At 38.6% G+C, this 111,986-nt stretch overlaps 2 protein-coding genes across 3 annotated transcripts; both read left to right on the top strand.

The window, feature by feature from the left end:
- The first annotated feature begins 36,094 nt into the window (after window positions 1–36,094).
- LOC146001311 (uncharacterized) lies at window positions 36,095–58,713 on the top strand. 2 transcript variants are annotated; one of them, XM_083138619.1, is made up of 4 exons: window positions 36,095–36,280; window positions 45,230–45,344; window positions 53,711–53,768; window positions 57,990–58,713. In XM_083138619.1, exons 2-4 carry the CDS (start codon window positions 45,231–45,233, stop codon window positions 58,175–58,177), a joined length of 360 nt encoding a protein of 119 aa, XP_082994745.1. In that variant the 5' UTR covers window positions 36,095–36,280; window position 45,230; the 3' UTR covers window positions 58,178–58,713. The 2 variants fall into 2 exon arrangements, with proteins under 2 accessions (XP_082994745.1, XP_082994744.1); XM_083138618.1 differs by lacking the exon at window positions 36,095–36,280 and adding an exon at window positions 42,868–42,933.
- An 11,275-nt stretch (window positions 58,714–69,988) lies between these two features.
- Window positions 69,989–108,486, top strand: LOC146001310 (uncharacterized). The gene is made up of 2 exons (XM_083138617.1): window positions 69,989–70,043; window positions 107,041–108,486. Exons 1-2 carry the CDS (start codon window positions 70,026–70,028, stop codon window positions 108,448–108,450), a joined length of 1,428 nt encoding a protein of 475 aa, XP_082994743.1. The 5' UTR covers window positions 69,989–70,025; the 3' UTR covers window positions 108,451–108,486.
- Window positions 108,487–111,986: the final 3,500 nt, after the last annotated feature.

The raw sequence follows: 111,986 nt of genomic DNA, 5'->3' as shown, positions 1-111,986 counted from the left end.
AACTTAAAAGAACAGATTCGATCTTCCCATTGTTGCTAAACGAAATCTATGTCAATCTAAATCCTAAACATTTTCTACCGTGAAAGAACACAGATTTACATATCCAATATTAAAGATTCGGTCAGAAAATTAACATATAGATTATTACATTAGGCCGCGTTTACACTTATTGTTACAATAAAGGATATATTAGTGGATTATATAAGTCTAGTAATAATATTTCTATTTATCAAAAATTATGAAATATAAAATATTACAAATACGGAATATTAACAGTCAAGTAATAAGAACCAACTAATATAAAATAACCAAGAATAATTAACGGCACATGGATATGAGCCGTGAGGTTCATATCACATTTCTCCATTAAATGTTTTCGCCGATTCGTACCACCTTCGTTTTCTTGGTTACAAACAAGTATTCTTTGCACATTACATGTAGGAGGAGAGTTTGATCTACATTTCACATTGGTCAGCTACTTCTACCTGCTTTCAGGAGCACAAGCTTGTAGTGGATACCGTTAAGGATTTTTAACCTGACGGTCGTGGGTTCAAACCCCTCAGGTGGCAGAAAATTTTCATAAGTTTTAGACATATCCCATTGTGCTCATTGTCCACGCCGTGTGAAACGTAATGATTCAGTTTGGAATTAGCGATGGGGGGAGGGGATATAACAAAATCTCCATTTCAACGAACCGGGATAAATTGGATAATTCTTATAAATATTAAAATTACATTCATGTTTTAGTGGTATAATCGCAGGTAAAATCAAAGATCTTACGTGGAAGATTTTATCTTGCTCTGACTCAACCAAAGGGCATTTCGCACCCATCTAATACATTCTCCAACACATTTTAAAATGTTATTGAATGTTTCATGTCGATAATTTGATCAATTCATCAATTCTTGACGCCGAGACGATATTTTCTGCAACTACATCTTCCCTCCTCTCGTCTCCAGTCTTTTCTGTTCTTCTCCTTGTTCTCTCCCCTCCTTCTCCTCTGCTTTATCTCATATCGCCCTCCCTCCATTTCTCCCCTCTTGCCTCCATCCCACTCTTCTCCACTCCTCTTATCTCCTCTCCTGTCTTATATTTCCGACTCCACTGCACTCTTCTCCTCTTCTTTTCGTTCTTCTCTTCTTCTCTCTTTCACTCTATTCTCCACTCCCCTCTTCTCGTCTTCTTCTCTCCTCTCCAAACTCCTCTTCTCTCATCCTGATTGCCTTCCTCTCTTCTCTCCTCTGTGTTTCATTTTCCTCATCTCTTCTCGCATATTTTGCCTTTCTCCTCATTACTTCACCAATCCACTTCTGTCCTTCATTTTCTTCCCTCCTTTGCTTTTCCTCTTCCTCTTTTGCTTTCTCTCTTCTCCTCTCTGTTGTCCCCTTCTGTTTCATCTCTCATCTTTTGCTTTGTGTAGACTCATCAGCTATGAAATACTAGAAAATCGATTTTCTTTCTTTCAGAAAGTATTTCTCATTTGCCACAAATGTAATACTGATATTTTTTTCTAGTTTTATACAATAACTCTTGGATTTCTTTCTTTCGCGTATTTTATAAATATCAATTGTGCATGTGGCAACCCTGAAATTTAGCCTAACTCTACACGCAACCCAACAACGTCTTGGGAAAGTTGGGTTGCCTAGTTTAAAATGTCGTTGTCCTAAAACTTTTGAGAGCCACTGTACAGTGTCTCTCAAAAGTTTTAGGACAACGACATTTTAAACTAGGCAACCCAATTTACACAAGGCGTTGGTGGGTTGCATGTAGACTTAGGCTCAATTTCAGGGTTGCCACATGCACATTAGGTATTTATAAAATATGCGAAAGAAAGATATCCAAATATTATTGCATAAAATTAGAAAAAAATCATCAGTATTACATTTGTTGCAATAATCTCAGAAAGAAACAACGTCGATTTTCTAGTATTTCATTGTTGATGAGTCTACACAAAGGAAAAGTGGAGAGAGGAAACGAAAGGGAACAAAGGAGAGGAGAAAAGAGAAATCAAAAGGAGAAGAGGAAAAGTAAAGAAGGGAAGGAAATAGAGGACAGAGGAAGTGGATAGGAGAAGTAATGAGGAGAAAGGAAAAAAGATACGAGGAGAGATGAGGAAAATGGAGCAAAGAGGAGAGGAGAGAGGAAGGAAAGCGAAGTGATAGAAGAGGAGGAAAGGAGTATGGAGAGGAGAGGAGGAGACGAGAAGAGGGGAGTGGAGAGTAGAGTAAAAGAGAGAAAGAGAGAAGAACGAAAATATGAGGAGAACAGTGCCGTGGAGTCGGAAATATAAGACAGGAGAGGAGATAAGAGGAGTGGAGAAGAGTGGGATGGAGACAAGAGGCGAGAAAAGTAGGGAAGGCGGTATGAGATAAAAATAGAGGAGAAGGACGAGAGAGAAGAAGGAGAAGGAGAAGTTAAGAACAGAAGGGACTGGAGACGAGAGGAGAGAAGGGGTAGTTGCAGAAAATACGTCTCGGCGTCAAAAACTGATGCATTGATAAAATTATCGACATGAAACATTCATTAACATTTTATAATGTATTGGAGAATGTATTAGATCGGTGCGAAATTCCTTCTGGACGAGTTCAGAGCAAGATAAAATCTTCCACGTAAGATCTTTGATTTTACCTGCGATTATACCACTAAAAACATGAATGTCATTTTCATATTTATAAGAATTATCCAATTTTTCTCTTCTTCTCGGTCCGTTGAAATTGAGATTTTGTTATTTAACATTTCCCCTCCCCCCTCGTTAATTCCAAACTGAATCATTCCGTTTCATACGGCGTGGACAATGAACGCAATGGGATATGTCTAAAACGTACGAAAAGTTTCTGCCACAGGAGGGGTTTGAACCTACGACCATCAGATTATAAATCCTTAACGGTAACCACTACCCCACAAGCTTTCGCTCCTGAACACAGGTAGAAGGAGCTGACCAATGTGAAATGCAGATCCTACCCTCTCCTACATGTCATGTGCAAAGAAAACTTGTTTGTAACAAAGTTAACGAAGGCAATACGACTCGGCGAAAACATTTAATGGAGAATTGCACATGATGGAAACTTTTCAGTCGATATTTGTGGAGGTATCTTTGCATTGAACTCGACTGGAAAAAGGGGTAATATTAGTGTGTCCTGAATTGCCACAAATATAAATGGTTATTTCATTAATATTTGTCAATGTCTTTGAAGCAGAACACAATTATCGTTAGAGTATCATAATTCAAGATCTGATACGTGAAAATATCGCTTTGATCGTGTGTCAATTCATTTCTTTTTTTTTAGCCCATATCATTTCATTCAATTCTCAATTTCAGGACTTTTCAGGACAGACAATCACAAACATCTATGCCCGAGCCGGGATTCGAACCCGGGACCACCGACGTCGTAGCGCGATGTGCTAACCACCACCACCACGAGGGCCGACACCACTACACCACGCCCTTATCTTCCGTTGTGTCAACAATGTTTAAGTATTCTGTTCCTCCAATATTGTAAATGTCCTTGCATATACATGTAGTTGAATTTTACTTTAATTTTGAATTGTTTCTTGTGGTATAGCAGCTATCTTCGAGAATATATTTTGAAGTGATGAAGAAAAACAAGAATATTGGTAGTTGTTGTGAAAATGCTAGTTACTTCTTCTAACTTATTATATTTATTAGACATTATTAATGAAAAACATCTTGAGTCTTGAACATTGCAGGGCGATGTTCCCTTCTTGTGATACTGCAACATACGAAATGCTTGTTTTCTGACGCAAGTCTCGTGTCCAGAAAAGTCTTATGAAATGTATTTGCTGTTACGTATGGTAACACGAAATATTTACAGCGTTTGCAAAAACGTTTGCGAACTGCCAAATGTGCGAGACGTTATACGTAAACACGCGGAAAATTGTATTCATAAAATCACATCACATTTGACAGTGTTAGTCAATAGAGAGTCGTGGAAAAGTGTGTTAAGGTGCTGGATTAAATCCTTCTTATTTTACTATTTCGAAGAACAACAGTCGTTCCGTTCCGCTCTTTATTTCTTATAAATTCTTACACATTCCTTTAATTGATTTAAAGAATAAATAAAAGTATTGCTTGTTTATCTGTCATTGGCCTAGACAGTGGAATTATGCGTGAAAAGTTCCTGAAAGCTCAAATTGGTTAAACCGTTTATTGACAATCGTGAACTTTTCGTTTAATAGATAATATTTGTTTTTATACGACGGGAGAGCATTGGTTGAATTTCCTTTCTTGCTCTTTTGAGATAATATATATATATACTTCTACAGTAGGAATCGCGTTCGGGAAAGGTTAAAAAATGACTTGGTATTCAAAGGCAGATAAGCTTGGTAGCCTAGCTTGTTCGCATTCATGAGTCACGCTTCCCAAGGCCGCTTCTTATCGCAAAACATTGTGCGTCGATGCACAGCGTCTACACCCAGCAAATTACAAGTGACCAGAGTCGAATTTTAAAGAAAATCTGAAGAATAATAGATTTAATCAGAGGCGGCTAGGTGGGCACTAGCTCAACATGCAATAAATAATGATTCCTGGCAAACAAAAATGGTTATTGAATGAGTATTCGGATAGTAATATGTGCTTTATGGTGTAACATGTAAGATACTTATTGGGATTACCGCGTAGTAGGGCAACCGATCCATGAAAAAACAAAATAAAATTAAATGGTTGGTTCAATATAGAGAAATATTTTTTTATTAATTTTTCCTCATTCCCTTGGTTTTCTTATTTTAATAATAACAATAACGCATGGCTCAACAGCTCTCGAAGGGCCTTGGCCTATCTCCCGGCTGCCAGTCTCCCTCCCACAATCCTTCCTAGTGATCTTCAACCAGATGAGATGACGTGGGATCAGCACGTCGAACCCTCAACCATTATGGTGGTTATTCACCTGATGTTTACATTTTCATTCCTGTTCGGCACGGTCGGGACCCTACTTCTGGTTTTGAAAGAGTAACGTGGATTATTAAGAAGTAAGGGTAATATCTTGCAGAAAAGACGACAATCATTGCGTGGTTGTTGGTTGCAATATGAGGTCCAGAACGAATAATTTTTCTCAAGTATCTGTGAATCTTTTTTTCGACAGACCAGATACGAAAACTCAGTGGATTCAGGCAGTAATGCAAAAAGACTGCGAACCACGACATGAGAAAGTAGGCCCTAGACACGTCACTTCATCTCCGTTAAATAAACCCATTGAAATATTTAAGTGTTTTTAAATTATAATTTTCTAACGCACATATGTTGGCATAACAAATTTAAATTATGTAAATTTTTACAACCATGCATGTTATTATCTGTGGAAGAAAGAACAATTAAGAGAGCTGTGTTCTAGTAGATACACAATGTCGAAAAATATCCATTCTGATATAATCAGAGCACATTTCAGTTTTTTGTTGTTTTAAGTACACTTTATGCACAGTAAGACTATTCGGGACTCAACCTAGAGTTTAAGCCACATTGTGCCTCCACCAGATATCGAATCCTGGGACATCTTGATTACACGGCAGCGACGTTACAGCTACACCATCGGGAGGCTTCGAAGTATTTGAATGTTTATAAATAATGTAAGCTTTATTTCAACCTGCCGAATCCTCCAACTTCCTGCATATTCGTATCATGTGTGGAATTGCCTGTTTTTTTTCGTCTTCGTGAAATTAAAAATCAACTGGCATAGCTATATATGTTAATGATTAATTAGAATGATAATTATAAAGAATGAGAAGTGGCCAAACATAAATTAGAACCAACTTAAAATACACGTTTATGTAAAAATTTATCTGTGGTTTTATTAATGAGAAATAAAATGTGCACTTTATAAATAAGGCTAAGTACGTAGAATATCTTTGTTTTTCATCGGTGTATTTAATCTTCCTTTTACCTTTAAGAATTTATTATTATTTACTTCTTTTCTAATATAAAAAATCTCTAGCTTAATTTATAAGCGAATGAACTTTCTTGTTTAATGTATATACCAACGGAACCATTAGGTTCGATACCCGGTGGAGGCACATAGTGGTTCGGATTCCACTTTAAACTGTATGTCCAGTCCCGATTAGCCTTACTGTGCACAAAGTGAACTTAAAACATCAACTCAAAACAAAAAAACAAAACAAAAACGAAACCATTGGTAGAGGATCAACATTGTCTCAGTAAAGATGTCTATTGTTCCATAAATCATCATCCAATGGCTCCGGGAACTGGTCAATTTCTTCGAGGTATCTTTAATTCTCTGTCACTTAAAAATTTCAAGTGATCCATTTTGTATCCGCTCCTTTTTAACAAAGTAAGCTCGAAGACAATCTGTATTCCACTAGCTTATATTGGAAACTTGGTCAAACGGAAGTTCTTTTATCGTCTTCGATAATCGAATTGTCTGATCGACTATTTTTTGTTTACCCAGGAACATCCCCCATAGGAGATTTACGAGACCGGGTTACGCTACTCACTCGTAGCTCCCCAATTTCCTCACGATGGTGGGTTGCCACCGGTCCTATATACAGGCCGAGAACCCAGAGACTGAACCCAGGCGGACTCGAACCCGCAAGTCGGAGTCCAAAGCACAGCGCCTTAGACCGCACGATCACGGAGGAGGACTTTTCTTATTTTACTTTTGGCTAATCGCGAGGATGAGGATGAATAATGAATAGAAAAATAAAAAGAAGGTCACGCACAAAGAACAGGACGGGTCTTCAACCTCTTAGGTGACGAGTTCAAGCCCTAAATATGAGGATTTCAACCATAGACCTCAATTTTTTATGAACAAAATTACTATTTACACTAAACTTCTTATTAAGGCCAAAATAGTTTGTAACTGTGCAACTACCCCCTGAATGCAAATTGACAACATTTTTTTTCTTCATGTGAGTAAGAATTAAATGTGTGGCACACAGAGATACTTCTTGCGAAAACAATTAACTGTGCCCTGTCTCAGCCTCTCTGGAGCAAAGCCGCACATAGCGGAAGAGAAGGGAAAAGAGGGGAAGGGGGATCGAGTGGACAGACGAGGCAGTACACGCTGCTGGAAAGGCTGGTAACTGCAGTGGCTTTCCTCCCTCCACGCAATTCCGTTCCTCTCACGTGTTCATCGCTGCTCAGATACTTGTTTTGTTCACCTGCTCCAGTGATAAGTGGGACAGAGTGTAGTTCGCATACATGTAGCATGTAAGGCAACTTATCTCAGAATGAAAATTCCACAGAGTTTTCAAACGTTTGTTTCAGCAATGGTGACTGGACACGGAACACACATAATCCCTTGCCAAAATCTAGTGGTCTAAAATCATTTGAAAACTTGAATGTATCTCCTTACAGATACCAAGTTATAAGGAACTATTTCATAGATGTTCATGTTACTGTTATAAAATTACAATTAAAATATATTCACAACCTTCGATATACAAATACGAAGAAAGAAATTCAAAGTAAAATTTCAAATGCATGTGTATAAAGTAATTATAGAAGTACATATAGAAGTACAGAGCAATATGAGAGTATTGAACTTTTTTTTTTTTTTTTTTTTGCAGGATAACATTTACAATATTGAGGCGACAGAATAATTAAGGACGTAGTGTATTGCTTAGAGTTCTTGAGAGCATTGTAAGCGGTCCGAGGTTCGATCCCCCTTACGAGGTGTTCTTTCTTTTTATTTTTAAAAATATTTCTCCTTCTATTAAACAAGAGCATGGCAACATTATTTGTAATAATAGTGTATAGTGGCTAGATTGTCCTAAAACTGGAATTTACTAAAAAAAAAAAAAATGCATTGACACACGATCAAAGCGATATTTTCACGTATCAGATCTTGAATTATGATACTCTAACGATAATTGTGTTCTGCTTCAAAGACATTGACAAATATTAATGAAATAACCATTTATATTTGTGGCAATTCAGGACACACTAATATTACCCCTTTTTCCAGTCGAGTTCAATGCAAAGATACCTCCACAAATATCGACTGAAAAGTTTCCATCATGTGCAATTCTCCATTAAATGTTTTCGCCGAGTCGTATTGCCTTCGTTAACTTTGTTACAAACAAGTTTTCTTTGCACATGACATGTAGGAGAGGGTAGGATCTGCATTTCACATTGGTCAGCTCCTTCTACCTGTGTTCAGGAGCGAAAGCTTGTGGGGTAGTGGTTACCGTTAAGGATTGATAATCTGATGGTCGTAGGTTCAAACCCCTCCTGTGGCAGAAACTTTTCGTACGTTTTAGACATATCCCATTGCGTTCATTGTCCACGCCGTATGAAACGGAATGATTCAGTTTGGAATTAACGAGGGGGGAGGGGAAATGTTAAATAACAAAATCTCAATTTCAACGGACCGAGAAGAAGAGAAAAATTGGACAATTCTTATAAATATGAAAATGACATTCATGTTTTTAGTGGTATAATCGCAGGTAAAATCAAAGATCTTACGTGGAAGATTTTATCTTGCTCTGAACTCGTCCAGAAGGAATTTCGCACCGATCTAATACATTCTCCAATACATTATAAAATGTTAATGAATGTTTCATGTCGATAATTTTATCAATGCATCAGTTTTTGACGCCGAGACGTATTTTCTGCAACTACCCCTTCTCTCCTCTCGTCTCCAGTCCCTTCTGTTCTTAACTTCTCCTTCTCCTTCTTCTCTCTCGTCCTTCTCCTCTATTTTTATCTCATACCGCCTTCCCTACTTTTCTCGCCTCTTGTCTCCATCCCACTCTTCTCCACTCCTCTTATCTCCTCTCCTGTCTTATATTTCCGACTCCACGGCACTGTTCTCCTCATATTTTCGTTCTTCTCTCTTTCTCTCTTTTACTCTACTCTCCACTCCCCTCTTCTCGTCTCCTCCTCTCCTCTCCATACTCCTTTCCTCCTCTTCTATCACTTCGCTTTCCTTCCTCTCTCCTCTCCTCTTTGCTCCATTTTCCTCATCTCTCCTCGTATCTTTTTTCCTTTCTCCTCATTACTTCTCCTATCCACTTCCTCTGTCCTCTATTTCCTTCCCTTCTTTACTTTTCCTCTTCTCCTTTTGATTTCTCTTTTCTCCTCTCCTTTGTTCCCTTTCGTTTCCTCTCTCCACTTTTCCTTTGTGTAGACTCATCAACAATGAAATACTAGAAAATCGACGTTGTTTCTTTCTGAGATTATTGCAACAAATGTAATACTGATGATTTTTTTTCTAATTTTATGCAATAATATTTGGATATCTTTCTTTCGCATATTTTATAAATACCTAATGTGCATGTGGCAACCCTGAAATTGAGCCTAAGTCTACATGCAACCCACCAACGCCTTGTGTAAATTGGGTTGCCTAGTTTAAAATGTCGTTGTCCTAAAACTTTTGAGAGACACTGTACAAGATATGAGTAATCACAATGGGAAGTCTGGCTCAATTTCTGCTTATTCGCTTTGGTATAATTTTAAAAAATGGGGAAGGAATTGAAGGTAAGCTTCAGTCAAGGTCGTCAGAGACCTACAATGAGGCACGATCAGCAGTGTTTGGCAGCATCAGAGATTCAGGTGTACGTACACTTCAAGGACAGCTGAAGTAAAGAGAAAGTCATATCACTAAATAACCAGATGTTGTTTTTGTTTCTTCTGGGACTGGATTTGTAGCCTGAATTAGGATGTGAACCAGTGTGCATTATACCTCTACCGGAGATAGAACCCAGGACCCCTTAATTAGAAGGCGACAACGCTACCATATATAACCAGTGAGAAAATATCCAGAAAGAACTCACGTCAACCATGGCATTTCATGATAACAGAAGAAGTATCTCTTTAAGAGGGGTATACACAGCACAGTATTAGTGTTATTATACCTGCGGATTATAATATTTCTTCCACTTAAGCGCCTTGCACGTTATCAAATGAAACACGAAAAACTTGTTGAATGTAACTTACCCTCCAGTACTCGCGCGGGTGACCATTGTCACCCAGCCCATTTGTTTTTGTTACCGCCAAGCAGTGTGATGGAAGAGAGTGATAGGGGCTTCAGTACCTTCCCCCTACATTTCCAGCTACCTGACTAGTGTGAGTTTGTATGTTGTAGTGAGGAGTGGCCCGTGTTATTGCGCTTGAAAGTCAGTTGGGTGACACTTGTCCCCCGCGCGATTAACGGCGTTATGAATGCACCAAAGCGTCCACGACTCTGTAATAACTCTCTTATTTTGGATGTATTGCTTGGTGAGAGTTCCGATGAGGATGATGTTCTGGAGAATGATAGTGACGATGGTGGAGATGACTATTTAGATGAACAGGACGATCTCTTTGACACAGAAGAAGCAGATGAGCCGCAAACGGACCAAGTGAAAAATGCCGAAAATGACCTGCCGCCAAATGCGAAAGAAGAATCCAGTGATGAAGAGGACATCCCATTTGCAAATTTATACATTTTAAGAGACCAGTTTAAGAACTATCCTCTCAGCCCAGAAATGTTATAACCATAGCTGACAACATTATTTTGCGGCTGCCAGGACCAACTAGACAGGGTTGGGAAGCACGCAGTGCACTTGATTGCTTTGTACTTTTTAACGTTATTGGAACTATAGTTACATCAACCAACATTTATATTGACCATATAAAGGAGCATTTTAGCCGAGAGCGGGACGCCAAACACACGAATTTTGTTGAAATTCGTGCTTTCATAGGCATTTTGCTACTAATTGGCCGTTTTGGCAGTAAAAGGAAAAAACTAAGCAATGTGGGACAACTCTGCAGGGACTGGTGTGGAAGTCTGTTATCTTGTTAGTGAGAATAGATTTCATTTCCTCATGCGATGTCTTCGTTTTGATGACATCGGAGATCGTCAGCAGCGAAGAGAAATTGATCGGCTTGCACCTATCAGAGAAGTCCTAGAACTTGTAGGGCAAAACTTGTGGTCAACGCCTCAATCATTTACAAGTTCAACAAAGCTGCAGCTAAACCACCTGCAAGACGAGAATTCCTGAAAAGTTTGGCGGTGGAACTCATAAAACCTCTGATTGAGAGTCTCATCCAGCTTCCTTTCATCCCTGCACATCTGAAGAGAATAGGAAAGGCCCTTCTTGTAATCGAAGAAACTCCTTAGTCTGAGTGCAAACAACTAGGTAACAGTAGAGGTCGCTCCTATCTGTGTGGGAGGGTAAGAGACAAATCAACCAGAAAACATTGTGAAAAATGTGGACGTCATATCTGTAGTGATCATTCATCAATTCTTTGTCATTGAAATTTTCAACCTACAATATGCATAAAAAATTATTACGAGTAACAAACATTGTTGTGACTATACTCTTTCTATATGTAAAATGCAGGGTACGCTTTAGCGATTTATTTTGCCCTGTAATAAAGGCCAAATTATGTTAATATATATGTTTATGGATTCTCAATAAAGCAGTCTTTCAGATGAGCAAGGAGTTTTACAATGTTACCCTGCATTAAAAAAAAGTTACAGTAGCCTAAAGTTTAAGATATTTTTTCCATGCAAAATTTTGTTAAAGAACGATTTGGTATTTTTTTCTTTACAACACCTGTTTCATACAAAAATAATTCAAAAAATATTTTAAGTGTCCCTAGAATAGATTGTAAATGTAACAAAACAAAAAAATCCACCATACTATAATTAGTCTTTTCGAAATAAATAAAATACCTTATGGGTGACAACTGTCACCCGCGCGAGTATCCGTGTTACGGGATGCCGCGCGAGTACTCGAGGGTTAAGGGAACTGACGTCAGAGTACACGCCATGTTCCTTCTTGCATTCGTGGTTACCGTCCAAGAATTTCTAAATAGGAACGATTCTAAGAAAGCCTTTCGTGATCGACTGTCCACCAATCAGAACACATGCAACTGAAATCGATTATCGAGAAGAAGCATCGAGGTACAGAACGCTAATTATTTCTATTTATGTGGTTAAATAAGTGAAAGCAACGCAGAAGTGTAACACGTGACTGAATGATGTATATTTCTATAGAAGTGAGTAATATGATGATAACATATATTCGACAATCAACCGTTAAACACAATATTTTGTGTTGATCTTAAATTGAAGTTTAGATAAACACAATGAAAAACAACTATCTGTATTTCTGTGGAAATGAGAATTTTATAAAATTGTTTTGTTGTGTTCACATTGTTTTTCTGGTGTCTCGGCTTACATTTATACTATCAATTCCGAGAAAACACATAAACTTCTTTCGAGTTTTCTAATATGCCCTACGTCTTGCTTTGGAAAGAAAATTATTATATTTCTTACTGCTAATCGCTAATGTCCAATGTTGTTTGGTTGCGTACATGTGCAATTTTGGACCATTCAAGATAACCAATAGGGACGCTGTTCAACAACTTTCAATTGTCGATTTTTAGCGTTCAATTCAACGACTTGTTCGTGGTTCATTTGATCATGTACGAACAGCTTTACAGACAGAAATATTTGAGCCATCGGTGGGGTTTGCTTTAAGTGGTCCACTTTAATCTAGCTACCGAAGTACTCTGGTTCGATTGCAGAACTAGGCATGGTCATTCTTTGTGAGTGTCCCTTCATCAATTTCATCATATCATCACTTGTCCTCATCTTCGGGATTAGCCAAAAGTGGCAGAAAAGCAACGCTAAATAACAAAGACAAAAATACAAGAAATATTTGAGATATTTACAGATAACAAGTTAACAACTTTGTTCTTGAGTGTGGAATTGAAATTACTACCTCAAGTTTCGAGTTGCTATGAACTGGAGAAACTCCAGTTATAGAGAAGTAAGTTGTGATTGGTCTGATTTGTTATATTTTACGTAGCTTTTTACTTAGTTTTGGCTAATGGCCAATGGATAAATGAAAGCTATGAAGGGACAAACAGAAACACGACAAGATAAAAAACACAAACACCACACAGGTTGTGGCAAATTCTTATACAAAAAACGGCTGGTGTAACGAAGTCCCCCACGCAGCCACTCATGTTACAGAAAATGACCCGCCCACCGTAGGGTTAGATTTTAAAGATCGGATTCGGGAAGAGGTGGCTCTCATTTCTGTGGGCATGCTGCACAATGTGGTGTAACCAGTGGCGGCAATTAAGGGTGCGAGGGGAACAATTGCCTCCCCAAACTTTTTGCCCCTGCACTGTGTCAAGCAAGAGAAAATAAACTGTCCTTGCCCCTCCCAGTTCTGACACCCAATCCCCGCTAATGGTTGTAACCTAACCAAAAGACTGAAAAAGTGTGTTGAACGAAATGGAGGGCATCTTAGTTATTTTATTTAAAAAAAAATCAAAATTAAAATCTAAGGATTTTGGTATTTCTTCTTCAATGAGAAAAGTGGTTAATTTTGTCTCAATTATGTATGGTTTTTTATATTATTTTTTCTAAAGTGCATGCGAAACAGTTTCCGCTAGGCTTTTCCCTCCGATTCAGTGTTGTCAACGTAGCTCTATTTGAGCGAGATCTGGCTCTTTCGTGAACTCGTTTGCCTGTGAACTGACGCTCCCGCCCTCATGCCCCAATATGATGCCATCACTGGATCCGGCTCACATAGACAAACTTTTGACTTTTGCCATGGCCCATGGGTATATTTAATTTTGAACGTGGCGTGATGTTATATTAGCTGCGCCGCCCCATCCCCTCCCCAGCTTCTTCTTTATAGCGCCTTGGAGATGACATAATATTTTCCCGATGGCGCAGTGATAGCGTCGTCGCCTTGTAATCAAAGGGTCCCGGGATCAATACCCGGTGGAGACACATATAGTGGTTCGGATCCCACTTTAAACTGTAGGTCCAGTCCTGATTAGCCTTGCTATGCATAAAGTATACTTAAAACAACAAGTCAATCAGACATAATATTGTTATCCGCGAATCCTTTATTTTCGATTTCAACTGTGGATTAATGAGATGAGCGATGCCGCAAGTGATGAGGCAAGAAGAAATGCATTGTGCTCATGGGAGTATTATTTTATTTATTCTCTCGGGAATATCAAACTTCCGATGGCATAGAAAAAGGTATCAACGGGAAGACGCCAGATTGATGATGATTTTGACCAGCGGAAAAGTAAAAACTTCTATTTGATTAGCTGCAACTTTAAGTTGAAGTTGTTGAGTTTTACTTATCCATAAGGAATACATGGGATTCTGAAAATACTCACTCATCATTATTTTTGAAGTGAAATAAATGCACACATGGTGCGTAACTTGTTACTTTTCCACAACTGCGGGGTGTGAGTGACTCGACATTCTATCTGTAAACAGACACACGCAGTCGCAGGAACAAAGTTAATTACCCTCAGCTCCTGTAGTCAGCATCATGAGAACTCCAAAGGTTCGCACTGGAATCCGACTGAGATCGTTCCTAAGAACTTTACTCACTTATAGTCAAAACCTGCGGAGTGTGAGCGACTCAGCACTAGGCCTGTAAACAGACCCACGCAGGTGCGGATATCAAGAAACAACTCTCTTTTGCAATCAAATTTCGGCGTATTTATACCAGATTTATGTACTCTCGAACCCCTGACTAGTAGTAAGTTATGAAGACAAGATATTTTTTTAATTTACATTAAAATGTGCAGTTTTTACATAAGTTGAATTAGATAAATTTTTCAAAAGGTTCCGATACATCTTTTTCGGTTAACACATACTTGTACGTACATCGATAAATATAAAATTAAAAACATCCGCCATTAGTTTCTTACATAAAAGTTAGTACATCAACATCTTTTGAAATTTAATAGGCATTCATTCGATTACGTCATAATATTTAGTTTATCGGAACAATCAACTCTACTCTTCTTGTCATCCTTTAGTTTCCAACTTTTTACCTTGCACCTTTTACAATTTTCTCTTTCTTTCTTGATAAATGATTTAACAAATTTATCAAACTAAGCAAGGCGTAACAAACTGGTACTCCTTAAATGTGGAGTATTTAAAATCGCCCGATTCATTGGCGCACCCTGTATAATAGGCTATCTTACATTTATATTATACCTGCCCTAGCGGGCTTTAGACGAAAGCATTTTCCTTAGCATTTTTCTTAACATTTGTGCCATGACCAAAATGCTACCGTGTAAAGTGAGAAATGTTATGGCATTTCAGATGCCATGGCACATCTCATGGCATTTCTCAAGGATAGGATCCGTCCTATTTTCGTAGCATTTTTCGAAGCATAACGAATCAGAAGCGACCTCTAGGTCACGAGCGCGGTTGTAATGGCGGCAGCGTGAGATGTAAACAACGTATCACTTCACATTTTTAAATCACAATAATTATTCAACCGAGAGGAATTACGCTTCGTATTAAATGTTTTTAGGTAGAGAAGCATGGCGCTGATTAAATATAAACTTTAGGTCGTTTAGTGTTCACGTATGCACTCGCCATACATGGTGTAACTCGATGTGCCCATCGTGTTGTATGTATCATACAATGTAATTTCTACAGCTAACCGAAATGTTCCATGGAATTCTTTCGTGTAAAGTACTATCTGTTGTAAGATTTTTGGAAGCATTTACATAGCATTTATGCTAGCAAAAATGTTAAATGAAATGCTTTCGTCTAAAGCCGGCTTTACGTATCAATGTACAACTTCTGCGCACCATGTAGAAAATTTCTGTCGCCGCCACTGCTCTTCACATCTCGTAACATTATTCGCTGCTTTATCCTCTGAAAAGCCTCTCCCAACAGCAGGGTTGGCCAAAAAAAAAAAGTTCTTTTTCGTTTTTTTTTGTTTGTTTTAAACATGTTTTAATGTTTTAAACAGAGTTTTAATCAAGAACCGAAAGATACATGTTTTAAACAAATAAAACATTTAAAATATAATGCCAAGGAGACTTATTTTCTAAGAATAATGAGTATTAAGGAATCTGTTAATAATCCAAGGAAGGATTAATTATGTTCCTACTTATAAAGTACCCGCTTGGCTAACTTCTTAAAATACTTATTTTTGTTAATATTAAATCTCGCATGTACGGTGTTCAAGAATCTTCAACTAATGCGAATTTGCCAGGCTCCACTCTATCCACGCGGTAGCTACTCTCACAGAGCTACTCTGTTTCTCGAAATACATTTTTTCGTGATTGCAACCAAATATTGACATTAAAGCTATGTGCAGTGTATTAAGTAAGGAACAAAACTGTTTCATGCATACAGTGTTCAATTTTAAAAATGTTTGAAACACGTAAGAAAAACAACCAGGTGTTTTAAAGCGGACTACGGTTTCTCATTACGATATGTTTCTTTCTTAATTGATTATATTGAGCCACTGAACAGATTTCTGTGCACAGTAAACAAAATGAAACGGAATTCATGAAAGGCAAATTTACAACACCGCAAATGACCACAAACTATCAAATATCAATTATGAAAATGTGTTTCAAACAAGCCTAAAATAAACATGTTTAAAATACATTGATTTAAACGTTTTTAACATTTGTAAGAGAAACAAAGCCGTGTGTTTTAAACATTTAAAACAAGTTGCCTTAAACATTTTTGTTTTAAACATGCCAACCCTGCCCAGCAGCCTTCGAGAAGCGGAACAACATGAATGGAATCGGAGGTCCTTCCGACGTGATCTGTGTCCCTACTGTTCCAAGCAGTTTACCAACAAACCATTTTCCCAGAGGAACAATGCTACAGAATTTGATCAATTCCGTGCATCGCATCCGTCAGAGATTTGCTTCCACGCGTACGTATTCAGTGCATGCTGGATTTGGAATCAGTGTAGCCATCTTTGAAAGAACGATGTAATAAATAAATTTAAACGTAGTTAATTAATTAATTGATGTAGTTTGTTTCATCATCTTTCCGCGAACAGCCAATTCTACACACTCACATCCACACCCACACATCCTAACTAACTCTCTAGCCTTCTTAAACCCGAAGGTTTATGGCTGCAGCAACACAAGCCTTCCATCTGTCCCTATCCTGGGCAAGATCAATCCAATCTTTTCCATCCTTACCGATTTCCTTTAGGTCCATCTCAACGTTATCTCTCCATCTTCGTCCTGGCCTTCCTACAGGTCTCTTACCATCAGGTTTCCCAACAAGAATCCTGTAAACTTCTCTTTCCTCTCCCATTCGTGCCACATGGCCTGTCCACTTAAATCTTCTTGATTTAATCATTCTAATAATATCTGGACGTGAACACAAATTATGACGTTCTAAATTATGTAACCTTCTCCATTCACCTGTCTCCTCATCCTAACAGGTCCAAATATTTGTCTAAGGCTTTTATTTTCATATCCTTAACTTCCGTTTTCTTTTCAATGTACGTAGGATGCTATGTATGCTACTGTACTACATTCCACAAATCATGTAAACATTTTAAATTCTCTCATTTTCGTTAGCAGTAATTTCTTGTTCAGGTTATTTTACTATGTAGGTCATTAAGCCATTATTTATATTAATATTGTATTAAATGAAATATTGTATGGCTTAGGGGAAGTCGGGGGAATATGAGCAGTTGGGGAATATGAGCAGGTCGAAGCATTATCGCACACACCACCAAGAGGAGAATCGCGTTTCCGAGACCGACAGTTGACAGCACTTCGTTGAAGCCTCTACCAGTGCCCCACTAAATGTTGTGAGCCTAGCGACAGTCTTTGTCGTGTCAGCGTGGTTTTAATGTATGTCTGCGAAAAGTTTTGTCAAAATATAGTCTCATAGTTATTTAGGGATGTTTGTATAGGCTAAAATAACATGTAAGTTGTTAGTCTGACAAAATGCCATAATAGTAATTTGAAAACGTAGTGATTAGGCTTTCTATTCAGAATGAAACTGTTTCGTTGCATGTAAGCATTGTAGCACATAAGATGTTAATTCGGATCATTGCGTCTGGGGAAATATGAGCAGAGGTATTCGGGGTAATATGAGCAGAAATGGGGAAATATGAACAACTATTTTCGACTGTACAATATTCCAAAATTAGATTAATAGATTAATGATTCTGGTCTTTAGAACATTTAAATTAAAGAAATGAATGTAATTTAACAATATTATAAACAAATAAGTAAATAAACAAATAACAATGAAATACATTAATGAATGATTTATTGTATGTGTCTGTTTGCGGAGGAAACAATGACTTCAATGGGAAAAAATGATTAAGGTGTGAGAATAGCAGCGAGTGGTTACATGAGGACGGTGTAAACATTGAGGAAGATGGAGTCACCTTTGTATGTGAAAACTGAAAATGATTTTTTTGGGTGGTGATGATGGAGATATTCCTTTTGTGGTAGATTGTGCTTGTGTAGAGTGTAAATGGTAATAACTACCAAGTGCACTAAGAAAAAATGTAAAACTTTTGATATATCCAGCTCTATTTGCAGTGGCCCATATTACCCCTGGTCTATGCTCATATTACCCCGTGTCTGGGGTAATATGAGCAACCTGACATTATTTTGTAAAATATTGTTTTTACAAGAAACTATGTGTTTCTTTTATCTGTTTTGGGTTAAAGTAGAAAACAAGCTGAGGAATCAAACGGAGAAGCGTTTAAAACTGAAACAAATACGGATTTTTAGTTTTTTAATGAAAAACTTTAACTATGCTCATATTCCCCCGACTTCCCCTAATTGTAACCCTACTAAGATGACAAATAATAATAATAATAATAATCCCCAAAGTTCTTCTGAAACAAGGTTAAAAGGTTGTTCTGTTGCCTGGATTTTACAAGTGCTGCAGAGTGATGCATACGTTGTCAGTGGCAACGTTTTGTAATGCAAGCACTGCTTGCAATATTAAAATATTACTTAATGTACATAATACTTATTATCTTATTTAGTTTTCATCGTCGTCGCTTTAGCGAAATTTTACGGCCACAAGCTTCCTTAGCAGCTCGGTGGCAAACATCAGCCCCTCTGCTTCTGTACGAAAAACAACACGCCCGGTGCAGCACTTTCCAAAGGTTGAAATGTGGGTAGAAACTGGTTCTCATCCCTTGAAACAAAGTGCATCTTACTAGTGCTAGAGCTTTTGAGTTCTGGAAAATGGACGAGCTCAGCGGAAAGCAGACGGAGATACTACAAGTAGATAGCAATTATATCTCCTGCATACAAGTGTTACACTATTTCGAAGAAGAAGAATTGCTTTATAACTGTTCTGGGCAATTCCATTGAGACGGGGACATTCTGACAAATTGAAAATATATTTTTAAATATTTTCTGAGCATCTTCAAATGTGTAACTCTATCAATTCATTTAATTTAATTTCCATTGATGAAAGTTATTCAATTTCAGAATGTTCCTTCCCCATCTTAATTTTCAGCTAGAGAAAAAACATTTTTTGTTTTTTTTACGGGTGTGACATTTCTGAGACATGACCTTATGACCTTCCTCAGTCTTTCAGAAAACTCTGTAAAAAATGGGTTTACTGAAACAATTTTCATTTATTTTCACAAAGCAAACTTTACTCGACATTTAGATGATTTTAGTTTCTAGAAATATTACTAAATACTTTTTCCACAAACATGTTTTGCCTGTAACAAATTTTGTGAATGGTGTATGTGCTGTGTTGTTTAGTGAACTAAAATGAGTGACATAATTAACATTTCCGTCTACAACTGCTACGGTTGAAAGACGTTTTTCGGCGCTCAAGAGGATCAAGTCATATCTCAGAGCTACACATGGGCAAGTGAGGGTTAGCAATTTAGCTGTTCTATCTGTCGAGAAAAGTGTTCTTCTGAAACTGAAAGAGTGGTCCGAAGAAACATTTATGAAAGTGTGACATTGAAATTTACCCAAAAGAAGAGAAGTTATAGGTTAGAAGTTTATTATATATTTGTTATATATTTTATTTTCGCAAGTAGATCTGCATAAATATTTCACAATAGCTATGGGCCCTTATTTCTTTATAAATATGGATGAAATACTTTCCTTATTTTTTCTCTTAATGATACAATGTACATTTTCATAATTTTTTTCTTCTCTTCTGAGCCTGGGCTTTGCAGATGCACATTATTTACTTTGTAGGATTATCGATCAATGCAAGGACCATCAAAATGATCAAAAATAGATTCTTTAAACAAGCACAAGAGGCCGTTGACCTCTGAAACAACCAGAGCACCTGCATTACAATGGTGACCAGAAGTTCGGGAGATTTGATAGCTGACCGGAACTGGTTTATGAAGTTTGTTTTTTGATAAATCAAGGAGCACCCAAAATACAAAAAAACAAACGATTTTGCGATCTTCTGCTGCACCTGGACCTACGTTTAATGCAAGCCTGTTTTACTTAATAAGTGATAAGTTCGCTGAGCACACCAATCATTCTAAGTCGTTTAACTTCAATAAAATAAAGACTGTAATAGATTTCTCAAAAATCAAAATAAATTGATTTTTGATTATAATAGATATGACTGTTTGGAACAGTGGAGCAGCTTAACCTATGTCTTGTCCCAACAGGCAAGAAAAGCACTGCAGTCTCACCTTCCATGGTTGCTAATTTTTAGCTCTTGAGTATGCCAAAGAATGTCACAATGCTTGATGTATTTCATTCCAACTTTGCAAATTTATCAATCACAAAAAAAAAAAAAAAAAAAAAAAAAAACTGTGAGGAGTGCAGGAGACAAATGATCACCCCCTCAAGCCTTTATTTCGCCCTTGCAAGATCAGGGCCGGCGCTAGTCATTTTGCCGCTCCCTTTGGACCCCACTCCTCCCCGTCATTACGCAGCAACGGGAAATTGAAAATCAAAATATTCCTAAGTAAAACACCAAAATATAAAATAAATAATGAGTCTTGTTACTCTATTTCAATACTATTAAACACAAAAGGATATGTCGTCCGACCCCAGTTAAACTTAGACACTAATTTTGTATTATTATTATATTTTATGAAAATACTCTCTCCCTCTCTCTTAAATGTAACAAGTATTAGGAATGAAATGAGAGCTTGACTCCATATGTTTACGGTTGTAGGTCTGTGATAGATAATTGGATTTCTAAAATGTAATATCCCCGGATCTCTCGCGTGGGTGATCTAAGGTCTGAATTCTTTCCTGCGTTGTTCCCGCATAAAGCGGCTCTGGGGTTCACCCAGCCTCAAATAAATTGGTACCTGGGGGGCAAACCTGGAAGGTAAAAGCTTCCGGAGAGTGGTGTTGATCATATCACCTCCAAAATAGCCGAGATCGAGAATGTGTGTGGCCCTACCTCCCACATACCCTAAATGTGCCTTCATGACATGGTGCTATATGCACAGGGAAAGTTACCTTTACCTTTGCATTTAATATTCTTTTTCGTATTTTATAATGCTATCTTGCATAAAATGGAAACAAGCGTGTTTCAGACATGGTTGACGGAAGATAGTATTTTTATTAACCTTAATTAAAAAAACAACAACTTTGTTCGCCACTTGCTACGGTTGCCGACAAAGTAAATAAATTCAAAGTTCTACACTCACATTAGGTGCAAAATCATGACCCTTTATCAGTTTAAGGTCTCCTTTGGTGTATTTTTTTTATTATAGCCGAAAGCACTTTTAGTTCATATTTTAATTCAGTAGCCTTCATGTGTTAACATTCCGGCAAGTTCTCTACACTTTTCAGATAGAATGCTTACTAATATTTAGTGTTGCCCACGGGACGAGACGGGACAGGCTTTTAAAAATTCGAGACGAGACGAGATTGACCATGTGTCATAAGACAAACGAATATTTTCGAGACGAGACAGCATTTCCACGAGACTCCACGAGACGAGACAGGCCAAAGTCTCGTCTCGTGGAAGCAAATCATAGAACAGGCGAAGCAGGATTGGAAAGTAAAAAATACGGAGATGCTAGAAGCAGCAATGGAGACAAAAGACAGTAGAGCGATATGGGGGGTGATAAAGAAGCTATGGGGAAGTAAAGGGACCAACAGTACCATAGAGCCAAAAACATGGGATATATATTTTGCAGAACTATACAAAATACCAGAGGAGGAAGGGGGAAACAATGGCGTAAATGGAATTTTCCAACCAATCCTGGGGACACATATTCCTGTCCTAGACAATGAAATAACGGAGACGGATGTCAGACGAGCAATACAAAACTTGAAAAGCGGGAAGGCTGCAGGGGCGGATGGAATTTTGGGGGAAATGGTAAAAACAGGACTACAAAGGCCCAATATGGTGGGAGTAGCTACACGTTTGTTTAATAGTATGTACAACAGGGGATTATTCCCCGAGTGCTGGAGCCAGTCTATCATCTGTCCCATTTACAAAGGAAAGGGGGATATGGACAATCCAAACAACTATAGGGGGGTCTCGTTACTTCCAGTATTAAGTACAGTCTACACGAGCATACTGTACTGGAAAATTAAAAAATGGACTGACATATTCGACAAAATAACGCCATTACAAACCGGATTTAGAGATAAGAGCACCACGTTGGACAATATATTTACACTCCAAACATTGATGGAAGAAAAACTAAAGAAAAAGAGAGGGAAGCTATATACCTGTTTTGTCGACTTCCAAAAGGCGTTCGATACTGTAAATAGAGAAAAACTTTGGGACAAATTGTGGGAAATGGGAATGTCGGCCATGATGATAAACGCAATAAAGGCAATATATTCAAAAGTAGAATTCTGTGTACGGTGTCAAGTGGATACCGTGACAGAGAAACGAAAATCGGAAGCGGGGGTAAAGCAAGGATGTGTTCTGTCACCCCTGCTCTTCACTCTCTATATAAATGATATAGTGGCGTATGTAGAGGGTGAAGAAGCCGACACCCCCAAGGTCGGGACGACAAGGGTACCAGCGCTCTTGTTCGCAGATGATGTGGTTCTGATCTCGGAGACAAATGCCGGCCTACAAAGGGCTCTGGACGGGTTGAAAAGATACAGCAGAGAATCCAAACTGCAAGTAAATCTTACAAAAACAAAAGTTATGGTGTTCAAGAACGGATATGTATATGGAAAAGAAGAAAGGTGGACTTTCAGAGGGCAAGAATTAGAAAGGGTAAAAAGAATAAAATACTTGGGATTAGTTCTCACTATGGCAGGGACGTGGACAAGACATATGCAAACGGTACAAGGAAAGGCTGGGGCAATAACAAACGAAATAATGCGGACAGTATGGAAATTGGAGAAATACGATATACATTTTGTGGGAAAACTGTATCGTACATTATTAATAGGGTCAATAGGGTACGGGAGGGAGATATGGGGAGCAAAGGGGGGCGATGCACTAAACAGAATCCAATGCACATTTTACAAGAGGGCTTTGCATATCAGCATGGGCACTGCAAACTGCGGCGTACTACGGGAAGTTGGATTGGTAAGGGAGAAAACGTGGGGTATGTTGAGAAGGGTTAAATACTGGGCGACATTAATATCGAGAAGGGAGAACTCGGTAAAAGGGCAAGCGCTGATGCAACAGGTGCAAGGGGAGGAAATGGGAACATGGGCGAAAGAGATCAGAGGTAAACTATACGAAATTGGACTGGGATGGATCTGGGAGGGGGAACACGTCGACCAGGGGACATTGCAATTAGTGAAACAAAGATTAGAGGATATAGATAGGCAGGAAACAATAGCGGAATGTGAAACCAAGAGATCGCTCGAACTCCAAAGAAGGGGACCGCGGGAATGGGGACAGGTACCGTACATCAAGAAGGTGAGCATGGTGGCAAGAAAGGGGTTGGCATGGATCAGGCTAGGGGGATGGAGACACAACACAGTAAAAAATGAGGAAGGGATATATAAATGCGTATTATGCAATGGTGAGGATGGGACAGAACATTTATTCTTATGTCAGGACACGCGCGTTCTGCAGGAGGAGAAGCTACGCAACATCAGCTTGGAAACTGTGTTCAAATCAATCGTAGTGCAAAGGAACATGGAACTATTGGAAAAAGTGGGGGTTTATTTACAAACAGTTAGGGGAAAAAGAAGTGTTGCACAGAGACGGGATAAGGAAGGGGAATAAGTGTTAGTTTAAGTGAGAACAGTTAAAACAACCAGAACTGCTATTTTACACCTATACGAAATGTAATGGAAAGTGTAGTGTGTAAGAAAAATCATAGTTGTGTAATACGAATAGATGTAGTGCGCACAGCCGATGGCTCGCACATGAGATGAGCAATAAATACTTACTTACTTACTTACACTACTTTGTTCGCCACTTGCGTCGAAATAAGTCGAAATAAGTCGCCAATAAGTCGAAAAATTCACTATGATGTTTAAACTGCTCAAATTTTTCTCTTAGAGCTAAAATAATCGTCTAAGACCTGTTAATAAAAATCAACTTTGTACCGCTTTAGTGGATCTTCAACAGTTTCATCATACTGAAACTGCCTCTTCTTTCGATTTCGACCCTATACAGTGTTGCCTATCCTTGGTTCATCTACGTATATATCTAAATTCGATGCCAATTACTCCTGCTTTTTTCAAAGCACTGGTATGTTTGCAAGAAATCATCTGACCGCATGTAATACATCGTAGATTAATGTTTTGAAGACATTTGCTCATTACATTACGTGGAGTAAAAAGTCATACCAGATAACTAGTGAACAAAGGAATGTAAAGCCAGACAACTGGTTTGCAATACACTGAGCCTCATGTGCGACCATTTGGACAGTTTTATTGTCGCCACTTATTTGAAGGAGCGTAGCATAGACCTCTCCCACTTGATATATCAACGGAGTTAAGGAATCGAATCTGCTTTCCCACCTTTTGGCACTCAGAGGTTTTAAAGTGAGATTACTGATATGTTCCTTCAAAACGGTTGGTTGGCATATATCAACTTCCAAGTAATATAATATAATATAATATTATAAGTTTCGAGTTTTCAATAGGCTTATTTTTTTCCTTCTCTTCAAATTTTGCAGCCCTGAAAATTTGCCGCTCTGGGCGGTGGCACGGTTCGCCCCCCCCCCTTCCGCCGGCCCTGGCTAAGATTGATAGTTGTGTAGTTCGCCTATTTATTTTCATCATCGCCCTTGTGTCGGGGGGGGGGGGGTGTACATGTCAGCTGCTTTCTCTCCCTGGCTACGGCCTTTGCACAGTGACTGCGCATGATAAAAAATCAGTGGTAATATTATATTAGTCCTTCACCTTAAATTGATTTAGTGCTTATCTTTCGTCACCCCTCCTCACCTTCGTCATCCTTATCTTTGTTCGCTCCCTGTCTCTCGTCTTCTCCTATCTTTCGTCTCCCCCTAATCTTTCGTCGGCTCCTATCTTTCGTCGCCCCCACCTTCGTCATTCTTATCTTTGTTCGCTCCCTCTCTCTCTCGTCACCACTGCTATCTCTGTTCGCCCCGTCTCCCGTCGCCCCAGTGGCGAACACAGAAATTACAGTTGGGAGGGGCGAATTTCAGTCGGGTACCTCATCTCATCGAGAATCAATTGTAACCTACACTTGCAGTGGGTTATACGTGAAACAATATCTGATACTGTAAACTGGAATCAAGCTGACTTCCATGTTTTAGAGATTACTCTTTTGAAAAATAGGGACCAGGACTGGAATAGGTAGTTATCATTGTATGTCGTTATCATAATTCCTCCCACTGTCACGGTAAACTGAACGATCAGATATGAGGAGTAAAGTGAATAAACAAAGAAATCAAAAACCTATTATCAAGGAATCTCGGGTTAGATCCTCTTCTGAGGCACAATGGTTCGGATCTAAATTTAAACTCTAGGTCCAGCCCCGATTTCAAGAGCATAAAGTGGGCTTAAATGAAACTTTGAAAAAGTATGTTAAACTTAGCATGGGCGTATTTAAGGGGGGTCAACAGGTCCAAACCCGCCCTTTAGTTCAGTAAAATTACGAGATTACCTGTTCTATCCGCTTGTTCATAAAAATTTCTTCGGACTTATTTTATTCTCTTAAATTCGAGACGTATAAGACGGGATACGGATGGAAAGAAATTTACGTAATTCTGCACACCAGATGGGACTACAGACTAAATATCTGCAATTTCCTGATAGTTTCGGAATTTCTGCCATAAGAAACTGGATTTGAACTATCAAATCAGGTTATATATTTTTTTCCTTCGAGTCTTCTTAAAGGAATTTGGTTTTTAAGACTGTATATCATGGAAAGGCCTTTTCCGAATTCGCCTTCCTTCTACCGATAGAGCGCGCACAGCGTTTACACCACCAGATGTTTTGTCCAGACCCGCTTCGCGAGGCTCCTCAAGAACACGCCTCCTCCTGTACACGGGCAGTTAGTGATTGACAGGTCGTAAAACCCTTGTCATTTCTTTCTGCAGACATGTCCTAGGTTTAGCTGTTCGGGTCGATTGGCATCTTCATTGCCAAAAGCTGATCCTACCATTTCGTGTCAAAATTCCAGACGATAATATAGAGTTCTGCAGCAACAATATGTGGCTTGTAACATACATAATTGTGGAAGCTTCTCTTCAACGAATAGTATTTGACCTCCGGGGCGAGGTAGTTAGCACAGCGCGCTACGACAGCAGGGGTCCGGGTTCGAATCCCGACATGGATGTTTATGTTCTGAATGTGATTGTTAAAAAATATGGAACTGAGTAAATACTGATATATGAGAAAAGCAGATAAAATATGACATCGGACTGCCACGTAGTAAACCCAGGTTTGATTCTCAGCGTGAATGATTTCAAGCGGAAAAATTGTCCAATATTATCCTTGCATAAAACCGACTCTCTGAATGTATTTGATCTATTTTTATAAAACTTTCGCCGATACACAATATATGCACTAATTTAATCAAACTTGCATATTTTAATTAATATTAGGTCTAAAGCAAAATATGGTCATTTAATACCATGTGGTCCAGAAAGATAATAATTGAGAAAATGGTCAACTTTTTCTATTTATATATATTTTTGTTGTTGTAACCCCTATGCAAGGGTTGTATTTTCCTAAACTTGACTTCGTTTACATTAGTTATGAAGAACTTCATCCTGGCTCGACAAATGTCACAAGGTCTTTCAAACTAAAAAAATAGACTGCTTTATGCCTAATTTTAAGTCAGATTACGTGTCAGTAAGCAGTTTTTTTTTACCTGTTTAGACTGCTACTTCAACTGCGACATTTGTCCGAACGGGAAGTTTACCGATTCTGGCCTATGTTAACTTATTCTTTATAGAATTACAACAAAATGGGTTGCTTTTTTATTTTATTGTAATTTTGAAAAATCCAATTATATATAAAAATATGTTTTGTTACTATAATGAACTACTTGTATTTGAAAGAAATTGGTAAAGCCACCAACCTGCATTATGCAATGTGTTTTGAAGGCGTATTGGTGGGTGGGTGGTGGTGGCTCTTTACATATTCACAGTCTCGCTTATTTATAGAGGCGATGCAAATCGTCTATGCTCCCACGAAGTTATATAGGAGAGTCCCTTGTACGTAGATGCACCTCATGCAGTGGGAGAGCCCACTTTCCTCACCCTCTCCTCCGGGAATCGAACGGCAGTCAAGCTCTCCTATCGATTGTCTTTATCCTCCCAAAAATAATTTCCGAAATAAATTATGACCGATTTTGAATCAGGTGCAACACAAACAACATTGGAGATATTGAATCGGTAGAGAAAACCCGTTTGCAGGTTGTAAACTTATATTGGCTGCCGAGCGTTCGTGTATATAAATACAACCTCCCCCAATTTCTTATAATTCTCTAGGCATTGAATTAATAATGAATGTTAGTATATTGAATCTTTCACCCGAAATCCATTATAAAATTTTAAAATTAATTCTTAATGATTTATTGATTTTGTGTTTAAGTCCACTTTATGCACAGTAAGGCTAATCGGGACTGGGCCAGGCATGGAACCCGGGATCCCTTGATTACAAGGCGACGACGCTAACACTGCGCCATCGAGGATGCTCAGTTTTTAATGGGGGAGTAATTCAAATTATTAATATTACAAAAGCCTCCCCGCTATTTATTCCATCCTGTTTAATGATTACGAAAGATTGTTGTTTCAATTTAGCATGTAGAAGGATTCGAACAGGTGTACCAGCCAGATTAAATCGGCGTTATCTTCCAACGTTTCGAGCACATACATAGCAACAACATCTCATCCCTGAAGATGACAGCAATGTATACGATGGAAGCTAACGCTGATTTGACCTCCCCTGTTCTATTGACGTCGCCAGGAAAGCTACAACTCCTATGTAGAAGGGTGGAAATGCAAACGAGTTGGATGAGATAATTGAGGAAATTAATGAATGATAAGTCTGATGAGATGGAGGCCAAAAAAGAATGAAAAATGTACATATGAAGATAAAGTGCCTACTAGCAAGAGCTAAATAGAATAAGATATTAAATGGAAAAAACAAAAATTGATTTAGTAATAATTAGAGGTTATTGTAAGTGTAAAAAATTGATGAATGAAAAAAATATGTTTTGATATGTTTAATAAGTTATGATTAGGCTGCGGATTTATAGGCAACTTCTTCTATCTATCTCTTTCTATCTATCTAATATATATATATATATATATATATATATATATATATATATATATATATATATATATTAAAGATCATTACATTTGTTTTGTCACACTGCTGTTTGTCTACTAACTATTCATACTGTGCTTCAAAAGCTGCTTACTTTTAGGGATACTTCATATCGAAGCAACACGTGTCTCTTGGTAACTGGCTCTCAGTAATAAACGCAATCAACCATTCAGCTTGTGTTGTCTGTTGCTTGTGTGTCCCTCGGACTGAGTTCTTTTTCATACCGTGCATCGTATCTCCCTGGCCTGTTGTTCGCTCATGCACAGTGAATATTTTGCTTTAGACGGCGTGAAATATCCGTGTCGCTTGATTGAACGCAGGTTTGTGTGACATGTTATCCTACAGCTGTATGAAACGTGACAGGAACTGTTAATTTAAATGAATGACATTTCTCTTTGTACATCGCATGAAATGAAACTGCGTATTTTCAGAATATCTGCATGTAATATTTCAGACTGTTGAAATTACTAAAGGACAGGGGTTCGAGGCTGAGAGCTTGAGTATAAATTCCTCGTAAGTTGGGGTAGTTGAAGTGTTTGTTTAATCGGGTTGGCCTGGATCCCAGGATACCAATAATATAATTTTGAGAATTGCCCGCACTGCCCTAAGTCCTAGCCTGGCTACCTTAGTGATATTAGACGAACGTTGATTGGATTGTTCTCTAGACGAACGAGTATATTTTTATCTTCGTATATTAAAAACAGTAACTACTACAGGGTGTCCCACGAACGGCGCAACTGGGAATTAAGAGTGGCGTTACTTTGTAACCGAAACCTGTACATACATACGTCATACACCAAATGTTAGCCCTGTCCAAGTAGATATTTTTAAACATAGAAACAACAAACGGGGTGCAGTGTTGTTCATGCAGTGTTGCCAAATGGAAGTGAAAGTGTAAATTTATTTTTCCACAAAGCATGGAAAATTGCATGTCAAACATTCGTACGGAAATTTGGACGTCAATTTCCACCTTGGGTAGGTGGACTATTTCGCCATCTATAGTTCAGAGAAGAAAACCGATCGTTTTCGCGTATAGCCAATCCTGAAATGCCTCGTAAAGGCGTACCGGTCCAAATGGGTGTTTTAAAAAAATTATGAGGTACAGTGGCAACACTGTTGATGTTTGAAGGTAACAAAAGGTGTGTTTAGTGATGGTCTATGACATGGATATACTGGAAACAGGAAAAAAAGAAAATGAAAATTATGGTGAAAAAAGTGTTACTTACCTACTCCTTGCTACCATGCAATGCGCGTAACAGGCAGTGTAGCTTTACAAAAGATGTTGAAAATGACAACCATTTTCCCTGAAGCATTCATCAACACGTTTTATCATGTTGGAAGCAACTTTATGCAAGGTTGATTGGTTTATATTGTTAATGGCTGTGCAAATGTTTATTTTTAGATCATCAAGTGTTCTTGGGTTATTAATGTAAACTGTTTGTTTCAAATAACCCCACAGAAAAAATCTGGAGACGTCAGATCCGGGGATCGACTGGGCCATAAGTTTTTGCTTATAATGTGATCGCCAAAAAACTCTGCCAACATGTCTAAAGTTTCATTAGACGTGTGACATGTTGCGGAGTCTTGTTGAAACCAACAATCACGTTCATCACATTCCAACAGAGAAATAAACTGTGTGATAAACTATTCCGTCAAGTGTTGTGTTGAAAAAGAATGGACCGATTATTTTTCTCCGCGAAATCGCGCACCACACACCGATCTTTTGTGGATGAAGTGATTGTTCATGTAACAAATGGGACACTGGCAGTATCTTCCACGTGCACCTTTGTCTGCTTCCTTCAGTTCTTGCACAGCCTGTACCTTATATGCACGTAGGTGCAATTGTTTTAACGCTCGGTGAGTTGTTCTTTTTGATACACCTGACTGTGCGGCAAGTTTACGAACAGATTTCCTGGGAGATTGTGATATTCTCTGCTCCACATCCTGCAGCACACCTTGTGTCAAAACTGGTGGTTGTCTGTGGTAGGGTTTGTCATTAACTGATCCTGTTTCACGAAATCTGGAAACAAGTCGATATATCGTCGAATTTTCTGGAACACTGTTATTCGGATATTTCTCGCGAAACACAGTTTTTACACTAGCGTACGATTTTGAACAAAAATAATGTTCCACAATGAACACCCTCTCTTCCAAAGAGTACTTCATTTCACAGAACAATTCTAATCTTCCCCTACGAACAATGCGAAATGCACGGCTCAAACAGTTCTGACTACACAACTAACTGATTCTTTTGTTCTCGTTCGGTGGGCGCTCTTATCGCATTGCCTGGTTGCCAGGAGTAGGTAAGTAACACTTTTTTCACCATAATTTTCATTTTCTTTTTTTCCTGTTTCCAGTATATCCATGTCATAGACCATCACTAAACACACCTTTTGTTACCTTCAAACATCAACAGTGTTGCCACTGTACCTCATAATTTTTTTAAAACACCCATTTGGACCGGTACGCCTTTACGAGGCATTTCAGGATTGGCTATACGCGAAAACGATCGGTTTTCTTCTCTGAACTATAGATGGCGAAATAGTCCACCTACCCAAGGTGGAAATTGACGTCCAAATTTCCGTACGAATGTTTGACATGCAATTTTCCATGCTTTGTGGAAAAATAAATTTACACTTTCACTTCCATTTGGCAACACTGCATGAACAACACTGCACCCCGTTTGTTGTTTCTATGTTTAAAAATATCTACTTGGACAGGGCTAACATTTGGTGTATGACTTATGTATGTACAGGTTTCGGTTACAAAGTAACGCCACCCTTAATTCCCAGTTGCGCCGTTCGTGGGACACCCTGTATATTCAAGGTCTGGTGTTCAAATTTCCTGCAGATCGGAAGTATTCTGGTGTTAAATAAATATTTACAGTCTAACTTATAAACTGTGGGTGGATTTTCTTTACACCTACCATGAGATGGGTTGATGCCCCGACTACTGGAGAGGGTTAGAGGAGTTTCTAGAAACGCAAACCCTTTCCGAAAATAAAATGGTCGCTACGCTGCGCCGCTGTTATTGTTGTTACTTTTATGACAGTCTTGCCATTTGCCGGCTTTACTGATCTTCAAATTTAACAAGTATTATTTATATATTTTATTCAATTTCTGTTATTTTTTAGCCAACTTCGGCTAATCGCGATGATGATGAAGGGACGCCACCAAGGTCTAGGATATTATTGTTGTTGTTTTATTTACTGAGTTTTAATTGTTTCATCATTTCACAATTTGTAATATGTAAATATTATAAACCATTGCATGAGAAAAAAGTATCGAAAGACACCAATAAAATGTCTGTGCTTAGTAGTGCGGGGGAAAGGGAGGCACCAAACCACAATCCTGCCCAGGGACTGATCAATGGGGCTGGCGTCTTGTTTCAACTCTTAGAACCTCGGAAAACTGAATTCGCCTGAATATGTGAAATGACGGCGCACAGGTTCACAGTTGAACTTACGATTTATCTTTATGATTGTAATTTCGATTATGATAATCTATAAATAATGAAGTAGATAAATAACGTTCAGGTATGTTTGAAGTAGTCGAGACCGAGAGTATGAAATACTAATAAAAAAAAAATGAAACCTGCAGAAATGAGGTAACGGCGAGGAAGAAGAAAGATCATCCGTGTTAGATGTAGTGAAACAGCAGTGTTTGTTGGTGTTTACCATAAATGTGGAAGTACTGCGCAATTAACATAAAATTTCTTGCCCGATCATTTTGCCGTACCATAGAAGTGTACCATTAAAATTCCTTTCCTTTTTCATACCGTGCATCGTGTCGCCCTGGCCTGTTGTTCGCTCATGCACAGTGAATATTTTGCTTTAGACGGTGTGAAATATCCGTGTCGCTTGAGGATTTCACCAATTGAACGCAGGCTTGTGTGACATGTTATTTTACAGCTGTGTGAAACGTTGTTGTTGATTGGATTGTTCTCTAGAGGTATGTGTCGCTTGTCACTTCGGTCTGCAGCTACATTGAGAAACGTTGCTGTTGACTGGCTCGTTCCCAAGCGACACGGGACATTCACATCAAGCAACAAGAGCCTTTTCAGTTTAAAGCAAAACATGCACGAACAACAAACCGAGTCGACATGATACACGATATTGAGAGAAAGTCCCAATCCGAGCGACGAGTAGCTTCTTTCAGTCATGAACAAGCTATGAAGATGTAATTGAATTCATTGTCACTCGCCCTCTTAGGGAGATCTCACACCGAAGCGACACGCAACACATGTCGCTTGGGAACGAGCCAATCAGCAGCAACGTTTCGCACCGTAGCGGCATGACAGGCAGCTCATGCCTACGCTCGTTTGGTGAAATTCTCAAGCGACACGTGTCGCCGGTCACTTGTCGTTCCGGTGTGTTTTCTCCCTCCATCACGATTAATGTATTTACATAATATCCAAAGTAAAATATTAATGAAACTAGAATTAAAAAAATTGCAAGATGTGGGTTCCATTATTATAACATAACATTACATATAGTATAATTGAATGTGCAGTGAATTATTTTTAAAATTTAAATATCTACCTTCAGCATAGTTGTCTTACCTCTTTATGAAATACATTGGTGTTCTCTAAATGTGAATGTATTGCCCAAGCGTGTTCTTTGTATAGACACAAATTGTATTTTTAAAATGCGTTGAAGTTAATGTGACTATAATTGACTATATTATATTCACTGATCGAGACGAAAACGAGAGAGCGTTTACATAACTTGGGACAAGAACAAGATTTAGAGTTTGAAAGGGGACCAGACTGTCTCACTTCCTTTCGCTGTAATTTCTATAGGACCTCCCAAGGCACGTATCTAGAAATACACCGAACCAATTGTGTCAGGAATAATAATAATATGATGTTTAAGTTAAAATTATATTATTATCACATAAATAGGTAAAAAGATCGGATAACAGCACGTATTCATTATCTAGCTTACCTGTAGTTAAGATCGGCATAATTTGCATAAAAAACAAGTGCCCTGGCAAAGAAATTCATTTCAAATTGATGAAGAATTGAATATTTAATGAATAAAAGAGTATGTTAGATCCGGTTAGCGAAAAGTAAAGTTCCTGATTTATATTTTATGCATATTGTTATAAATAGTAGCGTGCAAGCATAAATCTTTGGTAATTGGTACTGTCCTTCCAATCTTTCTTCCAATAAGTTCAAAGAGTGGGCCTCCTCGATGTCGCAGTGGTATCGTCGTTGCCTTGTAATCAAGGGATCCTGGGTTGGATACCCGGTGGATGTAAGTAGTGGTTCGAATCTCACTTTAAACTGTAAGTCCAGTCCCGATTAGCCTTTCTGTGCAAAAAGTGGACTTAGAAACAACAAATCAATCAATAAGTTCAAAGGAAATTATAACCATCGATTATGTAATAAATGCTACACAAATATATTTTCATTATTTAATTTTTGCACTTGGTAAGTATTTCTTGGGGAGGGGTCCGGACCCCTCCCCAAATAAGTCCTTGAGTTTCCTCGATGAAATTAGTAGTAATTATCTCGCCTTGTATTCAAGGGGTCTCACGTTCGATCCCCGGTAGAACTACACAGTGGTCTGGATCCCACTTAATCCTGTAGCCCCAGTCCCGATTACCCTATTTAAGCATGTAATTGACTTAAAACTAACTTTAATTTTGCTATAATGTATGCAAGATTCAATTGGGACAGTCTCTGTATTAATGTATTTATCCTTTTGGATAATAGAAATAAGACAAATTGAACACAATGAAAAAACAGCCGGGTGAAGGAAATCAACTTTGGATTTTCCGAAATGGTCGGAGCACGGTCAAAAGCCGCCCCCAAGGGAGAAGACAATACCAAGGGTAGAAGAAGAAGTAAGCGAAGCCACGCCCACGATTGTAAAACCTGGTGAGAGTCATCTATCGGCAGACGGCTGAACTTGTAGGACTTGAACATAACCCCGCCAGCCGATGGCCAGCCCCGCTATGGCTCGAATAAAGCCATTCTCAAAGCTGTTTGAAAATGCATATCAATGTTTGCAAATGGCGTATTGTCACAATGGGCCTCTCAAATTGAAAAATAAAAAAATCAGTTTACTCAGGAAGGATGCAAGAAAGCCTTGCAAGGTTAAATTTTTACAGTAACTTAGAATCGGGCTCTATACGCTGATCCAAAAACTGAGATATTTGACAGCTAATATCTTTTAAAATATGGAAGTGATAAAAAAATTGCAATATTCACTGTTAAGATTCATCCTTTCTAATCAATTCACCACAAAGCTCATTCAAATGTCTCAAATAGTTTTCGAGTAAAAGTGTTTTGAATGAAGGTCTGTTTTTCCGCTGCCCATGATATACAGTCTTAAAGACACAGTGCAAGAAAACCAGGGAAACACCGTAATATTCTCAAGTTGTTTGACACAAGATGAGCAGAAAAGTATCAGTACTAAGTAGCGTGGCTTGTGTAATTGTATTCACTAATTGTAGAAACTTTACGGACTTTACAATTTACTAGTAAAAGAGAAATATTTCAGCAAGCTCTTCAGTTTCTCCACTGTGGAACCTGTGGGGACTTTGAAACATCTTCACTTGTTCTAACCAAATTGTTTTCATGTAGTGCAACATTATGTTGGGCACCTCAAAAAGTGTTCAGTCTGTGAACATGTTAGTATTCTAACAGTATTCTAATAGTGATATTAAAAAAAAAACTATGAGAGAGTTCTGGGAACTTTAATGAAGTTTATTCCAAAGCAGAGAAACTACTTAGAGACTATGATGAAGAAATGAAGAGACCTAGAACACCCAGCCGCCAAGTCTGAGGGAATAATGCACCAGCTGAGAGCACAGAAGAATGTTACAAGGTAAACCTTCGTTGTTCAATTTTGGACCATTTTGTAGTAGAATTAAGGGAAGGGGGCAAAAGCCTTGATGATAGTTCAGTCGGAGAACGAAAAACCTCATTCCATCTCACTGTTTTATTGTATCGATGGGAACTAAACAGGGGCGTCCATAGTATGTGTCCGGACTCATCGTAAATCATTCTATTAGAAGAATTCCAGCTTCCTTGACATAAATGTTCCCTGTTCCCCTCCCCCATTATTTTCCTTCTCTGAGGTTCAGACATGATACAATCGTACAGCAGATTCAAAACAAATATTAATAATTTATTCATTTCCAAAGTGTGGCCAATTTATTCTGCGATCACATAGGTATAACACAACTAGGCTAACGAATAAAATGTGTGAGTCTTAATAACAAGTGATTTGCTGGAGAACGAAGTGAGATAGTTCAATTGCATACGAAATGAACCCGCTGTAGTTGCTTGGGACTTTCGTCGGATTGGAAATACTTGATTTTTTAAAGAGTATAATATTGTATAATAACGGTAATAAGATTTATCTACACTAAATTTCTAAGTGAGAGTATTAGGAGAGAAAAATTACCCCCCTTACCCCACCGTCCGCACGCCTACGTGGAAGTAGTTGCTTTTCTGCGGACTCGACAAACCCTGGTGTCGCATAGCGTCCCCAATGACATAGCATAGCGTCCCCAGTATTCGCAAGTTGTGCATAGTTTGCCACACTGACCTCCACATTATTCACGCTTTTGACGTGCAGGAATCCCTTGGAGGTAAAAGAAGTCCATTGGGAAACCCCCACCCGTCCTGTTACAAATTCTTCTTCTTCTTCTTCTTCTGCACACGGAGCTGCAGTCGGCATAGTATAAAGAGCTCTGTAGGCGGGATTCGAGCGCCGTTCAGTTGGGATCATGTTTCGTAGTTGCTCTCCTTGCACCTAAGCAGGGTAACTGCACTCCATGCAAGAAGCAAGCTTCGAGGTGCCAAGATGAAGCCAGTCGACTCCTGAATCACGTGGTCTCTAAGCTGTTTCTGACGACAGGAACTGACTGATTCAAGGTGAGTACGGTGCACTGAATTTGGAAATTATTCTCTTATGCCTGAATCACACGAGGCTAGATCTGCTGCTGGATTTTCCGGTTGCACTTGGACTAGTTGGGTGGTACTGGCTCAGCTGCTAGTTTTCGCCTCACACGATACCAGGGTGAGAAATCATTGCAGACTGGGGGCGGGGAGGGGGAGAAAGATCTTAATCTACATCACGCGCGCTCGTGCGCGCACACATACACATATATAATTATATGACTTATATGTATATAATGTTTTTAAATATGAAATAAGTTACTAAATATTTAAAAATACATTGTTATTAAATACATACAAAGGAATTAATTTCTTACTTTTATATTATCAAATATTTCTGAAGAAGCAAACTAATAATTCCTTTACTAACTGGTTAAGGGATGTCAATAAGTTAGAAATTGATTTTTGCTTTATTTTAATATAAATCAAATAGATTTCATACATATATTTGTCTTTCATTCATGTTTTACTTTTATTGTACATATATTGCTATTCGTGTAGACATGAGCGTATTTAAGGGGGCTTCAACGGGTCCAAACCCCCCACTTATGGTTCAATAAAATTACCAGATTACATAATCGATCAGTTTGTTCATAAAAATTTTGTTCGGACTTATTTTGTTCTCCTAAATTCGAGACGTATAGGACGGGATACGGATGGGAAGAAAATTACGTAATTTGACACACTAGATGGGACTGCAGACCAAATATCTGCAATTTCCTGATAGTTTCGGAATTTCTGCGATAAGAAACTGCATTGGGACTGTCAAATCAGTCATATTTTTTTCCTTCGAGTTTTCTTAAAGAAATTTCGTTTTTGAAAACGCAGTTCAAGAAAACCAGGGAAACACCGTAACATTCTCAATTTGTTTGACGCAAGATGAACAGAAAAGCATCAATACTAAGTAGCGTGGCTTGTGGAATTGTATTAACTAATTGAAGCATTCCACCGAATAACGCTGTATGGCACTTTTGCGAATGTGTTGAGTTACCTGTGGAATCATTCTGCGGCCCTCCTTCTACAGGCTACAAGGTGGCCCAGTCATAAGTTCGGATGTTGCCCAAAGATTGATACTGTGCTTGGATAAGGTTTTATGTTTTTTTTCTATTGTAGTATAGTAACATACTACAGGTTTTATCGTTGTTCTCGCTGTCAGTGAAATGTGCCATTCAGCGTTATTCGGTGGAATGCTTCAATTATAGAAACTACGGACCTTACAATGTACTAGTAGAAGAGAAATATTTCAACAAGCTCTTCAGTTTTTTCACTGTGTAACATGTAGGCAGTTTGTAGCGTCTTCACTTGTTCTAACCAAATTGTTTTCATGCAGTGCAAGATTATGTTGGGCACCTCAAAAGGGGTACTGTGAACATGTCAGTATTCTAAACGAGAAATTGGGCCTCCCCGATAGTGCAGTGGTAGCGTCTTCGCTTTGTAATCAAGGGGTCCTGGGTTCGATACCCGGTGGAGGCACAAGTGGTTCGGATCCCAGTTTAAACTGTAGGTCCAGTCCCGATTAGCCTTACTGTGCATAAAGTGGACTTAAAACAACAAATCAAATAAAAAATCAAATCTAAACAAGAAATTAAAAAAAGTGCCCCCTAATCATGGACGTCCGCAGATTTTTTCCACGGAGGGACAAGCAAGGTATTTTTCCCATGGGGCATATTACCCCGATAATAGTGTTGCTCCTTCAAAAAACACTACTTGAATTTGAAATTATCGCATTCCCGCATCCCCATTATAATAATTAATGCAAATTACTGTAACTGAAATCAAATTATACGTGTGAATGTGAAATATATACTTTTAGATTGACATTCGTTTTCTAAGGGGGAAGTGTGGCCATCCTTGTCCCCCTTCCAGATGGCCATTCCTCTATACGAGTATTATACATTCACCTAGAAATTTAGTGTAGAATCTTATTGCCGTTATTAAACGATATTATATTTTCAAGCTGATGAAAGTTCAAAGCAACTACGGGGGTGCAGCGGACGGAAATCAATTCTGGGGGGAGGACATTTAAGTAAAATAAAGCAAGACTAGCAGAATCTAAGAGTAGCAGGACAAAAGGACACTCGAGATGGTATTAGTTTTTACGTCTTTCTTGCATTATTTCTTCCAGACGGCCAAGAGAACCTGCAGTGGGACACACAGGGGTAATTTCCCACTCAATTTAAAACTTTACCGGGAGATTGCCAAACAATCTAAATGAAAAAAAATAATGTAAAGAGAATGCCATGGCGCCCCATGAAATTTTGTGTGCCCTATTGAATCAATATTGTTTTCAATTTGCAAAAATTTGGATCAGGAAAAGAGAGAGAGAGAGAGAGAGAGAGAGAGAGAGAGAGAGAGAGAGAGAGAGAGATACTAACAACTGACTGATGCTGCTAAACAGTTTTGTCTAAAACGCAGGAACAATTGTTCGGAGGCCGGCTCCCATGGCGGAGTGCTTAGCATATCGCGCTACGACGCCAGGGGTCCCGGGTTCGAATCCCGGCCTGGGCATGGATGTTTGTGAGTATCCATTCATCAATTTCGTCATATTATTCATTACTCGTTCCCATCTTCGCAAATTAGCCAAAAGTGGCACAAGAAGCGAAGTAAAATAAAACAAATCAATCAATCAATCAATTGTTCGGAGGTAAAAGTGTGCGCACATTATGTACACACACACACACACACAACCTCAATGCAATAAAACTACAAGAGTGAGATAAAATGAGGTTTTTCTTTCCAGACTGAACTTTCATCAAGGCTTTTGTCCTCCCCTAATCAGAGGGTCTGCGCACGCCTATGTCAATGATATACTTCGAAATAGATTAGTAAAGAATATGATAATGGATATGTATATACACACAACTTTGCCGTATCCAGCACCTCCCCCCCCCCTCCCGAACAAGCTTCAGGTCAAGTGTGTCCCGGATTGTCACTTATGAAATATAGCAACCCTAATCATACCAAAAGTTGAACCCCCCCCCCCCCTTACGTGAATTATATATACGCCCATGGGTGCAGATCTGCTAATGATCTATTGAAGAGAGAGTGTGTTCAATATTATCCTTAGTAAAGTATATTTGAAGTCAAAACGAATTGTTTATCTTTTGTCGTTACAACAAAAACTCTCCTCCCCGAAAATTTTTGGTGGCGGGAATTTTTGAGAACATTATTGGTGGGGGCAAATATCCCTCTTTCCTTCTCCAGGATTTCGCACCCTGCACGTACTTGTCGGCATACGTTTTTCTCCATAAGACATTGCCCAGAGCAGACAATCTAAAAAGATGGACGAGCAATTTGAAGAACGTGGTAGGACAATAGCTAATAGTTATTAAAAATTAAAACAATTGAAAGAAAAGTATGGACTACACATTGGCTCGAAACAAAATATGGTAGTCAATGCGTAGTGAACAAGCTTTTTAATGAACTCGGGTAAGCATGAAATTTGCAGGATTCATTCATAAGAAAAATAGTTTGTTCAACTAAATATGTAAAACATTTAATACGCTTCTAATAATAAGGATATTCATTATACATCTAATCACATTTGTTGCATAGAAATCCAATCGCTTTGGATAAATTCCTAAATATTAATGAACACGAATGCATATCATCTCTGTTAGTTTTTCTTTTATAGAGAAGCGAACCAAAACAAACAACACAAAAACCACAGGCATAAACTCACAGTTTATCTTCACATGGCTAAACTTTCGCTCTGATTGGCTGGCTGTTCCACAGAATTTAGCAGAGGGAGCCAGTTGAAATTAGAACATGGTCTAGTTGTCAAAACCAGTCAAGCAGCCAGCCCGGTGGCCATGATTCCCAGCCAGGCAGCCGGTCCAGCACCAACCAGGTCATTCCTACTGGATATCCAGTTCCTTGTGATTCGGCCTTTACATATTGTAAATACTTTTTCGAAACAATTCCATTGTCTTTCCGATGCATACACCTTGGAGTCAACGATACAGTTTCAAAATAAGATGTATCTGGGAGCACTGGCGTACGGAGGATTTTTTCTGGAGGGGCTGGAATTGTAAAAATGGATAGTATGCAACTACTTTCTAGGGGGTGTAAAGATCGGATTCATCTTTACTGGTTTTTATGTAATATTAACTAATTGCTGGCCACCTACAATGTGAAAGTGTTCATTAATATGTTTTTATATGTTATTGCATGTGTGTATGTACTTATTGGATTGTGCATTTCAGCATATTAGATTTCCCTATGCTTAAGTTCCCAGTTAGGGGAGCTGTTGTTTGAAAAAAGCCGTTGCCGTGGATAATTCTTGTTCTACGAGGTCGACTTCCACGGAATACCGCCCCGACAATAAAAGGGCCGGATGGGCTTAACAACTATCCATTATCTATTATCTATTACCTATTATCCAACACAACACGACGACGAGGAACCTTCTTCAAGAGTTCAGTCCACTTATGGTGGCTAGACTGATGATAGGGAAACAAATGTAGCATTGAAATTCCCAAGTTCCCGATTAGCAAAGATTTGCTCATTTAAGATACATCCGAGCAACATCCTAGTGCCTAGAGCAGTGGTTCTGAACATTTTTCAGTCCTGGACCACCCTTGAAAAATATTACACTTCATTGGCGCAGGCAGAATCACTTGTAGGGGTGTGCACCCAGTTTATAATAATGTTTCTGTTGACATCGAATACTTTAAGAAGCACTTTTTTACGCGTGCTTAAACAAATTACACTTACTTTATTCTAGAAAAATAAATATGCAATTATAAAGACTAATTTACTCTAGTCTAAGATCTAACTAAACACACATCCTGTTATTGAGAGATGGTGGTAAAAAGCAATGATAGAGCGTGAATAACAGAAATGTAGAGTTTAGACTACTTACAACACGTCTTGAATTTAAATTGTTAAAACAATATAGCTATGTTAGTAATTTAAATGTAATGGGTTTTTAAGACAAAGTAAATACATTTTCGAGCCCGACTTCACAATCCACCAAACGCACCCTCGGGACCCAGCAGTGGATCGCGCCCCATAGGTTGAGAAACGATGGCCCGAGGGTAAGGAAACGCAAATAAAACGCTTCCTACTAGTTTTGGTAGAAGGTTGCGTTATCATTAAGTCGAGGGTAGGCCACAGAGGTAATTAGGCTAATTCTGTGTTAATGAAAGTATTAATGGTTAGGCCATAGTTACGCTTTGGTAGTTTCAGAGAATTTATTGATTTGAATAATGCACCTGTGGAAACCCTCTGTAAATATGTAGGATAGAAAATACATATAATAAACCCTGTGTAATCTTTCAGAGATAATCTTTTGATTTAAATATAAACTCTCAGAGCAAAGGTACTGCCAACTGACAGTAGTTTCTTCTCCTTCTGCAGTTGCGTAAACGAATCTGGGGACAAAATATGAATGTTAAGTATGACCCCCACTTTTCCGAAATTCCGGCGCTACTGTAATATGCTCTCGAGGCACCCAGGGAGAGGAGTGGAAGAAAAGAGTCTGGGCGGATGAAAGGAAGTAACCAGGGCCGGGTTAAAGCAGGGAAGTCGGGGGCTCAACACAATAATATATTTCATATATTTAGAACGGTCTACTCTCAAACATGGCAATCGCGTGTCATTTCAAGGGAGTTTTTTGTATTTTCTACTCTAGGGCACCTCAAGTATCTGAGCGATGCTCTCTGAGCAAGATTTTCGCTCGTTGAGCTGGCAGATAGATCATTTACTTGACGGTGGTTGCTCAATGCTCATTGATCAAAACATCAGTGCCATCGTCTGTGATTGCGCGTTGCAAAACTACTATTATTATAATTATTGATCCTCAAAACAATGATGGTACTAATGAATGAGAACAAAATCAAACATTCTTCACCAAACGTCAATCGAAATTTCCGTTTTCACACACTTGCACGACTTTCCAAAAAACTACTGCGTATGCAACACTTCCATTTTAATACAATTACAAAAAGTGGAAATTTATATTACCTTCTGCTACTTGAACTTCTTCTGTACTAATTACCACTAATTACGCCATATTGCAAGCCGTTAATCACAAAATACTTCTTAGCCGTCGTCTAATGAGATCGAAACACAAGACGATATAATTATTCTGTGCCTTGAACCTGTGGCGAGCAAGGCTCAAGCTCGCTCAGCGATCAAGTGAGCAGCGCTCGCGGAGCAACGCCTATTTGGCCATGTAGTAGCTGAGCCATCACGTTGCTCGCTGAGCGTTCAGATACTTGACCCGCCCCTGGTTTTCCCCAAGTTCTTTACTGGTTTTACTTGAAAATGTCGATTTTCTTAAAATTTTGGAGAGGGCTGTAACCCAATCAGCCCCCCCTCCCCCTCTGCTTACACCAGTGTTGGCGAGGGAGGAGAAAATTTAAATTGTTGTGCGTTGCTTTGCTACCATATTTATAATTCACATTTCCTTGTGTATTACTGGTAGTGTTCACTAAGTTATGTTGGAAGTGAAAATCACTTTCTTCTTTAGTGTGTTTTCAATAATTGCATTTGGTTGGTTTTCTAGTTTTGAAGTCCATTATCCTGAAACGCTTTCATCGATTTCGCACACACGCAACACGCGATCAGTTATTCGACGTATCCACTTCCTGTATGAATTTCAGCCTAAAACCTCTAAATTTACAGTAGTTATCGTGATCGCAATAGCTACCTGTAGCTTGCCTGCATTTCTATCTAATGTCTAAACTATCTGAGATTTCAATTTCTTAATGTCCAAAAACGTGTCGAGAGAGAGAGAAAAAGATTTGAAAATATAAGCGGAATTTCGAGTGCCAGCAACATTTAGAAATCTATATACTTTTACCTATGTCGCTCCAATTGAATTTCAGGTCTCATGTATCTTGCATCTGCATGGATTTCTGTAAACAACCTGCAGCATTTCAGAAGTTATGTTGGTCAAAATATTTGTGACTTCCCCTACTCCTACATCCTAAACTACACACTATGTTAGAAAAATATATGAAAATTTGGCTCAAGTGGCTCAGAAAAATCCCCGAAACTCCTATGTGTTCAGTTTTCTACACTCGAAAAATGTATTGTAGACCGAGTTTTTAGGAACACTTTGCAGTACTGTACATTGGGGGAAACGGAGTAAAAATCCGATTTTCCATCGCCAAAAAGCGGTTGTTCGTTTAGAGGTATCTTTCGACAGTAAAATTTTCAGCTAACTAACTCTCTTATCTTCTTAAACTCGAAGGTTCATGGCTGCAGCAACACAGGCCTTCCATCTCAACATTATTCCCCCATCTTCGTCTTGGTCTTCCTACTGGTCTTTTACCATCAGGTTTCCCAACAAGAATCCTGTAAACTCTTCTTTCCTCTCCCATTCGTGCCACATGGCCTCCCCACCTAAATCTTCTTGATTTAATCATTCTAATAATATCTGGACATGAACACAAATCATGAAGTTCTATATTATGTAACCTTCTCCACTCACCTGTCTGCTCATCCCATTTAGGCCCAAATATTTTCCTAATGATCTTATTTTCAGATACTCTCAATTTATGTTCCTCTTTCAATGTAAGGGACCAAGTTTTCTCATCCATATAATACTCTGGGCAAAATTACTGTTTTGTATATTTTAACTTTTAGTTTCTTAGATATTCAACGAGAAGATTAACATTTATGAAGAGAAAAGTAACACGCACTGCCTGAATTAAGTTGCTTTTTATTTCCGCTTTAATATCATTTTTATTTGTTAGTATTACTCCTAAGTACTTGAATTTGGAAACTAGTTCAAACGAGTTGTTATCAATAATTAGATTTTGATTAGTACCTAACACTTGGTTTTGGCCATGTAAGCATATATTTAGTTTTCTCTTTGTTAACTTCCAAACCTATCTCTTTAGCTGCTTTGAAAAATATTTTAGCATTTTTCTTAATTGTATTTACATCATTCCCTAGTAAGTCTAATCTGTCCAAATTTATTATACATGTAGTTACCCTGATCACAAAGCAAATGAGGTAAACTCCATTTGATACTACGGCGTGTTGAGGGAGGGCAAGCTAAAGAAGAAAATAGTTATCCGGATACTATAGCCTACATTTTTTTATTATTTGTATGTATATTTTTTATTTAAATTATTTCATTAGTTTTATCGTCTCTCATTCTATTTATGTATTATTTAACTACCTACCATTTAAGAAAATAATTAGGGTGCAGTTTCCAGATCTACAGTCAAAAGCGTTCGGAAACACAATTACTTCAATTTCAATAATTCTAGGGTGCTGAGTACGTATATATGACAAGTGTTACCTTACTCTATACTCCGTCCAAGCTAACTGTGGAGCAGGCAAACGAAAGCAAGTCTCTGCACAAGTAGTGACGCGAGACAGCTCCACCAATCAACACGTGAGAGGAACGGAATTACGTGGAGTGGGGGAAAGCGACTGAAGTTACCAGCCTTCCCTCAGCGTCTACTGCTTCGCTTTGGCCAATAGATTTCCCTCGCTTCTCTGACGCTATGCGCGGCCTTGCTCCACAGTTATCTGGGACAGGGTATAGTTTTGAAGATTTCAAAGGCAACCCTTACTATACTTTTAAACTCAGCCGATGCCCACTTGTATAATATTTGTCTCTTTTCTATACTAACGCGTGTGGGCCTCCCCGATGGCGCAGTGGTAGCGTCGTCGCCTTGTAATCAAGGGGTCCAGGGTTCGATACCCGGTGGAGGCACATAGTGGTTCGGATCCCACTTTAAACTGTAGGTCCAGTCCCGATTAGCCTTATAGTGCATAAAGTGAACTTAAAACACCAACTCAATCAATCAATCTATACTAACGCTTTTTCTGGTGCATTTGTAACAATGAAAACTATTAGTATCAAAACTTAACATTTAATGAATAACTCATACAGTTATATCTCGAATTTTTTTCAGGGTTATGACGAGGTAATTTGAAGTTCTTTTTCTTTTTTTTCAGAATGGATGTGTCGTCTACAAAATATCAATTCGTACATTATGTATTTCTTACATTGGTGGTGAGTGGGCTGGCGTTTGAAATGAAATTAGGAGAAGAATGCGTGCAGCAAACCTTGGTAAGAAAACGTATCATATTCATTACGAGATTAAAATATATGAGGAGATTCATAGGTGTAGAAACATCCAGCGAAAACAAATGCGGATACGGAAATACGAATCAAACATCTTTATACATGATATAGGATATGGAACCACCCTGAAGTCACCTTCTAAGAGACAATTTTATTTTCATAATTGAAAGGTGATTATGTGATAACACTGGCTAAGAGAAAGACGTTTCTATACTATTTTCAATTAACGTTAACTCTTATTCTGCTTGAACTCCAAAGGATTTTCGTTACATGTGGCAGGCTCGGTATATGATGATGTTAACAGCAGGGTTGTTAAAGGTCCGGGAATGTTAAATCAATTCAATTCCGGTCCAGGAGGAAAAAAAAATCAGCAATCGTAAATCGGTTGTGGACCGTAAAGAACCTTTTTATCTGTAAAGTATTTCAATATGGTCCAGGAATCTTTTCTCCGGATCAATTTTCAAATACTATCCAGGAAGCTTTCTTCAATGAAACAATACGCAAATTGGACCGAATTTAAATTCTGCGATAAAAATAGTTCCGGTCCTCTTGCAGAACCCAATAGAACCCATTCCAATTTATGGGTTCCTGAACCTCTAACAACCTTGGTTCCAATTCTAACCAACTTGGCGCTCTCGATGACGTCCGTAGAAATCTTCTGTAATAATACGACACAATTCTGAAGGATCTTCACTAGTTTTTCTTCACTCATCATCATTCTCTATTAAACACCTGTAACGAAAAACAAATGGCGTTCAAGCATGAGCGAGTCCTTATCATATGAGAATGTACAGTCACGCCACTTCTGTGTTGTAATGATTCCATTGACTTCCAATACCAATAGGATCATTCTAACTAATAAGTGTCCGTGACTACACGTGTAGTATAGACAACGTTCAGATTATATGATAAGGATCTCTATCATTTCCTTTAAAATACACTATTAAAATTTTCTCAACATTTGTTTCACGAAGCTGGTAGAATATTGCCAGAGGAAGCGCTAAAATTGTATTGATTGACATGTGGGCCAAAGAGGCAAGTTGACGCTGGTCGTACGGAGATCACAACATGGGATACAATTAAAGATTTAGCAATAGAAAACTTTTCTGGTACTCATTACGAACAATAGAAGAGAAGTTAAATGAGGCTATTACTGTAATTCGGTAGTAAAAATGTCCTGTCTAGAATATTTTATGCCATTCTTTCATCTTGATTCCAGTACTACAAGGGGTGTAAGGGGTGACCTTCCATGTAATACACCCAACTGTCAACCTCACTTCCATCCTGAGTGCCACTTTACAGCCTCAGCTTTTAACCTAAGTCTGAATATTTTAATATTTTAGATATACGACATTATAGTTATGTTATTTTAGTTATGGTAAGGGGCTGAACCCCGTATAACGTGACGGGAACAAAATAGCTCAAGTGCCGACTCACCCACAATTTTCAATTCAAATTCAAATTCCAGTATTCCAAGCACTAAACAAGCCGTATTCTTTCATTAATGCAGCAAGGATGGAAGATTGCATAGTGAAAGAGAGAATATTGAATCACCCTTAAGATAGGTTCAAGTTGTTAAGGCACGTAAAAGAAATCATGCATGCCGGGATCTCTAGGGCGTGCTGATTTGGAGCGTACACACATTGGCCCAAAATTTACTACAAACGACATTTCATATGTGAAAATATTTCAATGTAGTGTAAACATCCGTGAGAAGAACGTAATGAAAGGGGTGTTTTGACTTTTCAAAAATGTAATACATTTGGATTTTTCCTATTTTGGTTATTTTAGGAAACTTCTCCACATTCTGAGTTATTCTCTAAGACGAGGAGGAAGGCTGGATGCTGTGATGAAATGGTGATTGGGTAAAAAGAGTGATATATACAGGGTTCGAACCTGTGACCTCAGATTCCGTACTTTATTACGCTGACCACTTAGCTAGTTGATTTATTTAAAATGCAAATGTCATCAATACTTTATTTTTATTAGTATCAATCAACAGAGTAGAAGAATAGATTTAAATGTGAACGTTTCTAATCTAAACGTTTGAAGAAATCGGACTATTTGTACTTGCCCAACAATTAATATATTGTCAGCAAGAATTCAGCAACTGATAGTTTTGGCTCACTTCATTGGTACTTCAAAATAAACAATAGTAGTCTATGGGCCAAGTGGCCAAAATCAAGAATTTGGTATAATTTGGAGGTACTAATTTGCCTTTATGCCAGTTATATGGGTGTGTAAGGATACCAAAAAACCATGCTTGCCATCTCAAAGTGGTAGCTAATAGAAATGGCGGACAATCCAAGATGGCGGATGTTGACATTTGACAAAGTGACTATATCTCTGAAACCAACGGCCCGATCTCAACGCACTTTCTTATAAATGAAAGCTTAATATATTGTCTATATTTAATGTTATCTTTAGTTTTTTGATAGGACAACCGTTAAGTAGTTATTCACGGATTAGTAAAACAAATTCGTTGTTTACTATAATTTTATATTTATCATTAATTTATTAATAATCTAGCCATCTGAGAAGAAAATGTTCCAAACAAACATTGTAGCGTAAACGCGTATCTTTAATTTGACATATTACACTTGTTGGTTTTCACCTTAGAATTCATATAAAACAAATAAATTATGTAGTGTGTGAATCGGTTTATTCTAGCAGCATGTCACCTTAGTTTTATTTAATTACATGTATTGTAACTGGTATTCACTATTGAATAGTGTATTATTGTTGTATACATGCAATAACATTTAATAATAATAATAATAATTGATATTAGTATTGTTATTATTACTATTAATAATAATAATAGTTGTTTTTGTTGTTGTAGTATTAACTAGCCATTAATTTTGGTTAATAGTTACCGATGTTCATGGAAGAATGTTATTGATTGATTGAAATTAAAATTTTGTATGTGTCAGCACTTCTTACAAAAATCTTAAAGAAGTAGCATTGGGAAGTAGACTATTATCACCCGTCATATTATATGAGGCCAAGTCCCTTACAATGTATAAAAAATCGCCATGCGTGTCTCTCAAATCTCCTTACCCAGGGTAAAAACCGAGGTGGTACTGGAACACTTAGCATATACATTCCTATGAGCAATACCCATACATACAACCATACAAAGGTAGCCTCCCCAATGGCTTAGTGTAACGTCGTCGCCTTGTGATCAAGGGGACCCGGGTTCGATACCCTGTGGAGGCACAAAGTGGTTCGGATCCCACTTTAAACTGTAGGTCCAGTCCCAATTAGCCTTACTATGCATAAAGTGGACTTAAAATACCAACTCAATCAATCGTTATTAGTTAATGCAGCCGAAATGTCTGCTTTCAAGAAAGTAAAAATCTGTGATAACAGAAGACGTACCAGAGAAGTTATATTATATGTGGGGGGAAATGATTTCACCAAAAGACATAGACAGTTTTGTACAGTGCTGCCGTGAGGAGAAATTTTGATTGAAAATAAAGATGCATGATTTATCGGCTGAAAATCATCGCACGTGTTGAGCCAATTTTACCAATATCAAGTCCTTAAGAAGACTAGAAGCAGATGCTTCATCTTCATCCTTTCATTTGTTTTCTGAAAGTCCTTGCTCATCAAAGCATGCTGAGAAACCCCATAGGTATGAATCTGAACTTGGACTATAAGTGCGAATATATTGCAAGAAAATTTTACTAGATGTATTTTTATTTCTATAATATTTCAAATCGAGGGAGGCAATTGCTCTTCTGTGCCCCCTGCAACTGCCCTTGGCCGTCTGGAAGATAAATGCAAGGAACACGTGAAAACTAATTCCATCGTGAGTATCCATTTGTCCTGCTATTCTGAGATTTCCCTAGTCTTGTTTTTTTTTTTTTTACTTCAATGTTTGTTTCCCCTAGAATGGACTTCCATCCAAGGTCGGAGGGAGAGGGAAAATGCCCCCTGCCCCCTGTAGTTGCGGCACTGTTTGTGAGTGTGTCTTCATCAGTTTCACATCATCACTCATTGTTGCGATTAACTAGAAGTTGCAGAAAAGCAAGGTTAAGTAACAAAAATCAAATATCCACTCCCTGTCTCTGCCATATGAATCACTATTACCAAAAGGTAGACTTGGGAAACAAAACTTTAAGCAGTTCCAAGTTCATAGAAAAACATTCAAGAAAAACATCCAAACACATTGGGCACCTTTAATACAAGACTGCTCAAAATGTCACAACTGTTCTAGTTTTGAAAATTTCGAAATCATTTGCCGAAGTCTGAATCTGGAAGGGATCCCCCCGCCCAATCCTGGTGCGACATTATACACACAATAATATATCACAAAATCAATAAGTGTCTTTGTAATGTTGCTAGAGTAACACAGGATATAATTGTAAAGATTAGTGAGAATTCCAGGTAGGAATGTGTTCAGTAGTTTTCACAGGGGTGGCAAAGCAGACTCTCAGGGGGGCAGTTGCAACTGCCCCCCTGTCCCCCCTCTAGCTCTAGCTAGCTTTCGTTCTTAAAAGAAAAAGCCAGAAATGATAAGGTGAACTTTCAGTGGTCTCTGTAAAAGCAGTACAAACAAGGCCCGTGTCCGCAATGTGAATGGTGAAGTTGTAAAATTTGTAAACCAACACACGCATTAGACTTTTGCGGACTAAACGCCGAATTGTACAGTCGATTGAAGACCACTGCTAGCGAAACGCAAGAAAGCAGTCAACAACTTTTCGGAAGATTTTTCGATGCAGATGCTGAGGTTCTGCATTACTTCTTAGGACGTCCGCAGCGAAGTAGTGGAAGCACTGAAATGTCCGACACCAATCCTCATTCTGATTTTCTCGGATCGATCGGGCTGCTTAGATATACAAATTCCGCTATTCCAGTGCCTGTCATTTCAGATCCGGATGGATCCACTGGATGAGGCAAGTAAGGAAATTCGTAAGGTCTACATTCCAAGCCGACGAGAACATCCTGTCTGTAATATGCCTTCCTTAATACCGTCTTGTATCTTTACTAACAATTCAACAATGTCATCTAAAAATAATTCAGATTTGGTTGATTTGATATAGAAGGTTGAATCCGAACAAGTGTTCTCGGGTTACGAGCCAGGTTAAATCGGCGTTACCTTCCAAATACGCGTGAATTGCACACATATGTATGATAATATTTAATGCATGGCGGGTTAAATGGACGATAGGTTTTATGTACTTAATTATAATGTAGAATGCACTGTTGGAAAGACATATGGAACCAATAAAGGCCTCTTTATTAGAACACAGAACACAATAGTGTAAACACAATTGAGAAATTATGTTAAAATGGCACTTTAAGGCCAGCATAAGAGAGAGATTACGAAGTTTAAAAAAAATATATATGCTTACATGTCAAACCGTTATTTCGTAATAATCAATTTTCAATTATCGTTAAGAACTCTTGCATCAGTTACCGAAGTCAAGTTACTTTGGAAAAGTATCAGCAAATGAAAATGCTGGTAAAGAGTAAATTTAAGAAGGCTTAATCTAGCGAATGCCTGGTACTTTTAAATTAAAAGGGGTATTTCAGCGTTACGTGTGTGACTTTTTACCAACAAATTGTAAGGTTCTAGACATGATATTGGATTAATATATTCATAATGAGCTGATTTCATGGAATTATGATCCACTTTATGGTGTCTGGCAGTGGCGGCTATTAGGGGGCAGTTGCCTCCCAATTTTATGCCACTTTTGCCTCGCACAATGCTAAACCTTATTCACAAAGGGAATTAAACTGTCCTTACCCTCCCCCCCCCCCAGTTATGGCACCTTCTGCCGCCGGTTTTAGAACCCAATCGCCGCCACTGAACAAATGAATGAAACTTGAGCATGATGGCATAAGCAGAATGCATGAAAAGCATTAACGAAAGTGCGTTACGTGTGTGACGTTTTTAAAATGTAGCAAGTTTTGACTCCATTTGTCTGTGAAGCATATGGGCTGCAGATGCTAGTAACTTTCATTGGTTAAATGTGCAAATTATATACATTCACAAACATTGCAATTAAAAACAATAATAATTTCCACATCAATTCATTTTGTTACTTACATGGAGTAGGACTACTTTTCGTGGAATGTCTCAAAATCACTCTACCCTGGTTGGTTCACCAGTGGCATAATTAAACATTAAAAGGAAATCCCACCACCATAAGAAATGGAAACGCTGAATTGGTAATAAGTACCTGGTAAGTGGTACAGTTTGAAACTCTCCGCAAAATAACCAAAAGGCAAATTGACGAAGGTTACAGGAATTACATATCAGAAACGGAAAATTATATAAAACTCGATTTTAGGCACTTCTGGTCCTTCGTCCAAAATAAAGGAAGGAAAATACGTCTATGCCCTTCAAATATAATGACACTACACTATACGATGACGAGGCAATTGCGAACGCCTTCTTCCAGCATTTCCTTCCACCTATAAGAGCACGAATTACAACTGCAATTTAATCGAAGACCACGAAAAGATAGACGTAGGTGAAGCATTTGTACTAAACGCAGTCAGTATTGAAGATGTTGAAAAGGCAATAAGAAAGTTAAAACCCAAGAAATCCTGTGGCCCTTACGGCATTCCGTCAAGCTTATTAGCCCTACCCTTGATGGAAATTTTCAATCTTTCCCTAGCTACGTCTGTATTGCCCACGAAATGGAAAACATCTACAGTGCGTTCCGTACCCACAAATAGTGGCATCGGTAACATTGAAGAGCATAGGCCCTTGCTTTATTGTCTGCGCCGCAAAAGTTTTCGAATGTATTATTTATCAAAGATTGTTGTCACACATATCTCCAGTAATATCTACAAACCAACACGCCTTCGTCCCGGGGAGATCCACTGTTACGAACCTATCCCTCCTAAGTCATTTCGGGAGCCTCCTGATGGTGCAACATCTACTAGAACAAATACACATACGTGTTCCTATCTCCAAGACACAATCAAAAGGGGGCCTCCTTTACTGTAGTAACAGAAGATCGAACATTATAAATAAATCGCCTATTAGGAGAATGTGTGAACTATACAGTAGAAGTTCCGAAAGGGTCGTAGATATATTTCACATGCCTATTGGGACATTCAAAAAAGCTATTAAAAGACTGGAAGAATAAATGTCAACAATGTAAATATGAACGTATTTTTTATAATCTATATTTCTTTCGTAATACATATGTACTCAATTATGTAGAACAATGTAATTGGGCATTAGCCTGTTGTGGTCAATGAATAAATAAATAAATCAAATAAATATTACTGTAGATTTATAAATGAATAAAAAGGGACTGTAAAATTATACTAATATTTATTAATTAATAGTTTACCGAATGTTTTGTTTCAAATATCAACTCATTGAAATACTCAGAACGAATGAGGACTTCAGTTCCAAAATGATGTTTTTTTTTTTTTTTAATTCACTATAGTTCATAATGTAATAACGACAGGTTATATCTTCCATCCTTGAAATTTACTTTGTTTATATCAATTTCATATTTCATGTAAATTATAATGCATTATGTAAGTATCTCTTTACATTTTGTTTTGTCCGTGGTGGTTCAGATCTGAAACATTGAGTGTAAAGATATTATTTGTACATTGTAACATTTGAAATTTTGTGTTCATGTAGTCAAATTTTGTATTTGATAGTTACGTCTGACATTTTTGTTACTCTTTCAATCTTACTTGTATTATTACGGAATGTTTTTGTTTTTAGTAACTATACTTTCATTTGTGTACATTTACAATGTACTTTAGCGTTGATATACTTTATGTTTATCAGAAAATATGGAACACTATAATTGGGTATTCGCCTGTTGTGTTCAAATAAATAAATAAATAAAATCTTTTATTCTCTCGTCTAATACCAAAAGACATAGAAATTAGCATATAACACAGTGACTTTCTCTATGAAACATGCACTAAAAGAGAAAAACGAATAAGAAGAAGGTTACATGATAGCTACTGAACTTTACAGCCTGTATTCATTTCCTGATACCATTAGAATAAATATATCATCCAGGAGACTTCGGTGAGCAGTTCATGTAGCACTCATGCGAAGGGAAAGGTATAGGATCCTTGTTGGAAAACAGAATAGTATGAGACGCCGGAAACCAAAGACGAAGATGAAACTAAATGCTGACATGGACCTAAGATAGGGATGGTTAATAATGGACAGCTCTTGTTCTGAATAGGCACAAATTTAAAGCTTAGACATACCGCAACGTTTGGTTTAAGTTGTTTTTTTAATAATTAACAAATTCAGTTCTTTTCTGCAATTTATAAAAGTCGTATTTTTATGTGAAAATATTAATTTATTTATTAATGGATTTGTAATTAAGCTTTTTATTCGTTTGCAGTGTTTCCACAGCCTGGACTGTTGTCGAGGATGTTGCGTTAAATTCCAGTGTGTTGAAGGTTAGTAGTACATTGGCTGAAGCAAACAGCTGGAGGAAATGCATGGCATTGATCAGCAACCTGTGTGTAAAAAGACGCATAAAAACGTTTCTGTAACTTCCACGTTGTTTGGCAAAGTTGAGGGAATGAACAATATTACAAGTTTCTGTGATGAAAATTCGTCATCTTCTCCTATTACAGTAAAACCTCGTTAATCCGGACCCAGATAAGCCGGACTTTGCTTAATCCGGACAGGCAAAAGACAAAAGGAAAAAAAAGGAGAATGCAAGGTTTTAAATGTGGCAAGAAGTCAATAAGAGAACTTCCCAAAGAAAAGGCAGTCAACCACTGATGAAATTCTGTTTCCCGCAGACTTTGTACTGTACCGTATAGTGTATATATGCCTTTTAAGTACACCATGCTAAACGTGTTTTGTTACTATAATCGGAGTTTTAATGCACTTTCTACTTGTCTTTTAGTTTATTTCAGTTAATCCGAACTTTCATTAAACCGGTCAACTTATCCCCCCCCCATTAGTCCGGATTAACGAGGTTTTGCAGTGCATACATTCCACTTGCTTTCTCAATATTCTTTGGAATCTCTCGAGAATATTCTCGAACTATAATTTTATTGTTCTCGAATTATACACGTCGATCTTCCGAGGTCACTTTCTGCCACATCTCCTAAATTCCTCGAGGAACAAAGAACGTACCAATTTGTCACTCCAATAAACAGTCTCAGATAATACAATTAAGTTTATTTTACACAGATTGAGTGATTAGTTGATTTCGTTTATTTTAATACACTTTTCTGCCACTTTTGGCTAATCGCGAAGATGAGGCTGGGTTTCCAACCCGGGTCTCCTTGCATCGTAGCGCGCTGTGTTAACCATTCTGCCACGGAGGTCAGCTTTTATACAGATAGACACAAATTATAGGCTATACATAAAACGTTGGCAAGCTTTATTACTCTAAATCAACTATTTGTTCAGTAGATAATGTATTTTTCTTATTTGCCATCAACGGAACAGAAATTTCCAAATACAATGGCAACACCATATAAATTTAAAGTAAGCCTAAATATAAATAAGTTATGAGAAAACATCATCCATACGCTGTAAATATTATTCTGACGTACATGTGAATTTGAATTAATTCTTGTTTTGGGTGCGTCAGCACTGAGGCTATTTTCCACCCGTCACACTATACGAGTTCCAGCCCCTTATAGTAACATGAATAAAATCGTATCTGAAAACTAAAGTTTTCTTACCTTGGTTAAAAGCTGAGGCTAAAAAGGGCGCTCAGCACAAACAAGGACAAAACACAAGACGACACAGAATTATACTGGCCATTGGGCCAGTCGCCAGAGCCTCGTTAGTCTGCAGTCCAGGGTGTACAACTGGGTGACTATTAGGTGCACTACGTGGAAGGAGCACCCCTTACACCCCTGATGTACATACGGTTATTATTGTTATATACACAGTATGATAGCAATGCGCATAAGTTATGTACAATTAAAATCACATAATTAAATGCTCTATTAAATACTAATAAATTAGGAATATTTCTAAAAATGGTCGAAATGGTATGGAATGACCCGATAATGATTTGTGAAGAAGATTACTTTTTGCAAGTATTGGTTTTGTTATATTTTAATATTCTGTAATATTGACATTGAAATCAAACTTATGATTTGTCATTCTGAATAGTGGTAATTGATTATATCAGTTTATGTGGTGTTACCTATACCATAAGAAATTTCTACTTTGTAAAATACATGCAACGGCATTGCATCATACTTGATGCATAAACTCCTTAACAGTTGCAGGTGTTGACCCGGTTCTTTTCTGCCACCAACAATGTGAACAATGTGTACTGTTGTAATAAGAGCATAAGACATTCTGGTGCAGATATGCAATAATTTTAAAAGTTTTTAATTTTTATTTTTTATATATGTTCTATTTGATCCAAATGTGATTGATAAATTGGCGATCAAATAACACTTGCACAATCGAATTTATTTTTAACTAACTATTATAGGGAAGAATAATAAGTAAGTGTTGCATATAGTGCTCGAAGCAGGTCCGTACCCAGGGGTGGGGGGGGGGGGCATCAGCTCCTACAAAAATTTATGTCGACGCCCATGAACGCCTGTGCAATGCACCCTCATTGCAAACCCCTCACCCTGGACCCCTTGATTACTGAAGCCAGTTCGGCTTCAAAACTTCGAAATTATATGTTTGTCCTTCCCGTCGCAAGCCAGGGAGTGTCGCATGAACCGCTGAACCAATCGACTTGGTCCAGTTGCCGTGATGAGGGGAATTTCTGGAGGTATTCTGCTTTGCCAAATATTTCGTTTCGAGTCGTTTTCGAAACTGGTGGCACCCTCAAGAAGGTCGAGCAAGGCGAAGCATAATGCTGCTTGCCACGTAGCAAGCGAATGGGTCTCAGATTCCCTGCCTCTCTCTCAAATGCAAGCGAACGGTGCGTGTTGACAGCAAAAGGTGTCGTGTACAACTGGACAAAAATCAATCGTGTAGCAACACCGATTTCCCCCTTCTTGAAACTCCCACAACTGGAGGCGAAAAGTCTGGGTTTCCTGAAGTTTATTCTTTGCTAGTGTTACCCATCTACGAGGCCAGGATTATTATTATTATTATTAGGCATTTTATATTCCTCTAGTTTATTAATAAATACATTTCTGAATTGAATCGGCATATGCAAAAAGGTGATATGTGACAAAAATGAAACTTTACAGGAAACGCAAAAAACTGATTAGCTCTTACAAATTCATATTTGAGAGCCAGTAAGTAAGCGTGATTTATTCTTATACGCCTTCTTGAAAATAATAGTTGGTTGGAATATGCAGTTTCCCTATAAATTGGTAGAAAAATAATAACAAAATAATGACACATATCACCTTTCTGCAAATTTTGGACACATATCACCTTTTTGTAAATTATCAAGATATTTGTGTGTTGAATTACATCAATAATATTATGGACACATATCACATTTTTGTAAATTAACAAGATTTTGTGTGTTGACTACATGAATAATATTTATTACAAACAATATTTTGTCATGAAATACAATATAATAATGTACCAAAATCACATTAGAGAAATGTACAATGCGAGACAATAAAGTAATGAAACATTACTCCAAACATTGCATTTTTTCATGGAAGTGTTTCTGTGCTAACACATGAGATGTTACTCGCTGTCTTCCACTTCCTCTGTCTGATTGCTCTCTTTAGATGTTGTAGGTCACTGTAAGAGTTCGTTGTAGAAGTCCATCTGTGGAATATATTTTACCACTTTCTTGATGTCTTTCATTTTCTTTATGTCAATTGGAAGCCTCTCACTGTATGCTTCTTCAGTTGGCAAATTGATGTCAACAGCACTGGATTTCAATGCAAATGTATGTGACACTAGTCCTTCAATAAAAAAAATTGCAATAACCTTACCCTTCATACTAGCATCATAAAACAGGTGATTGAATTTACCAACTTGGAAGGATACCTTATCACTCTTTGAAACATGTCTTCCATATGATTCAACAGATAGACAAAATTTTTTATAATACTTGGGCCACCATGATGCAACATTTATGATATTTTCCCTACATACTGGAATTAGGCTATAGAAAAACGATTCGTTAATGCTTTTAGCATTAACTCACTACATTGTTCTACAGTGTAAATTCTGTACACCCGTCTGACCAATCTTTTAATCTGTCCGAAGTCCCTATCACATGGTAGGAAGGAATGTCCGCGTATTGGGAAGTAGTGTGTAATTAATAGTTTTCAGCGTTATTTTTACGCTTCTTGCAGCACACAGTAGCTTCTTCTTCACTAGACAACATGGTGTCCACAATCGACAGACAGAAGTACGCGGAGAATTAACAGCATTAACAATGAACCATCTTCACCGCTACACAGCTACGTACTGGTAAGGAACCGCCAAAAGCACCACTTGACATCATGGCTACCAACCTATAAACTGTTCATAAAGGAGATATGTGCTGCATATGTCACCTTTTTGCACCCACCTAATCTGTACCCCCTCTCTCACCCAGAAAGAACTGCGTCACATGCTCCATTTTTGCACAGGTTGTGTATCTACCCCAACAGACTTCAATCCTGTAATTATCTCATTTTTGAAAAAAAATGTCACTTAGACACATGCACATGCACATGCACATGCATATGCCGATTCAATTGATGTTCTGTTCGTTCCAGATGCTGCTCTGCCTTGCCAGGACTCGCGAGTCGTAAGAAGCTGCGAGCAGATGAGGTGTCCGGCGGGAGAGGAGTGCTTCCAGCAGACTAGGTTCTGCCTCACGAGGCCCTGTCCCCAGCCCCTACCAGTCTGCAGGCTGTTCAGGCCCCAGAGCAACAAGAGCATCCCACTCCCAGTGCAATACTGACTTCTGTTCAACCAACGGCGGCTCCAATTCTTTTCTATAATTTCTTTTTATCTCATTTGGGCCTCTTGATTAGAATTTTCCAACCAACGTTCTCGTTTGAATTTTAGCATTTATTCAAGATGAAATTTTCTATCATGTGCACAAACAATGTAGGTGGGTGGAAACACTTGGATACAAAATTAAATCTAATTCTAATTCATCTACGGAACGGTTGTAGTGCAAATGAAGTGATGAAGACTTATGTTGGTTCGGCGTTCAGACTTTGAGTTGAGATGTTATTCTATTTAAAAAAAAAAAATTAAAAATATAACTACGTGTTGAAAACCGAAAATTTAAGAATGATGTTTACTCTTTTCTTTATCCCACAAAAAAGGAGACTTTAATGTTCTGATAAGCTCGTAAATTTGAAATGTAAAAGTAAAATAATTTTATCTACTGAAATGTTTTGCATCTTATTCAGCATCACAATGTAATTTGGTAATATGAAAAAAAATCATATTTTCAGTTTTGTTCCTTAATTATATAATTTAAGTAATTGTGCAATTATAATTGAAAGAATATATCATGTTAAACACGTGATTACAAGTATAATTATGAAATAAATTTAAATTGAAAATATGGACCATTTGTATTTTTAGACATCTTAATATACTTAATGTTGAAATAATATTATATAAGACACTTTATAAGTATCACAGTTAGGGTTAATCGTGACTGTCGCTATGTTTTAAAATTAGATATGTGCCAAAGCTCACACCGATACGATACCGGATGAGCTCTTCCTATACATTTTGATACCCCATTGAAGTCATCGGTGCCACGTAATATTGGTGCCTGGAGAAATATAATTCTAAGAGATTAGTTCACTGTGCGAATTAAAACTCTTGCTTTTGGGGGAGGGGGGGATGCAAAATTGTATGTTACCAGTTAGTAAACTAAACTAGTATTGCCTTGCGGTTCAAAGTAGTACCTTAGAACATCGGTTCTACCCTAGGTCATTAAATCTTTTGATAATAATTACACGTAATTTAATAACACTTAGTATAGCTATTTATATTCCAAGACAACCCAAACTCATACATAAAAAGATATATCGAACTAGAAACAACGAAAACTTAACCAAATTTATATTGTCAGCAGTGGCGTAGGATGAGCACATCCGGTTAGGACGCCAAGTCCAATGGAAGGCCTTGCTTTTTTGCCTAATAATTTACTTATAGGATTATTCGATCTAAGGATTGTCTACTTTAAAGTACAATTTCATTGTTTTTTTGTTGCCTGAAGTCGGCCGGCTTCCGATAATACATGATCCATGCATAGTTAAAGGCTAGCAAATACGATGTCTCATTATGCAACAAAGGTTTGGAAGACTGGTATTTTATAGCTTTTTTTTAATTAGGTTGTTCAACTCAGACAACTCAGAACTCCATAGCCTATGCCATTCGGAGTCTTTGGCCCAAAACATACATGTGTAGCAAAACTATATTTTTTTTCTCTCAGCACATCCAGCTAACCAAGGGAACCTTTCGGCATGACGCAAGTCATTAAAACAAACTATTAGAATCATAAACGCTTCTAGAACAATAATAGATAATAGACGCTTTTCTGCCACTTTTGGCTAATCGCGAAAATGAATATTATAAGTGATGATATTGATGAAGTTGAAGGGACACTCACAAAGAATACCCATGCTAACCACTCCGCCACAGAGGTCGGCAGATGATCCACGTATCATACACTCTACTGACGTAACAGTGCCTATTAGTAATTCAGACTACTGTCTGACATACATCACGTTGCGTCATAGAATAACGTGATAAACATTTTAAAATAATATCGTCCAGAGATCATTCGACGTTAAGAGTTTTGAAAAGAATGCTCAACATTTTCATTGACAAAATATAAAGGATTTAGATATTTACAAACAAATAAACTGTCTTAATGATACATTAGTTTTGCGGGTTAAGTCGAAATGCAGCCACAGGCTGAACTTCACCTGTGAATAAATAATCTCTGTTTCTAACCTTTCATACCGCGAGGACTGAAAAATACTTACGAAAACTGTGTTGTTTTTTAGTGTTTAATGTACATCGCTGTTCGTGCGATAAATTGCACAAAGAAGTTATATATTGGAGTTTGGTGAAGTTACGTGAGTCATATTGCGTATTGTAGCATCACACAGCACGAGCGCGAAGAACCGGGTATGTTTGTCGTCTGCATCGGAAGGCAGGAAGGGTAACTTGAGCCCTAGGTCCAATCAAGTTGTTCCGTACGACGGCGTACGAGAGAGCATTTTGCGCGTGCTGTACAGATCCAAGGTTTCCCTCCAGGCAGGCAGAGGAAATAGTCCTGTACGCCAAAGATCCCTGGCGTCCGGCCAGCAAAGGCATTAGTAAAATTGCTATAACGAGAGCTGCTTAGTGGAGCGTTGTAGGCGTACCGAGATAAATAGCTATTATAAAACCATATAGCTCAAACACATATATAATTAGTAATGTTTTACTTTTCATTTACAACACTCACGCATTGTTTTACCCATTTTAAATCAGGGAACGCCGTGCGTATTGGCGTTCAATAACGCTACGCCACTGATTGTCAGGTTCAAACTTAATGCTTAACTAGCTACAAGTTTCTTGTGAATGCATGTAAAATATGAGCACTATGCCATGAAAACTTAAGCGGAAAACAGCCTCCTGCTCTTTTCTCGGCTGAGTAAGGTTGGTCAGTTGAAGAATGGTGTCTTTCTTTGATCCACAAGGCTGCATACTTTTCGGCAGGAAAAGTTCTGATAACTGGACCATCAATGGACACGAATGATTTTTCAGTTGTGTTTGTTAAATAGCTAAGAAATTGTATACTATATTCTTTCAATTCCATTCTCATTAAGAGGGCGGTACCGGGTTCGAATCCCGGCCTGGGAATGAATGTTTGTGAGTGTCCATTCAATCAATTTCATCATATACATCACTCATCCCCATCCTCGCAAATTAGCCAAAAGTGGCACAAAAGGCGAAGTAAAATAAAGCAAATCAATGAATCTATCAATCATTAAGAAGGATATAAAACTTCCCTGGCAGGATTAACAATATTAATTATCCCGTTAATTCACATGGAACTTGGCCACCATGTTCGAATCCTTAATATCACTATATCAAGAATTCAAAAGTTATTTAGGGCCTCCCGTCGTCGCCTTGTAATCAAGGGGTCCCGGGTTCGATACCCGGTGGAGGCACAAGTGGTTCGGATCCCACTTTAAACTGTAGGTCCAGCCCCGATTAGCCTTACTGTGCATAAAGTGGACTTAAAACACTAAATCAATCAATCAATCAAAAGTTATTTGGTGGAAATTAGCACTCACAATATCTCGCTGTGTTCATGATCAGTGGCGTGACCAGGAATTTCTATTGAGGTTACCTATACTTTTTCAGTCCTCAATTTTCGATCTTTTTCTGCCTTTGACCATTCGCGTGAGTCGACTAATTTATTTGGGGTGCTTTAAGGGGAAAACCAGTTGCTTATCTGGACAACGTTAACCTACTCGCCACTTCTTGTTCCTTTTTCATATGTACGTATATGAAAATGAAATTTCAACAGTTTCAGTTTTAATAGTCACCGGGTATTCGCCACTACATATTCGTTAGCACAGGTTTTCCTATCACTGGAATATATTATTGAAATAATAAAAGTAAATAATTGCAAATAAATAAATCTGTAGGTTCAGTTTTTCCACGCTTTCTAATGTGCATTACTTCATAAAATATAATATTCTGCCTGGTCACTTGATAGTTATTACCATGCCATGTTATTAAACAGTATAACTCCAGCTTTCAGATGCAATTAACATCTGAAAATTGAAAATTTTTATGTATGTTAGCCATCAGAACTTCATTAAGGGAGTTAATACAGTGCTTCTCGGTGATTTCGTAACGTTCTTCTAGGAATGGGGATCGAACTGGGGACTTTCAGATGTCCCGATGGGTTTACGTAGCTCATTGATCATTCATCCTTGTTTATGGAGCAACTCGCTAATCGTGGTAGGCTTGATGGGAAGGTGCGAGAGGTACTAACTACACACATTCAAGAGATGGCAAAACATAACCATTTGGATTTTACGCTTTCATGTTTGGATCACACATGGTTAGATAAGGTAATTAATTACCTGTCTTTCCTGATAGCCCTGACCTTCAGAGTGAACACTTAGGCGTGAGACTGTACAGCTCTCCCAGAACTCTCCTGCTCCTTCCAAGCTACAGTCTCCTGAAGAAATGATCGCTCACGCCCGTTGCACTCAATACTTATTCTCTCTCCTTTCTCCATAATGCCGAGTCATTACCCTGTAATACGTTTTGGGTCAGCACCTTATTTACCTGTTTGCAATACCACTAATTCAGGAAGGTTGGTTAATTTCTGACATGGCATTCTTTAGATGCCTATGAGTTCAACGGCTGGTGATCGGGGATTATGAACTTCATGCCTGATAAAGCTTCTCATTTCTATGTGGGGTGTTACAATTTTTGCAAATTTTCAAATTTCCTTTACACAACTTCACGCGATATACCGTAGTCTTTCATAAATGAGCAAATATTTTGCAATAAAACCATTAGAATAATTGAATAGTTACTTTTTGTAGTTACAGCGTACTCCCCTCAAAACAGACATGTAGCTATAAATTTCTTACAATATAGCTGCAATGGGGTTTTAGTTTACAAATACTGATACTCGGTGGAGGCACATAGTGGTTCGGATCCCACTTTAAACTGTAGGTCCAGTCCCGATTAGATTTACTGTGCATAAAGTGGACTTAAAACACCAACTCAATCAATCAATCAAAACGAATACTGATAAAAGATCCGTCACAAAAATAACAATTTTGAAAAAAAAACTCGCAATGCTTAAGTTTTTATTTGATATTATATTTAACATAATAATATTTAATTGAGAAAATCCGAGTAAACTAGAACAAAACTGCAGTTCATTGTACATCTTTATAAAATCTACTTTGTTTATTTGTTAAATGAATCATTTAAATACTGTGCTATTAAAAATGCCCGTTACAATAATGTAATACCACTAACAGTGGCTAAGATATGTAAAGATATCAATTTTCTGATTAGAACTTCAGTGGTCTACGATAAGATAAATCTTTAAAACAAATCTTTTCCACCTTTCTCGACAAAACAGCTTCTCATAATTATTATCTGCCGTTATTAAACCAGTATTACTAGGAGTTCATAAATTGCACAGAGCTCCTTAATAAATCGGTTTGCATTTATTTTCCTTGTGGGTGCGGTTTTGATTACTACTGCAAACGTCCCCTCTCCAAGGCCAATGACGTGTCGGCGTCCCTCCCCTCTTCACATCATGTCATAATCCCCATGAAATATTTAACCACAACAGCGTTTCCACTACTATCATTTTATTGAAAGTTACTTCTCTTTAGTTTAACTGAACATTTTACTTGACCCCCTCCTAAATCCTCCCTTTCTTCATCTAACAGATACTCTTATCGTTATAATTCCTATAAAAAAACAAGTTAACAAAAGTGACTTGGAACGAGCTAAAGTAAATGAATTACCAAGGGAATATATTCTGATCCCCCCCCCCTCCCCGCCTCATTGCACATATTGCAGTATGGTGCCAAAGTGTATATTTTTATATATATATATTTTAGAAGTACATATATAAGTTGAATTTATAACAAAAATTTGCTGGTGGGGGTGTTTTTGTTTCTCTAACTCATTTTGGGTGGCGGGTTGAAGTGATGTGACTCTGTGATTAAAAATATATACCTCATAAATAAAACATGGAAATATACACTGTCAGTAAGGAAAGGATTTCAAGAATTTCATTCTTATTTGCATAAATGAGAGGCCCATATTGTGAAATATTATGTAGGCCTGTATACTAGAATAAAAATAAAATTTCAACCTACCTATTTTCACGATTTTAAGTTCGGGTACTCCTTGTTGGTGCAGTAATAACGTCGTTGCCTTGAAACTAAGGGGTCCCGGGTTCGATGCATGGTGGTTTAGATACCACTTTAACTGTAGGTCCGAACCCCATTAGCTTATCTGTTCATAAAGTGGACATACAAGAAATATCCACAACGATTTGGAGCTTATCGTAATTCGTAAGCCGAAAAGAGAGCTTGTTAATTATGTCCCTCATTTCAGTTCACTACACAACACACAGCACATATCATTCACAAAAATACAATCCGCTCACTACTGTATTCACACGCTGCCTCTAAATAAATTCCACGCACCAAGACCACTCGACGCGATCTAGACTAGAACTGGTCCTTGTCATTTCGGTAAACCATTCCCGCTCAGCCAACAATTTTCTACTCCCCACTGTATCTCTAGTTCTTTGAAGGTGAACGACCTCTTTTTCAACTCCTCCTGCAAGCGTTCAATTATGTTCTTGTCTCTGCCACATGACACTTTCCCCTTGATAATTTAACTTCAAAATTCCCCATTCCTGGGAAGATTACGTGCTGGGAAAAATTGGTTTGCAACATTGACCCAGACTGTTGAGGAATTTCAGATGGTTTTTTTCCCGCCATATGCAACCCTGATCTCTTTCCTGTAACAGTTTGACTCCACAATTCCCAGATCCTGGGGAAATTACATGGTGGGAAAAATTGGTTTGCAACTTTGATCGGAGCCCTGCCAAGTTTACCCGTCACCCCCGTGGAGTTGCCCGCCAGCTGGGCCAGCCGTCTCGCGAATTCAAAGAAAGGGGGCAATGTTTCCAACTTCTAAGAAATAGGTCCATCTTCTTATTGAAATGAAAAATTTTATGCACATTTTTTGATAAGATATTTTTTTCTGTATATTATTCCCCGAGTCTGGGCTTCGCAGATAGCCTAGATAGCCCCGAATATACGCCTCTGCATACGCTCTAATTTATCGTGAACTTGTAGAAATTTCTGCAAAGGGGCAGACTATTTTTTCCCCTCTGTTTTCTGTTTTCCCTTTTCTTTCTCTGTTACGACACAGTGAAATGGAAGTGATTTTCTGCTGCCTTCTCATTTGCTCTTTAGATTCTATGAGAATGATGCATTCACTGAAATGATGTCAATACTGTTACAAATATTCGAATTGTGAAAATGTTTTCAGTTGCAATTTCTATACGATCATGATGCTGGTCTAGGAAGTTGAGGATTAAAAAACTCAAAAAATGACCGTCAGAGTGACCTTAAAATTATTTTAAAATGACCTAAGAAGGGAAAAATAACCTAATAATAATTTTCACTCTTAAAATGAAAGTTTGATTTATCTTAAATTACAAATTGACACAAAGAGCGAACGAAAATAAAGCAAATTAAGACCTAATATGTTAGAGTTGGACATTTCTCTCTCCCCCTCCCCTTCGATAATGCCCTTAAACCCTTTATTTTCTTCATCTAATGTATTAAATATTGGAAAAATATATAAATGTTGAATTTTACATTATTTGAAGGAAAAAATCACCCAAAAAATCTTGATGGCGCAGCCTGCGCCATAATCCCCCCCGTGTAAGTCATTCAGCTCCTTTCAGAATGGACCTTGCACGACACAGTAGTCGGTCAGCATCTTAAATACAGTTGTGTTTCGCATACGTCAGATTATATTTTTTTATGTTGTGACTGAAACCAAAAATTGAAGCGATTATGGTGGCGAGCAAGGGAATATGAAAGTAGGCTTCACACGAAGTATTTTAAATACTGGACGGAAAACAAATGTACGACAATTAATTAATTAATCTGAACCAAACTTTCAGTTAAAAATAATATTGTTCATTTCCATTGACCGTATTTTGATTAATGACGTACTTGCTAAAAATACAATGTCATGAAATTTAAATACATACATTATGCTAGCATTTGCATTTAAAATTCACAAAAGAACAGGGAAGGATTGATTGATTGATTTGCTTTATTTTACTTCGCTCTTTGTGCCAGTTTGGCTAATTTGCGAAGATGGAGCTCACCATGATCATCAAACATCCACTACCAGGCCAGGATTCGAACCCGAACCCCTGGCGTTGTAGCGCGATGTGCTAACCATTCCGCCACGGGAGCCGGCAAACAGGGAAGGAGAAAAATAAACATCAAAAATGAAGAAAAATACAATAAAGACGGCAAAAAATACTGATGAATGACCTAAAAGCCAAAAAAGGCCGAAAAGTGCAAACACAAAAAAAACAACTATGTTTTCTGGTTCTAACTTATGGGAAATGATATCAGGTTTAGCATTGTTTTCAAGGCTCAGAAAGAAAGATGAATTTTCATCTTCCGAACCCTATTCATGAATGTAATGAGTCAATGACTAGAGTGACCAGACGTCCTCTTTTATCCGGACATGTCCTCCTTTTTAGGTGTCTGTCCGGCGTCCGGGCGGATTTTTTAGAAATCGGTAAATGTCCTCCTTTTTTGGAAAGAGTATAGCATCGACCAAATGTTCTGCATAGAAAATGCTTCCACACATACTGATATTCATATCACTTGGGGCGCGTTAAACATGAAAGCAATGCTCATCTAACATCTGGGAGCTGAACATGATCACTTTCCCGACTGAGTCATTAGTAGGGGTGTGCGGGATCCAGAAAAGTCGGTTAAAAAAATTCCCGTCCCGATCCCGACTTCAGGAAATTATTCCAGACATTTCGAGACCCCGAGCAGTTCGGAACTTCCAAATGGTCGTTTTAAAAAGTGGTTAATTCTTGATGTTTTCTGCATTGTAAGTGTCTTGACACTTCTCTCAAATTGTTAACTTTTATTTCAGAAATCGAAAGAAAGGGAAATGACGTCAAATTCGCTATTTCCACAGCGTCGGGAATTTTTTATCATTACCCGTTCCTGAAAATTTCTCTGGAAATTGCGGATTTGACCCGTTCCGAACGTCGGGATTTAAAAAAATTCCCCGTCCCGACCAAAAAATGTTCTGCCCAGCGCACCCCTAGTCATGAGTAGCTATGTATTATTGTAACTCGTTGCTTCGCAATCAGACTTGTGAAACACATGTCAGCAGTTCCTTTTTGATTGACTGATATGGTTTATTTTAATTCCCTTTTCTGCCACTTTTGCTAATCGCGAAGATGAGAATGAGCGATGATATGATGATTTTGATGAAGGGGCACTCACAAAGAACACCCATACCCAGGTTGGAATTCGAACCCGGGACCTCCGGAGTTGTGGCGCGGTGTGCTAACCACTCCGCCACAGAGGTCGGCCAGTTCATTTTTGAGTCATACATACGCGATACAGAAACGCGTAGTGAGAATTTTGATTATTAAGTCATATTTACTTTTATGAAATAACGAAGCTTAAGTGTAAATTCATCAATGATCTTGCAAAAAAAATATCCAGCTTTTAGAGGATGGAAGAAACGAATATGAGGTAAAGTGTAAGGTGGCTGTCACTTTCCCCTCCTGTTGAAAGAGTGCAAAAATGTTCGTGGCATTAAAATCATATTTCCTGACACAATCTAAACCACCTAAAATTTAAGTTCTGTTTTTGGAAATAAGTTAAAGCGAAGCTTACTTGTCACATTTGCATTCACTTATGGTGATATTGCATTCTAATATCCAAGAATTGTAAAAAGAGTAAAATTCTGTGCTTCAAACTATAGATATTCTTAGTTATGATTGTCATGTGTTAAATAATACGATTAGGAGATTGCTTTCGTTGCTTAAAGGTAATAGGAAATTATTTAAAAAAATCATCAGATTTATATTGATTAAATTATGAGTAGGGACGTAAAGTTTTCGTTTTAACGATAACACCGAATACTTGAAGAAAGCACAATAAAGTGTCTAAAATGGATTTGGGTAAATGAAGGAGGCAAGTTTTCTGTGTTTCGGAATCGCGAAATAACTCGAATTATGCCATTTTTCAGAATAACACCGAATTTTGCACTTTAACACGAAAAACGTCGCGAAAAATGCAATATAAACTAGGGATAACACTTCTTTTGTTCATGAAGTGCTATTTGATCTGTCGTTTCTAGTCTAGATGGTGAAAGTTCGATTAAATCGAAATAATTATCACGCTCCATTATTGCAGTTTGGCGCAGATATGACTGACAGTAGGCTATTTAACCTCTTCCTGAAATAGAATTTGCTCGGGGCGGGGGGGGGGATCTTCCCAGAAGGGAAATTGATTAGGAACGGGACAATTTTCAGGGAGAAGCACCTTTTGTGTTTCGGGAGAAGGGGGAGAGGTTGTGTATGCGAGTGTGCCTACACAAAACACCTAATTTGAGGTCGCAGAGTGATTTTCCTGGTATTGTTGGAGAAAGTTATATGTATGACTATTTTCAAAGATTTGGGTGATATCATTCAATAAACATTTCATATTTACTGGCTGATGAGACGAAATAGTTTTCCAAATGGAAGAAATTTGGTAATTCCTAACAAAGGTAAGCCTTAAATTTATTTTTTTGTCATTAAAACTAAAATTTTCCTGAAAGAAAGCAATGTGAAAATCTTTATCATAGAAGAAACAGTAAATATGCATGTATAAATAACCGATTTTAAATTAATAACACCGAATTTTGCCCTAAACCGCGAGAAATAATACCGAATTGCAGTAAAAAATAACATCGAAATTCAGTTGAAAATAAAACGAAAACTTCACGTCCCTAATTATGAGTAATGGCAAATGAGTCGCCATTTTTTGCGGTGTCCTCTTTTTTATGACTTTGTCCTCCTTTTTCACCATGCTCTGTCCTCTTTTTTACATGTATGTGTCTGGTCACCCTATCAATGACCATTCTCAGGAACTCAACTTGGGAAGGAAACATTTACACGAAAGGAATGAATCCACCCTTTGCCCCTTTTCTAGGAACATGAACCAGTCCTAAAAATACGCGCAGGAGAAAGTGCTTTCAGGATGAATGCCCTGTGAGCTGAGGGGGAGGAAGAGAAAATGGGTGACCGCCCTCGACATCATAGCTGGCGTATTTTTCCTGCATGTCCAGAGCAGTGATGCCAACCCTAGCATAATGTTGATAAACCTAGCACAATTTGCTATGTTTGCATAACGGGAAAATGTAGCATACTCTGCAAACTTGCTTCTCTGGGAGGGAGAAATTCACTTCAAAGGACGATAATTTGAGAAATTAAAAATAAGATCGTATCCAAATCTATTTCCGGTCCAGGGACATTCTTTTCCAACTACACCCTCTTCTCTTCACCTTTGCTTAATTATCCCCAGTTTACATGGCGAGCAGTGGCGGCGATTGGGTTACAAAACTGGGGGGGGGGCAGTGGCGTGTCCAAGGGGGTGTTGGTGGGGGTTATAACCCCCCTTTTGATCCACTACTTTAAAAAAAAAAAGAACGTCAAAGGTAGGAAAATATGGACTAACCACATAACTGGGACAAAGATAGTTTACTTTCCCTTTACACATAAGGATTAGCATAGTGCGGGGGAAAAAAGTAGCAAAAAGTGAGGGACAACTGCCCCACCCCCTCGCCTCCCTGATCACCGCCACTGCTCGTGAGGAACATTTCATTGCAAGAAATCGGTAGAAAATTGTGAGCCACAAATAGAACAAATGTTCTGCTTTGCCCTGTAGTTCAATGTTGAACTCATCTCGGAAATATGATGCATAACTTAAAATTACAATCATCCGAAAAATAATTATAATATAAAATTGCTATTACTAATTATCAATAATAGTAATAATTCAATATTTAGATCCTAGCACAATTTATAAGCATTTAGCATAATTTTCCAGATTAAACAGCGCATTTTCTTATCGGGTGGTTGGCAACGCTGATCTAGAGGTCAAGGAAGCAGTTGAAGAAAGGGAGGCAGCAGCACAAGTTGGTTGGTTTATCGTAGCTCGCTTATCTTCAAAATGTTCCGGGCATTTCAGGTAAGAGTAGCAAGTAGAAAATCAAAAACCTTGTAAATTCATAATATTTAAAAGTACTACCACAGTATATTGTACTTTATGATGATTGATATAATCGCAATCTCAGTTGTTATTTAGCCGCCTCTCAATACACGAGCGCGTTGAGTGATCGATTAATTTTGTTTCCATCAAAGGCCCCGGGTTCGAATTACTGTCCTGCTGCTGTCGGACAGGCACGTATCTAGAGATATATTTAGGGGGGCGGGGGTCCGAAACAAGTAAATAATAATAATAATAATGTTTATATTAAAATAGTTATACTTACATTAAATTAATTAAAATAGTAATAATTAAAATATTCAAATTAATTAATATACGTTTATCACATGAATAGGTACAAAGACGTTAATGAATTTAAAATTTATTGAATATTAAAAAAAGTTCCAGTTGACGAAAAGTAAAGTTCCTGGTAATGTGTGATGCATAATGGATTTGCTGCTTTAAGTCCACTTTATGCACAGTAAGGCTAATCTGGACTGGACCTACAGTTTAAAGTGCAATCCGAACCACTGTGTGCCTCCACCGGGTATCGAACGCGAGACCCCAACAATCTTGTATACATCTTCTTTGCTACCATTATCAAAGTCGTATGACCCCAATATAAACCTTGCTTTCGAATAAGTTCTGTGGAAATAAATAGCCCTCGATTAAACATCAAGTATATTTTCATTATTTAATTTGAGTTATTTTGTTATTTGAATATTTTCATTATTTAATTTTAGTACTTAGTAAATCTTTCGAGGGGGCAGACCTCCTGGTCCCCCCCTTAAATACGCACCGCCGATCAATTTTCTGCCAATAATCTAGGAAGCGAGTAATATGTCATCAAAATGCAGGTAGTGCATATGCCTTGAACAATCCGTTTAAAACAAATTCGGATAAGGAATCACGAGTCGAACTTATACATGCATCCTCCCCGCCGAGAGACTTACCACTAAAAATTAATAATGAAAATATACTTTAGAGCAAGAATTGGATTTGGATCATACGGCTTTGAATGAACAGTATCTTAGAAGATTTATGAACACTGCTATTTAATAATAATATGCATGAAATATTAATCAGCACTTTTAGTTTTAGTCAACTGGACTGGACTATTTTGTTATTGAAAAAAATATTCGATTCTTTTATCCTTCTGAAAATAAATTTATTTAAAGTTTTGGTGATTTTAACTACACATATGTTAGATAATGTTATATTTCATATCCCTATTCTTGTACCGCCTTCTTAGCTATTCATGTAATAATAAGACTACAGTATGAATTAATTTACATATGATGAATAGGCCTATAAATTATATTAACGTATTAATTTAAACATTTATATTATTAGTATCACATTATGCATTTGGTTCTCCCCCCCTCCCGAAGTATGCTTCTATATACGTGCCTGTGTACAAGTTATAGCAAAAGGGAAAATCTTCTCTGGATATATTACCAACATGGTGGTCATCTTGAAGGCTGTCTGCTAATCAGTGGAGTAAATACTATTCCGGCGCACGAGCTTCGGGAACGCAGCAAGAATGATAAATTTAGAATGACCATAGTTCACAAATGTTATCCTTTCGGCGTTAAAATAAAGGCCGAGTCTGCTGCCACGCACGTGTCAGCAGTAAGAATAAGCGTCAAATTTGCTGCTGCCACGTAATTCGTCTGCTAAGAGTATGTTACAAATCTTAAGAACTGATTAAGACGAGAGAAATGCAACTCTATGATTAGTGGGAATGAATGTACAGGCAATTTAGAATCTTTTTCTTTAGAAAGCATTTAGCGATATTATTTTAATGCTAACAGAACCTAACCTAACTACGAGAGCATTTAGGTTTATTATTAGAAGAATGCTGAGGGACCTAATCTTAAAACATTTTTGTGAAAGTAATCCCTACAACTTCACAGTATGTGTTACAGACGTAATTGCATACATAGCATGATGAAATCACCATAAAACAAAGACCGAGTCTACTGGCACGCGCATCTTTTTTGAGATTCCAGCAGAAAAAGAACGTGGCAGCAGACACTGCCTAAAATAAATTTTCAACCAAACATATATTTTTATGCCTCTTCAACTGCAAACAGAAAATGTTAATCACTAGAAAAGTAGAAAGTGGATTACCAGATTAGAAGAAAACCTCCATAAGATGAATAGTTAATTCAAATCATCGAAGGGTAGACGACAGGCAAGAATATGCTCTGGCAACGCTGACTTTCAACCTTGCAACGAGATTTGTAAATAATTTGATATGTACGCTAACAGACAAAATCAAATATTACCACTTTTCAATACCTTGCGTTTCTCTCATTTTTCGTATCGTTGGTTCACTTCCCGTTGGTCTACTGGACGTGTTCCTAGCTTCGTTTTACAGCAACATAATGTGGTTGGTAGTTTGTCATTTTTCGCAAAATTTATGTATTCCTTGCAACCGTTCACTGTTTCACTTCAAAAAATGACGTCGCCGATACGATGTTGAATTGCCAGCATGCAGGCGGCAAAACGGGCTTTTTTGAACGGCTGTGGCGCCGAAATGACGCACCAACGATAAAAATGTTAGTGAGAAAAGTTGTCTGTGGTCCGTGGGCACCATTAAAATGACACCCTGTATAATATTTTATAGTTTGTTGTATTAACCTTTCCTAGCAGTTTTTAAATAGATTCAAATTACATGTATGTATTTTCATGCTCCTATATACCTAATATAAATGTAGGCTGTAGAAAGGAAAGCTTTTGTTTTCAAACGAGTAGGGGCGCAAAACTGAAAGTTGTTGGGGGGGGGGGGTCGAAGAGCGTATTTAGTTACGCTTCTGCTGCTAATGTATATGGCTTGATTGATGGTGGTATTATACAAAGAAAAATAGCGGATATATTAATGGTTGTATTGTGTTATTGTAGGAATTTCACCTAGAGACGCTACCAAACTGATTTTAAAAGTCGAGAAATGTGCACAAATAACATCATTATTTATTCTTGTTTCCCCGTCGATATTTATTTTAAGCAAGTATTTTGACACTTGTGGACCACCAAGCTGTGAATCGCATAAATTAATGGAAATAAATATAATACTTTATAAGATAAATTCAAGAAAGTCAACCAATTTATCGCGTGGCAAATACTTAATCCGTGGTCCCGGGTTCGAATCCAGGCCTGGGCATAGGTGTTTGTGAGTGTCACTTCATCAATTTCATGATATCATCACTCATCCCCATCTTCGCGATTGGCCAAAAGCGAAGTGAAATAAACAAAAGAAAACAATCTGTATTGCGCCGGGCCATGAGTGCTCACTTCTATAAGAGCGTCCCTTCTCGTCATGTATTTCATCTAATCATCATTCACCCCAAGGACGTATTTAGGGTCTCCAGTGTGTCTGGGCCTCCCAGAAACACTTACCTAGTACTAAAATTAAATAATAAAAATAAACTTGTTTAGCACTTGTTGTATAATGGATGGATATTAATTTCTTCTGAACTTATTGGAAGGCAAGGATTTTATTGGGATCATACGATTTATACAATTATTTATGCCTACACACTACTATTCATGATAATATGCACAAAATATTAATCAGGAACTTTACTTTTTGCCAATTGGATCTAAGACCCTACTTTGTTATTCAATAAGTATTCAGTTCTTTTTATCTTTTTGACATTAATTTCCTTGCCAGGGCAGTTTTTTTACACAAATTTTGACGTAAGGTAGATAATGAATTCGTGCTGTTATATTACACCGTTGTTTTACATATTCGTGTACAAAAATATAATATGAATTAAGTTACAAATTTAATTAGTATTTATTTAATGTAATTGTAATATCATTACTGTAATTTAAACATTATTCCTAAGACACGGTTCGGAATATACGTATTTATAGACACTGCCTGATTCACCTTCATCGTTGTGATTATAAAAAAAAAACTCCATGAGGCCTTAAAAAGATTATTTCGCGGGCTTGCAGCAGACGACAATATGGGTGTGTGTCTGCGAGAACCAATCACGTCCGCGAATGAGCTAGCCTGGTTGCCACAGCTATCGCGCTGCTGCACCCTCCTGGAAGGGTGAGTGACCTCTGCGTCTTGCTACCTCGGCCTGTTCGTTCGGCTAAGGAGCAGACGACACGAAAGTATCGGCAACAGTGTGCGATCGACGTCTGCTGTTAGCCCGCGAAGCGCTCTTTCTAAGGCCTCCTGCAGTATAGGAAAAGGTGGCAAAAGAACGACAAAGCAAAATACAAATACAAGAATCATCTCATTTCATGGTGAAGTTACATCTTGTCACCTTGTTGAATATCATCTTGTCACTTTCTTTATAGTTATTTTCCAGAAGAAAATCCGCTATGGCATGGTCCTAGCGGTTGAATCTGAGGTGTAGAACACGAATATAGGGACGTGAAGTTTTCGTTTTAACGATAACACCGAAGAGTTGAGGAAAGCAAAATAAAGTGTTTAAAATGTATTTGGCAAGTTTTCGGTGTTTGGGAATCGCGATACAACGCGAATTATGCAATTTTTCAGAAAAACACTGAATTTTACACTTTAACGCGAAAAACGCCGCAAAATATGCAATATAAACTATGGATAACACTATTCTGTTCAAAGAGAATAACTGAAGCGCTATAAGATCTGTCATTTGTAGTCTTGCTGGTGAAAGTTTGATTTAGAACAGATTGTCACGCTTCATCTATTGCAGTTTGGCGCAAACATGAATGACAGTGTTTAACCTCATCCTGAAATAGAATTCGCTCGGGTGGATATTCCAAGAAGGAAAATTTTGTAGGAAAGGGAAAATTTGCAGGGAGAAGCACCTGTTGTGTTTCGGGGGCCGTTGGGGGGGGATGTATGTGTGTGTACATAAACCGGTATTTTGAGGTTGCTGAGGGATTTTTTGGCATTGTTAGGGAAATGTAATGTGTATGATTGTGTTCAATGAACATTTCATATTTAGTGTCTGAGGAGATGAAATAGTTTTCCAAATGGAAGAAATTTGGTCATTACTCACACAGGTAAGCGATTTTTTTATAATTAAAACTATAATTTGTTGCACTTTTCGAAAACTAAAGCAATGTGAAAATCTTAAGCATAAATGGAACAGTAAAAATTCATGTGAAAATAATAACAATAATTATCATTACTTTAAATAAATAGCAACTATTAAAATAAATCAATTTCATCCCGATTTATTCTTGTTCTTATTATATTATTAGAAAAACTCTACTTTCTATTCACCACATGACTCATTACCCAAAACAACTGTCTTCCTTATCTTCTTTTTACATTTGATACAGTTAGTGCACTCAATGCATAGTTTTTTAGCCGGACTCCTGGGTGGAGTGTTTAGCACAACGTGCTACGATGCTAGGGGTCCCGGGTTCGAATCCCGGCCTGAGCATGGGTGTTTGTGAGTGTCCATTCATTAATCTCATCATATCATCACTCATCCTCATCTTCGAAAATTAGCCCAAAGTGGCACAAGAAGCGAAGTAAAATAAACTAAATCATTCAAAAGCATAGTTTTTTTTATTACGTAATTAACATTTACACCCCTAGTTTCCAATAGACCTTCCCGAAGGCTTAGTGGTAACGCCGTCGTCTTGTAATCGAGGGGTCTCGGGCTGGATACCCGTTGGGTCAACTTGGCACAGTGTTTGGGATCCAACTTTAAACTGTAGGTCCAGTCCCGATTAGCCTTTCTGTGCATAAAGTGGACTTAAAACAACAATTCAAACACCTAGTTCAAGAAAAAGCATTAAAAATTAGGGGAAAACTTTAGTAATAAAGTTTACACTGTGTAATTTCTGACATAAAAATCGTATTTTTGGAATTTTAGAAACAATGGATCGCAAGTAGCAAAATGCGTCTAACATTTTATAATGTTTATGTGATTTTCGAATTACGCCGATGTAGAATTTTTAAATTACCAGTTTTGGCGATGACGTCAGTTGCGTTCGATCTCGGAGTGGTCACCGTAGCACACGACGACGTCAGGGGGTCCCAGGGTCAAATCCTGGCATGGCTATTCTTTGGGTATGTCCCTTCATCAATTTCATTATATCATCACTCATCCTGATCGTCGCGTTTAGGCAAAATGGCAGAAAAGCGACAATAAATAACAAAGATGAAATGAAAACCAAAGAGGTTCACTAATGTGTTACTCGGTGCCTTTGTTATCTTGCCCGCAGTCATATAGGTAAACTAATGAAGTCACACACATTGAAATCCGTCACTGTCATTAGTTATAGGCGAAATTGATTTGCTTAAATGGCAGTAAATGGAGTTTTCGTTGCGATGTCTGATTGTTTTACTTGTAGCATTTCTATGAATGTGATAATTGCTATGATATTTTGTACAGTGGTCGCGAAGATGTTAACCGACATTATAGACAGTCGATCACGTCCTGTTATTGTGATTTCCATTAATAATACGGGGGAAAATATACGCATGGAATGTTCCTTGTAACTCTTAATGTGGCAATTGCCGCGTGAATTAAAAACGTGTATGAATTATACAGGTTGGTTAATTGTTATTATCATAAACATAAAATATACACTGAAGTATTTCTATATTTTATATTTACTGTAATGTCACTTGTCTTCAGCTTTTAACTAATCGCAGCGATGATGATAACTGATGATTTCATGAAATTGATAAAGGGACACCCACGAAGCTCCCTTAGTGCCAAAGCTCTTCATACGATCGACATGAATGTAAGGCAACTTCAGACCAATGCGAAAAGCAAGACGGACAATTCCAGTCTGTGCATGAGGGACCAGTAGACCGAAGTGTCACAATGCTATTGAGAAAACAACTCAGTCCGAGTGGAACACAAACGACAAGCAACATGTGCAGCTTGTTGCGCCACTTCGGTTGGAAAGGCTGCATTTATTTCTGAAGGTTCGATTCCAAGCGACATGTGCCACCTTCGCATGCTACTTGTCACTTCGGAAAGCTTCTTATGGGAGTTTCCCAGAGGTGCCCACAGTGGGGGATTATGGCGCAGGCTGTGCCATAGAGATTATAATATAAAATTCAACATTTATATAATAACCCACAGCTCTACAGCACCTTGAAGGGCCTTGGCTTACCTACCGACTGCTGGTCTCCCTCCCACACTGTTCCGCCGTCACCTTGTTGGAGCGTGGAGTTCTTAGACCAGTAAAGGGGTGACGGGTGATCAGCCCGACGAACCCCCAGCCGTTACTGTAGGTCTTCTCGACCGGGTTACGCTCACTCACTCGGAGCTTCCCAATTTCCTCACGATGGTGGGTTGCCACCGGCCCTATACGTAGGCCGAATAAATTCCGACCAGAGCCGTATTCGAACCTACGCCGTCCCGCAGCGAACGATCTCAAGACGAGTGAACGCCTTAACCCGCTCGACTACGGAGGAGGACTCAACATTTATATATTTGTGCAAAATATAGGTAAAAATTTTACACCTTAAATTAAAACCGAAACTCGAAGCTCCTCATGCAAAATCATCTGGTTCGCACCACTTCAGAAACCAGTTTCGGGGAAAACAGTTCGACATATCGGTTTGGGATTACAGTCCACGACACGGCGGAGGTGAGTTTTGGTCCGGAATAATGGTTCGAGCGACTGAAATTGGCCAAACTACTGCAGAGAATCGGTTCGACCTTCCGAATGCCAGAAAGCTGTGAGCGCAAAGGAAAAGTTATTCGATGTGTACAGAGGACAAAAGACCAAACCGTTTCATTCGAAACACTCGCTGATGCCATGGTTGCCATATCTTTTTTTTAAAATTTTCAAGATAGAAACGTGAAAACCAATATGCTGGTTATATGTGCTACTTTGAATATAGTTAAAGGGGAGAGTTTAAAGTAATTGGAAATGCCGATTGCCAATTTAACCTTTCAGTTTTTGAAGGCAGAAAGTTGAAGATCGGATGGTTACTTATGCTACCGTGAATACAGCCAAATAGGAAAGTTTTTCAATAATTGGAAATGCTGGGTTGTCATATCTAACCTTATTATTTTTAAACAAGTATGTTGAAAATCTGTATCCTGGATATTAATGCTACTGCATATATGACTAAATAGGGATGTTTTACAACACCAAAAATACAGGGCTGTCAAATGTTCTTCTAATTTTTGATGGTATAAATTTGAAAATCGGTATGCTCGTTATAGGCCTATATCCTACTTTGAATACAGCCGATTTTGAACATTTTAAATGATATATCATGTTAATAATACAGAAATGCCGGGGTGCCATATTTAATATTTTAATTTTTGAAGCAGAAACCTGGAAAACGATATGCTGTTTACTTATGGTAATGTGGTTTTAAGAAAATTGAGGCAATTTGGAAAAAAGACAAATACAGTGTTACTGTATGTAGAACTTTCTGAATCCAGGAAACTGGAAACGGTGTACTGCTTAGCTATCAGGAATCTAACCAAATTGTGAAATGTTAAAAAAGAAAAGGTAGCGTCTTCGCCTTGTAATCAAGGGGTCACGGGCTTGATATCCGGTCGAGGCACAGTGGTTTGGATCCCACTTAAAACTGTAGATCCAGTACCGATTAGCCAATCTGTGCATAAAGTTGACTTTTAACAAAAACTCAAACATGAACAGGAAAAGTGAAATTGAAATTTATACTTAGATGGACGAACAATTGATCAAAGTTAATTACAATTACACGCAGAAACGAAATACTTGGTTTTGTTTTACATATTTAATATATTTTTTGTAATTTTTTCTTCCGTACTTCTCAATTCTCTTCTTGAAGAGGTTTAAATGAAAACTCGGTATGATTTTCTTCGTTTAATTATTTCTACTTAAGCCTCCCATGATTTCCAACGTTCTTGATACATGGAACTAACGATAAGGAGTATTTGTTCTTGTATAATGTTTGTAATAATTCTGGACACTTTGTAATTAAGATTAACCGAGAGTGGTTCGAAATGATTTCTCCATTCGTTTTATTTCTTTCACATCTTTGTCACGGCTCACAGGCACGTACAATACGGATGTATCTATGTAAGGGAACACATATTTTTAAAAGTCTTCTTGTTACGACAGAAAGAACGGAACGGGAAGCATAAGTTTAAAAATTAATACCCTAGCCAGAGTTGGTATACCATAATTCGAACACAATTGGCAACACTGAATCTGATTGAAAATGCGACGATTTGCCTGTGCGGATGAGAGATCATGACAGCGTGTAATACACATTGCCACGCAGAGAACCTTGCTTGCGATTGTCAGTTTCCTCGACCTTCCCTCTTGCAAGCAGCACAACACCAATCCGCTAGCCGATAGCACTGACGTCAGTAACGTACAAATAACAGATCACGAAACAAAACAGCGATCGTGTGGGGGAGGTATGAAAACGGCCAACCTCGTCACGCAGGAAAACTGATTTCTTGAACTGGTTCACATTCTATTCCGCACCGATCAAACCCGAACTAAATGTGCTGTGTTTAATTACACGAAGCCTGAAGCTATAACCTGAACCTAAACATTTCGGTACTCCCGAATTGAATCTTCCTCTCAAAAATTTCATTTCAGTGAACTGTTAATGGGGGATGTTCCTGGGTAAACAAAAAAAAAAAATACATATGACAATCCGATTATCGAAGGCGGGGATGGAACTTCCGGTTTGGCAAAGTTCCCAATGTAAACAAGTGGAATACAGTTTGTCTTCGAGTTTATTTTGTTATAAAAGATCGGATACAAATTGGATCACTGAAAATGTTTGTGATATAGAGAAACAAGAGTTCCTAAAAAAATTGGGAAGTTCCCGGATCTTTTCAATGCAGATTTAAGGGACAATACTAATACACTGCTGTTTGTGAAAATTGCAACACCAAGGAGGATACGTGCGATTGAAATGAACTTTATACCACAAATTAGGTACATCCCATACACAAATGATTAGGATTACAGAACTGTACATGATCTCTGACCTTGAGAATTCAGTATGGTGTGAAGCCACCACGTGCTGCAAACAGAGCCTCTACACTTCGTGGCATGGCATCGAAGAGGGCCTGGATATGTTCGTGGGGAATCTCCCTCCACGCGGTTTGTGTGCGAGTCCACAAGACATCAACAGTGGTTGCTGGAGGACCGTGACGAATACGTTGCCGATGATATCAGGCGAACGTGCAGGCCAGGGAAGCAGTGGAATACGTCGTTCTTCGTAGACGGCTTGCACATTCCTCGCCACACGTGGCCGGGCATTGTCCTGCTGAAATATGGCATGTGGAGTTGCCTGAAGGAGGGGCAGTACAGAGGAATTCGAAAGAAACGCCTCCCTTACGGTTATGCAACCCGGTATTTTATATCGTCTAGTTTCGCCTGGTAGAGTAGTTCCCGAGAGGATCAGTGTTTCCAAACCTATAACCGTAGTGTTTCCAACCCCGTATTGGTTGGTTGGCTGTTGATTTGGTGTTTTAAGTCCGCAATGAACAGTATGACTAATCGAGACTGGACCTACAGTTTAAAGTGGGATCCGAACCACTTTGTGCCTCCACCGGGACCCCTTGATTACAAGGCGACGACGCTACCACTACGCCATCCAAGCCTGTATTGCTTCGTAGAAGACAAACCTTCACGTAACTTCTTCATTCGTGAGTTACATTTGGTTTACAGACTCACATTACAGGACACTCTTTTACTGTATTGCATGTTTTCTGGAGCATTTATTTTTCCTTCTGTGGAGAAAATTCTGTTATTATTTTACTTCTTATTTTTCGCAGCTTCTCTACCATTTATTGGCTAATCGCAACAATGAGGATGAATGATGACTCGATGGAATTGATAAAAGGACAGTCATAAAGGAACCATGGGGAGCTAGATTCATATTTTTATTATTACTAATATATTTCTCTTTTTTTACTTTACTTTTGGCTAGTCGCAACGATGAGGATTAGTGTATGATAAAATTCATGAAGGAACACTCATAAACAATCATACCCAGGCCGGGACTCGAACCCGGGAATTTCGACAGCGAGATCAAAAACCGACGGCTTACCACGCTCGGGCACAGCGGCGGCCAATTATTATTAGTGATATTGTCTCAAGTAGTGAATTTTTCCACCATATTCTTTCACACAATCATGAAACGGATGAAAATTAAAATGTTAAAATACCTACCTACGTTGTTTTTTTAGCTTGCAATATAAAGCCCTACTGCACGAAGCTAAATTGTGGAAATACGAAACAGAACCAAGTTAACATATCTTGGCCGTGGAAAGTGTTAATAGAAAATCTAGAAAAGAGCCATTTAACAGTTGCCTGATTGCTTTTCCATTTGTTGTATGGGAAGAATTGTCTGAAATGTGTGTGTAGTGGCAGGCAAAAGAGAATACAAAGATCGAATAGAGAGGCAACACTGTCATTGTTCTGCACTGCACAGACCACGCGTCTCGTCGAGTGGGCGGGGCACTGTGGGTGCGAGCGAGCTGCTGTTGCTTCTGCAAAAAGAACACTCACAAACAACTGAATGACGCTCCGCTTAAAATCTAGTCAATCGAGAAAGGATTTGTTGAGGAAGTGAATTGAAATATAAACGCCAGAATTTGGTCTAAGCCTATAATGGTTACTAGCAATAAGAGCTGATCAATTTTTACATGTGGAATGCCGTAATGAACGAGGCAAGAGGCCGCACTCCACACCTTTAGTCTGGTAACACTATTAAATCATCTCATTATATGCGTCCGGTTATGCTGATAGTCATGTTTAATATATTACCTTCAAACATAAACAATATCATGGACTCACTCAGAGGCAGAATTCAATTTTACGCTTCACTTTCCTGAAGATATTGTAGCAATATAATCATTCCGCTCTATTTTCGTATTCTCAATTGAACTCGCACTATTTTCCCCCCTCCCTTCTCCCACCTTAAAAATTTTTGGGTGAGAGGCTACAAACTATACTAAAACTGAATTACAGACAATACTTTACGACTCAAAGTGACGTGACCTAGAACGTAGTGAAAAATCACTGGTGCAAAATTCAACGTAATGATGATAAAATGAAGGTAGGAAAATGGATGTGCTAGAAAGTTTTACATACATACACACAGTTAGCTCCATGTAGAAGATAGTTCTTCACATTTTTCTCACCTTGGCTTCCTTGAATTCACGAAACTGTAAAGCCATGAACGCGTTAACCCCCTATAATCACGGAGTCCCAGGTTCGATTCCTGGTGGAGACACAACTGCCTAGTGGTTCGGATCCCACTTTCAACTGTAGGTCCCACTTCGGGTAGCCTTTTTGAGCATGAAATGGAATTAAAACAAAATTGGAACACGGTAACCCATCACAACACACGCGCAGAGAGCGTTGAACTTAATGACTGACAACTACATCGAACTTTCAGCGAAGCTGGAATAAGGTCTATTTGCCATGACAAATAGTGTGAATTTTCAGTCTCGTGGTGCTTTCTATACGAAGTGCAAGCAAGTTATCTAAAAAAATTCAAATGTGAGGGTGAGTCGAGCTATGTTTCATTCAATAAGACTCTTCACTTCAAACATATTTTGCTCTATAGCTGTCGATTTCGAATGGGCATCTAAGACTGGTTGCTTAGCGGACCGGATTTGGAAAAAATCACGGACTGTCATAGTTCCAATCACACTACAGACATAGCAAAAATTGATCGCCTGAAGATGAGAGAAGAGGTGATCTCTTGATATGTCTCGAAATATATAGATAGAATATATAGTCAATCAAAAAAAAAAAACAATGGATAATGTCCAATTAAGTATAGAAACGCTGTTAGAACCGGTGTTCATTCACAGAGCAGAAGGGTTATTTTGACAAAATTCTGTTTCCCGGCTGGCTGCTTCGGAGAAGAGGGCTTTGTGAAGTTGCCGCTTCTTGCCCAAGCGGTAGACCTAATTCGTTGTTTGGCCACGAGTTCCTTCGTAGGTGAACGCGGCAACAGAGGATCACTGCCATAAAGGTGGTTCCCGCGCCGGCTGAAAGAGCGACGGAAAATTAAAGAACCATTGTCACTAACTTCAGACAGACATCTAATCATTTCCTTAGGTTTCGAAGCTGATCCGAAGGGACAACAAATACCAAAAAAACGTCATGAATTAAATGATCGATTGGTCCGTCCTTCTGTTGATGGATGGCAATCCATATTAACAATAATAATCGTAAGCTTATCATTATGGATGTGACGAAGCTGAAAATTTACCGATGCCGATGTACTCACCGATAATTTTTGAAACCGATTCCGATGCCGATATTTAACCGATTCCGATACATAAGATTATTAAACAGAAATGGGATGTTATGTTCAGCATGACAAAAATAAATTTGCCATGTACATTTCTATTGCATATCATATGTATATACATATATATTCCCAATGTACATTCGCATCTACAAAAGGTTATGTGAACCTAGAGATTTAAGATTAGTACACAAGCAGTTCATTGAAATGCAAAATGAATTCCTGTTCTGCCAGATTCAACTTCAGAAACACAAGATTTGGAAGCACTTCAGGAAGTAACCTACTTCTTCTCTTATCTCAAATCTGTTCAGCAACAATGAACACTCAATCACTGAATAATGATGCAGCAGGTATGCCCAAGTATTTTCTCAGCACTTGCTTCAGGTTTGAATATTCATTTTTGAATTTCCAATACAACAGCAGATCCTGGTTCAGCAATGTATTGTTTTATTTCCGATTTATAGTTAGGTTGATCCTCTGAATGAGTTTGCAATAATTTTATTACAAAAACTCTACAATAATGACGAATCATAACCAAATTTTCAATAAATCTTACAAAACTAGAATATAAAACTTATTAGAAGGTAAAAACTCTAGTATAATCTGTACCGGTTTAAATATCGGATTTTTGCCGATTCCGATACCGATGCCGATGTGTCAATTTCGGCCGATTTTCATACATCTGTAATCGGCTTCGGCACATCCCTACTTATCATTAAAGAGTCAACAATCAAAGCTAATACGCATCTATTGATCAGAAATTACTAGAGGGTTAAAGTTGTTTTTGTACCTCTTGTTATTTTAAGTCGCTCTTCTGCCACTTTCGGCTAATGAGGATGAGTGACGATTAGATTAAATTGACACCATGATACCAATACTGAAGCCGTGACTCGAACCCGGAAATTTCGTGGTATCGGAAGTGGACTATTTAACGCGCTTGGCCACCAAAGAGAACCTTCTCTGCGGCCAAGCGCAGTTAGTGATGGACTAACGATCCAGACACCGAATGTTCCGGGTTCGAGTCCCTTCACAATCTAAGACATAACACTTTATCAAAACTTCATTCGCCTCCCCTCCACCTCAAATTTAATACTCAATCTTCCCAACAAAATTTCCATGCCAATTTTAGACTTCCTGTTGATATTGCTCCCTCCAAAAAAGCAATCTAAGACGTAATAGTAATACACAACAGTTGGGATTCCCTGCCTTCAAAATAATTATCAATCCAGCTACCTGAAAATCCCACTAACTTCATTAATCGCCCACCATAATGTCCCTATCAATCTAAGGCCTAATATGTAAGAGTTGGATATCGCCCCCCCCCACCAATATTACTTATTACCCGTAACAATTCCCCTGACAATCTACAAATTACTATTTGTATAACAGCAATGGCTAATTGATAACGTAATTAAACTTGTTCCCTGTTTACTCAGTCAACACAGTCTGTGCCATAATGCCCCTCCCCCTGGGCACCACTGATTTAGAACTGTGACAACGTGATAGGTGTAATGTAACTAATAGTTAAGTGTTAGGAATGGGTGCATGTGTGCTGCGCATTTGAATTTTATGTGAATCATATCTGTCAATAATGTGAATATTAATATTATAGAATATAATATAATGGTGCAGGTGTGTGAAAAAGTAACCATGAGCACCAAGGTATGAATAAGAAAGAATTGGAAATATAAGTTGCATATGGAGATGTGTGTAATTAGTTTTGTTCTGGGATGTAGCAAAGAACATCGGTTAAACCGTGCGGGGTTTCAATACTGTGTCCACCCGCCGTTGGATTCAAGCACTGCATCTAGTCGACGAGGCAAGGATTCCACGAGCAGATGTTTGGTCTTTTCCTTAAACTCTCCCAAACATCAAACACGTGAAAATGTTTTCGATTGGGAGACTTCGCTGGCCAATCTACTCTTGAAATTCCTGGGTGCTGATTAAACCAGGTGGTGTTCGCTTTCGATGTATGGACGCTCCTGTTGTCTTGATCGAAAGTCACGTGCGAAATCTCATCTTCAAGGTGTCTCTCTCGCACGCTGGGAAGCGTGTGGTTTTCCAGCACTGCGATGTATTCCTGCGAATTCATTCTCGAGGACACTTCCACCAATCCACCTACTCCAGACGAACTGATCCATCCCCACACCGCCACGGATATCCTGCCACTCCTAGCATGGGTAGAAATGTTCTCGGGGCCGTAGCGAGTGTTGTTGCGCCTCCAAACATAAACCTGACCATTTTCGTCAGACGAAAATACTTTTTTGTCGCTCAAAATTACGTTCTGCCAAAATTCTTGAGGAGCTGGTAAATATTGTAAAGAAAACTGATCCGTGCTTCGTGATGGAAATGCGTCATTGCTTCATTCTTTGCCGCTCGACGGTGCCGAACTGTTGCAGCATGGCACTCCAGTTTCAACTCTTGGCGAATCTTCGTTGTAGCCATGAAGGGATTGCCCTCGCTCATCTCAATGATGCCTGCATCTTCTTCCCTGGTTGACTTCCACGGCCGGCCTTTGTTGGGTCTTCACTTCATTCCTTGGTCACCTTCTTCCTCGTAACACCGAATCCAACGCCTGACGCATGAATCGTCCACACCAAGGGTCGTAGCATGTAGTGCAGCAGATCCGCCGCACAAGAACATGCGGACTATCTTCTCTCTTGTAAATTCCGAAAGTAAGGAATGATGAAATGATATCGGAAAGGAACATTCGGACCAAAGGGACATGCTGCACGTGGCACATGCCTCTTGAAAACACCTTATCATTGGTGCATGTAAAGTTTCACGCCCATTCCGGTGCAGAAAGTTTCATTTTATAGGTTCCGTTGCAAGTAGCATGCTCAAGGCATAGATACGAGTAAAACTGCTGCAGGATCTCAAACGAAGCACCCACCGGGGCTCGAATTAAAGCCAAAGCGTGGTGGCAAAAGGCAACCGTGAAGTTACTGCATCTATTAAATTAAGCAGGTGCATGCAGATTTAAAAATATTGATAAGATAATTGAATTGAATTGTTGTTTTTTTAAGTCCACTTTATGCACAGAAAGGCTAATTGGGACTGGACCTACAGTTTATAGTGGGTTCCGAACCACTATGTTCCTCCACCGGGTATCGAACCCGGGACCCCTTGATTAAAGGTGACGACTCTACGATTGCGCCATAGGGGAGGCCCTAGTCCTCTTACGGAGATAATTCGTTCGGAGCAATAGAAATGCCCTATCAAAACAATTGGGGAATATTATTTTCAATGTGGATATTCTTCGGAAAATATGTTTCTAACAACAGTTTACCTAAATAGTGGGGACTTGGGGTGAGAGAGAGGGACGGAGTTGGAAGAGAGAGAGAGAGAGAGAGAGAGAGGAAAAGCACACAATTTTCTGTTCAGTGCGAACCTTTGGGATTGCTTTTTCCTAGCGCACCAAAAACACAATACGTATAACCCAAATACAACCCAAACCTTCAATGGCAAAATTGTGAGTCAATCACTCAACTGGAATAAAAAGTACGGATTTAAATCTAGGCCAGAAGATAGTTATTGCGCTACCATGTGCCAAAGAAATCCACTTTGCCCGCGAGAATTGTCATGCCTGAGTGATATGTAGTTTACGTTAGTTGTGAGAGTTGCTTCAATTCCATTGCCTGCCAAGAATAATGATAGCGCTGAAAGCATAAAATACAGAAATGTGCATGTTTGGCGAGCTATGAGAAAAGCAGATCCTTGTGTTTTCTTTTCAAAATTTACTAATTTTATGTCAATTTTTACATATAGCCAATGGCGACAGAGGATGAATGGTGCTTCAGGGAAATTGATGAAGATTGAAGAAACAACGAAAAAGAAAAACTCATTATCAGAGGCTAGGACCCAAGAACCCTGGCTACGCAGCATGTTATGATATTTAAATATATCACGGATTGCTGCTAAATCCATTCCTAGATATTTGTAATGAATGAACCCCCGCCCCCGCTACGAGAAAAAGAAAGACTATAGGATGTGAAACATTCACAATGTAATTGCATTGCTTTACATTGCTCTTGGCTGTATTCCAAATGTAGTAAGAGATCAGCGATAAGTTAGATTTTTTTTTGTGGCAAGGTATAAGTGTATTTGAGCGCAAGGGCTACCTATTGCATCATTTATAAAGAGTTAACTTCGTCGTTACACTAGCACCAGGCACAAATGCATCAAATTCTATTTAGGTTATTTTACATCACTCTTCTGCCTCTTGAGTTAATCGCGATAATACGGATGAATTATCAATTTATAAAATTGTGACGGGACAAACTCAGTGATACATTCATGCCTGACCAGAGTTCGAATCTGGAACATATGACCTCGCTTCGCTAGAAAGGCTGGCAGAAATGTATCGGAGAAGTGTAGGAGCACCAAGAACCGGTTTTACCCAGCACAGACAATGAAATCATTTACAGCGGCTCGCTGTGGCAGTGTTGCTCGTCACCCCCTCCCCCTCACTCGCAGATAGCATAGCCTTCTCAGCACGCACCTGCTGATGGAAGAGTGGAACCACAAGCAAAACAACCTGCGCAGACCCACGACTCCTGTGCACCGTACTCCCGCGAGGAAGGGCGGGGGAGAGTGGACCATGCTTCCTTATGGCCCGAACTGAAGGGAAGAAGGGAGATCTGCGCGGGTACTTTTCGTCCCAAGGATTTTTTTCGTTTTGGTCGATCTATACTTTTCGTTTCAGGCATATTCCGACTGGAAGGTTTCTGGCACCCCTCCGCCCCCTCCCCTTCCCACCATGGTTAATAAATGAGACCCTTGCACTTTCAAAACCCTTATCGCAAGACAAAGCTGGCATCAATTTTACACCACCATACAATAAGATTTACACGGGAAACATTTCCCAACATATTTTCTTGATTCGGACTAAGGGCAAATTAAAAATAGTCAAAGAATTAAATTACTGAAAATATGGAAAAGCGCGATACCAAAATCTGTAATGAGTGCGAAGGGAAAATCGAGAAAAGGAAAAAAAAATTAAGTATAAAAGTATTCGAATAACCAGATTAAGAGAGAAAGTTATCACTGCTCGAACAATGCAAATGAAAAAAAAACGGGAATACGAATTGAAATATACGACAATCGGAAGTAGGCTGAAGGAAGCAAATTTTAATAAACGTGGAAAGAAAACATAATGAAAGGAGCGCTGGTTCGATTCGCGACGGAAGCTCATATTTGTTGTTCGAATCCCACTCTACACTGTATGTCCAGATGCATTTACACTTAAAACAAACTTCGTGGAACTTTTTCCAAATCAGATGTCGCCAAAATTTTAAAAACAAAAAGAATAACTCTAAAGGAAAAATGCCGAAAGCGTTATTGCAAAATGAAAAAAAAAATCTTCACATATTCGTTCGGAAGTGGTAAAAGAATAATAAAAAACTCAAGCATAAATGTTAATAACACTTGTTATTATTACCAGAGACATTCTCAAAATAAACTTCTTGTCCGTTAAAATCAAATCAAGAGGAAAGCAAGATCTCCACCCGGTCGCGTGAATCTGTGGCTAGATTCAAGAGTTGGAAACACTACGCTTCTCGCGAGCTGATATTCCTGGCGAAACTAGATGATATAAAATTCCGGGTTGCATAACCGTAAGGGGGGACGTTTCATTCGATTTTGAGTGTACATCGGGCTCTAAAACCTCTCTGATGTAGCGGTTGCTGTTCAGATTGCTTTCAATACGTAGGAGGCCAGATGGCATGTTGTGTCCAATGGTGCCCCAAACCATTACACTTGGCGTTTGCCCGCCATGCCGCTCAGCAATGTAGGCTGCCAGATTGCGTTCACCACGGTAACGTCTAACACGTATGCGGCCATCACTGTAGGACAAGTTGAAGCGGGACTCGTCCGAAAACACTACATTTTGCCACTCAGCACGCCAGCGACGATGTTCACGTGCCCATTGCAGTCTGAGGTGTTGGTGGTTTCTGGACAATGGAAGCCGACGTAATGGCATGCGTGCCACCAGTCCAGCCCGAAGCAGATAGCGTCGAACTGTCGACGCAGACAGGTCCACAGCTGTTGCAGTGCTCCAGTGTCGAGCCAACACTGGACGATGCTGTACGGTCCGTTACAGTCATGCGGACAGAATGGCGGTCATCGCGTGCTGTGGTCACATTACGTGGTCCAGTACCTGCTCGTCGCTGCGTACGACCCTCTTCTATCCACTGGTTCTACGCACGCATCACTGTCGTAGCAGCATGCCCTGTACGAGCCGAAATGTCACGGTATGACAAACCCGCTTCCCGGAGACTGATCATTCTGCCCCGTTCGGACTCACTAACATGCTGATATTCCGCCCTTTGAGGTCGACGAAACATAGCGGCACTTGCTTTCACGTTTCCACTTCGTTTGACGGCTCTTCACTGACTGAGCTTGGCGTAACACTGATCTTTCCGGTCACACAAGAGAGGGCGTTGCTGGGCCTACGTGTACGCCATCTCTCTGCAATCCTAATCAAGTGATTAATTACGTGCAATTACAGTAATTGCTGGTACACTGTTCTAAACATCCTCCGAGTTTGGATTCATTCGGGCCATTCTTTCTGGGTGTTACAATTTTCACAAACAGCAGTGTATTTTATTTTCCAAGGCAATGTTGATCTTCTACCAACAGTTTCGTTTTCGACAAGACTTCTGCAGGTTGAAATGAAGCTTACATTAATTATAAACATTAAAATACTTCGATTACAACAGTAAAAGAAATAACAATTATAACCGTGGCAATTACACTGGGGAACATAGTTTTTGGCACATGAAATGTATATTGTGTTTCTAATGTAAAATTCTATGCTGAATTCAAATATGCACTCAGAATTTTTCTATCACCCACAGTTTTTGTACAATGACATTTTTTAAGTATTGCTTGTTCGGAAATTTAGGTACTTTTTCTGTGATAAGTAATGTATGTAAAACAATATTTTAAATGATTTGGAACAGAAGGTGGGTACAAACAATTTAACCTCTATGAACGGAAAATGACACACTCAACTTGTATTTCGGTGAATCACATTGGAAGGGGGAGGGGGTGAATCTTGTATTTGATGCGACTTCAATGGAAATGGAATGTTGTAGCCTGAACCACGAGATCATTCATCAAACTGTTACAAAGGTAAATGGAACAAGTAGTGCATGCAAATAAACAGTAAATATCCTAACCAAATTTGCCATCTGCTGTGAGGCCACATTCCTCCACACATCAGGCACGTATCCAGAGGGGGGGCTTAGGGGGCTCGAGCCCCCCCCGAAAGTTTTAGGTTTACACTAGATAAAATGAGGTTTTTGATTTCTTGTGGTGTGAAATAAAATAATGTGACAAAAATTTAAGGAGAGAAATAGTTATCGAGGCAAGACGGAGAATGTTCCGTAACCCTGTTATTGATAATAGCACGTATCCAAGATGGGGCACAGGGGGCTTGACCCTCTCCCCAGGAAATTTTTCAGTTTACGTTAGATAAAATTAGTTTTTTGGCTTCCTAAATAATGTGAAAATAATGTAAGAAGAGAAATAATTATCGAGGCAAGACGGAGCATGTTTTATACCCCTGTTATTGTTAATGGCTCGAGCCCCCCCACCCTCAGGAAATTTTTCAATTTACACTAGATAAAATTAGATTGTTGGCGTCTTGATTAATGTGAAGATAATAAATTTATAAATCTGAGAGAAATAATTATCGAGACAAAACGGAGAGTGTTCTATAACCCTATTATTGTCAATAGCACGTATCCAAGGTGGGAATCAAGGTGGTTCGAGCCCCCTTCAGGAATTTTTTTCTGTTTACACTAGATAAAATTAGGATTTTGGCTTCTTGAATAATGTGATGATAATTTGGGAGAAATAATTATCGAGACAAGATGGAGAATGTTCTATAACCCTGTCATTGTTAATAGCACGTATCCATGCTGGGGTTGAGGTGGCTCGACCCCCCCCCCCATGATTTTTTTTTATTTGACACTAGATAAAATAAGGTTTTTGGCTTTTTGAATAATGTGACGATGATTTAAGGAGATAGGCAATTATCGAGGCAAGAGGGAGAATGTTCTATAAAACTGTTGTTGATAATATTGCACGTACACTTTTCTTGAGTTTTCGGTGTTGTCGCAGCGCACTTGAGCACTATGTAGAAAGTTGTCAGCATTTGGAAGCTGCACAACAAAGGTAGCACCACACGTAGGGCGATTTGTTGTAATTTCTAATCTCTGGAAGGCGGGAGAGGGTACGTTCTTGAATGAGAGAAGGAGTCAACTACTGGCGATATTAACGAATCGTTTTATCTGCGGAACGTTCTAGAATATAATGAGGATGTAAATACACGGATTCAATTTTTCGGTTGATCTGTACAAAGAATCGGTTAATGAGATTTCAGAGGTAAGTGTGACAATTCACACAGTCGATTAGTGATCAGTCAGCGTCCTCTGGTTGCTTTATAAGATATAGTGATACGAAAATGAAGACATTGACGACAGCGGAACTTCCGGGGCCTCAGTGTAGCGCTAGCACGGTTCGAGGGCCGAAGAGATCAAAGGTCTCTCTCTAAAGTGAATATTTCAGCAGTTATTAAAACAGAAATAAGCTGCTTAGATCAACTGAAAGTCGAAGTTTTGAGTGATGATTTAGTTTTGCCAGAACTAAATTTCCTATATGCAGTCCGAGAATTTCATGGTATAAAAAAATACTTTTGTTTAAGCCTACTGGGTTCGAAAAACATTCAAACACTTAACTACCATAAAGAGACAGCCGAAAATTTTATGAATGTCGAGAAGAGAAAGCAAGATGATGTTGCATATGTAGACATTTTAGGCGGTAATTGCAGGCTCTGCCAGGACCCAAATCAGGACTTACCAATTGAGCCACCTAGCCATCCTTGACTTCGACCGATTTTTCGTTAAAATGTCTACATAGTACATGTCCTGTGTATATCAAATTGTAAGGTGTTGCCTGTATAGTGAACAAGCACAGAAAATATAGGAGAGAGAAGAAAACTGAGGAGCATTCCCACTGGTTGAGGAGAATTTTTTTCTTCTGTGGTCAACAAGAGCTACTACCATAGCTACTACTTCGAGGTGACAATGACAGTAGCCTAATAAGGGAGATTTCACACCGTGTCGCCTGAAGATTAGGTTTGTGCGGCCTTTTGTGTCGCTACGGTGTGAAACGTTGCTGTTGATTGGCCCATTCCAATCGACTTGTATCGCGTGTCCCTTCGGTCTGAAACCTTCCTAAGTCTTGAAAACCCAAGTCACAAGGATGGAAAATTAGGGCCTTGTTAAGGTTAGGTATGAAGGCAGACAGACGACAGCACCCTTAAGGATCATATCCAAACCTGCAGGAAGAACGCATCTTACTTCAATCTCCAATACGATGATAAAAACTTCTGGTGAGTTGATTTTAAAAAATGTGTCCGAGATAAAGAGTGGCGTGCCCAGGATTTTCGGAAGGGAGAGGGGTTACGCATACTATTGTTGGTGGTCAGTCCTGATTTTGCCATTTTTTCCCTGTCTTTGACGTTCCTTTATTATTATTTTTTAAAGAATACTGGGTCAAATGGGGTTATTACCTCAGCAAACCTCCCTTGGGCACGTCACTAGAGATAAATGAGTAATCATTCCATCATACTGGGAGACGAAACATTAGATGTGTTGGGAACGGAAGGGTTTTCACTGTGCATTAATTGTTTCGTGATCCACCTGTATTCGAGAAGACTTCCTTTGTTTCGTGCCGATATATGACAAGACAGCGGAAGCTGTGACAGGCATTTTTGAACACTTGTGAGTGCTAAGGCCTGAATCTGAACAATTTGTTGGGTTTCGGCGTTTATAAGAGCTGAAAAAATGGGAGGACAAGACACGATAGTGGTGTTGAGGCTCGAATCAAAGAGAAATATTCGAGAGCTGTCTGCGTCCAGTTCGAAGCCCACAATTTGAATCTCGCGTTGTCGTCGAGTGGATTGTCCATCCCGTGCATGTGTAACAGCTTCGTAAAAACACTCAAAGACACCATAGATGATTTTATGCCTGATGAGAAGAAATGGACAAACCCACATACTGAGATGGTTCCGGCACAGAGGAGTCGAGTGGTAAAAAATGTTCCGATTTCACGTTCTGATTAAAATGATAGCCTTACAGTGGCAACGATTTAAGGGATAGTTGCTCCCCATTTTTAATTTTTTTGCCTGAACATTATGACCTCTTAATGTTAAGCCTTGGCTACCAAGAGAAAGTAAACTTCCCTTGCAACGCCCTCCGCACCCCCCCCCCCCCCGTTTTGGAACCCAATTGACACCTCTGGTCTTAAACACACAATTGTGAGGTTCTTACTATACCCTTTAAAAAATGGTGTTGAGCCCCCCCCGAAAGGAATTCCTGGATACGTACCTGCCACACATCTATACTGAAATGCACAGTTATTGTATTTTGATATTAACTTTTGCAAGTATCGTTCAAGAAGAACTTTAGAAGTTAGAAAAAAATATAAAGTTTATATTGTGTAACCTCATCTAAAATTATAATTTTTTGAATTTCGAAAACTGTCGAATCATTTATTATTTGGATCAAATAGTAAAATATCAAAATATGTTCTGATTCCTGTATTTTTCACTATTTTTTTTCGATCTAATGCAATTTACAGTGATTAATCTGTTCGAATACTAACCAAGTAAACTTTATATGTGTTATTAACAATAAAAATAACAAAATTTCTGCTTTTTTGTAACTTGAAATGAGCGATGATGCCAATTTCCAGGGGGAGGGGGTGGTGGCGGTCGATGGACCCTTTCGATACTCCCTCCCGACGCCCATGGAGAGAGCGCTTAACTACAACCAAAAGGCAAATGCCTTAGTAAACACATGTGGGATGGACAATTATAATTTTCGAAAAACACAAAATATTTCAATTTGATTTTATGAAATGCCGACTGCAGAGCCTACTCCCTCGTGTTTGTGTCCAATATTTTCGCTTTACTGCCTAAATCCTCTGATCTTTCCGTATCGGGTCTGTGTGAAAACGATGCATAGATACCTGAGAACAATTGTTTGTTCGCTATCTTATGATGAAACCAAAAGCCACACAAAGATTGTCGCCTATTCTTAAGACACTGCCTTTACACCTTTGAACTCCATGTTATTCTATTCGAAACCGGAAGTGCGGTCCCCGCCCGCGCCAAGGAAGGACAGAAATGTAAACATCCGGTGAATACGGTAGCTCCCATAGTGCCTCGCAGTAAACCAGTTCTGGGTATCGGAACTGAAATTATGTAGAAGCCAATTCCAGTCCGAACTGAAATTGAACCAAAACTTCGCGCTCACTTACGCTAGACTGAAACTTGCCTCTGCCGTTTTAGTTCAGGTTCAGGAAGACTGAAAGTAAGTCGGAATCAGTATTTTTTTCCGGTTTAGTTTCAGTCGCGATCCTTGCGCACAGATACGAACTGACAAAGGGAAGGAGTGTTCTCATCGCTTTATGTGGCAAACATGGGATTTGTTTCTTGATACTGCACCAGGGACGTCGTTAGAGGAGTCGTCAGGGGACCCTGGCCCCACCAGTTGCAACTGTGCACCCCCAAACCAAATTTTGATCGATTAAAAATTATGACATTTTCAGGGAAATTTGCAGCAGAACTGGAGCACTGCGTGGGGAACAAACTTATTATTTCGAAGAAAATCTTCAGAAGCACTTGTAGGACACCAAAATTTCCACTCTTTTGCATTTTTTAACTAGTCATATAATCTGCCTTGATCAGACCCTTGCCCCAAGTTCCTAGAAACCAGAGATTGGAACTTTTCATTACAAATGATCCTTCCCTTACAGATGGAATCAAAGTCTTAGCCAGTCAACAGTAGGGAATTGAGAGATACATGGAATTCTCCAATAACTGATAATCTTCTGGGATTTAAAATATTCCCCTGCTTCAACCTCAAAGCTTTGAATTCTTGCAAGTATCTCGTCTCGAGTTGCCGTGGGTTCGATCAATGTGTAGTTATGAAGTGCTATAGTACGTTTCCATTTTTAACGGATAAATTCCCATTTCTTTGATATTTTTTGCACAAGAATCAATTATCTTGGACCTGTCAAAACAAATCACAGTAGCGCCTATCCGCTCTGAAAGAGATGCCTTCGGTGGGAGTTGCAATTTTCTGTTTTCAGGCACCCATCCACGGCAAACGTCCAACACAACCACAGATTTCCTATCCGACACTTTTCCCTAATCAACTGAAGCCAAATGAAAGGTCGAGGTGCAGTTATGTGCTTTAAATTCTAACAACCGAGCATCGTTGCCTCGTTCCTTTTCAAAGAAATTGTTAGTATGTTAGTTTACTGAGAGTAAGGCCCGCTTTAGACAAAAGGATTTCCTTTAACATGTTTGCTAGCATAAATGCTATGTAAATGCTTCCAAAAATCTTATAGCAGTTGGTACTTTACGCGGAAGCATTTCATATAATATTTCTGTAAGCTTTTGTGATTACAATGTACAACATATACAGCACGAAAGACACGTTGAGTTACGCCATCTATGCTGAGTGCAGGGTGTTTACAATTGAAGCAACTAAAATATTCTTCCATACGTGCACAGTGAATGTTGTAAATTATATATTTATGAAACGCCATTGTTTTGTACCTAATATTGTTTTGTATGAAACGGTATTCCTGTCGATTGAATAGTTATCGGCTTTTAAAAATGTAAAGTGCTACGGAAATAGGATCGATCCTATCATGAAATATGCCATGGCATCTGAAATGCCATAAAATTTCTCACTTTACACGGTAGCATTTTGGTCATGGAACAAATGTTAAAAAAATTCCAAGGAAAATCTTTCGTGTAAAGCGGGCTTACAAGGAAGTATATAACAGTCGGGCTGAAAAGTTCGTAGGCTAACATAGTAAAAAATATTTTTTTGACAAAATTCGATTTTATTATTCAATATAGTTGCCTTCGAGGGCGATACAACGATTATAGCAGTCATACAATTTTTCGATGTCATTTTTATAGTACGATTTCTCTTTAGCCTCAAAATAGGCCTCAGTTTCGGCGATTACCTCTTCATCAGTGCTAAATTTCTTTCCAGCGAGCATTCTTTTAAGGTCTGCAAACAGGAAAAAGTCACTGGGGGCCAGATCTGGAGAATGTGGTGGATGGGGAAGCAATTTTATTACGGTTGAATATCGCTAAACATTGCTCCGAATCATCAAAACGTTGTTGCTTTTGATCGATTGTGAGCACGCGCGGCACCCATTTTGCACACAGCTTTCGCATGTTCAAATATTCATGCACAATATGTCCAACACGTTCCTTTGATATTTTTAAAGTCTCAGCTATCTCGATCAACTTCACTTTACGATGATTTAAAATTATTTTGTGGACTTTTTTGATGTTTTCGTCGGTAACAGCCTCTTTGGGGCGTCCACTGCGTGCATCGTCTTCGATGCTCATTTCGCCTCGTTTAAATTTAGCAAACCACTTCTCAACGGTTGATTTTCCTGGTGCAGAGTCCGAATAATGTTTATCAAGCCAAGCCTTGGCTTCAACAGTATTTTTTTTCGCCAAAAAGCAATGCTTTATTAACACACGAAATTCTTTTTTATCCATTTTTTCACAATAACAAAAGCTGCTTCACTGCAATATCTCACGAACTAATTATCCGGCAGCTGTGAAATGTATACACGTATCTTTTGAAGGTTAGTACTAAGTAAAAATCACATGGATTTAATTCTAGTAACGCCATCTATGAGTCAGCCTACGAACTTTTCAGCCCAACTGTTAGCTATCGATTTATGTCTTTCATATGCGTATTGGTAATCGGGTTTAGTTTTCGACCCTGTCTCGAAATTTGAAGCTGGAGTGACGAAACAGACTTGCCTCGCCTCGATACCACCTTCCTCCTTAAGGACCTCCGTGTGTGGTAGCCACTCCGACACAGCGAAATGGGCTTCGTGAGATTCTAGATTGCAGTTCACTTCTACTGCATGAGATTTGTAGATTTCCTGAAGCCAAGACCAGGAGAAAGTGAAGTTGCAATGTGCAGGGGCTCCCCCTGGGTTTCACTCTCTTAGATACAATGAGGATGTATATTTATAACAACAGCAAAGTCATTCAAGGGTAGATGGAATGTCTTTTATGCTGAACATTGGCAACAGCTACCGAAATATAACGAAACCTCATTCAAAACCTTCCATTAACTACGTGATATGCAATCCTGCTTCAATGAGAAAATTAGTTGAAAGTTAAAATTTATTTAAAGTAAAACTCGGTAAGGATATCGAATCGACCCTTCCTAGTACAAATATGTATGATACATCGTTGAAAAGGTTATGAATCAAGGATTACAGAAATGTAGGACTTATAGTGAGAAAACAATTGAAAGTGGTAAGAATAATAGTTTTAAGTTTGAGGAACCTCCATTAAAAATAAAACGTAATGAGCCTAATTTGTCCTCACGTTGTGCGATAAGAAAGACACGTGAAGTCAGGCTCTCCCTTATCACACAACGATCAGACAACCTTGAACAATAACATTTTTTAAAAAAACTTATATTTTCCAAAGAAATTGAATAAAAACAAATTAAAATAATGAAAATAATTTACAGCTATTAAAAAATAGAAACCAATACCCAAAAATAAAATCAAAATCATAAATACGGATGATAACACGAAATAAAGAAAGTTGAATCCTAGTGGAAATTAGCATCTATATCCACGTTAAAAACCAAAATTCGACCTGGCAATACTGTGTGTTTACAACATGAATGTGGATCCAGGAAAGAAGCTATGGTAAGTAACGTAAGAAAGTTTGTATTATTTCACAGAACAGGAACATCTAATTAAAAAATGCACAGTGCCAAATCGAAGCTCGAATTAAGTACTACGAGTGAACATACAGTACGTATATTTCTTTTACGCCGAAATGGTAAAACACAAGGGTCGATTGTGCAGTATAGCCTAAAACTCTACATATTCTCGCGTACTAGTTCGGTGGGGCGTCACACCGCCACGCGGGAGACCCCGGTGGGGTTCCCGGGGTGGATGATCTAAGGCCTTGTCCCCGCATAAAGTGGCCTCAAATCAATGGGTACCGGGGGTTTAGAGGCCAGTGTTGCCACATGAAGGGAAATTTCCCTTTTCAAGGGAAATTCGGACCGAAATATTAGCCAAAAGGGAAAAGGGGATTTTGATGAAAAATATCACAATTTCAGGGAATTTTTAAGGCTTCTGACTCTACATTATTTCAGTTTATGTTAAGTTCCAGTTTCATATTCACATTTTTATTTTTTCTGTTCCTTCTTATTTCTGCTCTCTTGAATATAAGCCTCTATCTATTTATATTTCTTTTAAGTTTATTCTACGTCGCTTTTCTGTTTCTTCGGATAATTGCAACGATGATAATTGACGATTTAATGGATTCATGACCACGATTCAAACCTGGGACATCTGACCAGAAAGCAATGAAGATGACATGTATGTGAAAAATTTGTGTAACATTTTTTATTCATACGAACATGGACCAACGGAAATTTTACTACTACTGCTGCTACTACTACTACTACCTCTGCTAATAATAATAATAATAATTATTATTATTATTATTATTATTACTATTACTTTTATATTTGTTTAGGTGAAGGGAAAAAATGGTCCAAAAACGAAAATTGTGTCCTCAGATTGTGGTGTAGCAACACTGTTAGAGGCGGCCGAAGCGTGATGCTGATGGCATCAACTTCAAAATGGCCGACATTGAGAATGTGTGCCTCCCCCAACATCCCCTCCCCTGAATGTGCCTTCATGGTACGGTGCTATATGCACGGGGAACTTTACCTTACCCGTTGACCGGTTCCTCTCAAATGTATTGGTCCATGCATCCAAGGTATATAGAAGCAGGGTGTTTCAATTTTAACTATACTATTTTAATTTTTTGCTGCTCACTTTTCTCATGGAAGTTTAAAGTTTATTTCAGGTAATGTTTTGTGTGGTAACTGCACACCCTGTGCACTGACCGAACACGACAGTTTCTTCAGTAATGGTTGCAGTTATTACAAGAATCTTGTAATTCATATCAGAAATACTGCAAGGGGAAGCCTTGAAGAACATTTCCTTCGAGACACCTTTCCCAAATCGCAGGGACGGGGTCTAAACTTGCGGGAACCATGCCATGGCACACCGGAAAAGACTGGGGCACCAGTTTGAAATGACACTCTCAGGAGAGTGTTTAGCAGGCTTCGAAATAATTGAAAGCTGTGTATGGGGGGGGGGGGAATCTTAATCTACAACCCCTCCCCTCCCATACACTTATATCAATTATATAATATACATTTTTATAATGTGGCCGCGGTGGCTCAGTCGGTAACGCGTCTGACTACCATGCTAAAGGTCCCGGGTTCGATCCCCGGCCGGTTCAATTCCGGGAACTTTTCTAACGATGGAAGCGGCCCCGGCGCCCACCTAGCGTTGAATAACATGGGTACCTGGGGAAAACCCTGGGGGGTAAAGGCGGTCAGGGACGTGATGCTGATCACATCACCCCCACTCATGACCGAATCAAGAAAGTGTGGGGCGTTACCCCCACACCCCCTATACGCCTTCATGGCGTGGTGCTATGCACAGGGGAGCACTTTACCTTTTTACATTTGTATAATGTTACTAAATAAAAAACGAAATTAATAAATATTTTAAAATGCATTATTATTAAATACATATAAAGGAATTAATTTGTTACTTTTTTATATATCAGATATTTATAAAGTAGCAAAATAATTCCTTTAATAGCTGGTTAAAGATGTCAATAAATTGCAAAGATAATTGAAATAGTTTTATTATGTATAAGTTTTTGCTTTCTATTAATATTAATCAATTTGATTTCTTAGTTACATTTGTCATGCATTCTTTTGGTTTGAGTTGCTGTTTTAAGTCCATTTTATGCACAGTAAGGGTAATCGGGACTGGACCTACAGTTTAAAGAGGGATCCGAACCATTTGTGCCCCCACCGGTTATCGAACCCGGGACCCCTTGATTACAAGGCAATGACGCTACCACTGCGCCATGGGGGAGGCCCCGTCATGCATTCTTGTTTTACTTTTACTATGCATGCAGGGTGTATCATATGTAATAGCGCAAACTGACATAGTTGAAAGTACACGATAATAGAAACAGAAAAGTCTCAGTAAACATGGGTCTGCAAGCGAGCCTTTTTCGAGATAATTGAGAATGTATGGTTACGAGCCGCCACTGACTTCATTGTTTGTACACGTCGTCCTAGTTGGTAAAATGCTAAAAATACAGTAAGAAAAGTCACTGGAGATCTCATTGCTTTTATTGAACATTCTACTTACTTTAACAAGGAATACAGCACTACGTTAGTATGTAATATGTTACAATTACTGTACACTCGTACCTGTTAAAGGAGGTGTTCAAAGTGTTCATACTCTTCGTTGCTGCACGGTTCCATTTTCACTACGCAGTATAGCACAACTGACGTGACTCCCGCAGTACGATTAGACTGTGTATACTGATTGTATCCATCCTGTTCGATTACAACGCCACCTCTCGGAAATGTTCTGTTTTGTAAACAAAGAGCAAACCTCGGACCGCGCAAGGAGTAAAGCACTCGGTGTTTACAAAATGAAATCAGTGACGGCTTCTAATCACACACTCGCACACATTAATAGCACTTTACCAACTAGGACGACATTTACAAACAATGAAGTCAGTGGTGGCTTGTAACCACACATTCGCAATTATCTCGAAAACGGCTCGTTTGCAGACCCATGTTTACTCAGACTTTTTTGCTCCTATTATTGTGTACTTTCAACTGTGTCAGTTTGCGCTATTACTTATGATACACCCTGTATATCTTTTGTTGGTGTAGATGTGTTCATGATGTCTGGAGAGAGAATGAGACAGCATTCAGTACTCACAACCACACTACATTGTCTGTGTTATCGATATTATAATTAGTAAAGTATATTTGAAGTCAAAGTAGTTTCTTATCTTTTGTTGCTATAACAAAAGCTCTTCCTCCACGAATTTTTTTAGTTGGCGGGGGGGGGGGGGGATTGAGGCCAAAATTGTTGGTGCCCCCCCCCCCCCCCAGGATTTCGCGCCCAGGTGTTGGGTTCCATTATTGTTTGCTGGAACAATAGCACGTGAAGGAAGCGAAAGTGTGTGAACAAACGTCCTGCTAAAGCATGCAATATTTTACTTCTTTTTTTGGTTAAAACTTACACGACGAAAAAATTTATTCTTGACAGAGTTTTGCAGTGCACGTAAATAACATCGCTTTCTATTCGTCATCATTCATCCTCATCTTTCTATCATCCATTTTCACTCTAGGGGTGTAAGGTGTCACCTTTGTGAAGACACCCAAATGTCAACCTCCCTTCCACGTAGCACACCCTTGATTGCATTTTACATACTAACGAGGCTGTGGCGTCTAGACTCAGCCACTATAATCCTCTGTAGGGCTTATGTTGTGTTCTGTTCATGTATGTTTGTGGTTGCCCCTTCATCCATTTCATTTTATTTCCATTCATCCTCATTTCGCTATTAGTCAAAAGTGGCAGAAAAACGAAGTAAAATAAACACATCAAATAAGCAATCATATTTCATAGTAACGTTCTAGTGCTTCAATACATCTAGACACAGTAAGAATTCCTCCTAAAAAACTTTAACTTTGTCGATAGATAAATCGAGCAGATCATCAAATTTTGCCTTTGTAACTGGTAGTTTCTGAAATCACTATAGTTGACGCTGACGGTCAGACAGATAGATGGAGAAACAAAAGGACGGTCGTGACAGTTGTATAAGTGTAAATTTACCACATTTGGCTGATTACTATCCCAATAATTAAAATATCAACAATTCAATATGCACAATAATTCCCTTGTTGCTATGGTTTATAAGCGTGTGCCTATGAGTAAAATTGAAGGTGAGTTTTAGCTGCAAATAGTCTCATTAAGATGTGATGTAGCAAATTTTACCACGAGACACACCTTATAGCCACTAGGGCATCCACGACTTTCAAACCAAGAAGTACGCAGAGGCCCATGTTATTGTGAAGGTAAGTGAAAAAGATACTACAAACTTGCTGAGGTCCCGTAGCGAAGAGAATCATTCATTCATTCATTCACTGTTTTCTGTCCAGGGGCAGGTCTTTCCTTGCAACCTCCATGCTGTTCGATCTTCAGCCTTTCGCTTTGTAGCAGCGTAGGGCTCATTTATTTTGACGTCGTCAATCATTTGGTAACTTCTTCTTTCCCTAATTTTCTTTCCCTTGACCATCCCTTCAATAGCATCCCTTGGGATACAGTTTCTTCCCATCCAGTGACCAAACAATTTCTTTTTCTCTTCATGATTATCTCCAGCATTGACCTCTTTTCTCCAAGAGATATTCCTGAGCTGACGTCTCTGGGATTTCCCTCAAATCACGCATGTATCACCATCAGTACTTCTTATTTGATGCTTTCTTTCTAACACTGTTTCATTTCTCACTTTTTCTGTCTATTTCACCCGTTCCATTCGTCTCCATTTCCAGAGCTTAGTCGCTTTTTCTCACTTGTTCTGTGTCCATGTTTCCGCACCATACAAAGCATTTCATCAGTCTTTTCCTCCGTTCTTATTTCATAGATCCACAGATCCACAAGTCTTGGGACTAACCATCGAAAAACACAAATTTTATGCAGTGTGTTGCAACCACGCGGTCCACATGCCTTTTTATAGTTCTGCAACAAAATAAAAGTGTTAGTATGCCATGAGAACTGTAAAACTTCGGTAGAGAGATATTCCTGAGCTGACGTCTCTAAGATTTCTTTCAAATCACGCATGTATCACCACCAGTACTTCTTATTTGATGCTTTTACAGTAAATAGAGAATTGGGCAAGACTTACTAAGTTTTATAAAGAGAAACTCAGAAGGTGAATTTTGTCCTTGTTTGTACAATGGATGCCAAAAAAGGTCCTGGCCTATAACAAATTAGGAGAAAGTTAGCTGTCACCAATATTTTGACCATGATAATTGAGGCAAACTTAGAGGTTTCAAGCAGAAGTTTGTACAGCAAATCAATACGTTGGAGATTAATCTGCTATTGCATTTGAGCGAGATTGTTTCAAGAGGCACGTAAGAAACGTTTTTTCATGTGTTGTGGCTACTTTCAGTTTTGACCGGGACAGTTCCGTTCCATATACGTGGTCGTCCCGTGGAAATTATTAAAAAAAAAAAAAGACACTAAATTTCGCGTTTTATAGAAGTCTAGAAGTTAGCTTGAAAAACAAATCTAAATTTGAGTGACGTTTCATGCTAAAAAATGTTGATGGAATTTTTAAACTAGCGTCGTGGCAAAACATCTGGGCTGAATTTCAAGCAGTTCATACAAATCAAAATGTTCTAATGTCGTCAAGAATTTTCAAGCAGACAGCTATACTAGTCTCTTACTGTATAAGTTAGCTCGCGTCCTGTCTGCTTTGTGTTCCGGTATTTGTAGAGCAATGAATAAGCATGGCCGAGAAGCGTATATACTGTAGTTCCAATGCGGACCTGCACTAGAATAAATTCCTTCATCTTGGCACAAACTCAACAGTCAAATTTCAATTTCGCGTTGTGTGTGTTACATACACGTATGTGGGGATTTTTATGAACGGCTTGTGAAGAATAAAGTTTTTTCTCAATAAGACTGGCTATTCTGCTAAATACTTCTGGCACTCCCCAACTTCAGCGTAGGACAAACGTCAAAGGTTGGTCAGAAGAGACGAGATTAAACACTGTGTAAGCCACACCGACATTATTAATAATACCTTTTACCAACGGGAGATCTTCATTTATTGTTTATAATATATAATTTATGTGACCCATACTTTAAAAAATAATAATAATAATAATTAAAATACGTTAATAATAACAATTTTATAATGAGACCTAACAGATTTTCCAGGAGAGCAGGGGGGGGGGGGCTGACTTCCTTTGGATGACCCGTTTTCGGATCAAAATATTCTGGGGTGCGTCAACTATCTGAGCGCTCAGCGAGCAACGTGACCGCTCAGCTACTTGACGGCCAAATAGGCGTTGCTCCGCGAACGCTGCTCACTTGATCGCTGAGCGAACTTGAACCTTGCTCGCCACAGGTTTGAGCCACACAGAATATAGCGTTTCTGTGATACGATCTCTTGAGACAAAAGGAAGAAGAGGAAAACTGTATGAGGATGGCGGGGTGGAGAGCCACGAGTGACCAATGAGGAGATATTTATGAATTATGATGAACAGCTTGCGATATACCGTAATTAGAGACGAAGTTCAAGTAACAGAAGGTGATGTAATATTTCAGTTTTTTAATTGTATTAAAATGAAAATGTTGTTTATTCCAAATAATAAATATTAAATATACATCGTAGTTTTGGAAAGTTGTGCAAGGGTGTGAAAATGAAAATTTTGACAGTTTTGTTCAGGTCAACTATTCTATTTCCATAATTAAGAGCTTTTCAAACACCGAAATCTTGTCCACTCGACGCAGCCACATTGACCAGATTATTCAAAGGCACTGATATTTTGATCAATGAGGAAACAGCGTCAAGTAAATTATCTGTCTGCTCAACGAGCGAAAATCTTGCTCAGCGAGCGTCGCTTGACGGGCCCCTGGTCACCCTAGTTGTGGACCCTTGAAATTCTGCTGATATTTTCCAGTCTCTGTCGAGATCACGCTTGTGAACATTAGGGAACGAAATTCTCAGCAAAATGAGGCAATCGCTTGAGGCTATAGGTCAGCAATAAAAGCTTTGTAATACAGTGCGCATTCGAGAGGGTGGCGGTGGGGGTGCTAAACGTGGGCAAGTCACGACCGTGTTTCGACCACACAACTGTTATAAAATTAGGTCTTTTTGTCTTGTGTTTTCACGGCAGTGAAATACTTTGCAAAACTGGCCGTGGATTGTTTGAAGCAAATCAGTTAATTCGTTTCCATATTTCGGAAAACCCAACAAAACTTTGGATAATAAGTGTACACTTGGCGCGGTTGATGCGTAAAACGAAAAATGTTTTGCAATTGAAATTATGTAGACAATACTTCAACCAAAAGGCCTAATTGTTAATCATGGCCGGTTATTTCGTTTCCGTGACAACCACACAAATTGATGGCGCTTGAAGGAAGGCCTCTCCCTGTACGAAAATCTGTGTAATCTATGGGCGTGAATTGCCGATTTCAAACGAAAAGTAGACACTCTAATAGATAAAATTCATATATCGTGTCCTTATTCAAGGATCTTTCTGGTCATCAAATCAGCTTTGGTCCAAGGACGGTACGGAGATGAGACAGCCTGTCTCCTTTTCAATCTTGGTCCGATTTCCAAACGTCCACTTCGTTCTCGTATGGGTCTCGAAGAGAGAGACTCGGGTTTATTATTGCTCGAAAAGCAAACAATATAGCCAGATAAAATAAATCACACGCGTTAACTCACGGTAATCTTTAATCCGAGGGAGGCCGGAGCCTTCAATTTGGCAACCCTGTAAACCGTGACATCAGCCGAGCCGGCCGATGTTACACGGAAGAAACATTAGAGAATGAACGTCCAGACGTAAACAAGTAATAACTTTCTGTGGCCTATTCATCCTGTAATCACATCATTCGCTCAAATTGTATTTGCTAGTGTATTCAACGTCATTTTTCATAAGTAAAGCAGTATGTTATTAGGTTGTTAAAATGTATTTTGGATTTTCTGAGCTACATACCAGTACATCGCGGAGCTTTCCATACTTTTCACGTGGTGAATCATCAAATTTAATAAACATCCAATGTTCATGTCATTAAGATTCTTAATTATAATGTGCAAAATAAATCAGCGACGTCAAAGAGCTGTAACCATCACATAGAGACAGACTAATTTAAAACATGTATACGCAAAAAGCAAATTCCATAATGTGAAACCATATGATGCAGCTGTACATATAAAATTTCAGGCACGAATACCGAAAACCACACACCACTGGTATTATTATAACAGTATGTCGTCATGTGTAGGTATTTGAGAAATATGTTCATTTTATTTAGATTTTTTCGTTATTTGTATCTTTTTATGTATTTAAGTATCCTTATCCATGTATGGTCTTCAACTACGTGGGTTGAAAATAAGGTAGTACAACACTGTCAGGAAAAAGGTGATAGATAACACTGTGTATGTGCTATCAAGGATTGAGCAATGTCAGTTTGGGCCCATGTCGATGTGTGGAGTGATAAAAGTGGTCAGTGCAGCGAGTGCTGTTGCGTATGTACCAGGTTGAAATAAACACCATTTCGTGGACTGTCCTAAAACATGTTTACAAAGGTAGAACGGTGATTGTGGATCAAAATCCAAGTTTGTCTGTGCCAATAATGTCATCAAGACTTACATGAAGCCTGTAGCAACAACGCCTAGCCCTATCTGATGGTTGCACAATGATGACGATATCGAGAACCCGGCATGATTATGGTTGTTCTCACTGACGCATCGCAACCTCCTAAAGAAATGCACTTACTGTATCCATCGACATGGGCCAAAACTGGCATTGCTCACTGCCGGATAGCACATGCATGGTGTTATCACCTATTTCTTGACAGTGTTGCCACTACTTTATTTTAGAACCTACGTATGTAACCGATAACAAGAGTTAGGTGGTAGAGCAGCATGCTAAAATTCCATTGAAGAAAGTATGTACCTTTGTACCTGTGGTAAATATATCTTACGTTCTGTAAAATTTTCTACAATGTGTAACACCAATGTGTTTTTTTTTTCAGACTAGAGGAATGTTGCACCTAATATTAAGCTGGATACTGATATCTGCAGTCGCATGTGCAGAAGAAATAGATGTTAAAACTGCTGATGCCTTATCAAATTTCGACTCAATAGCAATTGAGTCCCATGTGGAGAATAAAATTGCCTTAGTGGAACCTAAAGAAACACACCCGTCGCCTGAGAAGCTGAATGATGCAGCAAAGACTATCAGTGAGCAGCAAGTCTTACGGGACTTTGACTTCGGTGGAACACTCCCTTCGAGAGATGAGTTGGATTCCCGCGTAGCAGACATTCAACGAAGTCTACAATCTGAGGTCCCACAGGAGAAGTGCTCTCATTGGTGGTGCAGATCGCCATTGGATGTTCTCTTTCAGCATTTTCCGGTGCCTGACATATTACGGCCCTCGCGTCCTTTTTGGCCTGAACAGCAACCCCCTAGCCTTCCTTATAATTCTTATGAAATCGTGGATTCTGTGCCAACGGGTCCACTCTTCACATCAAGTTATTCCACTACACCAGCCTCCGTCGAAGGAACAGAACCTATTTCTTTTGCTGAACCCATTTCTTCTGCTGAACCTATTTCTTTTGCTGAACCCGTTCCTTCTGCTGAACCCGTTCCTTCTGCTGAACCTATTCCTTCTGCTGAACCTGTTCCTTTTCCTGAACCCATTCCTTCTGCTGAACCTATTCCTTCTGCTGAACCCATTCCTTCTGCTGAACCTATTCCTTCTGCTGAACTCATTCCTTCTGCTGAACCGATTCCTTTTGCTGAACCATTCGATCCGCTCCTTCAACCGGACACGACAGACAAGTTGTCTTCTGAGCCACCTGCATTGGAACCGACTGTTCCCAATTACACACAAAAGCTTACTTCTTCATACAAACCAGCGACACTTTATTCTAAAAAACCCTTTCCGTCAGTAATTTCTAAGAAGCCGACTGGGACAAAATACTCACAAAACACTACCTCATCCATTAATTCATGGTTACATTCATTGCCGATTCAAACTTCTACGAAACACTTAGTGTCGGCAATTATTAAAAACCCGACCTCAGTAAAGTGGACCAATTCACCACACATTGCGCATCAAGTTCAACAGTATAGACCATTGTTTTCGTCGTTTCCAGGTATGATACAAAGGCCATACAAACATAATTCATACTTAACGAATATTTATTCCAATCCATTTGCTGCACAGAAACCATTTAATCCCAAGAAGGCAATTAACCCCATACATAAAGAACACCCTGAGCACCCAGTTTCCATCGCAAATGGCGCAGTTCTTCTCGTCAACAACATTCCGTTCTGCGGACCTTCGGGTTGCAAACCAAGGCCTCTGAAGCCAGTTTTAGGAAGGCCAATAACAAGCCCATTACATATAATTAAACAATATTTATTCACCGAAGAATAACCATTTCAAAGCAATAGTTATGCGTGCGTTGTGTATTTTTGAAGAGTTCTTCACAGTTATCATTTGAACTAGTTATAATGTGGAAAAAATGCTGGACTTGCGATTTTTATAATTGTAATAATTTCCGTAACATTAAAGAAATTATTTAATATTTATTTCCTTATCAGTCTTTCAGTATCGTCATATTTTTTCAGTAAACCAATTCATGTCTGATGACATCACTGTAATTCCAGTGGATACAATTAAACGCACCGCCATGAAATTAGGCGGGTGGCAGAAGTTCGCGCTGTTGCCACGTCGGAGCACAACCCCGTGTGTTCGGAGGTCTAAGAGCAGTCCGACGTGTAGATATGGAAGTCCATTTATGGGGCCTGCAACGAACTTTCAATTCACACGATCACCAGTTCTATATCGAATGGGATTATAACACCATTAAGCCTTGTTTCCATGATTATGATAAACTAAATATGCTGACCAAGGCAGTAATTTATTTTATTAAAAACATAAACTAAACGTAACGTTTCAACCTTCTAGCAAGGTCTTCTTCAGACTCTGTATCAAGTACAAAAGTAACAAGATACAAAAACAGGGCCTTATATATACACAAACATTACTCCCTCCAGACTATTTAGAAAGTTGTTAGGAACTTTCTAGAAGGTGACTTTCACTTTCACCATCTTTACTTTCACCTCAAAGGCTAAACTCAATTACTTCATCATGATCATAATGATGTGGTGATAGAGCAGGCAGATAAAGGAGGAGCAATTGTGGTGATGGAAAGAGAATGGTACAAGAAGAAGTTTGAAGACCTAAAAGAAAATGGATATGAGGAGATTTGTGGAACAGGAGAGGAACAAACTATAAAAGAAAGAATCATAAAAGACTGTAGGAGGAGTGGATTCAAGAAATGCATAAAGGAGACAGGAAGACTACCAAGTTTGAAAGGCTTTCCAAAGATACACAAAGAGGAGATAAAGTTAAGACCAGTAATGAACTGCAGAAATAATATTTTGGAACCCTTAGAAAAGAAAGTTAAGAAAGTTATTGACGTGTTAGTAACACAGCAAGAAAGCAGAGCAGTTAAGAACAGTGAACAAGTAGTAGACCTCATAAAAGGACTTAAGTTAAATGAGATGAAGACGACAATGTTTAGCTTAGACGTGAAAAGTATGTTCCCGAGCATCAAGAGGGGACACGTTTTGGACATTATTAAAAAGAGAATGGGACAAGAAATTATAGGAGAATGGGATAGTGAAAGGGTAGTCAAGGCTCTGGAAACCATTTGGAATAACGGTTACAGTATAATGGGAGATAAAATAATGTTAATGAGTGAAGGACTAAATATAGGTTCCAGTCTAAGCCCAGCATTGGCTGAATTGGTTATGAATGAATGGGAAAAGAAAGTGATAGAAAAGGGAGGTGACAAAATAATTCTGTTTTGCAGATATGTAGACGACTGTTTTGGCATATGGAAGGGAACGAAGAGGCAGCTTGACATTTTTGCCAAAGAAATTCAAGATGAAGAAAGAGGGATATTATTGGAACTTGAAATAGAAGAAGAAAACAGGTTAAGCTTTCTAGATATATTGATGAAAAGGAATAGAGGACATGAAATTGAAACCGTTTGGCATCAGAAAAAGTGTGCAGCAGGGGTATTCTGCCACAAAAGAAGTGATGTAGGTGAGGTGACAAAAATAAATTTTATAAAGAATATGGAGGACAGAGTCAAGAAAATATGCATGAAAGAATGTGAAAAAGAAGGCAAAATAAATAGCCTATGGAAACAGCTGGAAAAGAATGGCTATGAGAAGCAGGATAGACTGGACATAAACAGAAGAAGGAAGAAAACGGGCAGGGAAGAATTGGAAGAGAAAGAAAAAGAGAGATGGTTTGGAATAAGGAGTATGGGGAAGACCACGGAAAAGATATGCAAAGTGCTTAGGAAAGCGGGAATTAAAACTTACAGGAAGGGAGGGAGAAGCATCTTAGGAATAGCGAGGAATGCTAACAAGAATAAGGAAAACAGAGAAGAGGAAGAGGAAGGGATTATCTACGAAGTGAAATGTAAAGAATGTCAGAGTGTGTACATAGGAGAAACGAAGAAAAGGCTGAAAGACAGGTTGAAACAACATAGGGATGATGTACGACTTAAGAGAGAGAGAAATGCAATATTTAAACACACGAGAGAAACAGGACACGACATAGAGTGGGATGAGGCTAAGCAGATAGGAAGGGAGAAGAGAATGCTAGTGAGAAAATGGAAGGAAGCCAAGGAAATAGAGAGGAAAGGTGAAGAAGACACAATGAACTGGAATGGGGGACTGAAGTTAAACAAAGAATGGAAGAAGATGTTAGAAAGAGTGGAAAGGACAAGAGAGAAAGAGGAGAGGAGAAGGAAGAAAAATGAAGGGAAAAGATCATGAGATTAAAAGTCCAACCACATTCTATATGGAAGTAATTGAGTTTAGCCTTTGAGGTGAAAGTAAAGATGGTGAAAGTGAAAGTCACCTTCTAGAAAGTTCCTAACAACTTTCTAAATAGTCTGGAGGGAGTAATGTTTGTGTATATATAAGGCCCTGTTTTTGTATCTTGTTACTTTTGTACTTGATACAGAGTCTGAAGAAGACCTTGCTAGAAGGTTGAAACGTTACGTTTAGTTTATGTTTTTAATAAAATAAATTACTGCCTTGGTCAGCATATTTAGTTTATCGAATGGGACTCGAAAGTTCCCCGGAGAGAGGTCAGTTTGACGGTCATAATAGGCAACGCAGGCCGGTTTTTGTCCCGCTCTCGCTATGCTTTCCCCATATGTGACACAAGCACAATTCTACCCAGCCGCCTATTTTCATGGCCGAGCGTTTAGTTGTTTCATAGTAAAACATTGATTTTGTAGGAAGGAATTACCACCTCAAAGTTGATAATTTGCGCAAAAGAGAAAGAATATATTTATTTAAATGTTAAAAATGTAGTTAAACTAGGACTGAGTAGATACTACTTTCAACATATACTTATACCGATGTCGATACTCTTACAGATTCCCATCGATACTACCGATACCGATCCTTGAAAATTGTAACAATTTGACGTTATTTAAAATATCGATTAATATTACTGGATAAGTAATATCAATATACTCATATGAATAATATTAATATATATATACAGGGTGACTGGTAATTAGATGTATTCCCTGAAAGAGGTTAAAGTAGAGACAATTTGCAATAAATTTGACCATATCATACCCCGTCCGAAAATTAGTAGTTTTCGAGATAATCGAATTTCAATTGTTTTTTTAAAAAATGACAATTTTCCACATAAAAAGATGAATTGAGAAAAAAACTGCTCATTGTATGGAACTTATTTCAGCGTTTTCTGATAGCTAACAAATAAGTGGTTCGTTGAAAAAAAAGTTTATCCCAAATAACAATCACATGTAAGTAACGGGTGGGTCTAAACTTACAAGTGATGAGAAAAAATTGCACTCTTAGTTTACTTGGCAACGTATTAATAACAAAAATGGTATGACACGAAGCGTA

Source organism: Lepisma saccharinum, chromosome 17, assembly GCF_977018435.1.
Source record: "Lepisma saccharinum chromosome 17, izLepSacc3.1, whole genome shotgun sequence".
In the NCBI taxonomy this organism is placed as follows: Eukaryota; Metazoa; Arthropoda; class Insecta; order Zygentoma; family Lepismatidae; genus Lepisma; species Lepisma saccharinum.
This window is presented reverse-complemented; position numbering and strand designations above follow the sequence as displayed.

Bases quoted from the DNA above. Each gene is read 5' to 3' on its own strand.
- LOC146001311 (XM_083138618.1), top strand. From the start codon at position 42,902: ATGAATTTCAGCCTAAAACCTCTAAATTTACA. The intron at 42,934-45,229 runs GTAGTTATCGTG...CTTTTTTTTCAG, and splicing joins CTAAAACCTCTAAATTTACA to AATGGATGTGTCGTCTACAA. The intron at 53,769-57,989 runs GTTAGTAGTACA...TGTTCGTTCCAG, and splicing joins TAAATTCCAGTGTGTTGAAG to ATGCTGCTCTGCCTTGCCAG.